The sequence below is a fragment of the Dendropsophus ebraccatus genome, chromosome 1 (assembly GCF_027789765.1).
Source record: "Dendropsophus ebraccatus isolate aDenEbr1 chromosome 1, aDenEbr1.pat, whole genome shotgun sequence".
In the NCBI taxonomy this organism is placed as follows: Eukaryota; Metazoa; Chordata; class Amphibia; order Anura; family Hylidae; genus Dendropsophus; species Dendropsophus ebraccatus.
Window position 1 is genome coordinate 196,028,496 of NC_091454.1, and position 144,179 is coordinate 196,172,674.

The following is a 144,179-nucleotide window of genomic DNA, read 5'->3' on the forward strand; positions in this document are numbered from 1 at the left end:
TCCTGCAGCTGGTCCCACCACTCACCACGGGCATGGGGGAAAGTAAGTCTGTACTTGTAATCAGTTTACCCCCTGGCCCTGCCGACTGCCAGATATTATAAGTCCGCCATACACTCTGACCCCGCATTCATTCCCAATAGAACCCTTCTATCTGGCTCTAAGACAAAATTAACATAAATGTTGATAAAAAAAAAAAATGCTCAGACGCACAAGACTCACATCTTGTTTTCCTTACTGATGCCATGGCGGAGCCACACAAAAAAGATTACATTTGGGGACTAAACCAAATCTAGTCACTAGTGGACTATGCTGGGTCCATTAAAGTGAATAGGGCCCCTGAACTAGGGGCCAAACTAACTTCACTTTATTGATGTCTAGTCCCATTCAGTAGATGTACACGCTGCGACCCTGCTCTGAACCGCCGCGATCTTGGGTGCTATGTGTAGCCTGGGACCGCGGCTATTAGCAGGCACGGTCCGATCGCCACGCCTGCTAATTATACATTTAAATGCAGCTGTCAAAACTGACAACTGCAATTAAATATATGATTTCCACCTATCCCTGGTGTCTCCCACGATGTGATCGCGGAGACGAGATCCCTTCTTCTTACTGAGCCAAGGCTCCCCGTCGCACTGACGCTGATCCCGGTTCGGCAATCGATGTGTCTGGTCTGCTGCAGACCAGACTAATACAGCAATGATCTAATTGATCATTGTGTATAAAGTATACTGCAGTGATCTCTATGGGAGATCAGAGCAGTAATACTGAAAGTCCCCCAGAGGGACTCAAAGTTACAGTGTAAAGTAAAAAAAAAAAGTGTTTTTATTATTAAAAAAAACCCTCCCTGAATCACCCTTTTCCCATTTTATAAATAAAACTAAATAAAGAAATAAACATATTTAATATCGCCCCCTGCGTAATCGCCCAAACTATTAAATTATCACATTCCTGATCTCGCATGGTAAACGGTTTAAGTGCAAAAACCCACCAAAGTGCAAAATTGCGCATTTTTTGTCACATCAAGTCCAGAAAAATTGTAATAAAAAGTGATCAAAAAGTCTCATATATGCAAACAAGGTACTGATAGAAAGTACAGATCATGGCGCAAAAATGACACCTCACACAGCCCCATAGACCAAAGGATAAAAGCGCTATAAGCCTGGGAATGGAGCGATTTTAAGGAACGTATATTTGTTAACAATGGTTTGAATTTTTTACAGGCCATCAGATACAATATAAGTTATACATGTTACATATCGTTGTAATCGTAACGACTTGAGGAACATTTTTTCAGTTTTACCCCAGGGTGAATTGCGTACAAATAACCCCAAATAAAAGAAATGCGTTTTTTTGTTCAATTTTACCACACTTTGAATTTTTTTCTGGTTTTCCAGTGTACTTTATGCAAAATATCAGCCTGTCATTGCAAAGTACAATTAGTGACGCAAAAAATAAGGGCTCATGTGGGTCTCTAGGTGGAAAAATGCAAGTGCTATGGGCTTTTAAGCACAAGGAGAAAAAATGAAAACGCAAAAACAAAAATTAGCCCGGTCCCGAAGGGGTAAAATAATATAATAAATAATAGAATAAAAATAAATAAATTTACATAATAATAATAATAATAATGGCCCTGGGTAGGGCAGCCGTGCTGTCCCTCCGTCCCCCCTATCTCTCCCGGCAGGACAGCGCAGGGTTGCAGGCCGCTCAGTCACTTACACTGGGGCCGCGCTGTCAAACACTAAGGGGCGTGTCCCAGCTGTAAACAACTCGACCACGCCTTGAGGGGGCGTGGTTAGGAGTACCAGACTCGTAAGATGGTTAGTGGGTGGGAGCTTAGACTAATAAGGGGTGTGGTATATGCAGATGAAGGCGCGCCTCATTGGCTACTACCAGAGCGGGGTGTGGTTTATACCAGCTCGGGGCGTGGTTAGAATGTCGCACACCCGGCAGTGTTTCCCGGAGAGTCACTCGCGCTATGGCCGGCCTGGCTGTCTCTATAGCCGGCTTGCTGACGTTCTCCTTCGTGCCGGCGCTGTTCGCCTTACAGAACGGCTCTTCCCCGGCCCAGGAGCTGCCGCTGATCGTGGGCTTCAGGCTGGAGGGCTGTGACCGTCACTCGGAGCTGTCAGCGGCCGGGGAGCTGGAGGTGACGGAGGGCAGCCGGCTCCAGCTCCGCTTCTACGGACTCTCGCTGCGGCCCGATAGCGACCACCTTATCGCCTTCACCGAGACGTCTGCCGGGTCAGCGCGGGACAACCAGAGCTGCCTGCAGGACACCCGGGACCTGGTGCGGGGCGGCTTCAATGTGAGCGGCGAGGCCGAGGGCACGGCGGCCCTGCTCCGCCTGGAGGTGCTGCCGCTGCGGAAGAGCGAGAGCTCCCGGCTCTACCTGCTCTGCACCCGCCGGGGCCCCGGCTTGCCGTGGACTCTGCACCCGGGACCGGACGGGCGGCTGCGGGTGCTGGAGGAGCACAAGCCGTTCCTGCCCGTGTGGCTGCAGGCCATCATCATCGCCGTGCTGCTCGCCCTGTCCGGCATCTTCAGCGGCCTCAACCTGGGGCTGATGGCTCTGGACCCGATGGAGCTGCGGGTGGTGCAGCGCTGCGGCTCCGAGCGGGAGAGGAGGTACGCGGCCAAGATCGAGCCGGTGCGCCGCCAGGGCAACTACCTGCTGTGCTCGCTGCTGCTCGGGAACGTGCTGGTCAACACCACCCTGACCGCCCTGCTGGACGAGCTGATCGGCTCCGGCCTCTGGGCTGTGGCCGCCTCCACCATGGGCATCGTGGTGCTGGGCGAGATCGTGCCCCAGGCCCTGTGCTCCCGGCACGGCCTGGCTGTGGGCGCCAACACGCTCTGGCTCACCCGCATCTTCATGGTCCTCACCTTCCCCCTGGCCTACCCGGTCAGCCGCCTGCTGGACTGCGCCCTGGGCCAGGAGATCGGCACCGTGTACAACCGGGAGAAGCTGCTCGAGATGCTCAAGGTAAGATCAGGACACCGGCTGCTGCTGGGACTTGTAGTTCTCCAGCTCTGCTCTCTCAACAGCGAACTAAGTTGCTGCAAAACTACAACTCCCAGCATGCCTGGGCAGCCTTCGGCTGCCCAGGCATGCTGGGAGTTGTAGTTTTGCAGCAGCTGTAGGCTCCCTATGCCTGCTAGAGAGACTGTGCTGTAATGCAACTCTTAGGGCCCTATTCCACCAGACTATTAACGATTACCGATCTCAAACGACCGCTATTGCGAAAGACCTGAAAACGTTCACTCATTTCCATGGAACGATAATCGTTACTTATGATCGTATTTTCTTCGCTATTGCGTTCGTATCTACTGCAAACGACTTCTTAGGGCCCTATTCCACCGGACGATTATCGTTCAGATTATCGTTAAATTGTTTCGAATCTATTCAATAATCGTTAATTAACGGCCGGACGAGAAATCGTTGATCGCTTCATAAGACCTGCACCTATTTTTATCGTTGCTCGTTCGCAAATCGTTCGCATTGAATAAGGGCCCTATTTCACAGTAACGATAATCGGCCCGATTCGGACGATTATCGTTCGGTGAAATAGAGAGAACGATCAGCCGATGATCGTGTCATCGGCTTATCGTTCATTTAGGGCCAGACCTAAAATCATCGTTCCCCCACCACTCATCGCTACGGTTGAATAGCGGTGCGCGGCGGGTGACCGACGATTTGACAAGCAGCAGCAGCATCATACGTTACCTGTCCAGGCTTCTTCTCCGCGCTGTCTTCATCCCCAGTCCCGCGCGCTCTATCTTCAGAATGGCCGGTCAGCTGACAGAGCGCTCAGCCAATCACAGGCCGGGACCGCCGCAGCCTGTGATTGGCTGAGTGTGGCTTGTCAGCTGACCGGCCATTCTGAAGATAGAGCGCGCGGGACTGGGGATGAAGACAGCGCGGAGAAGAAGCCTGGACAGGTAATGTATGATGCTGCAAGGGCGTAAATACGATCATAAGTAACGATTATCGTTCCATGGAAATGAGTGAACGTTTTCAGGTCTTTCACAATAGCGGTCGTTTGAGATCGTTAATAGTTAACGATTATGCAAACGATAATTGTCCGGTGGAAAAGGGCCCTTATAAAGCGATCAACGATTTCTCGTTCGGTCGTTAATCGTTAACTGCATTTCAACCGAATGGTTATCGTTTAGATTATCGTTAGGTTATCGTTTTAACGATAATCTGAACGATAATCGTCCGGTGGAGTAGGGCCCTTATTAGCGAGTGGCTGTCAAGGCATGCTGGGACTTGTAGTCTCATAATAGTTAGAAATCACCGTACTGTTGTGGAACCACAACTCCCAGCATGCTTTGCTAGCCGTCAGCTTTATATCGGACCTAGGTGCTCTGTCTTAAGGCCCTATTCCACGGAACGGTTATCGTTCATAAACTTGCTCGTTAACTATCACTAAACGATTTTTTTTTTAGCGAACGATAACACATAGCATGAACAATATATAACGATTATTTTGCGGTTGTCATATGGTCGTTTAAAACATTCGCCGGGGTGATCATGACCATACGACGCACCAACTTTTTTTTTTTTTTTATCTTTTTACGAACGACTGAAAGATTTCTAATTTTACGAAACGATTAGCGAATCATCTTTCGAAGACCAACGATTTTTTTCGACACGCTGCAAAACAATTTTGAATGACAATATAACGATTTCACCTTTGTCGTTCGCTCGTTTGCACAGTTTCCACTAAGCGGTTATAGTCAACGATCCGTTGATCATTTAACGATTCTGAAGCGCCGATTTGGTTTTTATAACAATCAGCGTTTAGACAAATAAATCGTTAGAAAATTTGCAAGAAAAATTGTTATTGCAATAGTTTTTAACCCCTTAGGGAATGCTGGGAGTTGTGGTTTTGCAGCAGCTGTAGGCTCCCTATGCCTGCTAGAGAGACCGTTGTAATGCAACTCTCAGCGAGTGGCTGTCAAGGCATGCTGGGACTTATAGTCTCACAATAGTTAGAAATCACCATACTGTTGTGGAATTACAACTCCCAGCATGCTTTGCTAGCAGTCAGATTTATATCAGACCTAGGTGTTCTCTAGTCTTAAGGCCCTATTCCACGGACCGGTTATTGTTCATAAACTCGCTCCAACCACCGCTTGTTAACAATCACTAAACAATTTTTTTTTATTTTAGCGAGCGATACCTGAACGATATATGTAGTGTAAGGGCCCTATTCCACCGGACGATTATCGTTTGCATAATCGTTAACGATAAACGATCCGTTATTATGAAAGACCTGAAATCGTTCGCCCATTTACATGGAAAGATATTCGTTACTTATGATCGTTCCTGCGGTCGACTTGTCGTCGTTATTGCGTTCGTCGCTACTCCGAACGACTTCTTATTCGATGCGAACGATTTGCGAACGAGCAACGATAAAAATAGGTCCAGGTCTTATTAAACGATCAACGATTTCTCGTTTGGTCGTTAACTGCTATTCAAACGAACGATTATAGTTTAGATTCGAACGATTTAACGATAATCTGAACAATAATCGTCCGGTGGAATAGGGCCCTTAGGGTTTTATTACACGGAACGATAATCATCCCGCACCGTGTAATAAACACAACGATCGGCTGATGATGGTTGTCATCGGTTGATCGTTGATATAGGTTCGGACCTATAATTGTTGGGCACCGACCGCGCACCGCTACGTGTAATAGCGGTGCGCGGCCGGCGGCTAACGATTTGCAAAAGAATACATTACCTATCCATGGTTCAGGGCTCCTCCTGCTCCTCTTTTTCCAGGGTCCCGCTCGCTGCAGCTACAGAGCGGTCTGTCTTAGCTGGCGGCCGCTCCGCCAATCACAGGCCGGGACCGCCACGGCCAGTGATTGGCTGAGTGGCCTGTTGGCTAAGACAGACCGCTCTGTAGCTGCAGCGCGCAGGACCCGGGGAGGAGAAGAGCAGGAGGAGCCCTGAACCCGGCATAGGTAATGTATACCAGTTTAGCAAGTAAGCGGTAATGATGTCCCTGCAGCCCTTAAACGATTATCGTTTAAATTGGAATGATATAGCGATTTTTCACACGATAATCGTCCTGTGTAATAGGGCCTTTAGTTGTGAAACTACAACTCCCAGCATGCCCTGATGAACTTCTCATTACATTTGCGGACTTCAGCCTCTGTTGTTGGGACTACAACTCCCAGCATGCCCTGCTAACCCTTCTGCTTATAGTATGGTGCTCTCAGGGCATGCTGAGAGTTGTAGTTTCGCAGCGGCTGGAGGGATACTGGTTGGAGACATGGGGTGTAAAATTTAGACTGGTGCAAACTAGGACCAGCAACCAATCACAGCTCCTCTATCATGTTCCCAGAGCTGAGAACTGAGCTGTGATTGGTTGCTGTGAGCAGTTTGCACCAGTGTAAATTTTACACCCTTTGATAAATCTCCCCTAAGTGTTTATTCTGCATAAAGTTAATTGAAAGGAGTGTTATCAGCTGGAGTGTAATAATCTCTGGGGCTGTGATAAGGCTTCACCAGTGGACGTTGGACAGGGACGGTAGTGCTAGGTGGGGGGGGGGGGGAGCCGGGTCTTTCTATTGTCAGTGAATTTAGGAACCATACAGAGTCATCACTATGGAGGATATAGGGACCTCTACTCCTCCCAACAGATCAGGCATGTGAACGTCACTGCCCAATCTTTGCTAGCAGCTTTAGGCTTCTTTTAGGCAAAGCAATTTTTTGTTTTCTTTTGTGAATGACCTGAAATCGTCCCTTGTAATAAGGCCCTAAAAGCTTTCCTATTACACACACTGATATCTGGCAGATTTTTAAAGCCAAAGCCAGGAACAGACTATGAACAGGTTATAAAGTAAAGACTGAGATTTCTCCTCTTTTTTTAGTCCCATTCCTGGCTTTGGCTTCAAAAATGTGTCATATAATTCTCTCTGTTTAAAAGGACCTTCAAGGCCCTATTACACAGAACGATTGTTGGCTGATAATCGTCCCGTGCAATAGAAGGCAACAATCATCCGACATGGACGATATTGGCTGATCGTTCCTGTCATTTGTCTTTCAACATGTTGAAAACCAAGCGACTGTGATAGAAGCGATCTGCTGCCGTCTCTCTGCGAAATAGGAGCAGCGGCAGTAGACCGCCACTATCCTCTATGAGCTGTCTGGACAATCTAGCGATCACTCAAGCAGCTCCCTGTGGCCCCTCCGGCACTTGCCCGTTCGCTGCCTCCACGTGTAGTAGCACCTGCAGCGAGCGGGGAACGAGGAGCAAACGGGCGCTGACAGCGCTCATTTGCTCCTCCGGTCGCCCCGTGTAATAGGGGCTTTACTCTCTGCTGAAAACATGACTGCTAAGCCGAATGTGGATGTTACTATTAGAAAGGCGCTTATCTCCCAGGTAAACAACAGACTCAGACAGCAAACAGCCCCTTGTGTATCCTCAGCTGGGGATCTGTCTGCTCCCTTATGGAACGCTTACGCAGAGAGAGAAGAGGAGAAATCTTAGGCTGCATTCCCACGTTCCGTGATCCTAACAGATCACGGACGTGGAATGCATGTACCGGAGTCCCCCCGCGCCTGGACAGCATCTGTAATTAGATGGTGGGAGCGGGGGAGACTGTATTCATAAGCACTGATTCATTACAGTGCGGCGCTTATGAATACAGTCTCCCCCGCTCCCACCATCTAATTACAGATGCTGTCCGGGCGCGGGGGGTTCCGGTACATGCATTCCACGTCCGTGATCCGTCAGGATCACGGAACGTGGGAATGCAGCCTTAGTCTTTCCTTTATGACCTGTTTTATAGTTATTCTTTGGCTTTAAAAATCTGTCTGTGTAAGATCTGTCAGATCATGATCTGGAGCGTGTGCGGTGCGGTCAGAGAGCTCTCGCTGTATGCGAGCCTAGGGTGCTATTACACGGAAAGATTATCAGGCATAAAATCGTTTCGTGTATATGCCGCCAACGATCAAACCACTAACGAATATTTGTTTCTGAATCAATGATTGCATCTGACCATAAAATCATCGTTAATCATTTGCTAATCATTCACAAACCTTTCGGTGTATGTAAACCTCATTCGTTTGTAATTACGATTGTTCATATAATTGTTTGTTAGTGGAAACGAAAAATTGCTTTGTCCGATAGGACCCTAATGGTGTGTTTACACAGGCAGATTTCTGACAGATCTTTGAAGCCAAAGCCAGGAACAGACTATAAACAGAGAACAGGTCATAAAGGAAAGACTGAGATTTCTCCTCCTTTTTTTTTTTTTTTTTTTTAAATCCATTCCTGGCTTTGTCTTAAAAAAATCTGTCTGTGTAAACGCACCATAAGTAGTGTTGTGGGGTGTAGCCGGGTCTCTATTGTGAGGTGAGTTTAGGGACCATACAAACTAGAAAAGTCATCAGAACCCACCACTATGGGGGATATAGGGAGCTCACCTCTCCTCCCAACAGATCAGGCATGTGAACGTCAGTGCCCAATCTCTGCTGAAAACGTGACTGCTTAGCCAGGTCTGAATGTGGATGTTGGACTATAAGGCTCCTATTAGATAGAGCGATCACCATCGTTCACCATATTACACAGAACGATAGTCGTTAGTTACGGTATCTGTCAGGTAATCTTTCTGTGTAAATGGACCCTTACACTGATTGATTAGTGAACACTAAATGAACGATTTCTCGTTGACCGTTTGATCGTTGCCTGCATTTACACTGAACGATTATCGTTTAAATTGGAAGAATATAACGATAATTTGCACAACAATACCTATGAAAGGTGCCGTATATTATAAAGGTAAACAATAGGCTCAGATGGGAGACAGCCCCTTGTGTATCCTCAGCTGGGGGGGTCTGTCCGCTCCCTCAGATATCAGATTGTGATATAGAGAGAGAGAGCGCTCGCTGTGTGTGTGTGAGCTTATTCCTCACTTCTGATTGGTGCAGAGGACCATCTATAGGTCTCTTGTATGGCGGAGAGTACAGCCTAGTGATGTCTCTTTTCCTGGATATATATTTGGTAACTGAGGGTATCAGTATTGGCGGTCTCCCTAAGGCCGGGGCTACAAGTGCCGTCTAGTTTGTGAGATTACAGTATATACATATAGTACATTAGCGGTAACCATCTGCATGTGACATGGCACACACATAAAACGCTGTGACGCATTAGAGGCGATATCACACTGCATTGTAAAGTGAACACGCTTGTGTGACTTATCACATGCTGTAGAGCGGTGGCCTCTGGGAGTTTTTCAGGATTTAGACCAGGGATGGGGAACCTTCGGCTCTCCAGCTGTTGCAAAACTACAATTCCCATCATGACTGGACTTACTTTGGCATGATTTATTGATTGTTAGGTTGAGAGGGGAGAAGAGGACAGCCAAACGCTTCTTCTCCCCACTCTTACAGGCCCGTAGATTTCCTATATGTGTGAACATAGTTGGAAGAAGCGTGTTCTCTCCCAGCTCTGTCTATAGAGATTGGCAGGCACCACAACTTTATATGTCTCTCTCTCTATGAAATGCTAGAAGTTTTTAAGCTCCATCCTTCAGCTGGTGTTAATATGGTACTTACATTATATTAACATAGTATAGTGAAATATATAGGGATTTTTTTTTTTTTTTTTTAAGCTCTGAAAAATCCCTATAAATTTGATGACATCATCAGTCTGGTTTGCGGCACGCCCGTCAGTTTTCTTTGTAGTTACAGAATATTTCATAAAAGGAAAAGTGACCTTCTCCAATAGATGAATTTACCTCATGATGATGTCAGCAGTTTGTGAGGTGATTCAGGGGCGACTACAGTGACTCCTCTGTATGCTCAGACCTGACAACCAATCAGAGCCTAGCTTTTATTTTCTCAGCTGCACCAGGAATATGGAGTTTCATCAGGGAACAATATTCCATAGTGTCGGCTAAAGGGGTTATGCAGGTTTAGCAAAGCATTGCTGCTTTCTTCCAAAAAACAGCCCCACCCCTGTCTTCAGGTTGTGTGTGATATTACAATTCATCTCCATTCGCTTAAGTGGAACTGAGCTCTTTTAACTGTGGCACATCTTGCTGATTAACATGATGATACACCAGTATAAGCCCATAATAACTTTGGCATGGCCATTGGAATTTAGTCATCATCCTATTAGTTTTGGATATTCTTAGCTCCCAGCGGCTTCCTCTTAGGCGGCGGTCGTCCCGTAGGTAGAGACGCCATCCTCTGTTATCTGCTCTTTGCGTGGTTATCGCTCTGCCCTTTGTATTGTGATGACTGATAGAAGCAAAACTTGCTATAAAAAACTTTTTGATAAGCCCTGCGTAGTATGGCGGAACATAGCGGACATGCCTGCCTGCATAGCGGCTTCCCTGGATGTGACTGATGGTATTACTGGAGGTATGTGCCATCTCTGGGCGACATAAGTGATGCACCTGGCATAGGAGTTATGCAGGAATCTGCCCTTCATTGTAGTAAAGGATTAACGTGTAAGGTGATGCCAACATCCGGTGTATGGGCCATTTCTATATAAGTGCACCCAAGCACACACAATGCTCTAAGTCAGGGATAGGGAACCTGCGGCCCTTCAGCTGCTGCAAAACTACAATTCCCATCATGTCTGGACAGCCAAAGCTTTAGCTTTGGCTGTCCAGGCATGATGGGAATTGTAGTTTCGCAACAACTGGAGGGCTGAAGATCCTCTTCCCTGCTCTTAATAGCTGGTTAAATGGGGATATCCAGTGCTACAAAGACATGGTCACTTTTCCCCCTCTCTTGTCTCCAGATTGGGAGGGGTTTCAAACTCAGTTCCATTGAAGTAAATGGAGCCCTATTGCAAACAACACCTGGAGACAAGAGAGGGGGAAACGTGGCCATGGTTTTTGTAGAGCTGGATAACACCTTTTAATAAATGAATCAGGTGGCTCAGGATGAGCATAACAGATAACAGCAATAAAGTTTAATCCAAATGTCTTCCCTCTGTTTGCAGGTTACAGAACCCTATAGTGGTCTGGTCCGGGAAGAGATGAACATCATCCAGGGGGCTCTAGAGCTGCGAACCAAAACGGTGGAGGATGTGATGACCAAGGTGGAGGACTGCTTTATGCTGCGCAACGATGCCATCTTAGACTTTAACACCATGTCCAGTATTATGGAGAGCGGCTACACCCGTATCCCCGTGTACGAGAACGAGCGATCCAACATCGTGGACATCCTGTACGTCAAGGATTTGGCCTTTGTGGATCCGGACGACTGCACCCCCCTGAGCACCATCACACGGTTCTACAGTCACCCCGTTCACTTTGTGTTCAGTGACACCAAGCTGGACGCTGTGCTGGAGGAGTTCAAGAAGGGTAGGAGTCTGCAATGAAGACAATGGGGGTAGATTTATCAAAGTGGTGTAAATTAGAATTGTCTTAGTTGCCCCTAGCAACCAATCAGATTCCACCTTTTATTTTTCAAAGAATCTGTCAGGTATGAAAAGTGGAATCTGATTGGTTGCTAGGGGCAACTAAGACAATGCGACTTTACACCAGTTTGTTAAATTTCCCCCAATGTGTATCTAGATCAGGGATGGGGAACCTTCAGCCCTACAAGTGTTGCCTAACTACAATTCCAAAGGTTTAGCTGTCTAGGCATGATGGGTATTGTAGTTTTCATGGGATTATTACATGTTGCATGTGAGATGTGTCACCCCTAGGATATTACTCTTTACTAGCTCTCTATACTACCACCATCTAGTACAGCTTCAGTGGGATCTCCGCTCCCCTATGCAAATATGCTGACATGCTGCTGTGGAATGTGTGAGGCCTCTCCTCTCTGATGTTGTCTCTGCAACCCATGGGTCCTTTTCCCTCTATTTACTACATCCTCTTACTCCTCTCCTCTGTTATCTCTAACACTGAAAGAAGGGAGAGAGGAGTGCACTAGGGCTGAAGAGATGAGAGCAGCAGCATAGTCGGCTATGGGAAGGAGCTGCACAGACTCTACAGCAGCAACTAGTGGGAAGGTTTCAGTCATGACGTTGCTCAACTTAACATTCAGGAAGCAAATGGACAATAAAAGAAAATTGGTGCAAAGGTGTTCATAGCCTTTATTTAGTGATTTATTGGAAAAGATAGAGATTATTTTCTTCCCATATTTTTCTATTAAAGAGTACACCCAGTTACAGTAAACTTTCTGAAGTTTTAGAAGACTTTATATTAGTTGGTGATTTGGCCCTCAGGCCCCTTTACCACTGTTCTCTAGGAAATTACAACAGTCAGCAGGGTAGATGATGAATATTAGATGGTAGGGGGGTCCAGCGCTGCTGATTCATACAGTTCTATGATATGCTTTGAGTGAGAGCAATCACATCTGTACTGCTGGAAGATAGCCAACCCCTTTAAGTATTGTTTTGTAGAGGAATACTAATCATACCAGGCCAGAGAATCACTTACCGATGTCTCAATGTGTCCCCATTTTTTATTATGTTGCTCTGCCCACTGTCCCTGCAAAATATAGGTCAGTGCTTCCCAACCTTTTCCACCTCGGGGCACCCCTTGGAAAATTTTTTTTCCTCGGGGCACCCCTACTAAATAATGTTCTACAAAATAAGAAAACCGTCATACAGTGACTCACAGGTGACTTCTCCTTTGATCTGAGGAGTCACTTTCCCTTTTCCTCTCCATCCAGTCCAGACCTCCATGATGAGTCCTTCCAGATACGTTTCATCTTTTCAGAACCTGCGAGACAAACAATTTAGGCTCCGCACATTTCTAGCATTTCCTTTCCTTTCTCCCCCCTGTAGGCTCCCAAAGTAACTGCGCTGTTTGGTGTTATGTGCAGTAAAGCAAGTAGGAATGTGGGATGCCCCCTGTATGTAGGATCCCCCGCTGTGCCCCCATGAACTAATAATGCCACCAGAGGTGGCCCCCATGAACTAATAATGCCCCCAGAGGTTCCCCTATGAGCTAATAATGCCCCCAGAGGTTCCCCCTATGAACTAATAATGCCCCCAGAGGTGGCCCCCATGAGCTAATAATGCCCCCAGAGGTGGCCCCCATGAGGTAATAATGCCCCTGCTGTGCCCCCGTGAGCTAATAATGCCCCCAGAGGTTGCCCCCAGAGGTGCCCCCCATGAACTAATAATGCCCCCAGAGGTGCCCCCCATGAACTAATAATGCCCCCAGAGGTGCCCCCCATGAACTAATAATGCCCCCAGAGGTGCCCCCCATGAACTAATAATGCCCCCAGAGGTGCCCCCCATGAACTAATAATGCCCCCAGAGGTGCCCCTCTTCTGGCTCCATCTTGCGAGCCGCAGGGACGGGAACTCCAGCAGGCGTGATGACGTCACTTCATCATGCCTGCCGGAGAGGTCACGTCCCGGCGTCCCATAGGCTGCTGTTATGAAGTGCCGGCAGCCTACTGGAGGGAATGCAGGAGGAGGACGCTGACAGGTCCTGGTCCTGCATTCTGCTCGCTTTAATGTTTAGCCCATTCACTGTGCAGGCGGAACATTAAAGCGATCTGTGCATCCCGAGAAGCTGCGCGAGACAGTGCACATTTCCCACCGGGATCCCGCGGCACTCCGGTTGGGAAACGCTGGTCTAGGTTATCAGCCACCACTCTTCTGTAAAAGCAGTGGTCTGGTTGGTGTGTATATAGATGTGTAGAGAGATTGGGAGAGTATGTGCGCATGTGTAATAAATATATTTATATTCTATCTATATCAGCCAGACCTTTTGCTTTTAGAGCAGAGTGGTGGTCGGCCACCTAGAAAACAAGCTGTCATCAGTGGAAGGGAAAGAGCAGCATATCAGACGGAGACAAGTTTGCTAAATGACTGTATGTATTTGCAAACATAACGCGCCCTACAAGTATAACTATTTTAGTTAGGATGGGAATAGCCTTTTTTAAGAGTCTAAAGCTTGGGCCACCTCTATGGTGCTTACAGCCGTACGATGAGTGTGGACATACGGAATGAAGTGGTATATGCCATCGCATCCTTAAATGACAATCAGTGATTCTTATTCTGGGTCACTATAACTCATCCTAACATCTGTCAGCCCTGAAGATTATACAAGACTTACAGAAAGGCAAGAAGTAACAGATTGCTGGGATCTGCAGTAATAAGACGTGTTTAGTCTGATGCAGCAGATTGGCCTTGTGCACACACATCCACCCCCTACCTATCCTTCTAGGTCCAAAAGTCGCGTCTCCCTGGATCCTGATGAAGGGCGCTGCGGAGATGTGCCAGCCGGGTGATTACCCCTCATTGTGTAATTACCTGCTTGGCACTGATAGCCTGGCTTATCCCATATACACTGCACCCATTGTATTCATGGGTAGCTGGGAATATTACACAATTGTCATTGTAATTATCTGTGTATTTATTTTTCGTAACTGTATATTGCGAGATGTTTTACATAGCTGTATGTGGCGGTTTGTGCCATCCACTGAGTAGATGTGGGCTATGGTCTGCGGTCACTTGTAGGACTTGGGTGGTCCGTGTTTACACGGCGGCTGTGGTGAGACAGGGTATTCTCGTAGGTCTGTTGCTTGTATGACATATACCATTCTGTTTTTATTCCCTTAGGAAAGTCACACTTGGCCATTGTGCAGAAGGTGAACAGTGAAGGAGAAGGAGACCCATTCTATGAAGTGATGGGGCTGGTCACTCTGGAGGACGTCATAGAGGAAATCATCAAATCGGAGATTCTGGACGAGTCCGATCTTTACAGTAAGTTGTTTCCTGCCATAGTTTCACTTAATTTTCAAAGTCCATCTTAAATCCAAGCCCCATTCATTTCAATGGGAAATTTAAAAAGGATTTAAAGGGAACCTGGCACCCAGGGCAGAACCCAACAACCTGCAGGTGGCGACTTCTCCGCGGCGGGACCGGTCTGTTGTGTGGGTTCTGTCCCAGGTTCCCTTTAAAGGGGTTGTCCAGGCTTAGAGAAACATGATTACCTTCTTCCAAAAACAGCACCTCTCCTCGCAACCAGAGGTCAAGGGTGGTGCTGTTTTTCCCCAAAAAATGCACTCAGCCCCCCCCCCCCTTTTTTTATGGCATCACCGAAGAGAGACGACGGCTGCTTTTGGCTCTATTTGGCGTTTTCTATAGAGAATTAATGTAGTGGAGATGCGCATGCGTGGCTTCTTTTAGCTGGGATGTCGGGGTCCCTGTACGTCAGACCATTCATTATTATGCAAACGATAATCGTCCGGTGGAATAGGGCCCTTAGTTATGTCCCATCCTGTGGTTACTGTAGGGGATAGGGGATAACCACTCCAGATGGGAATACTTCCTCAAGAATTGATGAGAATTCTACGGTATAGGAGCCGATGAGACACCAACCCTGTAATACCTATAACTTCATGTACAAACTCTTAATACCACGGTGTCTGCTGTATCTTGTATAGATAATAACAACATTTAAATGGGTTTTACGTACATAATAATGGATCTTGTGGGTTGAGGGATTAGGAACTTGGGCAGTGACATAATGGCTATTCAGTAAATGACTGGGTGATATTTGGCTGTCATTCTATATCTGATCAGGAAGAGCTATACATGTCATTGGGATTTAAAGTGAGAACAATTCCAACCACCTCCTGAGTGCTGGGACCCAGCTCATGTCTAAAGGAGACATCAGGAGATCCGAGTATTGGCAAAAATCCATGGGAACTGAATTTTGGGTTGGAGGCACACTTGTAGTTAAAGGGGTACTCTGGCACTTAAATGTTTTATATAGTACTGACCCTATATAAAACATACTAAACATCTTACTCTTATGTTTCCATGCTCCCCTGGTGTCCCCCTGCAGCATCTCCGGGTCCCCTGCTGACTGCTGCCACTGAACTAAACCTGACTGCTTTAAAGGGGTTTTCTCTTAATCACCTATCATCAGGATAGGTAATAAATGTGTGATCACTGGGGGCCCCAAGGCTATAATTATACAATCATTACAGCAAGCCATAGGCACTATCTTTAGATCCTATTGTATTGTACATGGTTGTATAGGGCTCCTGAGTTTGATTACATGCATACCGTTCTTTTACATATTGAGCCATCTTTGTCTTTGAATTAATATGGAAATGAGCTCCAAAAGCTCAGGGGTTTTCCCCTGGATGTGAAAGCCCAGCTATGTAAATCCCAGCACTTATTTGCAATGTCCCTGTGCTCCCTTTTATCAGTCTCCAGCTGCTTGATTGAAATCCATTAGGGTCCATTTACACAGAAAGATTATCTGACAGATTATCTGCCAAAGATTTGAAGCAAAAGCCAGAAACAGACTATAAACAGAGATCAGGTCATAAAGGAAAGCCTGAGCTTTCTCCTCTTTTCAAATCCATTCCTGGCTTTGGCTTCAAGTCTTTGGCAGATAATCTGTCAGATAATCTTTCTGTGTAAATGGACCCTTAGACTCCACTTTTATCTCTGATATGAGATGAAATTGTGTGATTGGTCTGCTAACCATGCTGGGCGCATGCACTGTGCTCTGTGCTTTTCTCAGCTATCTTTGGGGCTTATTTGAGCTATTAAAACCTAAGTGCAGATCAGTCGTTGAAGCTGCTGGGAGAAGTTCAGAAAATGATGAGCTTGGTTTGCAGAGTGCTCATACAGGAATTAATCTCAGAAGGTGAAGTTGAAAGTAAGGCCTAATGGATGTCTGTGCAGCACCTGGAGGCAGAGAGAAGCAAGCACAGGAGCGTTGCAGGCAAGCAGTGGGATGTACACAGCTGGTCTTTTGCATCCATGGGGAACACCCCCTGGCTTTTTGGAGCTCTTTTACATATCAATAAAAAGACAGCAATCTTGACACTGGAGGGCTCTATAAAAGCATGGTATATTTGAAATGTAGCCCTATATAACCATGCACTTACTATAAACACCTAAAACCCTGTGACTGGTCTGATTCTTAATAAAACATGTTTTACATAAAAACCTCACTTTCTAGTAAGACATTCCCTTTAACCCCTTAGTGACCGCCGATACGGCTTTCTACGGCGGTCACTAATGGGCCTTATTCTGCTGCCATCAGCTTTTTACGGCGATGGCAGAGAATAAGGCTGCGGGGCCGGGACGGCCCCCACCCCGTCCCCCCGGCTACCGGAGGTAGCTGAGGGGTTGGGGCAGTGTGTGGGGTCCGTCCCGGCCCCCCCCCTTACCGACGATCGCCGCTATTAACGTTATAGCGGCGGCCATCGGTAAAGAGGATTACCGGTGCTGCCGCCGCCTTTCATCTCCCCCCGCCGTGAATCTACGGCGGGGGGAGATGAAATAAGTGTATATCAGACCCCAGATCAGACCCCCCTAGTGCCCCGATAACTAACCCCCCTCCCCCGGCGGCCATCATTTCCAAGATGGCCGCCGCCATCGCTGTGAACCGACTAACGTCGGTTCACAGCGATGAAAGAGTTAAAATGAATGAAAGCCCCATGCTCTCCGCCACCGGAGGTAGCGGAGAGCATGGGGCAGTCATCGGGGACCCCCCTGTGGGGTCCCGGTACAAGCGATCAGCGGTATATACTATATACCGCTGATCGCTTGTACCATGTGCTCCCGGCACTTTTTAGCCCCTGTCACCATGAATGATTGGTGACAGGGGATAAAAAGTGATGTCCCCCCCACCCCCCAAGTCGCCCCCCACCCCCCCTGTCACCCCCGTCCCCCAGTCACCCCCCCTTCCCCATATACTCACCGGAACCCACGGAGCTCCTTCCTCCTCGACATCCTGGCTGGTTATGAAGTGCGCATGCGCTCCACAACCAGCCAAGCTCTGAAAATTTAAAGTGACAGAGACCAATTTGGTCTCTGTCACTGAACTATGATTACTGTGATAGAAAATATCACAGTAATCATAGTAATACAGTGAAAATGAATATGTAAAGTACAAAAAGTGACAAACATACAAAAAAATAAAACACACACTTTTTATTATAGTAATAATTGCAGTTTACTCCCAAATTACCCCTAACCCCTCCCCAGATTGCCCGTAACCACCGCACGTTGCCCGTAACCACCGCACGTTGCCCGTAACCACCGCACGTTGCCCGTAACCACCGCACGTTGCCCGTAACCACCGCACGTTGCCCGTAACCACCGCACGTTGCCAGTGACCCCCTCCAAATTACATGTACCCACCCCAGATTACCTATAAGCACTTCAGTTTATCAGTAACAATCCCAGATTGTCTGTAACCCTTCCAGGTTGCACATAACCCCCCCAGGTTCCCCGTAATCACGGCAAATTACATGTAACCCCCCCAGATTGCACGTAACCACCGCGCGTTGCCTCTGCCCACGCCACGATGCCTCTGCCCACGCCACGATGCCTCTGCCCACGCCACGATGCCTCTGCCCACGCCACGATGCCTCTGCCCACGCCACGATGCCTCTGCCCACGCCACGATGCCTTTGCCCACGCCACGATGCCTCTGCCCACGCCACGATGCCTCTGCCCACGCCACGATGCCTCTGCCCACGCCACGATGCCTCTGCCCACGCCACGATGCCTCTGCCCACGCCACGATGCCTCTGCCCACGCCACGATGCCTCTGCCCACGCCACGATGCCTCTGCCCACGCCACGATGCCTCTGCCCACGCCACGATGCCTCTGCCCACGCCACGATGCCTCTGACCACGCCACGATGCCTCTGACCACGCCACGATGCCTCTGACCACCGCACGTCGCCTCTGACCACCGCACGTCGCCTCTGACCACCGCACGTCGCCTCTGACCACCGCACGTCGCCTCTGACCACCGCACGTCGCCTCTGACCACCGCACGTCGCCTCTGACCACCCCAAATTGCCAATGACCCCCTCCAGATTGCGGTGCCCATGTCAGATTACAGGTACCCACCCCAGATTGCCTATAAGAACTTCAGTTTATCCGTAACCACCCCACGTTGGCCGTATCCACCCCAGATTGTCTGTAAGCACTGCAGGTTGCGCGTAACCACCCCAAGTTGCCCGTATCCACCCCAGATTGTCTGTAAGCACTGCAGGTTGCCCGTAACCAGCCCACGTTGCCCGTAACCACCCCAGATTGTCTGTAAGCATTGCAGGTTGCCCGTAACCACCCCACGTTGCCCGTATCCACCCCAGATTGTCTGTAAGCACTGCAGGTTGCCCGTAACCACCCCACGTTTCCCGTAACCATCCCAGATTGTCTGTAAGCACAGCAGGTTGCCCGTAACCAGCCCACGTTGCCCGTAACCAGCCCACGTTGCCCGTAACCAGCCCACGTTGCCTGTAACCAGCCCACGTTGCCTGTAACCAGCCCACGTTGCCTGTAACCAGCCCACGTTGCCTGTAACCAGCCCACGTTGCCTGTAACCAGCCCACGTTGCCGTAACCACAGCAGGTTGCCCGTAACCAGCCCACGTTGCCGTAACCACAGCAGGTTGCCCGTGACCACCCCGCGTTGCCCGTAACCACCCCGCGTTGCCCGTAACCACCCCGCGTTGCCCGTAACCACCCCACGTTGCCCGTAACCACCCCACGTTGTCCGTAACCACCCCAGATTACCTGTAACCACCTCAGGTTGCCCATAACCACCCCTGGTTGCCCGTAACCACCCCACATTACCTGTAATCTCATTTTTTTTATTTTATTTTAGTAACTGCGCTATTCTAATAACCATTACTAGCTGCGGTTTTGCTCCTGTAAATTGGCGCTCCTTCCCTTCTGAGCCCTGCTGTGTGCCCATACAGTGGTTTATGCCCACATATGATGTACCGTTTTACTCAGGAGAACCTGCGTTACAGATTTTGGGGTACGTTTTCTCTCCTGTTCCTCGTCAAATTGAGAAATTTCAAACTAAACCAACATATTATTGGAAAAATTCGAGTTTTTCATTTTTACTGGCCAATTTTGAATACTTTCCTCTAATACCTGTGGGGTAAAAATGGTCACCACACCCCAAGATGAATTCTTTGAGGGGTGCTCTTTCCAAAATGTGGTGACTTTTGGGGGGAATCTATTCTGCTGACACTACAGGGGCTCAGCAAACGCACCTGGCGCTCAGAAACTTCTTCAGAAAAATCTGCACTGAAAATGCTAATTGGCGCTCCTTCCCTTCTGAGCCCGGCTGTGTGCCCATGCAGTGGTTTATGCCCACATATGGGGTACTGTTCTACTCAGGAGAACCTGCTTTACATATATTGGGGTGACATTTCTCTCCTGTTCCTCGTGAAATTGAGAAATTTCAAACTAAAGGAACATATTATTGGAAAAATTCGAGTTTTTCATTTTTACTGTCTACTTTTGAATACTTTCCTCAAATACCTGTGGGGTCAAAATGCTCACCACACCCCAAAATAAATTCTATGAGGGGTGTACTTTCCAAAATGGGGTGACTTATTGGGAGATTTTACTCTGCGGACACTACAGGGGCTCTGCAAACGCACCTGGCACTCGGAAACTTCTTCAGCAAAATCTGCATTGAAAAAGCTAATTGGCGCTCTTTCCCTTTTGAGCCCTCCTGTGTGCCCATACAGTGGTTTACGCCCACATATGGGGTACCATTGTACTCAGGAGAACCTGCGTTACAAATTTTGTGGTACTTTTTTCCTCTTGTTCCTCGTGAAATTGAGAAATTTCAAACTAAAAGAACATAATATTGGAAAAATTCGAGTTTTTCATTTTTACTGTCTTCTTTTGAATACTTTCCTGTAATACCTGTGGGGTCAAAATGGTCACCACACACCAAGATGAATTCTTTGAGGGGTGTACTTTCCAAAATGGGGTGACTTATGGGGTTTTTTCTCTCTGCTGACACTACAGGGGCTCTGCAAACGCACCTGGCACTCAGAAACTTCTTCAGCAAAATTTGCATTGGAAAAGCTAATTGGCGCTCCCTTCCTTCTGAGCCCCGCTGTGTGCCCATACAGTGGTTTACGCCCACATATGGGGTACCGTTGTACTCAAGAGAACCTGCATTACAAATTTTGTGGTGCTTTTTGTCTCATATTTCTTTTGAAAATGAGAAACTTTAATCTAAACGTATATATTATTGGAAAATTTAAATTTTCAATTTTTTTACTGCCTAATTGTGAATACTTTCCTCCAGCCCCTGTAGGGTTAAAATGCTCATTATACCCCTAGATTAATTCTTTAAGGTGTGTAGTTTCCAAAATGGGGTCACTTATGGGGGTTTTCAGGATACCAGACTTCTAAATCCATTTAAAAAAAGAACTTGTCCCTAAAAAAATCAGTTTCACGAAAATGTGATAATTTGCTGATAAATTTCTAAACCCCATAACACCCTAAAAAAGTAAAATATGTTTACCAAATTATGCCAGAATAAAGAAGACATATTGGTAATGTGACTTAGTAACTAATTTATGTGCTACGACTTTCTTTTTTTAGAAGCAGAGAATTTCAAAGTTCATAAAATGCAAATTTTTTTAATTTTTCATGATATTTTGATGTTTTTCACAAAAAACACACAAAGTAGTGACCAAATTTTGCCACTAACATAAAGTGCCATATGTCACGAAAAAACAATCTCAGAATCGCTAGCATACGTTAAAGCATCACTGAGCTATAAGAGCATAAAGTGAGACAGGTCAGATTTTGAAAAATTAGCCTGGTCATTAAGGCCAAAACTAGCTGCAGCACGAAGGGGTTAAAGAGGAACGTACATTAGATATTTATGCAAAATTGATAGCTTATCCTTAGGATACAGTCAGTTTTGCACAGAACACACCTCCAGACCCCTGCCTCTTAGGGTCCAGATTATCTGCCAAAGATTTGAAGCCAAAGCCAGGAATGGCTTTGAAAAGAGGAAAAATCTCAGGCTTTCCCTTATGATCTGATCTCTGTTTATAGTCTGTTTCTGGCTTTGGCTTCAAATCTTTGGCAGATAATCTGTCAAGATAATCTTTCTGTGTAAATGGACCCTTAGTTCATGTGCTGTGTCTGTGGCTACCATGAATACAGCTGTATAGATCTCGGCAGTCTACCCTACTTCCCCCTCTAAGCCTTGCCTTTATTTTTTTGGAAGAGAATAAACACATCTTTGTACAAACCAAGTATGCCAGATGTGCAACTTTTACCACCACGATAGTGATAAAGCCCTTGACTGGTTTCCCTGAATGTGCGTATTGTTGGAGCTTCAGCTTTAATAATAATACTGGGTAGGGATTTGCGGGCAGTGGTTTAGTCCCGTGTTCTCCCTGTGCTTCCATATAAGATCAGATGATCCCATGTAGGAGCCTGCGGTTTATTAGCTCCAGTGTTCTTTGTGCTATCAGTATTTTATTTGCTTGGGCTCTCTGAGGCCAAGACAAGCGATTGCGCAAGATGAAGCGACAAGCACCTATGTAAATACCTGGCAAGCCTATTGCCTGCAATGAGTAATAACACAGTATAATCACTGCAACAAGCAAACTATTCACAGCACATAGACATTGGATGATGTTATCGCAGGTGTCAGGTTATTGTCATCACACCTGTCAGCGTGTTTGAGGCCGGGGTCAGGACATGCACGGGGACATAACAATGGCATCATTTATAATAGAGAGGAAAACTTGGGACATTATAAACAGAATGTAGTAACCCTGGAACCACTTTGCATTCATAACATCGGCCTTATATATAGGGGAAGATTTATCAAACATGGTGTAAAGTGAAACTGGCTCAGTTGGCCCTAGCAACCAATCAGATTCCACCTTTCATTTTTCACAGACTCTTTGCAAAATGAAAGGTGGAATCTGATTGGTTGCTAGGGGCAACTGAGACAGTTTCACTTTACACCATGTTTGATAAATCTCCCCCATAGGCTGTATGGACAGAAACATTGGGATTAATAGACAATAATATGGAGTTAGCAAATGAAGTGGGATCCATCACTTCACAGAACACGTCTCTTCTGCTCCAGAGTTCAATGCCAGCGACTTAAGTCCACTACATCGCACACTTGAAATTGTACTTGGTGATGTGAGGCTTGCATGCAGCTGCTCAGCCATGGAAACCAATGCCATGAAGCTCCAGGCAGGCACAGTTTTTCCAGATGAGGTTTGGTCTCTGCAGTTACTGCGTTGGTCACTTATATGCAGTATTGACCTCAGGACTTGGTGACCGTGCTTCACTTTGTGGCTGAATGGTTGTGGTTGCGTAAAGGGATAGTTTTACTTGTAGGTTAAATATTTTTTTCATACATTAATTTACCTAATTCAATGCCTTCTACTGATATGCTGCATTTTACCTCCCATTGTTGACCGCTCATTGTCTAGGTTACCAACCACCACTCTGCTCTAAAAGCAGTAGTCTGGCTGGTGTGTATATAGCTATAATATAGATATATTGCCTATATACTGTATAATATGTCTACTATAGCTATATATGCAAGACCACTGCTTTTAGAGCAGAGTGGTGGCTGGTAACCTAGACAACAAGCTGTCGGCTATGGGAGGGAAAGGACAGCATATCAGGAGAAGGAGGCAAGTTTGCTAAATGAATATATTTGCTAAAATATTTAACTGGACAAGTCCTACAAGTAGAAGTACACTGATTTTGGACTTTTTGAACTTTTGGACAGGGACTGATGTAAGTGATGTCTGTGCAGTGCTGCAGTATATGTTAGCGATATATATTTAAAAAAAAGGTATGTCAGAATTGCTTCTATACATGTTTTCCATGTTACTATTTTTGCTGTATAATTTTTTCTCATGACTACTTTACCTTCTCCCCATCAGCTGACAACCGCAGCAAGAAACGCGTTGGTCGCCGCCAGGACAAGAAAGATTTTTCAGTTTTCAAAGATCCAGATCATGAACTTAGAGTGAAAATCTCCCCTCAGCTTCTCCTTGCTGCCCACCGCTTCTTGTCCACAGGTAAATATTGAACCAACATACATAAGTATATAGAGTTCATGTCCCATAGTCCAGAATGTGACAATCTGGCTGCATTTTTTTTTTCAGATCAGAATACAATAAAAAATTAAAATCCACTGGTGCTATACGTGTTTTAAAGTTACTTCTATTTAACAATCTCAAGCCTTCCAGTACTTATCAGCTGCTGTATGTCCTACAGCAAGTGGTGTATTCTTTCCAGTCTGACGCAGTGCGCTCTGCTGCCACCTCTGTCTGTGAGGGGAACTGTCTAGAGCAGTAGAAATTTTCTATGTGGATTTCCTGGCATGGACAGAGGTGGCAGCAGAGAGCAGTGTCTCAGACTGGAAAGAATATACCACTTCCTGCAGGGCATACAGCAGCTGATAAGTACTGGAAGTCTTGAGATTTTTAAATAGAAGTAAATTACAAATTTTCTCAACTTTCTGATACTAGTTGATTTGAAAACAATATATTTTTTTTTTACTTAAGTGAAAAGTCTGCATCAAAGACTGCATGGATGCCCAATGTGGATTCTGTGCAGATTTAAATGCAGACTCCTTTTACATCTCCAGTTTTAGTGTAAACAAGCCATTAAGTTAGTTCCCATGTTCAGGATCGATGAGGATTCAGGCATGATGATCTGCTAACCTTCTATATCCAGTACAAACCCTGGCCGTTTCTTATACCTTGTTCACATGCCTCAGAAATTGCTGAAACTCTTGTTCCTTCAGAGGTGCCGCTGTTTGCTCCTTCTTTGGTGGGAGAGAAGACTCTTCTGCGGCTTCTGAAGTACCCGGATGTAGTGCAAGAGTTGCATTTCAACGAAGATGATAAGAAGTCACCTGACCATTACTTGTATCAGCGCAACAAGATGGCCGACTACTTCATCCTGATCTTACAGGTGTGAGCATGGACTGAACTGACTGGTCTGTGACTATTGGATAGAGCTTCTATCTAGCTGATCAGTGGGGGGGCTGACTGTGGTCACAAGAATGGAGGTGAAATCTCCCCTAGAATGAAGGACAGTGTTTGGAAGCCTCATAGAGATTGACCGGTCATCCATTTCAGGGGACGTTTTACGTCTGTTGGGATTGGTGGAGGTCTTGGAGGTCAGACTGACATCTCTGAGGGTGACTGGGGTGTCAAGTGTCCTCAGCTGCTGCCGGTCCCCCTGGTGCTGGTCCCCAATGCCAGAGCTTCCTGTTCAGTCTATATACAGAGGTATAGTGGCTGCTCAACAGAGAACCGGGAGCTCTGAAACCAAGGATTGTCACCAGTACGGGGATCAGCAGAATGTAAGTCTGCATTTCCCCTTATCACAATTTTTAAAAGTAAAATATTTCTCCTGATATGCCCTCTAAAGGGAATGTATAGCACAGACTTCATTATTTCAATAAAACCATAGTGTGTGTGTTTGTGTGTGCATATATATATATATATATTATATAGTATGTATGTGTATATATATGTATGTGTTATAGTATGTATTCTGCTCTACAACAGCCACATGAGTCATAGGAGCCCATAGCCAGGAGCTGATCCACTACTTTAGTGGAAGACTCTTGTGGGTATGCTCTGTGATCTGCACAGGGAGGAGGAGAGCAGTGACCATCACCTATTGTGAATGCTATCTGCCTCTGGTTGTGTAATAGAGGTATTGCCTCATTGTAATCCTGCCTGTGATAATAATGTGATGACTGCTCAGAAGTGATCCGTACAGAACTAGGAGTATCAAGCTATGATGCAGCCTAGTGGCCAGCTTGAGAACTGCAAGATATCGAATCCATCTAAAACAGGGGTCTCAAACTCAATTTACCCGGGGGCCGCTGGAGGTAGAGTCAGGATGAGGCTGGGCCGCATCAGGTTTTCCACAAGAAAAGCTCTTACAAAAACATTCCAATGTCATCAAATGTTTTTATCTTTTCATCTGTTAAAACCACATATAGTTGCTGACTAGAGAAATGTAACTATTTATTATTCAGATTCAAATGTCTGTATTGACAGTTCCTTAACATTTAACTTTCTGAACATGAATGGAACACACACACACACACACACACACACACACACACACACACACACACACACACACACACTGCCTGACTCCCCTCACACACACTGCCTGACCCCCACCCTACACACACACTGCCTGACCCCCACCACACACACACACACACACACACACACTGCCTGACCCCCACCACACACACACTGCCTGACCCCCACCACACACACACACACACACACACACACACACACACACACACACTGCCTGACCCCCACCACACACACACACACACACACACACACACACTGCCTGACCCCCACCACACACACACACACACACACACACACACACACACATCTTTTGCATTAAAAGGGGTACTCCAGGCTGGGGGCGCCCTTCCTGGAGTACCCCTCCAAGTAACCAGCAGGCCAAGTGTCTATTCCCCTACCCCCTGTGGCCTCCCCCATGTCTCCTCTCCGGCCTCCCCCTTTTCCCCACCAGCCTCCCCCATGTCTCCTCTCGGGCCTCTCCCTTCTCCCCACCGGCCTCCACATCCCGGGCGCCGTGGCCTCCTCACCTCGGGTAGCAGCGGCAGCCTCACACACCGCCCACCCGACGTAGCGCCCGGACGTCCTTGTCCAATCAAATCAGCGCAGGGAGGGAGCGTGGAGCCGCTGCGGCCAGCCGTGCTGCACGCATCTAATCAACGTGTACGCAACGGCCGGCCACAGCGTCTCCATGCTCCCTCCCTGCGCTGATTTGATTGGACAAGGACGTCCGGCGCTACATCGGATGGGCGGTATGTGAGGCGGAGGGGCAGCCGCTGCGACCTGCGAGTCAGATGCGGACATCAAAAGAGCCGGCTCGCAAGATGTCGGGGAAAAAAAAAATATTTGAGGCGGCAGGCATTCATTCCGGGGCTGGGCTGCACTTACAGTAAAATTACCATTGAGGTGGGGGCCGCAAACTAGTGTCCCGAGGGCCGCTAGTTTGAGACCCCTGATCTAAAATATTGCTAATGGCATGGAAAGTGTACATATCTCTATCTATCTTAATGATTTAAGTAGTAATTTTTCATACTTTGACACTTAAACAAGCCTTATATTAAAAATTTTATGTATTGCTGACCTTATATCAAACATAACCGCACTCCCACAGGGTCCTCCCACGCACGCTCGTCTCTGCAGTGACAGCCCGCTCAGCCGGTAACTGACTGAATGTCACCCGAGGACTCATTTGTTTCCTCTCCCATTAGGGTTGGGAGAGCTTGGCTCTGCACTGTATTCTTTGTATTTTTTATGCTGTAACCATATGAATTTGTGCCATGATGCAAATGCGTTGGGGTATATTTTTATGCAATTAGAACGCCATACAGAATCCATGCAAATTTTGGGTTGGTGGAATTCAGCTGGAGACCCAAGTGCTGCAAAGCATCCATTCCCTCTAGTCATTTATTCATATCTTACTTTCTTTCCCTCCTTCTTCTTCAGGGGAAAGTTGAAGTCGAGGCAGGGAAGGAGAATATGAAATTTGAGTCTGGAGCCTTCTCATACTATGGTGTCATGGCCATGAGCACTCCATCAGCCAGTGGTGAGTACACGCCGTTCTCTAGTTCCATGTGCCAATCTCCGCTTCTAGACGCACATTTTTCACCTCCTTATGTGGCCATTACCTTTTTTTCTTTTGTTTCGTTCTCATATGCCCATCTCTTCTCTTACATCCATCCCCCAGCTGCTCCTGCTCGTCCTTCCATTAAAAGGGGCTCTCTGTTTTCGAGGTTAGCAGGTAAATGAGCCTGCATGTGTATGCGTAGCGTGTGCTCCCGCCATTTTGCACGCCTTATACAGTGTGTGTCTTGGAGTGACTTCACCCTGTATAACACTATCCAGCTGCATGGTATTAACTCATCCATTTTTCTTTGCATCTAACTTACCAAGGAGATTAAACATGGAGTCTTGCATGAAGTCTATATACTAAGTAGTTCTTGCAGGTTTTTTTTTTTTTTTTGGAACGTTGTATTGTACACTTTGTGGGATGCCAGGACCCAAATTTTCCCTGCAGAACGCTGCCCAGAGCATCGAAAAGCCTTATTCTCGAACAGTCAGGGTATGCTGGGAGTTGTAGTCTTTCAACAACAGAATAGATATGGATGGGCGATCACCGCCCAGTGGCCTATTTAATCAGAACCAAATGTCTGTACATACAGTAAGTGGTGTTTTTACTAACATTAAGTAATATAGAGCTGCAAAAATGAAGGCTATGGATTTTCAATTTTTTTAAAATTCTTACTTTACTGCAGTAAAAAAAAAAAAAAAAGGTTATACAGATTTGTAAATTTCCTCTGTTTGAAAATCTAAAGTCTTCCAGTATTTATCAGCTACGGTATGTCCTGCAGGAAATGGTGTATTCTTTCAAGTCTGACACAGTGCTCTCTGCTGCCACCTCTGTCCGTGATAGGAACTGTCCAGAACAGGAGAGGTGCTACTGCTTTGGACAGTTCCTGTCACAGACAGAGGTGGCAGCCGAGAGCACTGTGTCAGACAGGATAGAATACACCACTTCCTGCAGGACAATAGCAGCTCATAGGTACTGGAAGACTTGAGATTTTTTAATATACAGATTTATAAATTACTTTGAAAGAATTTTCTTTCTCTGAAGTACCCCTTTAAGAAAGCAGTGGGTTGGCTCTGTATTCAGCCCTTATCCCAAACTTTAGTAAAGCTGATCATTGATCATTAATCAGCTTAGATTATTGCCATCAGTTTACTTTTGTAATGGATTTACCTGTGAATGAGATGCTGCAGTCAGCAATAGATGTGAAAACCTAGAAGGTTGTAGAAGGGGAACTAAACAAAATGTTTAATAAAGACAGGAGGAACCATCTAGTATGCCCCTATGTTATTTCCTTTCTTATTATCTTAGGATATATATGTTTATCCCAAGCAGGTTTACATTACACTTACTGACACTTCCCTCCTGAACCTTATTTGGTCCTAGTCCAGACTGTACAGATTCAATTTACTTATTTTTTTTCTAATTCCCACAGTTTCCAGATATTACTAATAGTAAGAATAAGCCAGGATATAAAATGATCTTCAGCTACACTTTTAAAGGGGATTATGTCTGCAATTAAAGATATGGGAACGGGACCACCCATGGTCTGTGCTGTGTGTGTGTGTATGATGTGAATGGTTACCACTGTATGGCTCCTGTTCATGCTGAAGCAATCTGCTGACAACAATCCCAGTAAAACTAAGAGCTCAAAATATTTTTTTATTTTTTTTAAGCCAAAAAAGTGTGTAATTTCCAGATTTTTTTTTTTTTTTATTAAGGATATATTTTTGACTGTTTTATGTTTTTGGCACAATTGGTGGAAAAAGAGCCCAATACCTAAAAAGGTACTCTGGCAATTTTTATTTTTTAATTTACTTCTATGTAAAAATCTCCTGTCTTCCAGTACTTATCAGCTGCCGTATGCCAGGCAGGAAGTGGTGTATTCTTTCCAGTCTGACACAGGGCTCTCTGCCACCTCTGTCCATATCAGGAACTGTCCAGAAGAGGAGCCCGTGGAGCCTCATTGAAGAGTGTCAAAACACAGGACTAGCCAGATATCCCTCCGGGAAGGACCCAGCCAAGGGGCAGTTCCTGTTAGGAAACCACCAAAACCACCATATTAAGTGACCCTATAAGTCAATGTAATGACAAGGGATAAACCAAGGCTAGGTAACCATCCACATACAGCTGTTTCAGGGTGTTGCCCCTCATCAGTGTGGAGCAGGATTCTGGCTAGGTGGGAGCAATGCCTAGTAGAGCCATAAGAGAAACAGATTGCTGAACTCAGGGAGACCAGCCAAACGACAACACTGCCGGCTGCTAGTGAAAGCGCTCAATGCAGTGAAGTCCTTGGTGCGTTGCCCCCTGGGAAACATGAATATGCAAAAGAGGAGCCCATGGAGCCTCATTAAAGAGTCTCAAAACACAGGACTAGCCAGATATCCCTCCGGGAAGGACCCAGCCAGGAACTGCCCAGAGCAGTAGAGGCTTTCTATAGGCATTTGCTACTGCTCTGGACAGTTCCTGACATAGACAGAGGTGGCAGCAGAGATCACTGTGGTGCAGGACATACAGCAGCTGAAAAGTACTGGAAGACTTGAGATTTTTAAATAGTTGTGTAAATACAAGCGGTCCTTGTAATATGTGATGAAAATACATGATTGGTAAGAGGGGTGATGACATGAAGAAAAGTCCATGGGGATAAGATTACTAGGCTCATCAATGCTGTTTTTTAGTGAGAGAAGATGGGTTTGGGGGGTCCTAATTGTTGGACCCCCTGCAATCCTGTGGATAGAAAATGTTTTTTTAACTTGGAATTACACTTTAAAGGGAGAATCAAACATCTCTCTTGCTTTATGTATGACATTGCTGTCTTCTGTCTGTAACAGAGCTCCGCTCCCCCTCTCATATGGGCAGCCTGAACAGGTCTACATCCCTGAGCCACGAGCGCTCAGACTCCATCTCTTCCACCATCAGCGGAAGCAACACCCAGCTGAGCGCACAGGCACAGTACACAGCGGACTTCAGTGTGCGAGCCCTCGGTGACCTGCAGTATGTAAAGGTGAGTCTATGTCCGGACCTGCTGTTACTGACACCCAGTGATGAGACTGGTTAGAACAGATGGCTGCCGATCAGATCTTCTCCATATTTAAGCTGGGGTAGCGTGCTGTGTGTCCAAACTGCACACAACTTACTGCGAATTGCCTCAATTCTGTAAAGGGGTTATTGTCTGCATGGTTTTCACGGGTGGGGAAAAAAAAACAAAAAAACTCAGCAATTCCTTCTAAATCACATGCCGATTTGCCACCCTGTTTTTGACCGCCTAAGGCCTGACTGCATAGGAAAACGGTTTCTTATAGAAAGGGTTTATATGCATGCTGAATTATCCGATCTATTAAAACATTATAATGGCATAAACAAAAGGAGAGGAAAAAAGAATGCTGAAATATAAATAAATGAAAAAGAAGATAGATAGAAAATCATAAAAATGAAAGTGTCTGTCCCCTATAGACTTCCAAAGGCCTGAACCGTTTGGCCCACAGATACATAGGGTGCCCGGGAAGGTTAGCGCGAACGTCCCGTCCTTGCCAGATGTACAGGAGGGGAGGGGGAGGGGGAAGAGCGCCTCATAGAAATGAATGGGAAAATCTCCACACTGCACACACAGGTGATATAATTAGCGCTGCAGCTCTCCAGCAGAAACGGCAGTTGGAAGCCTTAGCAACCAATAGGATTACTACTTAAATTTTCACAGGGAGCTGTGGTTGCTAGGGCAGCTGCCTCACAAAAGATCCACAGAAATAACTGGGAGACCCCCTACTCCAACTATACAGTACAGGTATACAGGAAACTACAAGTATACCGGACCCCAAAACTATACACTACAGGTATACATACCTCTCAACATTTTGGACAGCCAAAGAGGGACAGTTGTGGTTCATGCTAGGAAAATTTTACAGGCATTTCTTTTTAGTTTTAAGATGCATTTACACATACAGGATCCGCTGCATTTAGTTACATCAATATCTGCATATCTGCAGCAGATCCTGTATTTGTGACTGCATCCTTAGGTCTCATTCACACATCAGTAACGCTGTCTGTAATTACGGACCCAAAACTGCGGACAGGATTACAGATGTTTCAGTTCCTGTCCGAATTTGCAGGTACCCACTGTCATATAGGTGACCCAGACGCACAATGGCTTCATTGTTTTGTTGCAGCATGAATCATGTCCCCAAATGGATCAGAAACACCTACAGATGTGTGTATGGGGCCATAGAACTCAATGAGTCTGCATGTGTGACAGGGGCCATAATTTTAAAGATCCAGCTTGCACCACATGATAGAATAATATGCAAGTTTGGGTCTATTATACAGTAAGAAACCAGACACTTTCTAGAGTAACATTGAGGGTTTATTAATGCAAATCTAATTCCTAGGTCAAAAAGAGAGACATGTAAGGGGCAAAGAGGGACATGGGTCAAAAGTAGGGACTGTCCCTCCAAAAGAGGGACACTTGGGAGGTATGGGTATACAGGACACTACAGGTATACAGGACCCCCAAACTTTACACTACAGGCATACAGGACCCCAAAACTATACACTACAGGTATACAGGACGATAAAACTATACACTACCTGTATACAGGACCATAAAACTAAACACTACAGGTGTACAGGACCCCAAAAACTATACACAACAGGTATACAGGACCTCCACAAACTATATACTACAGGTGTACAGGACCCCAAAACTATACACTACAGGTATACGGGCACCCCAAAACTATACACTACAGGTATACAACACCTCCACTAACTCTATACTACAGGTATACAGGAACCCCAAACTATACACCCTCATGTATACAGGACCTCCACCAACTATATACTACAGCAGTGCTTCTCCATTCCAGTCCTCAGGCCTCACCAACAGGTCATGAGGTTTTCCTTAGGATTTCACAGGTGATATAATTGTACTAGTTGCATTAGGTAGTATCCCAGGTGATCTTTGTATGGGATATCCTCAAAACATGACCTATTGGTAAGGCCTGAGGACTGGAATTGAGAAGCACTGTACTACAGGTATACAGGACCCCCAAACTATACACTACAGGTATACAGGACCCCCAAACTATACACTACAGGTATACAGGACCCCCAAACTATACACTACAGGTATACAGGGCACCAAAACTATACACTACAGGTATACAGGACCTCCACCAACTCTATACTACAGGTATACAGGGCCCCAAAACTATACCCTAAAAGTATAAAGGACCTTCACCAACTCTTTACTACAGCTATACAGCTTTTCCACCAACTCTATACTACAGATATACAGGACCCCCAAACTATACACTGCAGGTATACAAGACCTCCACCAACTATACACTACAGGTATACAGATCCTTCACCAACTATATACTACAGGTATACAGGACCCCCAAACTATACAATACAGGAGTACAGCACCTTCACCAACTATATACAACAGGTATAGAGGACCGCCCCCCCCCCCCCAAACTATACACTACAGGTATACAGGACCCCCCAACTATACACTACAGGTATACAGGACCTCAAACTGTACACTGCAGGTATACATGACCCCAAACTGTAAACTACAGGTATCCATGACTCTCAAACTATATAAACTACAGGTATAAAGCATCTTCACCAACTATATACTAGAGGTATAAAAGACCTCCACCAACTATACACTGCAGGTATACAGCCCCCCCAACTATACACTACAGGTATACACTAATTCCACTGATTAATTCAGATGAAACAATACCTTTTTTAGACAATTGCAGTTTCCTGTTAAGCATCATTTGCAATGGCAATAAACAAGGCCCAAGCCTGATCACTGCAGGTGGCGGCATAAATCTGGATTCTGCATATTTTCCGCATGGACAATTGTATGTTGCTGCTCCAGAGTTGTATCAGGTAAAAATCTTTGTCTATGTACCTGGCAATAACACTGCCAATGTTGTACATAACCAGGCTGTATATAACACTGCCAATGCTGTATATAATCAGGCTGCATATAACACTGCCAATGTTATATATACCCAAGCTGTATATAACACTGCCAATGTTGTATATAACCAGTCTCTATACTGTATAAGACTGCCAATGTTGTATATAACCAGGCTCAGTATAACACTGCCAATGTTGTATATAATCGGGCTCTGTATACTGTCTGATCACATGACATCTCAGTTTGACTATTAGGTATTTAGGATATTTAAAGTTTTTAGTTTATTTCTAATTTCTAATGTGCATAAGCTACAATTTACATAAACAGTGCAGAGCTGTTCAGGTATACAGGGCTCCTGGTGATTTCCTCTTAAACAAATAAAAGGGTATAGATTTGCCTTCTGAGCACTCTTGGAACAAATCTAATTAACACACTGACACTTTATACCCGGGCAGCGCCAGGTACATTTTCTAGTTTGTGTGTGTAATATATATAGATAGATATATACAGTATATTTAGATTATTATATATATATATTATATATAATCTATCTCTATCTATATTTATATCTATATATCTCAAAAAAAAAAAAAAAACATATATCAAAAAAACAAAATTTTCTTTTCCACCAGTATGATACCAATAAAAACTATAGATTATGGCACTAAAAATAAGCCTGCAACCAGCCCTGTAGGTGGGGGAAAATTATGTGATTCAATGTGACCTAGACATCTGTGCATCAGTGAAGGGGTTAATACCACACACAACCTGAGGACAGGGGTGGTGCTGTTTTAGTAAGACAGCGGCTGTGCTTTTTCTAATACTGGATAACCCCTTTAAAGCAGGCACGTCTTTAACTTGAGCAGTGACCTCATCCGCCCATTGCAGATATTTTTTTTTTCATCAATCTTCTGTGGACTAGTGACAATGCAGTCATTGTATTTTTTTCTGTATGATATTCTGAGTATTTTTTTTCCTTTTTGAGAAGACTGCAGTTTAGCCACTTTGCCCCTAGGTGTCATGGTGGCCAAATGCATCATTACAGTCTGTACGGGTAGTCTTTAGACCCTTTCACTTGTTTTTATATTACTTATCTATGCCTACATAATTTTTTTTTTTCCAAAGAAAATTATATATATAGATATAGATACAGTATATATAATAAATATAATATATTATTATTTTGATTTATTTTTTTAATTTAAGGACAATGCCACAACATAACAAAATGTTAATAAAAATTAAAGGATCTAGAGACTCTCTAAATGTACTGTACTGATGAGTGAAAAGGCCTGTGCACACGCTCAGGACCCACACCTCTTGTGTTGCGCTGCACTGCGGCTTTCTCTGAGCCAAGGTCATTATGGGGAAAGGAGGGGGGGGGCTGCCCTGAGGCTTCCATTGATTAAGTGTAACTGCGGAAAGAAGTGACATGTCGCTACCTTTCTGTGCAGTTCCCCGTCTCCCATTGAGCTTGACTGCTGACTTCATGGGTGGGAAGGGTCTGATACCAGTGAAGAGCAGCAGAGGGGGATTGAGAGGCATGCAGCTTCCTGATCAGCAGATATAGGTTGTTATATATCAGAATATGTCAGAGTAAGAATAAATTTCATTTTTACCATAGAACAATTGGAGTCCTTTGATCGTATCTGCTAAACATCCTATTCTGTTCCTACGGGAAGTATTAGTCCAGCGTTTCATTGTCTACACCAGTGGTGTCAGATTCACAGCACTCCAGCTGTTACAAAACTACAATTCCCATCATGCCTGGAGAGCTAAAACTTTGGTTGTCCAGGCATGATGGGAATTGTAGTTTTGCAACAGCTGCAGGGCCATGAGTTTGACACCTGAGTTCACATTGTGCATTTTTTTTTTTTGCTTTGCTTTCACTGATGAAGTCTCACTGAGAGTTTTCCAGCCGAAATCCACAGTGTGAACCCAGGCTTATTGCTGCTTTAGTCAGAGATCTGTTCTTCTCTTTCCACTCACTTTGTGCTTGCACCGAGCAGGTGTGGATAGGTTACATCACTAAGAGCCTTGGTACACAGTGCCCTTTGTGTACTTTTACAAGCTGCCAGCTTATGTCTGATGCCAGCACAGTGTTTCCTGATTGCTGCTGCTTTCTTGGAAAATGGCCTCATAAATGTTTATAGATCGGGTGGACTATACACTAATAAAATGATGTAATACGTTCAGTTAAAGGAAAAGTCCGGTGAAAATTTTCATTTAAAGTATTGTATTGCCCCCCCCCCCCCCCCAAGAAAAAAAGTTATACAAATCCTCAATATACACTTATTACGGGAAATGCTTATAAAGTACTTTTTTTCCCCTGCACTTACTACTGCATTAAGGCTTCACTTCCTGGATAACATGGGGATGTCACTTCCTGAATAACATAGTAATGTCACTTCCTGGATAAAATGGTGATGTCACTTCCTGGATAACATGGTGAGGTCACGACCCGACTCCCAGAGCTGTGCAGGCTGTGGCTGCTGGAGAGGATGATGGCAGAGGGATGCTCAGTGTCCCTCCAGTGCCCTGTGTCCCTCAGTGTCCCTGTGCCATCATCCTCTCCAGCAGCTACAACCCGCACAGCTGTGGGAGTCGGGTGGTGACATCACCATGTTATCCAGGAAGTGACATCACCATGTTATCCAGGAAGTGACATCACCATGTTATCCAGGAAGTGAAGCCTTGATGCAGTAGTAAGTGCAGGGAAAAAAGCACTTTATAAGCATTTCCCGTAATAAGTGTATATTGGGGATTTGTATAACTTTTGGAGGGGAATACAATACTTTAATAAAAATTTTCAATGGACTTCTCCTTTTTAAGCATCACATCAGATATAAAAATGGCAGCATCCCCATAGCTGTGACGTTTGAGCCAATTTCAATTTCAAAAATACAAACGTAGCAGCATGATATACATGTCAACTACCCTTAACCCCTTCATGACCAAAGGTCACTGATTCACAGATTCACTGAAGCAGTCTTCCTCTGCCTTGCCTTCTAAGAGTCATAACACTTTTTTATTTCTTTACCTATGGGGCTGGTTGGGTCTTTTTTTTTTTTTTTTTTTAACCATGATCTATAGTTTTTATTGGTGACACATTATACAGATGGCTGTTTAATTTTCACTTCATTTTGTCGTATTTTACTAGATTGGACAATTCCGCCGCAGGTTACTATATATAATATCTTTTTATTTTTTTAACATATTTTTATTTAGAAAATGGGATGGACGGTGTTTTTTAAACTTTGTTTGCGGGAGGGGTGTTGCCATGTTTTTTTTTTTTTTTTACACTTTATAAGTCCCTCTAGAGGACTTATATATTCAATTATTAGATTTCGTATACTGATCAACGTAATGCCATTGCATAGCATTGATCAGTACTGTTGACGCAGACTCTGAGAAGATTGCCGATCTGACAGGCAGGGGTATAATACCTCCATCCTGTCAGGGAAAGTGATTGGGAACCCTGCAGTCATGCTGTGAGGATCCTGATCAGTCAATGACAGGTACTTCTGTCACTGAGTACCTTAAACCCCTTAACGACAGATGACTTTAATTTATGTCATCCCGCCGCTAGGGGAGTTCAGAGGGGGGGGGGGGGAAAGCGCACCCCTCCCCTAATAAATAAAAATAAATAGATAAACAAAAAACATATTTGGCCACGTGAGTAATCATTCAAACTATTAAATTATCATATTCCTGATCTCGCACGGTAAATCGCATGAGTGCAAAAAAACGCCAAAATGCGAAATTGTGCATTTTTCATCGCATAAAGTCAAAAAAGTTGTAATAAGCGATCAAAAAGTCGCATATATATGCAAACAAGGTACCGATAGAAAGTACAGATCATGACGCAAAAAATGACACCTCATACAGCCTTCTCTGTAAAAGGTTTTATTTTTTTAAAAGCCATCAAATAACAAAAGTTATGCAAGTTGCATATTGTTTCAATCGTACCAACTTGAGGAATGCATATAACATGTCAGTTTTACCATAGGGGTGAACGTTGTAGTAGTAAAGCACCCCCCCCCCCTGTGGTCCTTTAAACATGAGGGGGGGACTGTCTTCCCCCTGTGTGAGAATCTACCCTCTGTGACCCGGATCCATTGATTCTAATGGAGCACGCGTCACAGAAGGGAAGTCAGAACGTCACACTGGGGACCAGGGGCCCCACCTCCAGTGCTTCACGTCGGTATGTTAATCTAAAAATCTTAAAACTGTACTTGTTGGTACATTCACTTTAAAAACATCAGATCCTGACTGCTGCTAACATGTTGGGCAAGTTTCCATTACAATTTCGGCAATCTCCACAGGATATCTAGGCTACATGCCATTGGGGCTAAACCACTCAGTGTACAAGCTGTTCTTAGCTTCTGTTATTCCTGAACAGAAAGATGAGATAGGATGGGATGGGATAGATGAGAACGTACTGGTTATATGTGTTACTACCATTACTTCTGATCCTTCACTGATCTTTGGTGTCTTCTTTTGCTTTCAGATCACCAGGGAACAGTATCAAGGCGCCCTGATGTCTTCCCGTATGGATAGTAGTCCGCAATCCCCCGAGGGAGGAAACTACAAACCGGACAGCACCTTGTCAGAGCGCAGCGAGGTTATGGTGGACGAAACCACCAGTCTCCTGAACCAAAGGAACTCTCAGCACAGCTTACACCATAATGCGGTCTGACGGCACAACCTGCACTGACGGAGCCCTGTACTTTCTCCGTATAGACAAACTGTTTGCAATATGTGACTGGGCACAGCGCGGCAATACACTGCATGCAAAGCTTTATCTTCCAAGGGTCAAAAAGCAGACTGCCAGGAAGCCTGGAGTCTGCGGAGCTGCACTCTTCACGTCTTGCAGGTCCTGCTCACCTGAGGGCCGTTCTTTACTATGCCCTCCTGCAGGGGAATATGCAGCGTTGGAGAATACTGATCTACTCGAGAGGCTACCAAAGGGGATCCGGCAGAGGACGGCTCTGCAATAATTTGGGAATAGTGTGATGCTGGGTCAAGCATCAACTCAGGGAAGGATTTCTACATGTGCACTGGAGACCCCTGGCTCTAAGTCTAGGGGATCGATTTGTCTGTCTTCCTGCGGGGGAATGGGTAGCATTCAGTCTTCCTTTATGTGGGCTTGGTGCCCACCAGTTGCCCATTCTTCCACCACCACTTTGTCTATTATCGCAGCAATGGGCAACCAATGATCTAGACGTTACGGACTGTAGCTCATGCCACGTTATTCACTTGTGACGGCAAGCAGTCTCCATGTTATACGAAGATAGACCTGCCATAATACAGGAATCTTCTCCATCACCAAGCAGTTAACGGTATTGTTCATATCATCAGTGTTTCGGAGCCAGCTTTCTTTGTGCCAGGGATCTGGGGGTATGCTTATGCGGTACATAATCTGGCAGTAAAGAAAGCCTTTATTTACCACCAGTGTTGTATAAGGGAATCTGCTTTACCAACCAATGTATATGATGTGTTCACATTGCTGATATACTAGGACGGCGGTATGGATGGCGTCTGTGCTCGCAGCAGAAACCACTCCATATGCGCCTTTTTTATACGTTTACAAGACACCCACCACCGCTGTACCATATAGATGCCCTGCACCATGTTATCTGCTCGGATTAGGAATCAGCAGTTCAGTTGTATTAATGACGGTGCCAATGATAAGGTATACAGTATATATATATTTCCTGGTCCCCCTCTTCCTTATATAACTGCAGCTTTAAAGTAATTCCAGTTGCTTATTCCGGGTTCATCCCCTTTTCTTTGATCACATAAGGAAATGGTTTAGCTTATTTTGCAACATGAAAGACTATAATACGGATAGTTGGGACGTGGGGGGGAAATATCTGAATGGGTTAAGTTCTTTAACTGGTCAAATTAACATTGGGTTGTTTGCTGTCCCTCCCATTCGTGTACATTCTCTGATCGGCTGAGCGTGCATATGCTCTGAATGGGGAGAGAGATCTCCATGAGAACAAAAAGGAACAAAAGAAAAGAACAAAAAGAAATCAAACATGGCTGCTCTTTTTTTTTTTGTCCTGACATCTGCCACTGGGCCTCATGCATGTATGGTTTTCTGGCTTCATCCAATGTAGCTGACACATGTCTCTTGTGTATGGCTAGCTTAAAGGGAAACTATCTCCCTGTAGCTCCCCACCTCCTCTTCCCTGCGCCAATCTTGATATATTCCTATGTGCCGCTTTGGTAAAATGTAATCTAAGTGTAACCTAAAGCAATATGTAAATGACCTCTTTAGGTTCTCATCTCCTCCAGCACCCCCCCAGTGCATCACTCAGTTGGACCGCCACCTCCCGCATATTCAAGTATGCAGGCTGGCCCTCAGTGCACCTAAAGAGCTTAGGTACATATCGTTTAAGGATTAAACTTCACTAAAACTGTGGCACATATGAACATATCAAACTGGGGCAGAGAAGAGGAGGTAGGGCGCTACAGGGAGATATTGGCATATGCACAAACCTGCTGATGGTTTTCCCTTTAAATGGGCATTGTCACTTTAAAAAAAACTTTTCAAAGTGTGTTTTTTTTTGTTTTTTTTTTATCGGTCAGGGTCTGGATGTTTAGACCCCGACTGACCACTAGAATGAGCTGGGAGAAGTACCTGCTAGGGCTGGAGTGGCTGATCGCTACCACACTTCCTCAGTTGCAAAACACCGCAGTGGGAGAGAGTGCGCTTAGGCTGGGTTCACACTACGTTTTTGCAATCCGTTTTTTTCATCTGTTTTTTTTTTTTTTTTTGCAAAAAAACTGATGAAAAAAACGGATGCAATTGTGTGCATCCGTTTTTCGTTTGACTTGCATTTTTTTTAACGTACACAAAAACGTGGTCGACCTCATTTTTGTGTCCGATAAAAAAACGGATCCATTTTTATTTAATGGAAGTCAATGGAAAAACTGATGCACACAATTGCATCTGTTTTTTTCATCAGTTTTTCATCTGTTTTTTTGCAAAAAAAAAACTGATTGCAAACACGTAGTGTGAACCCAGCCTAAGTGCACTCTCTTCCAGTTTGGTGTCTTGCAACCGAGGAAGTGTGATAGCGATCAGCCACTCCTATTGATTGGTTGGGGCCTGACCGATGAAAACTTTTGACATATGTCTGTGACATGTCAAAAAGTTTTTTTTTTGTTTTTTTTTTTTAAATTTAAGTAAGAGGTACACTTTATATCCAAAGCCTTGGCCTTGTCTGCATATATGACACATATGCACAGGCCTTTTATTTTTAGATTCTACTATAGGTGAACTAACCATAGGGGAGGGGAGTACATCAATGGTAGTGTAATGGTAGTGTTCTATTAAGTGTTGGAGGGAACACATAACACATTGCGTAACCTGTTTAGAGCTGGTTTGCTTGCTAGAGTAGACATTCATGTTGCTTCAGGCAAATTCTAAATCTGGATGGGCGACTCAAACCTGTCTAGACCCGAGAGTACGGAATAAAGGTAGAAGGTAAATTGACAAACTGAATCCGGTTTGGTGCCTCAATGTCAAACGCTCTCTGGTTCCATAGCACAGAATCCTCTGTATACACATATATAAGTGGATAAAAGTAACATATACCATGGCTGCTACTGTCAGCACAGCACTTATTAGAGAGAGGGGCGAGGTGGCTATAATAGCACTTATAGAGGAGACTGGTTAAAGCTAAAGAGGTCTTCAAGGATTAGAAATACATGTCCTCCAAACACGGCACCCCCCCCTGGGTTGCATCTGGTATTGCAGCTCATCTCAATTGATGTGAATAGAGCTGGGCAATACCACACACAACCAAGGTGTGGCGCCAATCTTGGAAGGAAGCAGCCATGTTTTTGTAATCAGGACAATGCCTCTTTTATAGAAGCATGGACATTTGTTGATACTGTACTGATGACATGGTCCAATATAAATGGATCGTCACCATAGGCCAGGGATGGGGAACCTTTGGCCTTCCAGCTCTTGGAAAACTACAACTCCCATCATGCCTGGACAGCCTTCGGCTGTCCAGGCATGATGGGAATTGTGGTTTTGCAGAAGCTGGAGGGCTCTAAGGTTCCCCATCCCTGCCATAGGTGTTCGTGAGCCCTTGTTCTTTTGACATATCTAGTGTTCATAAAAATGTACTCTACCTGGTGGGCCCTTTTTTATGGCAAGAAGTGAAAAGCAACTTATACCCATTGGTCGATCTGATCATTTAGTCTCTTAAAGGATATGTCCACCTTAGAACACCATTTTACAGTTATAGGGTACTCCCATCTCCACAAGTCCTCCCCCCATCCACAGGATAGGGGATAACAAGCTGATCATAGGAAGTCCGCCCCGAACCCCCCCCCCGACCTTACACACACCAGTCATACTTCATCGGGCTCCTAACCTTCTCTATGAGGCGTCCAACCATTGCTGAACGTTCTCGTTATCAGTCCACTGGTCAGATTGTTTTCCCCTATTCCATTTAATATATAGATATACTTAATAAATTGGCTTTTTATAACTAGTATATTTAGTGGAAAAAAAGGGAAAATTAGATTGTGAGCCCCATTAGGGACAAGGAGGCATGGGTGTGACAATATGGCAGTATAAGAAGTGCATGTAGACTACATAAAAAGTTGAGTAATTTTTTTGAGTACATGCATGATCATTAGAACAGTCTCTCGTGTATATTGAGGTTCATTGTTCCACCTGTGCGGTGTAGAACAATATGGCGGAATGGCGATCACTTTGTATACTTGCAGATCTGGCGTACGACTTACCCTGTATAAGTGAGGAACAGTGAGGTATGGAGGTTGTTTACTGACAGTGCAACCGTCTCCATTATATACTGATGACAAGTACTCCTAGAAGAAAAAAAGATGCTGCTCTGTTTTTTAGGTATCAGAATATTCTATCTATATTAATATATATATATTATGTACAAATAAGGTAAAATGGGTTGTCTGAGATTACAAAAAAAGTCTATATACATATATATATATTTTTTTTTCCTTTTCTTACCCAGAATTGTTGCCATTCTTACCCGGTGTACCCTGTTGCAGCTCAGTCCCATTTGCTTCAATGGAGCTGCGCTGTAATACCAAACACGACCTAGGGAAAAGAAGTGGCGCTGCTCCCTGGCTTTTTAGGTGATCTCAGATGATCCATTTGAAAGGGATTTCCAGGTTATAAGAATTACTTAGAGACTTAAAGTGTTAACCCAAAACATTTTGTAATATATTTACCTGCCGCTGCCAGCCATATCTAACCAATATGTTAAAAAGGGGTTATCCAGGTTTAGAGAAACATGGCCACTTTCTTCCAGAAACAGCACCACTGCTGTCCTCAGTTTGTATGTTGATTTTGTAGCTACGTTCCAATGAAGTGAATGGAGCTGAAGTGTAATACTGTACAAAACCTGAGGAGAGGCGTGGCGCTGCTTTGGCAAAAAAAAGTAGCTGTGCTTTTTCTAATCCTGGATAATCCCTTTAATGTGTACATCAGGAAGGTGTTAACAAGACTGTATGTGATGGATGCCATTACACAGCTGTAAAACCAATGCTAATCTTGTGTGGCTGATCCTGTCACACAAGGCGATCGTCCCATGTAATATAGGCATCCCTTTAATACATATGTCCCAGCTAGAGGTTAGTGACTCTACAATAAAATTTGCTGAAGACAAATTTAATAAATCATGTAATTTCATCTTGTCAAAGTCCTCCTGCGTTCCCAGTGTTTAGATTCCCCGGCTGATTTTATTAGATTTCTGTTTGGCAGATCTTCTAGTAGATTGGCTTATCTCCTGGTCCCTGTTATACATTAGGCAGATGACAATAGAGTATTGTGATGACATCATTACGGACAAAACATTACTGTCATGGTGAAACTTACTAGCACCAAAGACTGTCGGAGGAGTTGTTGTTGGAATGGAAGTGGCATTAAATATATTAAAAATGTTCTTTTTTTTTAAAGGGGTTATCTAGGAATCTAGGATTAGAAAAAGCACAGCTATTTGTTTTTCAAAAAAAAAAAGTGCCACCCCTGTGTGCGGTATTACAATTCAACTCCATTCACTTCAATGGAACTGAGCTGCATAACCCAGAACCAAACTGAGGACAGGAGTGGTGCTGTTTTTGGAGGAAAGCGCCCATGTTTTTCTCATCTTCGACAACCCCTTTAATATTTAGGCAGAGAGATTCTTCTAATCCTGGAAACGCTTGTAAAGGGAACCTATCGCCACTCCTCATCTGTCTATTTTAATAATTATCTTTATTCCCCATAAAATAACCGTTCTGGATGACCACCTCTTGTAGCTGTGTGATGTGCCGTTCCTCTGTTATTAAAAATGGATGTCTAAATAGCCAACTGGGTGTTACCTGTTGGGGGCGTGTCCCAACACAGTCTGGCACTGTCAGCTCTGATTGGATAGTGTTGCAGTGTAAGGACACGCCCCCACCTGGCAACACCCAATTGGCTATTTAGCCATACGTTTCTAATAGGAATAACAGGAACGGTACATCACACAGCTATAAGAAAGGATGGTCCAAAATTGTTATTTCAAGGGGAATACAAGAATTCATTAAAATAGACATGTCAGGATAGGCCACAGGTGTACAATAAAAAATGGGCGTCATGTATAAGAAAAAAAGGTCTCATAGCAACCAATTAGATCCCAGCTTTCATTATTCCAGTGCTGGTTGTCGTATGAAAGCAGTGATCTGATTGGCTGTTGTGGACTGGATTGGATACAGGAGGCCCATGTGTTTCTAGAAATGCGCACAAGCCATATGTTTCATGTAAGATCCTTCGCTGCAGCTGATCTCGGGATCTGATCCTTCTTGCTCAGGGACTGAAAACTAAGCAGAATTTCACAATTTAAAATCTGTTCCTGTTTACGGAGTTCCAGAAGAAGGGAAAAATCGTTTTTGGTTTTTATTTTATTTTGTGTTTGTTTTTTTCCTTTGTTTTGTTACCCTCAGGAGGGGTGGTGGGTAAAAAAAAAGTGTGTACGATTTATGATGATTGTAAATATCTAAATTGTTTAATTATTAAAGAGTTTATTATTTAACTCTGCAGTTGCTGGGAGTAGTTTTGTACGTATGTGTATTGTGGCCTATACCATGTTGTGCTATTACAATGGATTTCTTTATTGCAGTGTTCTCCAACCTGTGGCTCTCCAGCTGCTACTAAACTACAACTCCCAGCTGGGAGTTATAGTTTTGCAGCCAGGTATTAATATGAGGTAGCCAGGTATTAGTATGAGGAATAAAAGTAGGAGTACAACTACTGGGTCTTGTGATACCACTTTTACTCCCCATACTAATACCTGGCTGCAAAACTACAACTCCCACCATGCCCTGGAGTTGTAGTTTTGCAGCCAGGTATTAGTATGGGGAGTAAAAGTGGTATCACAAGACCCAATAGTCGTACTCCTAAAGGTGCTCTTATCAGTTCCTGCTGCCTCCTCTATACAGTGCATGCATGCTCAGCTCAGCTGAGTGTCTATGTATTTTTAGTAGCGGGAATATGCTGCTGCCAGACACTTCTAAAAGTGACTTGTGCCCTGTGGGAACATAGAATCAAGCATATAGAAACGTGCTAACTTTTCTTTCAACACCTGCTGTAAGGACACTCCGACTGTCTAATGCAGGGATGGGGAACCTTCGGCCCTCCAGCTGTTGCAAAACTACAATTCCCGTCATGCCTGGACAGCCAAAGCTAAAGCTTTGGCGGTCCAGGCATGATGGGAATTGTAGTTTAATGCGACAACTGGAGGGTCACACGTTTGACACCTTTGCGCTAGGATGTTCTGAGGGTCATATACTCAATCTGAGTGCAGTCTAGGCCCAATAGCAGTGAATGGAGTGGTTGCCTAGCAACCTCACTACTGCACCTTTCATGAGGAACATTTGGGGCCTGCTATTCTTGATGGCTGAGCTTCCAACCACTAAATTGGTGATAAGCGCTTAGTGACTCAACTCACAGACAGTTACTTTGGGATATGCATAGGGCTAGGCTATCATAACTTAAAGGAGTTATCCAGAGCTACGAAAACATGGCCTCTTTTCTCCCCTTTCTTGTCTCCAGTTTGGGTGGGGTTTCAAACTCTGTTCCATTGAAGTAAATGGAACTGAAAGGGGTTATCCAGCACTACAAAAACATGGCCACTCTTCCCCCTACTGTTGTCTCCAGTTCAGGTGTGGCTTGCAATTAAGCGCCATTTACTTCAATGGAACAGAGTTTCAAAACCCCGCCCAAACTGGAGACAACAGTAGGGGGAAAGTGGCCATGTTTTTGGAGTGCTGGATAACCCCTTTAATTGCAAACCGCTCCTGAACTGGAGACGAGAGTGGAAAGTGGTCCAATGCCCACTTTTGCTCGGCATCATCACATGAATATTTCAGGTCAGCGGTCAGACTACTTGTAGTAGTAAAATAACATTGCTGCTTTCTTCCAGAAATAGCGCCACTCTTGTCCTTAGTTTGAGTGTGACATTGCAGCTCATTTCCGTTAAAGTAAATGGCGCTGAGTTGTAATACCACACATAACCTGAAGGCAGAGATGTCGCTTTTTTTCTCTCTTTTCTAATCCTGTACACTACAGATGAGCGAATCTCGAGCACCATCTAGTTTGTCCAAACCCGATCATTCGACATTTGATTACCGGTGGCTGTAGAAATTGGATGTAGTCCTGGCAAACATGGTTACAGTCACACAAAGTAAATTTTCAATGAATAACAGCCGTTGCAACACCGTCCGCCATTTATTGCAGATTAAAATAACATTGTGTCCTATGGAATTCCGGCCGGGATTCCATGCGGCCGCATAGAAAACTGACACTGCAGACAATGTAAAGTGTGGCTCCGGCTGTCAGCTATAGCAAACGTACCCGTATTCCAAATCAAAAGAATTGTAGTTCATCCAGCTGCTACTGCAGTATCCAGTGGGGGGAACTTAACAGGCAGCGGCCGTTTTGTGACACGGCTGTTGTCGTCATACACTGTGTGAACCCGGCCATAGGCTGTATCCATATTTTCCAGGACTCCTTATGGCTGTATCCAACTTCTTCAGCCAACGGTAATCATACGCCAAAATTGTGACTATCCAGTTGTGGTTGCATTGCAGTGATGTTTGTCTTGGGTAAAGTAGCTATGTTTTCTCCAACCAGCTGTTGTAACACTACAACACCCAGCTGGCCCTAACAGCCTGGTCTGCTGGGAGTTGTAGTTCTGCAACAACTGCAAAGCTACTGGTTGGAGACCACTCCTGTCTGCAGTTTCCCAGTCAACTAGGCAGGGCACCATAGAGGGGTCACCAGCAGGGGTAGTCCTAATCATTTAGGGCACAGGTGTCAAATGTTGCGTTTACATGGAACGATTATCGTTCAAATTTTCGCAATAACGATCGCATTTGAGCGATAATCGGCTCGTGTAAACGCAGCGAACGATCAAGTGACGAGCGATAAATCGTTCATTTTGATCTTTCAACATGTTCTCAAATCGTCGTTGGCCGTTCGCTAAAAATTCGCAGGTCTTTCACCGATTCACCCTATGTGTGAGATGGGCTTAAGCGATCTTAAAAACGATGACGAAAACGGATTTTCTAACTATTTATTTGTCTAAACGCTGATCGTTATAAAAGCCAAATCGTTGCTTCAAAATCGTTAAATGATCGATTGGGTGAATTATCGCTCCGTGTAAACGGACCAAAACTCAGGTCCTCCAGCTGTTACAAAACTACAATTCCCATCATTCCTGGACTGCCAAAGCTTCGCTTTGGCTGTCCAGGCATGATGGGAATTGTAGTTTTGTAACAGCTGGAGGACCTAAGTTTGTTAGCTTTTGAGTCCTATTCCCATTCATTCATTCATTCATTCACTGACAGCAAGCAGGGATCTAGAATACAGTTAGTATATTAGAAAGTTTCAGAACTTTTTCTTACACAGTGACAGGTCCTTAGACTATACTTAGCCACCCTGCCTCCCACTTCTATAGTAGGAATCGCATGTAACAGGGCTGGGGGACCTGTACAGTGTGAATGCTGATGTAATCTGATGCCTGGAATGCACTGAATGCGGACGTGTCCCCGGTGCTGCTCCACAGGTACTGCCAGAGCCCCCATGCCCCGGGGCTGTCTTTGGGCACACAGTGTCCCAGCCCCCGCACATAATAGACTCCTGTGTTCTCAGCACCGATCTTTATTCCCCATTGTTTTTTAATTCTAAGCTCCCGGTGCTGAAGGGGTTAAAACCATTCCTGGCCCCCACGCCTTGTTTACAGCGGGCTGGTTTGTAACCACGCCTCGTTTTCGTGTTCGATGCTTTCTATTGGTCTGGGGGGAACTACAGCGTTTGCTATTGGTTAGGCCCTAATAGCAGCGGCGCCACGTGATTGGCTGCTGGACTTACAGTAAGTGTGGGGCGGCTTTTGCCTCCACCAACATGGCCGCTGCTGCTGTGCGGCTTCTGCTAGTGGCCGGACTTGGGGTAACACAAGCGGCTTCGGTGGGGGGTGAGGCCGGTGACCAGGCCCAAGTTTTAGGGCTGCGACTGGAAGATGGAACTGGAGTGTCTATGAGCGGAGGAGTGATCAGGGCGAGTCCTGGGGCTCTGTTCCGTCTCCGTCTCTATGGCTCAGGTTTGCGCAATGATACCTGGCCCTGGCTGTCCATTGGGGCCAGTGAGGGCCAGGGCTGCAGTCCTGCACTGGACTCCCCCTTACATGTGCTGGATGAGTTTGTGGTGTGCAGTGAGCACTCAGGGCTGGTCACTGTGAAGGTTCAGGATGGGGTCAGCAGGGGCAGAGGCCTGATGTACCCCCTGTGTATCCACCAGGGGGCAGAGTGGACTCTCTATCCAGTGGGGGACACAGTGGTCACAGTGGCTGAGGATGAGGAAGAGGAGAAGCCGCCGTGGGTGAGGGCCGAGCAGCAGTGTGCCCCCTTCTTGCCCAGCTCCCGGCTTCAGACTCGGAGCTATAACGTCACCCAGAAGGAATACCTGGACGTGTGGCTAGTAGCCCTCCTCATAGTCCTGTGTGTCCTGCTGTCCGGCCTCCTGCGAGGACTACAGCTCAGCACCCTGATCCTAGAACCCCCAGAGCTGGGCATCCTTAAGGACTGGGGCTCTCCCTCCGAGCGATCGCTCGCCACCCGGCTGGACTACCTCAGGACTCGATGGGGTGGCTATACCCTTATTTCCCTTCTAGCCTTATGCTGTATCGCCAATGCCGCTGTAGCCGTCCTGCTGAACTATGCCATAGACTCCATGGCTGGTGCCATATTTGCAGCAGCTGGACTGCTCTTATTCGCTGGAGAGGCCTTGCCCGCCGCCATTACTTCAGTCTGGGGCCCTTGGTTGGCATCCAGGTGTCTATGGTTGACTCACTTTTTTCTGCTTCTGCCCGCTCCTCTTTCATATCCCCTATCCTGGCTCCTGGAGAGGATCTTCGGGCAGGACCCGAGCTGCTGTCGCCTCAGGTTCCGTATCCTAGAACTGGCCCGATGTGGGGATCCGTACAGCGAGCTAGTCCGGGATGAATTCAGCAAAGGAGCATTGAGGAATAGGACAGTGGAAGATATACTGACGCCCGTCAATGACTGCTTCATGCTGCCTAGCGATGCCCTCCTGGACTTCAACACCATGTCCAGTATCATGGAGAGCGGCTACACGCGTATCCCTGTGTACGAGAATGAGCGCACCAACATCGTGGACATCCTATATGTGAAAGACTTGGCCTTTGTGGACCCGCAAGACTGCACCCCTCTGAGCACCATCACACGGTTCTACAGTCACCCCGTCCACTTTGTGTTCAGTGACACCAAGCTGGACGCTGTGCTGGAGGAGTTCAAGAAGGGTGAGGGGCTAAGTCTATGAGTGAGATCTTGTGTCTGATTTTCTTAAAAAAAATAAAAGTATAGGTGGGGTTATATTTTAGAAGGGATAAGGGGGCAGAAGATGTTCGTGCAGTTGCCTCCAGCAATGGCAGTAGAGGCAATACAGTAAGGGACATGGAAACCTGTTCCATTATAAAACCATCGCTGCCAGGTACGTGCCAGGATGTCGGTGTTTGGTACACTTCATTGTCTACCTCATCTCTGTGTACATTATGATGAGAGATAAGCGACTCTACAATAACATTCACCAAATCAATTGAATCGGCCATCAAACTGTTTAGTCTTAAAGAAGTCTAAGTGTTCTGATTCCGTGGAGAATCCATGAGGATTCCAGACTAAATGAATTGACCGCCAATTGATTCATGACATGTGGATTTATCAAATACCTCAAATGACCATAGATTCGCTCATCTCTAACTATGACATATCATGTCCCCTGTGCTGATATCATTCTCGATCCATTCACTTCATTCATCTTTTTTATTGTGTTTCTACTGTATCTTTCCAGGCAAGTCCCACATGGCCATTGTGCAGAAGGTGAACAACGAAGGAGAAGGAGACCCGTTCTACGAGGTGATGGGGCTGGTCACTCTGGAGGATGTCATAGAAGAGATAATAAAATCGGAGATCCTGGATGAATCAGAAGATTGCAGTAAGGGGCTGGGGTGGCTGTATATACAGAAGGGGCAAGGACTTGTGATTTCATGATTATGGGGCAAGGCTTCGTGATTATACCTACATTCGGCATGAAGGGGTTAATCGAGGTTTAGAAAAAAATAAATAAAACAATATATAAATAGCTGCTTTCTTAAAATAAAACAGCGCCACACCTGTCTTCAGGTTGTGTGTGGTATTACAGCTCTGCTCCATTTACTTCAATGAAACTGAACTACAGAAAAGCTGAGGACAAGAGTGGCACCATTTGTAGAAAAAAGCGGCTATGTTTTCAAATCCTGGATCACCTCTTTATTAATGAGGACCACCCACCTTGAATGGCAAGTCCATAGATGAGTGAGACACCTCACTGTACATGGCTGGCTTAGAGCCTGTATTCAGGGAGGAATCACCTACTAAGGATTTTTAGAACTTGATCCATTTACGTAAATAATATTTAGGCTATGTTCACACATTGTAAGTGACCAGCCGCTACGTGACCCGTCCGGGTCACAGAATGTCCGGTCTCTGAAAAGATTTGCAGGACCGGCTGGATAATCTTTGCAGCCGCAGAGTTCTGATGCAGGCGCATCTCTGTGCACCCGCATCAGAACTACTCGCTGCACACTATGGAGCGAGCGGCCGGAGCCGCTCGCTCCATAGTATGCACTGACAGGGTTTTCTGTGGCCGCTATTCACTGAATAGCAGCTGCAGAAAACTGACATGTCAGTTTTCTACGGCGCTGCGAGAGATCCCGGTCGGAGCGTATACTATGTGTACACGCTCCGGCTGGGATTCCATAGAAGACTAGGCAACTTATCTTTTCGTAAAAAGTGCCGCCGTTGTTGCCGATTGCAACAACAGCCGTACTTTTACGAAAAGATACGCTGTGTGAACATAACCTTATACTGCAGATGTCAGTAGTCAGAAGTAGACAATAGTTGCTCTGTGTAATCTGCAGAAATATTTTTTACTTTGCCATTGAAGACATGGGTCATATGGTTGGTCATGTGCCCGCTCTGCAGTGAAGGGGTTAATATCATATGATTAGTCTTGTGCCCACTTCGTAGTGTATAGGTTAATATCATATGATTAGTCTTGTGCTCGCTGCACAGTGAAGGGGTTAATATCACATGATTAGGGCCAGAAAGGCATGTGGTTGAGGAGAGATTAATAGCTCACATTCTGGCTCACTGGGAAAACCTGCCCTAGTTATATGCCGAAAAGCATTCTTACAGCAAGTATTCCCTATGCTGTCTCCTGTCGCTGAGCTTATCCAGACAGGAAACTGGCCAACTGTGATGGGTATAAAACCACTTCCTGTTGGTTATATGTGATAACTGCACCAGTGCATTGTCATCTATGGCAGCCGTGTGCACATTTAACGCCTGTAAGGCTGGGTTCACACTACGTTTTTACAGTCCGTTTTTTTCATTGTTTTTTTTTTTTTTTGCAATTTGCATTTGTGTGCATCCTTTTTTCCATTGACTTCCATTAAAAAAAAAAACAGATCAAAACGGATCCGTTTTTTTTTTACTGGACACAAAAAAAGCAGTCAACCTCATTTTTGTGTCCGTTAAAAAATACGGATCCATTTTGATCTGTTTTTTTTTTTTTTTTTTTATAATGGAAGTCAATGAAAAAATGGATGCACACAAATGCATCCGTTTTTTTTTTCATCTATTTTTTGCAAAAAGCGAATGAAAAAAAAAAAAGGATTGCAAAAACGTAGTATGAATCCAGCCTTAGTTGTTATTCCAGAGCTACATTCACTGTTATGCTGTTAGTTATTAGAAACAGTCAACAAGTTTGTCATCAGGCCCCCAATGTACATGAGTTTACATGTGTTCTAAATGGGGAGAGCCGCTGCCAGACCAGACACCTATATATTCATCACCAGATGTAAATTTGGACCTTGGGGAAATAACAGGTTCTTACAGAAGAAATGACTCATGCCAAGTAGAATCTAGAAGTATTCCGTTCCCTCAGGACGTAATTACTTTACCTCATGATTTATGCTCGGCATGGCTTATGACAACAGGCTGCCATCCGGTGTTCTATAGGGCAGAGAACGTTAGCGAAAAGATGTTTTCGTATATATATAACACGGCAGATATAAAGCAGCCGCTCTGGGTGTGAGCGAAGTGTAGCCAGATTAACACCTACTGAGGTCATGAATGTGAACGTGGAATTTAGCATTAATCCGTCCAAACCCCATTGGGGCCCTGCCAACCCTGATAATCAACACCTGTGGATGTCAGCCTACAGCAGGGATAGGGAACCTTGGCTCTTCAGCTGTTGCAATATTACAACTCCTATCATGCCTGGACAGCCAAAGCTAAAGCTTTGGCTGTCTAGGCATGATGGGAGTTGTAGTATTGCAACAGCTGGAGAGCCGAGGTTCCCTACCCCTGGCCTGCCGTCTTATGTGTATGGAAGAGAAGCCTCATGACTCTCCCTCTCCAATACACTGGCCCAGATTTACTAATACTATCTTATTCTTGGACAGTGAAAGCTTTAGACTGCTCCCCTTTCCCTATTGCATGCTGTATGGACTCCATAGTTATGATGGACATAGTAGACACAGCAGCAAGGTGATAGTTATATGCTATGTATTTCTAGGGCAGAGCAGTGTATGGTAACATAGACAGCTGTGTCTGATATCCATCTTTTTTATCGTCTTTTTAGAACAGAATGTAAAAAAGAAGCGACCTAAAGTGCAGCCTATCCCGATGCCTCGCGGTGGGGACGACCTGTCATTTTTCAAGACCAGCGACACAGAACAGAAGGTCAAGCTGTCGCCCCAACTCTTACTGGCCACGCAGCGCTTCTTATCACAAGGTATTCATGTCCGGAAGACTTTACTGTTTCTACAGTCTCTTTGCCTTTTCCTTATATCATTCCAATTGATTTATTTCCTTCCCTGTGAACATTCCTTGTTGTTCACATAAAGAAGACATTTTACTGTGAAGAAATCAGCTTGTTAAGTGGCTTGTAGGGTTTTTACATCTTGTGGAAAGATTTGGTACTATTAAAGGGGTTATCCAGAATTCGAAAAAAAAAAAAAGTGTTAAGGCTGTGTTCACACTATGTATAAACAACGGCTGCTGTTTGAAATGTTCATGCAGCCGATATTACCATATCGGCCGCAGAAACATCATTTTATGTTAATTGGAATGCACGCACATTTGGGTATGTCTTCGCTCCCATTAACCCCTAAAGTCTATGCAATGTTTGGCCGTCAGAACGGCCATATATTGTGTGTACGAAGTGGGAACAAGTCAATTATTTGTGCGGCCATTGTTTAATACAGTGTGTGAACAACAGTTGCTGTTCCCATAGAATTCAATGCAGTGCATTACTCATGTATTATTTCCAGTCTGGAGAGCAGAAGAGGTTTTCTATGGGGTTTTGCTACTGCTCTGGACAGTTTCTGACATGGACAGAGGTGGCAGCAGAGAGCGCTGTCAGACTGGAAAGGATACACCACTTCCTACAGGACATCCAGCAGCTAATATTACGCAACTAAATCCAGGGGTTGCACCCAGACTTCTCCCATATGACAATACATTTAGGATTAGTATGTTAGATTGTCTTTGTATTGTATTTGTATGACTAGTTATGTGGCTTAGACAGAAGGATTCCCTTGTACTTCAAACTGCAATGGTTGCCTTATGATATATTATCAATCCTCCTTCTTGTGGCTCCTCTGATCCCTTGGAGGACAGGCTATGAGTATGCACAAATCCCTTTCATTCTTATTACACAGATGTACTGGATGGAAACGCTTAGGGATTAGTAAGATTCCACAATCTAATGTGTAGCATATGTTGTATGTTACTCAGCAGGGCAAACTAATAGTGTTGTGACCAGCACATAAGGGAGAAGGGATAAATCTTAAGCTAAATCCTTCTCATTGATAGAAGTGGAGCTCTTCAGCACCTCCCGAGTGTCAGAAAAGGTCCTGCTGCATTTATTAAAGCTCCCAGGGGTCACTCAGGAGGTCAAGTTTGATGACAGTGATCGCCTGGCTCCTGAACACTACCTGTACCTACGGAGTCAGCCGGTGGACTACTTTATTCTGATCCTGCAGGTGAGTGTATAAGAAGATGCATGGGTTATGGAGGTCCACTTTGTGTGCAGTGATCTCACTTTGTATTTTTTTTATTATTTTCAGGGCCGAGTACAGGTAGAAATTGGAAAGGAAGGTCTGAGGTTTGAGAATGGAGCATTTACTTACTATGGTGTAGCTGCACTGAGCCACAGCCTACTAGGTGAGAACGTCACTTATGGTTAATACAACTAGAGGCGTCAGTCTTCTTCTTCTTTCTTCTTCTATTATTATTATTATTTTTTTATTTTATTTTATTTTTTTTAAAGGTCATCAATCACCTCCCAATGGTCAGGACGAGTCTCCAGAGTCCAGTTTTTATTGTCCAGACTATTCTGTGAGAGCGTTATCTGACCTTCAGATAATTAAGGTGAGACACAACACCCTCCTGACCTGCTCCAAGTCATAGGAGTGTGAGCAGAGCTTGGGTCCCTGTTGCAAAGGTAGCCATATACTTGTTGGCGGTCAGCTTTTCCTTCCAACCTTCCATACCCATCTATGCCCAATTTAGCGAAGAATACATGTGTACTCAGACAACACTGGTAATTTATCTTCAGTTCAACTGACTTTGTCTTATGTGTATGGGCACCTTAAAGTGTACTTGTTGTTTAAAAAAAAAAAACAACCCTTTTGACATGTTATAGAGACATGTCAAAAGTTTTGATTGGTCCGGGTCTGACTGTTCAGACCTGTACCAATCAGAGAACGAGCCGGGAAAAGACGCTCTGTGTTAGAAAAAAAGAGTCGGGCTTATAATGGAGCTTTTACACAGAACAGGGCGGCTTGTTCACCCGATTGATACACTCAGATCGATGAAAACTTTTTACATGTACCAATCAAAAGAAGACTGCACTAAGCGTGGTCCTTTCCCTGCTCTGTGTCACGTGATCAGTCGGGCTCACAATATAAGTCTATGGAGCCCAAATGACTATGCTGACACAGAGCGGGGAGCAGACACGTTGCAGTGTGATCTTCTACCTGCTCATTCTGATGATCATTACAGGGCTGAACACTCAGACCCGGACCGATCAAAGCTTTTGGCATGTCTCTATGACACTATATGTCTCTATGATACAGTGAGGTTTCCCGATTTAGAGATGAGCGAATTTTCCAAAAGACTGGAGAAGGTGGATGTAAACTAAAGGACTGCCAGCGAAACATTGATACAGCCTTAGGCTTGCCAGGAAGACATGGATACAACCATAGGCTGTGTCATTGTTTTTCAGGCAGTCTTCAGGCTGCATCCACCTTCTCCAGGCAGCAGCATTCAAATGTCGATCATTTGGGTTCGTGCAAAATTGAACGTTTGGCAGGTTCACTCATCTGTATTCCTGATTCCACATACCGATGGTCCATGCTTCATATAGGTCATCAATATCTGAATAACGGGGTGCGATTTGTGGGATATGATTTGAGCTGCAGTAACCAGACACGGCCACTATGCCATAAATGGAGCCAAAATGCTTTCAGCCCTGTTCACGGCATAGATCTGGCCGCTGCAGAACAGCAGATTGTTGGGGGTCCTGGATGTCTGTACCCCAGCAATCAGATTTTGATGTCCTATTGACATCAGAAAACCACTTTAAGCAGTGAAAGAAGGACCATACAATGGTCCTTTTTTAAACTATCCAATACCTGGTTTAAAGTGATCTTTGAGGGTTTGTTCATACATTCAGTTTTTAATGGATTTAAGAAGAAGTCTGTCTCTCTTACATATATGCATCCTCCATTTATGATCTGCTTTTAGCTTTATATTCAATAATTACAATTAAAACCTGAATATATGAATACCCCCTTATAACAGATCTGATGCAGAACTGACCAGTGCAATGCTAACATTGCAGTATAATACGTATGCATCTCAGAAAGGTGTAGGCTTTACCCATTATACTATAAGCAGTGTGGCCCACTATGCGTATAATGACTCTCATGTACTGTGAATTGTCTTTATTTATCTGCCGGTGATGGTACGTAGGTCTCGCGGTTGCAGTATCTGAATGCCCTCCGCACCTCACATTCACACACCAGTGCCCAGTCTCCAGACAGCATAGAACTGAAGATATTTCCAAACAGCCAAACTCAGCTACTGAATGACAGGAATGTTGGCTCCGGTACAGGTAAGGTGAATGATGCAATATGTGTATTCAACATCTGATTGTTACTGGTCATAATAGATTTTATTATTTTTAAGTTGAAAATGCAAATTATTTTCCATTACTGTATTCTCTGCCCACTTCTAGTTGTAGAATCCCATCTAGCCTGCCACTTTCTGTAAGGGTTCTCCATGCACCTTCAATAACTGTCTCCTGAAAGCAGTTTACTCTCCCATCCTCCCTTATACATAGATCTGTTCTGCATTGCTGAATGTTCTAGTGTTCTTTGTTGGGAGGGGAGGAGTAAGCCACAGCCAGAGAGCTCTGGTGGCGGCTTATGCTTCCAGAAACAAAGGGGTCAGGCAGTGATTTTCCATCCACGCCTGATCAATTTCTCCACCGACATTGGTCAGTGGCAGGTTGGGAAAGTGTGCGGGGATCTTTAGCCTGGTGATTGTTTTGTAAGTCTATACCACCTAACATCCACAATGCATCTGAAAGACTTGTATTTGCAGATCTGTACAAGAGGTCCAGTAGGAGGAGCTTGGCCAGAGGTTGTCAGACAAATTATTCCGCAAATACAAACAGCATACAGATGCTAATCCTTATTCAGTCCGTACTTTTCAAAGACTCATTGATTTCTATGGGTACCTTTGTTCTGAAAACATGGACCAAATAAGTGCAGGCCCTATTTTTCTTTTTTCAGATTTGGATCGGTAAAAAATAGTTGTGCGCATGGGGCCATAGAAATCAATGAGACAATATGTGGACCTGAAAATATGGTCGGCTAAAGGAGGCCTTAATAGGGGCGTACAGTTTATAAGCTCATTTTCATACATCCTAATGGAGAAATCAGAGTAAATAGAGGAGGGCCTTCTCTGTCCAGGATCCTCATCTCCTGTTTGTTGATCTCTTTGTAACCCTATCTATTCCAGCACCACTATTCAACACTGCAGTTATGGGCACAATTGAGAGTGTCAGCTAATAGCTGCTCATGCTGGTATACGCAGAGGTAACTATATATAATATACACTGTGCTTGATGTTAGCGCTGTTCCTGATCAGTCCACCCATCATCTTCCTCTGCTTGCTGCCAAATCACACCTGCACATTGAATGAGTTAAAGGGGAATCTATCATGTAATGGCCAAGAATGATACAACTGGACTTACTGGTTACTGTAACCAGGCTTAGTCCACACTGTCGTCCTGTAACTTTCATTATTAAAACTTTTTCTTATGTCAGAGATATATCAAAGGTTTTATCGAACAGGGTCTAAGTGTCCAGTTCCTGACTAGGAATGAGATATTAACCAGTAACCTGGGCGGCTTCTGTCGCACTTTCATTATGTTGTCAGGAATGATGTACTGGTGACCTATATACCAGGTACATGTGATCAGAATAGATAGAATTCTCCATGACAGATTCCCTTTAAACCTTGATGTTTGCTGTGCTTTATCCCACACCAGTAAGCACGAGTGTAATGCCATTTCTGCTGTGTCACACATTTCATTTACTTCTGCTCAAAAGTATCCATGAAATTTAAGGGATAAGTAGGTATTACCAGATAAGAAGCCAAGGAGCTCACGGACAGTCCCTACAGTGGGCCCATAGAATTTCAAGGGACTAATTATATATATATATATATTATTTATTTAGTCAGATAGTGATGTTTGGTCCTTTACCTGCAGGTATATTGTGACATCATCAGATACTAAGGTATAAAGAGTCCTACACATTAGTAAAAGGCAGAGCACCATCTAGTGTCTCAAGTAGGTAATTACTAGACCAAAAAACTAAGGGCCAAAAGCCCAAAACACACACTGATCTTCTCTCTATCTAAAACGTAACTTTCACTGACTTATAAATAAAAAGTAAATAAGTGCTCATAAAATCACTGTCACCATAGTCTGTTCAGATACACATATGGCCCATGTGGGTCAAAGAAGTCACATGTAGCTGCAGACTACTGATTATACGTCTATTATCTGATATAGAGACACACAGACCCTAAACTAGTTTCGTCCAAACATGCACGTCATTGCCCACTTCCTGATGACGTCCATGTTTGAACGAAACTCGTTGAGGGGCTGATTTTATGAGCACTTATTTACTTATAAGTCAGTAAAAGTTACATTAGGTGACATAGTAGGTTATTACCACCAGTTCTGCATGAAATGGGTCATGCTCTTAGGCCCGTATTACACCACAGCCCAATCTACAGGAGGAAGCGAACACTGACCTGTGATGTCAGTGCTCACAGACATCGAGTGTATGGGCCCTATTCCACCGGACGATTATCGTTTGCATAATGGTTAACGATTAACGATCTCAAACGACCGCTATTGCGAAAGACCTGAAAACGTTCACTCATTTCCACGTACTTATGATCGTAATTGCGATCGTTTTTTCTTCGCTATTGCATTCGTATCTATTGTGAACGACCGAACGACGTCTTATTCAATGCGAACGATTTGCGAACGAGCAACGATAAAAATAGGTCCAGGTCTTATAAAGCGATCAACGATTTCCCGTTCGGTCGTTAATCGTTAACTGCATTTCAACCGAACGATTATCGTTTAGATTTGAACGATTTAACAATAATCTGAACAATAATCGTCCGGTGGAATAGGGCCCTGTGTGTGTGTGGTTGGGGGGGGTGATCTGCTCGGACGATCTTTAGAGAAGCACAGCAGACCGTCACTATTATCATTGTGATTTTAGAATATGCTGAAAGACAACGATCAGCCGACATCATGCATGTCTGCTGATTGTTGCCTTTCAGCATGAGCTATTGCTTACATTGATTATCATTTTGTGTAATAGGACCCTTTGGAGAGCCCCTCTCATGCCCTGATAGGTCTTCAGTCCAGTCTTGTGTGCCACTACAGTAAGCCCCCCCATGAAAATCAGACGCTGCGCTCTGAATGGGTGCCACATAATGCTCCATCCCTTAAGCCATGCTCCTGTTATGACTAGTTCTCAGAAGGAGCTACTCATACAAGACATTATATTTCATATGGTGCAAAATGATCATTCAGTCCTAGGGTGCCGATCGCTGGGGTTAATATAGTATTCTACTATGTGTAGGATCATCATATTCCAAGGTACCATTCATTGCTAATAGGTATAATGCTGCTTACACAGAAAAGACAGTATACATCTCTCTATGCTTCTCTGGCTCTGGGTCATGCTGGGTCTTTAGAGTATTGCTGCCGCTCCTTGCCACATTCACCATCTCTATGGCACATTGATTATTGCTATACTGTAATATTATTACTGACGTCTGCTGCGGCTACGGCCATGGATAAAGCTCTGCTTGTCAGGTGGGTTACACTATTCTCTGTATTAGAAGAGTGATCAGGCTGAGAAGCATAGAGGAGCTGCGGGCCAGCAGATCAGAATGACTATCCTGAAACCCGAGCAGCCCAAATTGCCTTGGCAGACAGATTATGATGAATGTGCTGCATTCACTGAGTGTAATGGACTCCCTTGTAGAAATCTAGACCCAGATACAGCAGGAATATTTCCAGTTTCATATCCATTGCTTTTTTTTTGCCAAACAGAATATGAGATAGTTTGCAGATAATAGTTATTCACATAAGCCTGAATCCCATCTACCACCCTAAAGCTAGAAGGGATATAGAGCAAAGAAAAATACTATACTAGATACACTATAGCAGGGATATGGAATTTTGGCTCTCCAGCTGTTGCAAAACTACAACTCCTATCATGCATGGAATGCCGAAGCTAAAGTTTTGGCTGTCCAGGCATGATGGGAGTTGTAGTTTTGCAACAGCTGGAGAGCCAAGGTTCCCTATCCCTTTTACTGTAGCTTACCCGCTAGTACCATTCACACAGACCTACAGGGATTTTTTAAGAAGTTATTCAATTGATGTACATTCTGGGTACTAATAAGGTATCCTTTACTGATGACCAGCAGTATCATTGGGTTATGTCATCACTTCATTATCAATGGGATGCGATCTTTCAAAAACCCACCAATCATAATAAAGAAGGGACCACAGAGGTCATTTAGTGATGGGTCCGTTATGAGATTTTCCCTGTCACCTGTGCAGAGAAATCCAGAAACCTCTATTCAAGTGAACAGGTCTAGGCTCAACACTCAAAGGGACACAGCTCTAAGTAACCACTGTGACTCCTTTATTATCGGGATTGGTGGGGGTGACAAAGTTTGGACCTCCATTGATCATAAAGTGATGGTTTATCCTGAAAAAAACAAAACACAGTAATCACTGAACTCAAGGAGATCAGTGAAAAAATTCCAATGAAGTACTCAATCAAGAGTCTCCACTGATGCCCCCAAATTTAAATATGCAAAACAAGAGTCCGTGGAGTCTCGGATGCGAGTCTCAAAACACGGAATAGCCAGATATCTCTAGCCTGTTGCCGCGGGGTGCCTTCATGATGGGGAGAGCACCACACCACCCTGATAGGTAGCCCACTTGGTTGCGAGTATTGGAACATAAATAGGAAAACAACAGGGTGGCCCTTTTTTGTCAAGTCTAGCTCAAGTTGCGAGTGTTGTGACATGACAAGGGCTTGCCAAGGCAGGCATCCATCCACGGACAGCTGTTTCAGGCTATTTGCCCCTCATCAGTGTGGAGCCGGATTCTGGCTGGTTGGGGCAATGACAAATCAACCAACAAAACACAGTAATCACTGAACTCAAGGAGATCAGTGAAAAAATAACAATGAAGTACTTAAGAGTCTCCACTGATGCCCCCCAAAATTGAAATATGCAAAACAAGAGTCCGAGGAGTCTCAGATATCCCTAGCCTGTTGCCACGGGGTGCCTCCAGGGTGGTATGGTGCTCTCCCCATCTGGAGGCACTCCGTGGCAACAGGCTAGGGATATCTGGCTATTTCCGTGTTTTGAGACTCGCAACAGAGACTCCACGGACTCTTGTTTTGCATGGTATATCCTGGAAATATTCCATCACTTTATCAGGTTAGAGCTACACAGAAACATTGCCAACACCTAGTACCCGTACCGATCAGGTGCTTGGCATCCACATTACACAGTGATTGGGGCCGCAAGCAGTTTGTAATTGCAGCTCGGCTCCTGTTCACTTGAATGGGACCTGAACTGCAGTTACACATAGCCACCGCTACACAGTGAACAAACAAACTGCTTCCAGCCCCAATCACTGTGTAGTGCAGATGCCGGCACCCCAGGCTTTGAATGGTTCATCAGCCTGTTTTGCCTGGAAATCCCCCTTGAGTCTCACAATTTATCATGCAACAAAAATTGTTAATTTGTCTGCATCTTACTATCACACACCGATAGTGGATTTACAATATAGGTGTAAAAAAAACAAAACAAAACTAAGTCACAGTCTATGATGGAAAAGACGCGTCTGACCTGTAACCAAACATCTATTAGATTTGTATAGTGTTTGACATTGACAATTATTAGATGCCATGTTGAAATGCAACACTGCAGTCTTTATATCTTATGACCAGTGTTGCTGTATAGCCCTTGCTATCCACAATTAGAAAAACATGGCCACTTTCTTCGAGTAACAGCACTGCTCCTGTCCTCCGTTTGGGTTGTGCAGCTCAGTTGCATTGAAGTGAATAGAGCTGAATTGTAATACCACCCACATAACCTATCATACTAAGAGGCCAGTATGGGGGCTGGTGATGGCCAATTCCCTTTAATCATCAGTTTTCTGTACAAGTACATCCTGATGGCTCAATGAGTGAACATTATGTGCAGCCCACAAATACCACCACTATGGTCTCAGGTAGGCTCAAGAACTGCAGTGATGTAACCTTAGAGGGGAACTATCAGCAGGTTAGACTATTCTAACCTGCTGATATGTCTCTGTTGCACATGTACGTACCTTCCTCCTCTGCGCCACTCCAGGGCAGTTAGTCTTTGGCTCCATGGTCTGACCCATAGCGCCACCCCGCCCCTTTCTAATAATAATCAATGAAGTTAGCTGGCTAGGCGCAATCGGGGCAGACAGTGCTTCTGACAGACATTGGACTGTGGGGAACACAACTAACTGCACCGGTACAGCACCAAGGAGGAAGGTATAAATCATACCATCCTCCTCGGTCTCCTGTGCATTAGGACCATATCAGCAGGTTAGATTCGTCTAACCTGCTGATAGTTCCCCTTTAAGTGGTATGTATGCTGTCTACAACCCTTTAGAGGCCAGGTTGATATATAGCAATGACAGGCCCCAGTAGATTATGATGGAAGGTAAGTTTTTACTTTCATTTCCCATTAGGTACTACATTGTCAGGAAGGCTTTAGGTGTCTAGTCTGGACTTAGCGTCTGCAGCCAGAACCGGCGTGTACAATCATCTTCTCCGCTCAGTAATACAATAAGTAGCCGCACACTTAAGTCTTCTTTTTATCTTGCAGAAACAAACAAGGAAGCAAAGAAAGATGCTGCGAGGCTAAGTGCTGGGATGCAAAGGAGAGCAGAGGGCTCCCCACCCTAACCTTACCAAGAAGCCTGGGATCATCCTCCACCAGAGACTCCTTACTGGAGAGGACAGTGTCTTACCGGTGCCATTTCAATGTGCCATTTTATCCTTATACAATCAACTGTAGAGCATCAAGAAAGCATTAATGTAGTAGATTTCCCTGGCCGGTCACAGGGACGTCATATCCTCCATAGCTGGAATTCTGCAGCCGTTTCCTGCCGCTCTTCCGTCCAGGGAGCAGTTGTACATAGACTGGTAGTGTTATTGCAGCCCTGCTGCCACTTCTCCTATATAGGGGGAGCCTGAAGATTGTGAAGGTGTAGGGTGTATTAATACTTTATAGCAGCTATAGACAAGATATTGTATATGTTTATTTTGTATTAAGCTAATCGGGGGGCAGGGAGCAGAAATTGGAAGCATTTATGACAATGAAAACAATTTATCCTCATGATCTGTAGTGTGTGATGACTAGAATGGGAATTCTTCTTCATTCATCTGCCAACAACTCCATAGATCAGGGATGGGGACCCTTTGGCCCTCCAGCTGTTGCAAAACCACAATTCCCATCATGCCAGGACAGTCAAAGTGAAGCTTTGGCTGTCCAGGGATGATGGGAACTGTAGTTTTGCAACAGCTGGAGGGCCGAAGGTTCCCCATCCATGCCATAGATCAAGTATCAGAGACTTCCCTCCATCACAGGCCATCCATAGGTAAAGCCATTGTCAGTCCATGGTGTCGACAATATTCCCATGATAGGCACTGAAGTCATCTGATATAGAGCTCTATATAATACTGGCCATAAAGTCCTAAGCGGAAAACACATCTGTAATACTGGAAGGTGCCAGGTCAGCTGCTGTGTGTCCCCTGCAGTCCCTTAAATCCAAGAGACCTTTGCAGTGATGTAGAAGAAACAGAGACAAGTCTCGGTGACCACCTTCTGCTGCCTGTCGGGGAAACGGCACATGTAAGCATACGGACCAGCAAACAAAGCCACACGACACTAACTCCCCTAAGGAGTTACCACAAGCCGTATTACTTGCCAATAGAGATGAGCGAATCTGAAGCATGCTCCGGCTCATCCGAACCCGAGCAGTGGCTAAGGAAGGTGGATGCAGCCCTAAGAAGTCCTGGAAAACATGGATTCAGCCTCTGGCTAGGTTCACACAAGTATTTTTTCAATAAATAACAGCCGTTGTTGCAGATGCAACACCGGCCGTTATCAATTGAGAAAATACGTTGTATTAATTCCTATGGCATCCCGGCTGGAGTGTATATACACAGTATACACTTCCGGACGGGATTCGATGTGGCCACATAGAAAACGGATATGTCAGTTTTGTGCGGCCACTATTCATTGAACAGGGGTTGCACAAGACTGACAATGCAGAAAATGTAAAGTGCGGCTTCAGCCATACTTTACATTGTCTGCTATGGGTAATTAGAGCTTGGCCACACCTAAATGCGTCTCCATTCCAAATCAAAAGAAGCGAAGTTCAGTACCGTCCGGGATTTACTTTACAGACAGCGGCCGTTCTGTGACAAGGCCGTGTCACAGAATGGATACACTGTATGTACCCGGCTTCTGAATGTATCTATGTTTTCCAGGCAGCCTTGGGGCTGCTTCCATAAAAGTGAATGGAGATGAATTTTAATACCACACACAACCTGAGGGTGATGCTGTATTTGCAAGAAAGTAGCTGGTGTTTTTTTGTTTGTTTTGTTCTAATTTTTTATAACCCCCTCAATGCCTGCTCACCTTGTGAAGCACAGTCCTCTTGTCTGAGTCTGTCTTAGTTGGGTCGGCTCCATGCTCAAGTAACAGTTGGACCACTTGGAGGTGTCCACAGTAGGCAGCGCGATGCAGGGGTGTGCTGCCCCCATGTGTCTGGGCGTTACTGTCAGCACCGCTCTTCAGGAGAAAACTGCACACAGGGAAGTGACCGTGCCGGCTGCTATAGTGCTGGAGGAGGAACCAGGAGGGATAAAAACTTAAAGAACCTTTTAGATCAGGGATATGGAACCTTCGGCCCTCCAGCTGTTGCAAAACTACAATTCCCATCATGCCTGGACAGCCAAAGCTTAAGCTTTGGCTGTCCGGGCATGATGGGAATTGTAGTTTTGCAACAGCTGGAGGGCTGAAGGTTCCCTATTTCTGTTTTAGATCAATGAATGATAGTGAAGAGCCCCCGGATTATGTGTACATGTAATCCCAACAATCAGAGAAAGAATGGACGTTTTTTTTCTATCCAGTCCAGCCAATAATTGCACCTTCCAATCCAGCCCTTGTATAGATATAAGCTGGTGTACGATGCCTGCCATACAGCCCCAACCTGGAACCCCAGTGCTTTAACTGATCAGCATAGCACTCAATAAACATGAAACTGTGACCATCCCACAACTCTCTGTAACCCCCTGACACACATATACATCTCAGCCTATGGAACACAGTATCTATAGTACAAGGAGTAGGAAGAACGGGGGTGATAAAATATGAGATACCTATGGGATGTGACCCCTTCTAACAGATCCTGAGAAGACGCACTTGGTTTGATATCACACCCTATAAAATCGAGGGTTTCTTCTCAGGATCTGTAAGAAGGGGTCACGTTCTCCTGTGAGTGACATATTGCTGACATGTATGAGACAATGCTGGCCCTTCTGCTACTATTAGTACACCAATGCCTGGATGAGCACTGCAGGCGCTGTGGAGCTGATCGGTGGGACCACCATTAAAGGGGTTATCCAGCGCTACAAAAACATGGCCACTTTCCCCCTCTCTTATCTCCAGTTCAGGTGCGGTTTGCAATTAAGCTCCATTTACTTCAATGGAACTGAGTTTGAAACCCAACTCAATCTGGAGACAAGAAAGGGGGAAAAGTGGCCATGTTTTTGTAGCGCTGGATAACCCCTTTAATCTATAGGGAAGATACCGCCCCCATTATGTAAGGCTGGATATTCCCTTTAAAACATGACCTTATGTATATGGCAGCTATAATGCACACAGACTAATGTGACAATGCAGGAGATCCACGGGGTCACTTACCAGGGCGGTGTAACCAAAGTTATCAGCCAGGTTGGGATCTGTTCCCTTCTGGATAAAGCGCTGTACTCTGCTCAGGTCTCCGTCCATGGCTGCCGACCATATACCTGGATGTATAGAGAGAAGACATTGTCTGACAGTAGTGTGTGTTATGGAGGTCACTAACATAGGACATTGTCTCATTCCTCTGCCATCATAGACCTATGTTCCCTCCACTTTCTGCATATTTTGACACTGGGGCAGTGCTTGTGCGCATGGGCGGTCCTAATTTTACCCCAGCATGCCTTGGCAGCCACAGGCTGGAGATAGCTACTGTATTACAATCACTTTGGTGCGTTCACACCTACAGGATCCGCAGCAGAATTGATGGTGCAGATTTAATGCTGTGTTCAGTTATTTAAGTGAAATCTGCTGCAGACCCGCAGCAGAAAATACGCTGCGGATCCGGTAAGTGTGAATCATACCCTTGGGGCATGCTCAGTAATACTGAAGAGCCCCTGCTAATAAGCAAAAGACTACAAGTCCCAGCATGCCCTTCCTGTAGTCTGTGTGTATGTATCACCTCTGTGGAAGTCCATCTCCTGCACCGTCTCCCGTACTCCCGGGGCGGCACCCGTGCAGCAGGCGTCACAGCCCCCGGGCCGGTGAGCGGAGCAGCCATCGCCGGGATCCATGACACCTCCATACACTACTACACTATCTAAGCCGCCATATCACGCCCCGCCCACTACTGCCGGGCGGGCAACCAATCAGCGAAGGGAGACTGTAGCCAATCAGAGAAGGAGAGGCTTCAGCCAATCAAACCTTTTAGTTTCTTAAGCTGCATTACTTAAAATCTTCCAGCAGATGGCGAACGTGTAACAGCTTGAAATAGGTAAATTGCACCATATTAATAATTGAAGTAATAATAATGATTATTCTTATTATTATCATTATTATTTTTTAAATATTTTTTTTTTTATTTTTGATAATTAAGAGTAGAATGCTGCTTTATGGGGAACATAAGCGTTGCGGTATTCCTTCCTTGTCCTGCAGGTGGCGCTGTGTTCCCACTTTTCGCCATGCTGTGCTCTGTGGGGTGAAGGGCAGCTTGTGCAGTATTGGAGCCCCTGTATGTCAGCAGTGCGGTGCCTGGATTGTCTCTACTCTGAGGTTTGGCATCAATTCAGACAGTAAAGACCCAGATTACAAGAAGTGTATTGTGTTAGAGCCTGCAGTAAGTGTCCAGCAGACATCTGCACAGCCAGGAGCTATCACACTCTGGATTACTATCCCTAGACTGCATTACTACTGGTATAATCCTCTATAAAGCACCGCATGATGCAGAACTATGCCTGGATCCCTAGGGATCACCTGGAATATGGGCAATCCTGGAAGGAAGTGTTTCATTTTCCTGCAGAGAGATAAAATTACATGGTGTCCATTCAAATCAATGGGCGATAGGACAGGACAGGTCCTCCATAGCAAGGGACACTCTTTGTGAACTCTATACTCTGGCTAATAAATGAAGATAATTCTGGACCTTTCCTTAAACTTTATTATTTTTATTTTATTTTTTACTTTTGCACATGAAAAAAATCCTGTGCTATATAAGACATAGCCTGGATGTTTGCACAGAGACTGATAGTAATATGGGTACCATCAGCTTAGCTGTAACACCCTGCAACATGGCATAACACTACAGCATTACACTCATCATCCTTGTGGGCAGGGCTGGATTTGCCATTAGGCACTGGTTTTCCTGTACCTAGGGCAGCATGTATGTCCCTTCTATAGGGACTTGCTACTGCTCTGGACAGTTCCTGACATAGACAGAGGTGGCAGCAGAGAGCACTGTGTCAGACTGGAAAGAATACACCACTTCTTGCAGGGCATACAGCATTTGACAAGTATGGGAAGACTTGAAGTTTTTAAATAGAAGTCATTTACAAATTTGTATAACTTTCTGACAACAGTTGATCTGAAAAAGAAAAATGTTCTCTGGAGTACCCCTTAAATCCACATGTATCAGAAGTGATGTGACATTTCCCTGCAGATTTGCAGCCACTCATTATGTTGTGAATTTATGATTGAGGAATCACCCTAATTCAGTCCTAGGGCAGCATGAGCTGTAAGTACAGGTCTGCTTGTGGATACCACTAAAATACATAACCTATATATGATTTTAGAGAAGACTATGGTGCAGTACTACACTGGCCAAGGGCTGTTGGCATGGCTTCACTGGGTGGTTGACGCCTTTCAGGGTATTGCCATGCTGAGACAGGAAACACCTTCCCTAAACTGTCTCCAGTCATTCGCAGGCTCAAAATTCTTTCATTTCTAAAGTCCAAATTGTGGACAAAGTTTCTTTTGTCAGATGGTGAGGTGTGATTCTTTACCCCTGAAAACCACTTTCTCTGCTCCGGCGTTCAGTGCTGACACCTCTCCAGCTGCCGCTTGGCATTAGATCTGGTGATCTCAGCCCCATGTGCTGCTACTCATTTATAGAAACACCAATATAGAGTGAAGACTAGAAAAACAGCATCCGCCCTTAGATATCTTCTAAGCATATATATTATATATAGCATGGTATACCCCTCCAGTGATATGATGGCAGAGCCGTGCTGTGATTGATGCCCCCTCCTTGCCTGGCATTTGACACTCTTTAACAGATGTTGTGACAACTGGCCATGAGAAGTGACTGTACACGCTGGTAGAGTATGGGGTTAACTGTCCCATAGCTGTGGCTTGTTTCCCAAAACAGTCCCTGGGAACCCATGAAAGGAGAAAACAGGCTCCAATGTTTCCCTCTCCCACGGGAAGTGAATTATCTTATCTAAGCAGCTGCAATATGTCAAATCCCCTTCCAAGTAAATGTTCCCAGCCGCTCCAGAAGCCGCCCCACATACATGAAGAATGGGGGACTGCTGTGATTAACTAGCAGAGAAGGTTTTCTGGAACGGATCTCTTGCCCCTTTAATCACCAAGCAAATTTCATAATATCTGGTGAATCGGCGGGTTACACATTATGGGAGACGGGGCGTTATATATCACCAAGGGCATACAGACCATGTGACCCGAAAAACTCTCATGTGACGCTGATAAATAGAAATTCTCTGGAATAATATTGTTTTTAACAATTTAAGTTATAATTATTTTTTTTTCCAACTTGGGAATGTTAATGAACTTGTTAAAGGGTTTTGTCATCTAGATGGCCACTAACTACTCATATGTTCTATGACCTCAAGGGAGAAGGCTCCTGTCTATGAGGTAGAGCAGATAGCAGCTTTGACATTAGAGAAAAGTTTGATAACTCAGGACTTCGGGTTTATGCACATGGAGTAATTCTCGCGGAAAGCTCTGTGCGGAATCCGCTGCTCCCACCCCCCACCCCCTGCACTCCCACTTGAAGTTCCGCTCGTCACATAAACTCACTCCAGAACTGACATGGAATTTTTTTTCGGTGGACAGCGGAATCTGCCCGACCATAGAATGGAGTCTATGAAGTCAACAGAGAGGGAAGCGGGGACGCACGAGGACGAGCGCTGGATTCAGCACGTTTTCCACGAGAATTACTTAGTGTGTATATACCCTTAGGCTATGTTCAGACAACGTAAGTTCAGTAATAATCACGCCGTTGTTGTCCATTTTCAACAACAGCTGTGAGTACTACGGCTAAGAGAATCCTGACCGGAGTGTACACACATATTATACACTCCAGCTGGGATCCCTAGCGGAGCCGCAAAAAAACTGACACCTGTCAGCGCACACAATAAAGAGCACGGCTCCGGCCGCAAGCTCCATTGTGTGCAGTGGGGAATTCAGATGTGGGCGCACACTAATGCCCCCCCATCCGAATTTAGCAGCAGTGAAGATCATCTGTCGGGTACTGCAGTACTGGCTGGGATGATCTTCTCTGATATCGGCCAGACGGTGTCTTACGCCATGTGAACATGGCCTTAATCGGGAATCAGCAAACCTTTCTATAATATTACTTTACTGAAAGAGTAGTACATGCTTGCAACAAACTTCTAGCAGATGTGGTAGGTAAATCTGCAGTAACTGAATGTAAACCTGCCTGGGATCAACATATATCCAGTGGCGTAGCTACCATAAAGGCAGGGTAGGCAGTTGCTATGGGGCGCGTGCAGGAGGGGGGCCTGGGGCAGAAGGTAAGAGCGTGTGTCCTTCTGCTTAACCCCTTATGTACTACAGTGTGGAAGTGACCCAATGTGTACTTACATGCTGCAACACAAAAAAAGGTTAACAAGCAGAAGACAGAGATCTCTGCTTCACTTTTCTGATAACCTCTGACCTCTGTTCTCCAGCTGCACAATAAAGTCGGAAAATGTGCAAAAAGGAAAGGAAACTTGGGGTCACTTACACACTGCAGTACATAAGGGGTTAAGCAGAAGGTAGTCTGCTCTTGCACCTATGTATTTATGTATTTAACCATAAGGGCTGATAATGGGCCTTATAGGTAAAAACAGTGGACTGTCATAGCAAGCAGCCATTGGCTCTCTGCTCTGCCAGTCACTCTTGTGGCTGCAGCCAAGATTCTGCCTTTGGCCGCAAGAGATTTTATTTTTTGGCCACATCACAGAGCCTACACTGATTATATATATATATATATATATATATATATATATATATATATATATATACACACACTACAGTTCAAAAGTTTGGGGTCACCCAAACAATTTTGTGTTTTCCATGAAAAGTCACACTTATTCACCACCATAGGTTGTGAAATGAATAGAAAATAGAGCCAAGACATTGACAAGGTTAGAAATAAGGATTTGTATTTGAAATAACATTGTTTTTTGCTTTCGTCAAAGAATCCGCCTTTTGCAGCAATTCCAGCATTGCACACCTTTGGCATTCTAGCTATTAATCTGTTGAGGTAAGCTGGAGAAATTGCCCCCCACGCTTCTAGAAGTAGCTCCCACAAGTTGGATTGGTTGGATGGGCACTTCTGGCGTACCATACGGTCAAGCTGCTCCCACAACAGCTCAATGGGGTTCAGATCTGGTGACTGTGCGGGCCACTCCATTACCGATAGAATACCAGCTGCTGCTTCTGCTGTAAATAGTTCTTGCACAATTTGGAGGTGTGTTTAGGGTCATTGTCCTGTTGTAGGATGAAATTGGCTCCAATCAAGCGCTGTCCACTGGCTATGGCATGGCGTTGCAAAATTGAGTGATAGCCTTCCTTATTCAGCATCCCTTTTACCCTGTACAAATCTCCCACCTTACCAGCACCAAAGCAACCCCAGACCATCACATTACCTCCACCATGCTTAACAGATGGCGTCAGGCATTCTTCCAGCATCTTTTCATTTGTTCTGCGTCTCACAAACGTTCTTCTTTGTGATCCAAACCCCTCAAACTTGGATTCATCCGTCCACAACACTATTTACAGTCTTCCTCTGTCCAATGTCTGTGTTCTTTTGCCCATCTTAATCTTTTTCTTTTATTGGCCAGTCTCAGATATGGCTTTTTCTTTGCCACTCTGCCCTGAAGCCCAAAATCCCGCAGCCGCCTCTTCACTGTAGATGTTGACACTGGTGTTTTGCAGGTACTATTTAATGAAGATGCCAGTTGGGGACCTGTGAGGCGTCTGTTTCTCAAACTAGAGACTCTAATGTGCTTATCTTCTTGCTTAGTTGTGCAACACGGCCTCCCACTTCTTTTTCTACTCTGGTTAGAGCCTGTTTGTGCTGTCCTCTGAAGGAAGTAGTACACACCGCTGTAGGAAATCTTCAATTTCTTAGCAATTTCTCGCATGGAATAGCCTTCATTTCTAAGAACAAGAATAGACTGTCGAGTTTCAGATGAAAGTTCTCTTTTTCTGGCCATTTTGAGTGTTTAATTGACCCCACAAATGTGATGCTCCAGAAACACAATCTGCTGAAAGGAAGGTCAGTTTTGTAGCTTCTGTAATGAGCTAGACTGTTTTCAGATGTGTGAACATGATTGCACAAGGGTTTTCTAATCATTAATTAGCCTTCTGAGCCAATGAGCAAACACATTGTACCATTAGAAGACTGGAGTGATAGTTGCTGGAAATGGGCCTCTATACACCTATGTAGATATTGCACCAAAAACCAGACATTTGCAGCTAGAATAGTCATTTACCACATTAGCAATGTATAGAGTGTATTTGTTTAAAGTTAGGACTAGTTTAAAGTTCTGTTCATTGAAAAGTACAGTGCTTTTCCTTCAAAAATAAGGACATTTCAATGTGACCCCAAACTTTTGAACGGTAGTGTATATATGCTCAGTGCTTTGTGTTGTGCGTAGGGGAGGCCCAGTAAATCCTAGATACGCCCCTGCATTTATCTATCCTAATATCATATAAACAAGGAAATAATATAAGGGCGGACTAGATGGGCCAGGTGGTCTTTTTTCCACAGTCTTCTATGTTTTTATAGGAGCCTAGTAGAAGATATCAGGAGAAAGAATGATTAGGCATGTAAAAAAGTCAATGCCTGATGATCCCTTTGTTCTCTAAGATTAGAGATGAGCGAATTTACAGTGATAATAAAGTGAAAAGCTTTGCTTCGTTATTACTGTACATTTGCTTATCTCCATCTAAGATAATAATTCACCACCAGAGCTGTCAGGCAGCAGCCAACTCCCCTATATCCATTGTAAACATGCAATTGAACTATTGAACAGGGGCCCAGATTGGATAACTACAGGAGGACTAAGGTTAGGGAGAAAAGAAAGAAGGTGGTAGAAAACAAGAGAACACAAAGGTAACTTGGGAGACCAGGATTTTCTGGTTGTATGCAATATTTTATATCTATCTATCTAATCTATCTTATCTATCTCCTATCTATCTAATCTATCTTATCTATCTTATCTATCTAATCTATTTTATCTATCTCCTATCTATCTAATCTATCTTATCTATCTCCTATCTATCTAATCTATTTTATCTATCTAATCTATCTTATCTATCTAATCTATTTTATCTATCTCATATCTATCTTATCTATCTCCTATCTATCTCCTATCTATCTATCATACAATTCCCCATGAACATCATTTCTGTCAGTATATGGAAGCCTCTTTTTTTACCAAGCTAGTTGTGCTCTCAACTGTGAAATGTTTTAATAGTATCCAGTCTATACAATCCTCTGTGAGAAGATTCATTTCGCCCACAGAGCATTGCCAAACTGGATACAATTCAATCCACCGGTCCGTATGATTTTTTTTCTGCCCATTTATTATATATTAAAAATATGTCAAACTCTGAAAGGTGGTATCGGCGGCGATTTATTGGGACCAGTGTATATTTATTTGCAACCATGGACACAGCAACCCCCTTATCCACAGAATAGGACATGGGCGATCTAGAGGACAGGACTGTCTGACATGACTGACACTCCATTCATAGCTACATTACAGGCGCTCTGACCCCACAACAACCAAAACAATCCAGGATCTGGGTAAAGAATCCTGCTTGCTATTAGCCATCCCAGGCTTGTCATTGCATCACACCCATTTATACTGTAGCTGCATAAGTAGCAGCAAATGAATGGCACGTTGCCAGCGTCTCCTCATTTTGTGGCGCAGGTTGCCATGGTAACTCTCTATACATTCTAGGTTTTGCATATGACATTCTCCACTGGAACAATGTATTGTCGCAGAATGATATTTGCTGAATAAAGCGACATCACTGCTCCATATCGTACAGAGGTATAATGGGGCTCCTATGGGAGTGCATAAGGATTTACCATTCTATTTGCTAACAGATCCCGGCCATGTTTGTGGTCAGTATTGGATCTGACTCTATTAAAGAGAAGTGGGAAACGATCTTAGTCTAATGCATGTAACAGCATTGAGTAAACTGGTAGCAGAGAGGATGAGCTTGACTAGGACAACTTTTTTTTTTTTTCCCCCTTGGGGGGGGGGGGGGGGGAGGGATTGTGCAGCCAAAGATGGCGGTGTCACTATGCAGTGCCTAATATACGACAAGCATTGTCTTATATCAGAAATAATAGCAATGGGAAAAATTACGGTTGTTTTACATACAGCGATATTAGCTTTCATCTAGTTGGGGCCATATTGCTCGTCACTTTTAGGGTATAAACCCACACACCGTATATGCAGCGTATTTACTGCTGCGATACGCAGCAAACTCGCAGCAAAATCGCAGCAAAATCGCAGCAGATTAGATCTAAATAACTGAACACAGCATCAAATCTGTACCAACAAATCTGCTGCATATTTGTTGCATATCTGCTGCATATACGGTGTGTGGGTTTATACCCTAAGTGGCTTCTTCTAGGCCTAGAAGAAAAATCAGGGAACAAAAGCTTTCTTTCTTTGCCCTGTTGGGATACGATCCGACAAAGAAAAGCCATATATAAGGATAAGAGATGAGCGAACCGGGTTCGGGTTCGAGTCCATCCGAACCCAAACGTTGGCCATTTGATTAGCTGGGGCTGCTGAACTTGGATAAAGCTCTAAGGTTGTCTGGAAAACATGGATCCAGCCAATGACTATATCCATGATTTCCACATAGCCTTAGGGCTTTATCCAACTTCAGCAGCCACCGCTAATCAAATGCTGAAAGTTCGGGTTCGGATGGACTCGAGCATGCTCCAGGTTCGCTCATCTCTGATAAGGATATAAAACACAATCAATACTAGTATGAGGTTATCCTCAACGCAAGTGTCCCCGTCCTATAGAGTGTTATCAGGAATACAGCAATGATGCTTGTTGTCTCAAAACCGCTGAAACTGGAAGGTCTGCTTTGTTTTACAGCCCTCCATATCTAAATGGATATAATAACATATACAAAACAATACACTTTAAACGAGGGAAATGGAGGCTCGGAGATCAGATTAGGAGGGGCAAAAGAGGGGAACTTATGTTGACACACGGGGGGGGGGAGCACACTGAGGAAGGTGAAGTAAGGCCAAGGCAAAGCGTGGTGGGAGACGGAAAGCTTTATAAATGTGAAAGGAAATGCTGGATTAACACAACTGTATTGGAGAAACAGTTAAAGCAGACACCTGGGTTGGAAGGAGAAGGGGGAAAAAAAGCATTAATGAAAGTTGTTAAAATCAGACATGTACCATATGCAATAACCAACGATTCTATACTGTTCTTCTCCCCCATCAAGCTGGTCACCTCCTCTCTGAATTACAGCTGTGCAGTTGGTATCTAATGTTGCACACACTATCCCACAATTATCCTTGCCTCCTAAGGGTATATGCACACAGAGTAATTCTCGCGGTAAACTCCATGCGGAATCTACAACTCGCTCCCGCCCGTCACATAGGCTCCGTTATATGCTCAGGGAGATTCCATCGTCCGCCCAAATGACATGTCAATTCTTTGGGCGGATGGCGGAATCCGCCCGATCATAGAATGGAGTCTGTGGGAGCGCGTGGCCACGAGCGACGGATTCCACGCAGAGTTTTCCTGCGAGAATTACTCTGTGTGCATATACCCTAATGCAGAAGAAACCAACTACCAATACTTTCAGGACAGACCAGGAGATTGCAGCTAAACTGAGCATGTGTGACCACCATAAGGTGGTCGTAACCAAGAGTATTACACACTGTAAGATCAGGAGTGAAATTAAAGAGAAGCAGTAAAATAAATATTTCTTTATAGGTTTTCTGTGTTTAGCATCCACTCTGTTAAAGGAGTTACCTTAGGCTGGAAACACACAGCAGTTTCTTTGGAAAAAACAGAAGTTTATCCAACAGAAAAGTACAGGTCTTTCCCTTATATTTTAATCCTATTTAAATCCATTTCTGGTTTTGCCAAAACTGCAAGGTGTGTTTCCAGCCTAAGGCTGTGTTCACACACAATATTTTAGTCAGTATTTTCCAACCAAAACCAGGAGTGGATTGAAAACATAGAAAGGCTATGTTCACACACTGATAAAATTTAGTGCATGACTGCCATTTAATGCCAAATAATGGCCGTTATTTCAAATCGTCCGTTGTTTTAAAATAACAGCTGTTATTTGCCATTAAATGAGGGCCAGCCACTAAATTAACTGTGTGAACATAGCCTTTCTGTGTTTTCAATCCACTCCTGGTTTTAGTTAAAAAATACTGATCAAAATATTGTGTGTGAACATAGCCTTAGGGCCCTATTACACCAAAAGATGTGTGACAGACTATCTGACAGATTTTTTCAGCCAAAGTCAGGAACGGACTATAAACAGAGAACAGGTCATAAAGATAAGACTGAGATTTCTCCTCTTTTCAAATCCTTTCCTGGCTTTGGCTGAAAAAAACTGTAAGATAATCTGTCAGACATCTTTGGTGTAATAGGGCCTTTAGGCTGTATTCACACATTGCATTTTCATTGTGTTACTGAATCACCTAATTGGAGTAATTAACCATTTTATTACCAACCAGCCCCTCTTCATTACATTACTGCAATAAAACTCCAGTGTGTGTGAACATGCCCTTAAAGTTAAAATCACTTACTGTATATACTGGATAGGGGATAAATATCTGATCACTGCAACGTGGGTCCTTTGTCCCTTGAGTAAATAGAGTCCCAGTACACTTTTTGGCACTGCACTATTCACTTGCTAAGGTATTTCCAAAAATAGCCAAGTACAGCACTCTGCTGTCATCTTCAATAGCGAGTGAATGGAGCTGCAGCACACCCGCTTGACCACCTGTCCATTCATATGGGAGACAAGGGACCCCATTCTTGTGATCAGGGGCATCCCAATGACCAGCTACTTATCGCTCATTCTGTGGATAGTTGATATCTTAGGATAACCCCTTTAAACGGAAATAATGAAGACTGATATAAACAGCTTTCTTAGAGGAGATACCCAAATACAAAATGTATGTACGATCCTCACTATTCATAATCGTAGATAGAGGGGATAGGTGTAGATATTGCTGTTACATTACTGTACTTGTTATAGCGCCCCTTGCTTATCTTTTATCGCCTCTCAAGACACTCGCAACTCCTAGTGCGCTACTACAAGATGATTGATTCCACTACTGAGCATGTGTGAATAGATAATAAGTAATCTCCTTCCCCCAGTTCTCAGCTACTGCTTTCTGCTGAGGGGACACAAAAAAAAAATAAAAAAAAATGTGTGCTTTTCTCTCTGTCTCCCCCTTCTCCCTCCTCCCCTCTGAACTGCCAGATATAAAAAAAAAACAAGTTACTGGCAGGTCTACTCTGCAACTTTGTAGCTTCTTTGTAATGATGAACTTGATGTGAATTACAAAGTTGCAGATAGGGACTTGTTTACATCAGCCGTCTCAGAAGGGGGGGCAAAGAGAAAAGCTCACACACAGTTTTTTGTATCTTCAGCAGAAAGCAGCTCAGAACTGAGGGAAGGAGACTAAACAGATAATAACAAGTATGGAAGGAATTAATAGTTTTATCATGGGCAGCAGCATATGAAACGTTGTGTTAGAGTGGAATACCCCTTTAAGAAACTGTTGTAGATAGATTCTCGGATATAGGAAACATATGTTCACCAAGAATCACTGGAACAGGCCCCTATAGTTTATGTTGCATTTCGATGCCTTCACTGTGGACGAGTTTGTCTGAAAGATCGGACACATCCATGCATTACAAGGTTAGCTCTGTGTAAGGGTGAATTTACACGTATGTTTAAAGGGAACCTGTCACCAAGACAATGCCATCTAATCTGCAGACATCATGTTAGAGAGCAGTAAGAACTGAGCAGATTGATATATAACTTTGTTAGAGAAAATTTAATATAAATTGTAACATGTTGATTGAAATCTCTGCTCATTATGCGTTTAGGAGTCCAGTGGGCGGTGTCACTTAATGGACTGGACTCCTTAGAATGGAAACAGACATTTTAATCAATAAGTTACAAGATACTATGGGGGAGATTTATCAAACATGGTGTAAAGTGAAACTGGCTCAGTTGCCCCTAGAAACCAATCAGATTCCACCTTTCATTTTCCAAAGAGTGTGAGGAATGAAAGGTGGAATCTGATTGGTTGCTAGGGGCAACTGGGCCAGTTTCACTTTACACCATGTTTGATAAATTTCCCCCTTATATCTTTACTCAAAGATATATATCAGTTAAGCTCCTTGTGCTCTTTAACTTGATGCCAATAGCTTAGGTAGCATTTTTATGGTGGCCGGGTCCCTTTAAGCCATTGGACATTCACTGGTCCTTACAATGCTCTTGTTACCTTTAAAATGTTGATGGAATGGTGTTAAACCCCCATATTATAAAGTGACACCTAGGTTGTAAAAAGCTACACATTATAATGTACTACTGAGCATACTTGCCTTTAACTTTAGTGCTCACATTTGTTGCACAGCCCTTTGAAGTTAACAAAGTTTTAGCTGACCTGAAGCACATGGAAGGGTTTGTACTCGGCTCCTTCTTCTGTGCCGCCATAATGTATTATACAATGAATATGCTATACTCTATCTGTAGATGTCTATATTGTAATTAATATTTGGTGAAAAACAATGAAATATTACCGGAACCAAAAAAAAAGTGTGAAGAATTGTTTAAATTCCATTTTTATTTTCTCAATATAAAAATACTTATTTACAGCAAATAAATATATTTCAAAACAGACAAATAAATTACACAGTGAACTACAGAATGAGCAGGACAAGGGACGGAGAGAGCGTGAGAACAGAGGATCCTATTTACAGACGAGAATGGAAAAAAGAAGATATTTTTAGCGTGCAGACCCCAAGGAGGTTTGGTATTAAAAACAGTGAATAGAATATGTATATACAGCACAACTCTCTCATCCCTCCCCCTCGGCCACTCGCAGACACGTGAGGGTTAAAAAAGAAAATATATTTAAAAAATAAAAAATAAATCAGCATTTGGCAGCAGGGAAACTGAACCCACACAAGTACTGGCCTTGTGTATGGATTTCTGAAATGTTCTCAGAGGAATGATTGAAAGGCTGGGCTTATGGAACGCTATGGACACTTTAAGAGTTAAAGCCAAAAAAAAAAATTAAAAAATAAAAAAATCTAAATTTCTAGAAGGATTGTCCCAGCTTCCAGAACGATGATGTAAAATAGAGCATATAACTTAATACATCCTCACATTCATATTCATGCATCTAAAAACAAAGTCATTTACACGAACACTCAGCAACCAGGCTGGGCTGCATCACTATTACGTGATCGAAGCAGTCATTCTGCATGTGACCCATGTGGGGAGGAAGGGGTTAAATAGGCAAGGTTGGGGCACTTTTTTTTTTTTTTTTTTTTTTTTAAAGGGGGGGTGGGGTGGGGCTAGAAAGCGTCTGACGTCTAGTACAAATTGGATATGTTGGAGTTGACTTTCTTTAGATTTCCCATACGCACAGGCTCCTTTATGGCCAACACAAAGCCATCCATCTACGGTGGAACTACAAGAGCCAGCAAGATCTAATAAGAATTGGGTGGTGGTGTAGTCAGACAACAGCTGGCGGGGTTCCTCCGCTCTAACAGGCAATTCACACTCTGCAAAGGACTGGTCGTGTTACACAGAGGTCGGCTATAAAGCACTGTAAACTTTTAGTGTAAAAATGCTATAGAAAACAGTAGTGATTTTATTGCCATACACCGGTAAACCTGCAAGACTGGCAACTAAGTGGTTAAGGATTGATCCCTGCACCGTGATCGACAGGAGGAGTAAACAGGTTGCCACGTCTTTCTATCTATTATTGCTCTTTCTGGCCAAAGATTTCAGGAATAGGAGGCGACTGGTTCCTCCGCCGCCACACTCTGGATCCAACATCACCCAGGAGTGCATCAAATCTTACAAGAAAGTTTTACCAATACTGAAGTTACACAAAGTCACAGAAATTGGGGGAGAGGGAAATGTGAGCTAGAACGCCGGGACAATGAGAGAATCGCTTAGGTCTTCTCCTGGCTTCCATACATCTGCAGTGGAGACATCGGGGCGGGGAGAGAGGAATAAAGTTTTGGCCACATCCTTCCCCCGAATCTCCAGTCCCTGAGGTAGTTCAACATAAAAAGTAGGAAAACGATAAAACAGTGCAAACTGTGCAGGTGGCAACGCGGGATGTCAGACAGACGATTCCTCAGGGTTGGAGTCCGGCAAAGCTTGCCTCTGCTTCAATTTCCACCTCAGTTCTTCATTTAGGTCCCCGAGCGGGGGGCGCTCCTCATTGATTCCCCCACCTAGCGTTAGCCGTATATACCCATTACTGCTGGAGCCTCGGACACCTGAGAGCAGCATATGGTTGGGGGAGTGAAGAGGTGGTGAAGGTAGGGGTTGGCCAGGGATGCCATTACCAGATGGAGAGGAGGAACCAGTGCTGTTCTGGCACAGTGCATGACCTGGGACTATCTTAAGTGATCCATCAGAATAGTAATAAGAAGAAGGATCCCATAGTTTCTCATCAGAGTCTGCACTAGGCAGGCACTTTGCAATTTTGGGTTGTGACGGTAACTGGATGGGGTATACAAGAGTATTCTCCAGGGACTTTGAACCTTTCTCCATCTCGTCTTGTAGCTTCCTTCGCAGATAGACTACAGCCAGAAATAGGGCCAAACACACGGCTCCAAGGGCTATAACCATCATCCACACCAAACCTAAGCCATCCATAGGAGCAGAAGATTCCAGAGTCAGGGACGGGGACGCCACCACGTTTAGCTGGTAATGCTTCGAAGGAAACTGAGCCCCCTGTTCAACCGAGAAGCAACTGTATGTCCCAGAATGGTGAACGCTAACTCCAAGGATGACCAGGGCCTGTAGAGTGATATCATACAGCACAGAGTCATTATCATCCGGTCTCAGATCCTGACCATTGAACTTCCATATGGGCTGAGCCAGGTTGGAGGTCAGCTCACAAGGGAGAACCACATTTGTCCCGATGGCCACGGTGAGATTTCTCGAGGAGGGCTTTGCTGAAAGATAACAAATGAATAACATGAGTACATGATTGTGCATCCTCCGATGTATCACACATTTACTGATCTAATAGAAGATGAGAACTTACATAATTTCATATACTGGACCTCACACATTGATGTATCAAAGTTTTCAATGTCTTGAAGCAGTGCATCCCTGCAAAGAACATAGGGAAGTTTTAGCATGAGACGTTCATGTCACAATAGGTTTGCCCAAAACAAAACTCAAACTCAAGGACTCCCTTGGGCTATATCTAACTTTCTTAGCCATTGGGTTTGGTGCTCGAGATTCATTTGTAGTCAGCAATATAACAACATATATATCGCATATGCAAAAAAGGGGTCCGTGGAGCCTCAGTTACGAGTCTCAAAACACAGGAATAGCCAGATATCCCTCTCTCTACAGAGAAGGAAGCCCATTGCCAAGGGGTGCCTCCTAGTGGGGAGAACACCAAACCACCCCAGTAGCCAGAATCCTGCTCCACACTGACGAGGGGCAAATACCCCGAAACTGCAGTCTGTGGATGGATGCCTAGCCTTGGTAACCCTTGTCTTATGTCGTTATACTCGCCACAGAGTTAGACTTTGACTTACAGGGGCCACCCTGGTGTTTCCCCATTTAGGTCCCAAAGCTCGTAACAGAGTGAGGACCTGAGGGACTACGTATCAGGGTGGTTTGGTGCTCTCCCCACTAGGAGGCACCCCTTGGCAATGGGCTTCCTTCTCTGGAGAGAGGGATATCTGGCTATTCCATGTTTTGAGACTCGTAACTGAGGCTCCACGGACCCCTTTTTTGCATATTCAAATTTTGTATGGGACAATCAATGGAGACTCGAAAATGAGTACACCATTGGAATTTTTCACTGTTCTCCCTGAGTTCAGTGATTGTTGTATTTTGTTAACATATATATCGCCCCAACAGTCTGACTATTATTCCCTTTATATGACTACTCACTCATCCTGTGAATTGGAGTCCACACAGCGGCTGCTGCTCAAATTCCATGCGCAGAAGGGATCCCGGGCCAGAATACAATCGGCACAGGAGCGATATTTACTGCAGTCTGCCATGGGAAGTCGTACTAGCCCAGAAGGAGAGCCAGCAAAGAGATTAGACTGAAAAGGGAAAAAAAATAAAATATATATATTTTTTTAACAATTAAAAACGTAGGTGTTGGAGAAAAGCCATAAAAAAACAACATTTTCTTTACCTTTCGAGAAGACAGGACCAAGCTGTGGACTGGATAGGGCTTATCAAACATCTGAAGCTCCTCGATTAAATGGACAGTAGAAGCAACACGGACGGCTTTGTTCACCCATCCATTTCCTATTTAAAAAAAAATAATAATTCAAACAAAATTAAGCCATTGAAGAAAAGTAAATTTTTTTCACAGCTGCGACATAATCACGAAGACACGGACCTGTTCCAATGAAGAGCACGTCATACAAATCCCCATTCAGTCCTGTAGTCCTGTGCACTGCCAGAGTTGTGAAGTTGACTCCCTTCCTGACCAGCAGAGGGCGGCCTTGCACAGGCTGAACAGAGTCATCCATGAGCGGGTGCTTCTTGGCAAAGTTGAGTGTGTTATCAGGGAGGTCCATCGAGCTGTTCATTCCGTGATGCCGGTGGAAATTAGTGATACACTAGAACAAAAGACATTTCATTTAGAAAATAGAAAACCTGCAACATAAATAATTAATCTTAGACTATACGCAGGTTATAAACAATAACTCTGTATCAGGGAAGGACATCCTATTCACAGTGGCTGCTGATGTCACCACCGGCATAAACTTATTTTTTCCATCAGAATATATCTAGGCCATAACATAGTTGTCTGCCAGCCATCTACAAATGTCACTTGTATATGGAGTCATGGGTACCTACTATGATACCCAGGTAACAGGCTACCTACGGCAGAAGGCCGTGCCTCACAATCAGAGGGTGGAATAAATTATGCAATGGCGTTTCGTGCTGAATAGTTAAGTCACCAGAAATAGTCCTTTTCGCTTAAGCAATCTTTTCCTGGCTTTGTCTCAAGGGATAAGCAGCATTTGCCTGTGCAGCCTCTATGCGCAGTTCATGTAAGGTTAGTGGATTGCTGTACACACTTTGTATTACTTCTACTGCTCTAAACTTACAGATCCAGGTCGTGGACTGGGCACAGAGTCAGAGTAGCGGCCCCATTTCTGGGCTTGTTCTCGGTATTCCTTGTAATGTCCATCAAAGACCTTCTGAATGTCCTGAATGGCGTACTGGCAGACCGCAGAGACTGTAACATCACCCCTAGGAGACAAGATGGTGGTTAGTTTTTCTTTGTTTTTATGCCTAATCGTGGTTGCTTTATTTTTTATCTGTTCTTAAAAGGGAACCTGTCATCACTTTCATGCTGCCTAAACCTCAAGACATCAGTACAGTCCCTGCAACCTCTCCCCGCCCAACCAGCCTGATAGATCTCTCTCTATACCCAAATGGAGCTATCAAGTCCGATGGAGAAAGGAGAAGCCACCAGGGACCATTATTCATCACCAGAGACTATTACTCATGGTTCAGGCAGCATGAAAGTAATGATAGGTTCCAATTAAAGTTCTATGCCCCCTTTAAGCCTTAACAGAGTGATGTTCTATTAGACTGGGGTTACAGGTAACTTTGGCTGCACAACATGCGTAATGGGCAAGGAGTACAGGGTTTTCCCACTTGCACTGCAGCCATGTAAGTTGCTGTGACCATGTCCTGACAGATGCAAGAAATCTAAATTTCTTGTATTTCTGGCAACTTTTGGGTCACGGTAACTTATGTTCTGCAGGGTAAACTCATCCACGCTTATTAGTTTCCATGTAGGCAATATGACGCAATCTTTACCCACTGCACACATTACATGGCCCATGCACATTAGATTAAAGTTAATTAAACCGCAGATTGAGCCATTAGAGATGAGCGCAATTCGAGCATGCTCAAGTGCAATTGTTCAGGATTTGATTACTGGTGGCTGAAGAAGTTGCATGAAGCCCTGAGGCCGCCTGGAAAATATACTGTATCCATGTTTTCCCAGACTCTCTAGGGCTGTGTTCACCTTTAGGGATGGTCCGAACCTGCTGAGGTTCGGGTTCGTATGAACCCGAACGCTCGGCAGCAGATTCCCGCTGTCTGCCCGCTCCGTGGAGCGGGCGGATACAGCGGGAGGAACGCCTGGAAAACAGCCTATGGCTATGGCTGTATCCCAGTTTTCCAGGCGGTCCACCCGCTGTATCCGCCCGCTTCACAGAGCGGGCAGACAGCGGGAATCATTACAGAGGGTTCGGGTTCGTACGAACCCGAACCGAACTCAGTTCGGACCATCCCTATTCACCTTCTTCAGACACTGGTAATCAAATGCTGAATTATCACCACAATCATGCTCGAGTTACGCTCATCTCTACTTATCATATCATGTATATGAGACTGATGGAAGATATTGGGGAAGAATTAAACACTTAGGATTTCAAGACACCCTAACCCTTTGTCCCAGTATAGACTAGCTGATCCTCTCTAACCACCAGAAAAGAAAAAAAAACATCCCAGCCATGTATGTGAGGGAGTCAGGAGGAAGAGCTTGTTCAGTCTGTATGGGCAACATAGCTCAGCAATAACTATGTATAAATGACTGCGCAAGACGGTGAAATTACACATTCAGCTCTGCTCCATCTGCGGTATCAGGTGTCCCTAAGGAGCTAGATGGATAAAACGAGACATCTAAAATGTAGGTCACTCTATACATGGCTAATGATCTATGTTGTAACAATACTCTCGGTTATATATCATGTGTGGATCTATGATGGGTGTGGGGTAATAAATGTAAGTATTCATGTCTTAGGCTACACTAAAAATAACCCATTAGTAATAGATAAAAGGAAAATTATGCCTCGAGTCATGATAATTTATCAAACACAATATAAAAATTGTGGATGTACTTTAAGGGAATCTAGTGACAGAAATGCTGAGCAGATTTATGTATTACTTCCATCATTTTGTTCAGCTGTTCTTCTAATATGCAGGAGAATAGGATTCTTGCCACACCCCTCCCCCGGCTGCTGCTAAAGAATATCCAGGACTACTGGGCTTATGCACATAATGGAGAGACAACCCAAAAGAAAGTCCTGCCTAAACATACAGTGCAACAAAACCATATAGAAAACCAAAAAAAATTGCACAATTATTTAGAAGTATAACAAAGTCCTTTATTTACATCAGGAGCTCCTGATGAAGTGAACGAAACGTGCATCGGGCTGGTGGGGTAAGATCTCAGTGTTGGTTTGTTTTTCACTTGTGTGGTCGCATAGGAATTGGAATCTGTAGGGCCTTACTTGTGGTGCTCTATTCATTACCTGGCTGGCCGCTGAGGGGTTACAAACAGTCTCTCCTCCATTATACTATATCATATTACACTACATCTATGCTGTCACTGCATTGCAGGTTAAACACTTGTCATTGCTATAATTTCAGTGACCACTAGATGGTAGTTTTGCAATTGGTATACATAATATTGCAGCACTTATAATTTCTAATTTTATATTTACCACACTGAGATCTTTCTCCCCCTCTGGCCTTGTGTTATCTGTGTCTTTTCCCATGAAATTCCCTAGTTTTTATCAATTTTTGTAAATGTAAATAAAGGACTTTGTTATACTTCTAAATAATTGTGCAATTTTTTTCGGTTTTCTACATAATGGAGAGGATTAATTTATTGCCCATGTTATTCAGGCGGATATCTCTGGATCAGCTGCACAGAACAAAGTAAGTGATACATCATTCTGTTCAGCTTCTTTGTCCCTAGTTTATGCTACCCCTAAGATAGGACAGCAGAAACCTACTGACAGAGTCTCTAAGATCCCACATCAGGGATAGGAAACCTGCAGTGCTCCAGCCATTGCAAAACTAATTCTTATCATACCCGGACAACCAAAGCCAGGCATGATGGAAATTGTAGTTTTGCAACAGCTGGAGGCCCCCAGATTCCCCATCCCTGATCTGCATTCACATCAATCGATATAGTCTTGCCCTCCCCCACTCCATGACGACACAATATCAATGAAGGTCTCACCATCGTGCCTGGAAGACGGCGTAGAACTGTGTAGACCTCCATTGGTCAGTCCGCAGGGTAAACACAGACTGTAACAGGTTAAAGTGAAGTTGAAGCTCTGGGATGGAGCACACTAGCCGGGCCTTCAAGAAACTGGTCCACTTCCTCTGTAAGGTGCGAGCCCCTCCTAAATCTCCCTGCAAAACAGAAAGCAGTGAGAAACAAGGACAAATAGGCTACAAGGGCAAAAAAAAAAAAAAAAAAAAAGACTTTAAAATAAATATTCTATATTGCTAGCATCCAACGGAACAACTCCGCCTCCAGGTATCATACAGCACTAGGGGCGATTCAGGTCACTGCTAATGGATCTCTCCACTTCCATTTGTCTATGGGGGAGGGGAAATCACAGCCGCTGCATTTGGACACTGGATGGAATTAGCCTTTAATCTAATTTCCATTGCAGAAGGTTTGCAATGATTTCATGGGGGGGTTGGTTTTATAGTTGCAAAGGGCAGAAAAATATTCCAGGAATATAAAAAGTAAGTGCATATGGTAATAAAGAGGCGATCGGGGACAAAACTTAGTGTCAGATGTAGCAAAAACTAAAAGAAATGTGCAGTAAATGTCACCTACTTTACAGACGCGGGCCACCCGGGACACCACCTGCTCACTATAGCAATCATATTCCAGGGCACGCTCGGTGAAGAAGAAATAGATCTTGTCGTCATCGCCTATCTTACTATCCACACTTTCCGGCATATGAGCCGCGCCAACAAACTTGGCCTCTAGAAGCAGATAGAAGATGTACAGGAGATTAGTAGTGATATAATACAAGATGACATAATACAATGGTGCTATAGACCAGAAGACATAGAGATGACTGTCTTCTCTTACCATTCAGCCATGTTGCTAGATATTCTGTCTTTATACTGCTATGCTGCCCCATACTGCGTTGGATCACCGGCTCTGTACCCAGGAAGTTGAATAATGTGGCAGAGAACAAAATCCCATCTGAAATACAAACATACACTTACTATAATATATATATATATATATATATATATATATATATACACACACTCACTCCATTACCAGCTCCCCCTGGACTATAGTCTACAGTTCACCCTAGCAACAAAAGTCATGATCTTACCTACAACCAGCCCAGTGTGGCCTGTAGATGGATCATAGGGACATTTTCCTCTCCCATCTTCTATGTTGACACTATCCAGAGTGAAGGTTGACAGCTCCTGGGGAGGGGGAGAGCACAGCTAGTCATGCAGCAGCCTGGCACTGAGCATACACATTCTCTAGATGGAATAAATCACTTAAAATAACAATAAAACAATACCACAAGGATATTGGCTTAAAGCCAGAGTGTATGTCTGAGTATCCAAGCAAGGGTTTTTCCAGGAACGTTAAACCGTTACACAACGGATGAATCCTTAAAGGGGTTATCCAGGCTTAGAAAAACATGGCCACTTGCTTCTAGAAATAGCACCACTCTTGTCTCTAGTTTGGGTGCAGGCTCCGCAACTCTGTTTCATTAAAGAGAATGGCGCTTCATTGCAAAACCCCACCCAAACTAGAGACAAGAGTGGTGCTGTTTCTGGAAGAAAGTGGCCATGTTTTTCTGAAAAACCTTTTTAAAAGGGGCTGCTCTGTCAGATTTAGATGCCTAAAGCGGTAGGACAACTAGAGAAGACAGCGCAGGTCTGTGTAGATGTCACAGCACTATGCGACAAGCCATCCGGCATAGCGTTTTAGCAAGAATCAATATCTTTGAAGAGCATCCTCGCTGTGGTTTTGCTGACTCACGGGCATCCTGAGTACATTCAGGGGCATTGTTATCTCTCATTGTGTATAGATACCAAGTCAAAGAAGCCTGGACAAGAGTTTTAGCCAACAGACATGGTGCATGATGGTTGTTTTTATTAGATAAATAAAAAATTAAAATACTTTTTATTAAATAAAAAAATATTTTTAAAATAAAATTTAAACTAAATAAATAAACGCTACAAAATAGAATTAAAAAAAAAAAATACTCACATACAGACATCTAATAAAGGAAACTAAAATAAAACCCATGAGACATTCGCTTTAACTTTATGGTATTGTCGTAGTCTTTTTACATCTTCATACTTGGACCATTGTTTGCAGAAGTTTACTGTAAGGTGTCATGTACCTGACAGTATAAATCCTATATATCGCTCACAGGACAAAGACGCTTATTGTAGAGAGCTGCTCGAGTACAGGAGGTTCATTACTCACTATATAAGCACACTTGGGCTGGAAGGCGTAGGTCCCGCAGGTCAGAAGATGAGTTTCATTATATTTCTCAAGGATGCGGATATAATTGAAGCACTCGGTCTGCAAAAAAGTGACAGTGCAATGTAAGAGGGAAAGTGTTCACCTTAAAGGGAAACTTACACCATGAAAACACCTTCATATAGAGCAAGAGGACCAGGGCAGATTGATATATAGTTTTATGGGGAAAGAATTATATATAACCTATACCTTCTAGATTTAAATCTCTGCTCATTCTGGTTTTAGGAATCTATTGGGCGGGCTCATTCAATAACTGACAGAGATAGCTGCCAATCGCTAAGTAGAACCGCCCACTGGACTCCTAATCCCAAAAGGAGCAGAGATTTCTATTATTAAATGACTAATTACACTAAAATCTTTCCCATAATACTATGTATTATTCCGCTCAGTTCCTTCTGCTCTATAGCATGAATTGGGTAGATTTCATTTTTATTAGTGATGGGATCCCTTTAAGGAGGACTGGGATTAGCATACTTTTATCTTTACCTGATTGCTCTTTCCTTTATTGACACACTCCAGCTTCCTTTCACTTGGGGCTTCCCATATAATCTAGCAGGGGAAAGACACATGTCATCTATAAATTACCTTATAGTTCAAATATGATCATATTGGTTCCATATATGAAAGGTGTACATATAACCTACCGGTGGCCTCAGCTCTCTGCCAATGTTATTAAGGTCTAGAGAAAATATGATCTCCCGTGCCCCTACATACAGCGCACCCCGAGCTTCATCCAGCATCAGTGTTAAGTAATGGGAGATGCCACCATGCCAGGCCTGACGATTTTCAGTGAAGCCTAAAAGATGCAAATGACGGTTATCAAAGGCATATATAGTACAGCATCTTCCCTACACGCTTCTCGTCGCCTATAGGTCATGTGACTCCAGCTGCCATGTCACACGGGGGTATTGGAGGTATAATTACACCATGACATCACCTCCCTAAGGAACATGAACTGCACAAAAACAGGTGACATCAGCCTGACCCAGAAGGGATGATGGAGAAGAAGCCATGTAACCCGCCTCAGCAGGCTTCCCTTTGTCTGTTGGCACTCTTCAGGAAAATTTGGCACAGGACGTTAATATTAATAGGCAGTCTCACCTGAATATCGCACCGTCTTGCGTGGCATCTGATTCCATGCTTTGACTTCGACGCTTATTAAAAGGGCCAAAATACACAACCACTGCGGAATCATCACCACGTCCGGTCCTCCGACTCTCAGTCTGGGAGTCTACGGAAAAAAAAAACGAGCAGGCGTTAGGGAGCACTAAAGGGTCACACTATTACCTCTTCATAATAGAGTCTATCGAGTTCAGCCAAGGTTCAGCCATGTTATTTTATATAGCTTAAAAAGGTACGGCTTCATACGACCCAAACATTTGCTTAAATCCTTCCAGATCTCCTCCCTAAATGATGGTAATTCACCTCCAGAGCAGATCACCTTAAGATTTATTCCAGACAGCTGTATCCAAGAAAACATAAGTTATACCGAAAACCCCAGGCCCAGCATCCGTTATAGTACTGAATGCAGAGACTTTACTGATAAGGGACCCCAAGGTTACATATTGCATCTCTAAGTCACCCAAGGGGCCCTTCTCCGACATGATCAACATCAACGAGTTCAGAAAGTGGATGATTTTGGTGATCTAAACCAATCAAATCTTCTCTCCCCTCTATGAGGCCAGATTTACGCAAGCATAATGGGCGAACTGTTGCCTCTGTATTACAGCTGCAAGTCCCTTAATCCCTATAATACGGTCAACTCAAGACATTAGACTGGCCGTTGGGCTTGGATTACCGACATATTATGCTTGTACAAAACCCGGCCTAGATCACTAATGGCTCCTCACTTTATTGTGAACCAGTCATCACTTTAAAGGGGTTATTCAGCGCTACAAAAACATGGCCACTTTTCCCCCCTCTCTTGTCTACAGTTCAGGTGTGGTTTGCAATTAAGCTCCATTTACTTCAATGGAACTGAGTTCCAAACCGCAACCAATCTGGAGACAAGAGAGGGGGAAAAAGGGACCATGTTTTTGTAGCGCTGGATAACCCTTTTAATGCTGCCTGAGCCAAAAGCCATGGGAAGGGTCCCCAGAGGCTTCTCCCCATCCCACCTCCATTAATCAATAGATCTCTTCCTATACCCAAACAGAGAGATCTATCGATCAGGGTCAAGGGGTAGAAAAAAGAAATTTGCATTGCACCAATGACTTTAAAGTGACAATTGGTAGCCAACTCCACAGCTTATCACTATACCTCTATTATAAAGAACACGTCTGTTCCATAGAACAATCACTAAATTGACCACCATGTAAGATCCTGCCGACTAATGTATATGGGGGGTGCTCAACTCTTTCTCCATCTGTTGTCAGTGGCAACTAGGACCAGGCTTGTTAGACTTTAATATTCCTGATCCTTTGTTCCCTGGAGAGAAGCCGAGCTAGTGATACAATGACTCATCCCTCTTCTCATCCCCCAAAGGATGTTAACACGGCAATACATATTCATGGATAAAAAAAAAAAGTCAGTCATTTATTAAGTGCTGCAAGCACAAACTAAACTGTATAATCCGCCCCTGCTTACTGAATGGTTAAAGGGATTGTCCAGGATCAAACAAAAGGGTCTACTACTAAACAAAAATATAAGCGACAGCCACTCGTTTATGGCTGTGTCCATTCATTCATGACCCTAATGGATAAGATATACCATTCAGGGCACCGATCATCAATGACCACCCCTCCTACTAGAAGGCCTTCAGTCTGAGCCATATACACTTAACAAACATGTCAAGTGAGCAGTGTGTGTATGAGGAATAAAATGCAGATGAACAGACAACCACTAATCCGATCTATGCATGGTTGATAAGAGTTATCTACCAATGGTGGTCCCAGGACGTTCCTTTGGAATAGAGAGGTTACAGGAACATAACACCATTCACAGCTATGTGATTGACACATAACCAAGTAACCTATCCACCAGCCCCGCTGCAATAAGTGAAGCAGTGGTCTTACAAAGTCAAATCCACTGGACTCTATGATAGCTAGGGGTTCAACCGACGGGTTTTCCTAATAGCATTTAAGACACTGTAATGATAGTGGATATAAATTTACCCAATTTGCCATAAATATCCTGACACATCTGGCATATGACCTCAATGGACGGATCTAGCGCAGTATGAACTTCAAAGAAGACAAAGCAGCATATCCCGACCATAATTACCCTCCTTATAGACGGAGAGTCAGCTACCTAGTCATTTCACCATTGTGTGCTCATCCAACTTAGCACAAACTGCTGACTTTGATCCATTGAAATATTCAAGATGTCTATTTTGATGGATTTATGACAATTTAAGGTATATGGAGGCTACTGGACAGTCAAGGTCTCCTAGCTCCGGTAGACTGCACTCCTGCACTATTGCATTCACCCCCAATGTTAAAAGCAGCAGCTGTTGCGCATAGATAGTAGGCGGTTTGTCAATCAAGGTTCTTGGGCAGGTAGAAGGTGTCAAGGACCACCTCAATGACTCTTGGCTCAGGCAGCATTAAAGGGGTTATCCAGTGCTACAAAACCATGGCCACTTTCTTTCAGAGACAACACGACTCTTGTCTCCAGCTCAGGTGCGGTTTGCAATTAAGCTCCATTTACTTCAATGGAACTGAGCAGCAAAACCCTGCTCAAGCTGGAGACAAGAGTGGTGCTGTCTCTGGAAGAAAGTGGCCATGTTTTTGTAGCACTGGATAACCCCTTTAAAGTGATGACAACTTTTGTTACGTTACTATAGAAGTTAATTCCGGATGGTTAAATGGCAACACATCTATGACCATCCATACTTGGTCTCTATCATAGTAAGTTTGAGGACTTGTTGACCTTGATGGACATCGCAACGTCCAACTTTCCATTGCAATGGTCATAGAGTTGATTGCAACTCGAGCATGCTCAAAATTCAATCGTTCGGCATTTGAATACCTATGGCTGTATCCATGTTTTCCTGGACTCCTGACGGCTGCACCCAACTTCTTCATCCATCAAGTCCCGAATGATCGGACTTGAGTATGCTCGCGTTGTGCTCATCTAAAGTCTACATTCCTATAAATATTCAGACGCCATGAGAGGTTACTCCACACCCCAAAGTAGCCGAGCTCTGAACTTGGTGGGAGTGAATGCAAGACCACAAGCTTGGCACGGACTGGAAAAGTGAATTAGTCACTGGAAAGCAGCTTAATCCACTTTGAAGGATCTGCACACGTACACATTTCCCCCCCCCAACACACTTCTGTATACATAACATTAACATTCAGGTCATTACTACAATTGATTCCGCCGCAAAGAGAAGAAAAGGAGCTTACCATGTGTGGTAAGTGGATTATGATGCCATGCTTGCCCACCATACACAATGATACGCTGAATTACCCACCCTTCGGTTTTATAATGAAGCATGCCCGATGTACGGCAGCTGCCTGGTGTGGATTATTCCATGACATACCTGTATTAAATTACAAAGCGACTCGCGCCATTACCCAGTCTTGGCAAGGTTAAAGACGACTATAAAAGTTGCAGATGCAAATCTCCGCAGCGGCAGGAAAGAGTTAACGGAATGACTCAATATACTGTACAAAAAAAAAAAAAATCAAGGGAAATAAAATCTGCCAAAACTGTGGAGGAGGATGGAGCGGCAGAAAGGGACGAGGGTGGGAGTTTAAACAGGATACACTTCCTGGGATCGGAGTAAGGAGGCTGGAGAAAGACACTTCCTTCTGTAAGAAACACAGCTCCCATCTTCCCTTCCTCTGTTATGACCCAAACATAGGGGGGCAGGGGGCAACGATAACAGGAGCGCTTCCTGAAAACACAGAATCCGAGACTTGCGGAGTGCTGCTGGTCACAGGCTACTAGGACGTGCTTGGCCTTGTAGTCCCACAAGTAGATGATTATTGATATAGGCAGCCTATATGGATTATGGCTACTGTGGCGCATAGCTACTGATACATTATGAATAGTGCTACCTAACTAAGGGTTAGTATAACAAAAGCAGACCCATTCCCAGTGAGAGTGGCCTAATATATAACTCAAATTTTGTGTGTTTACTTCCATTAAAAAAAAAAAAATTCAAGTCTTCCGGTACTTATCAGCTGCTGTATATCCTCTCAAATCTGACACAGTGCTCTCTGCTGCCACCTCTGTCCATGTCAGGAACTATCCAGAGCAGCAGCAAATCCCCAAAGAAAACCTTTCCAGACTGGAGATAATACACCACTTCCTGCAGGACATACAGCAGCTGATAAATACTGGAAGACTTGAGGTTTTTTTTATTTTTTTTATGAGAAGTAAATTACAAATCTTTGGAACTTTTTGCCACCAGTTGATTTAAAAAACAAACAAACAAAAAAAACAGACTGACAACTTCATGTATAAAAAAAATCTCAGTGCTCCCTTTAGTAAGTTTATCTATAGCCACATAAAGGAGCTATCACGCTTTTAACGCTTCTGTATCTATGGGCTTGTTGCTGTGTTCTGCCTCCACCTTTGTAGGTAATCCCCTGCCAGGGAAACACAGCAGCAGCAGCTCCCTCCGGCCTCCAGGCTCTGAGCAATGGCAACAATCCAGGAGCTTGGAGCTGAGTGACACAGGTGAAGAATAAAGGATTCTATTCACTGACAATAAGTCAGATCTTATAAACGTGACGTTCTGTACATCAGCGGTCATAGGAATATACTCTACATTGACTGAAGAATATATTAAAAAAACAAACTAATACCCAGCTCATCTCTGACAGGCGCAGAGGACTCTGTTTACCTCATAAAAAGAAAAACTAATATTTTTTTTACGGCCTATTTCAATGGATACAATAAACATTAGTCATAAAAGGGAGTAATATGTCCCTTTAAATGTCTGCCGCCATAATCGCTTCCGTACCAATAATCCACTCGTATAAAATATTCATAGACAGCGAGCTGGGTTAAACAGAAATGTTACTATACGCTTGGAGCCAACATCAACCCTGACGAAGAAACCTAACACATTGTATATTCTGAGCAAAAATCTCAGCGTGCGGTGGGTATGATCCCAGGTAGCGGAGGACAAGTGGCACTTAGAGGCCCCCAGTGACGCCCGGCGGCGGATCAGACCTCTTTATTTCTGTTATCCTCGCTGGTTCTGTCAGTATCAGATTATATAAAATAGCTTATTAGGGGAGGAAAATGTAAAAAAAGAAAAAGAAAAAAAACCAAACACATCACAAAGTAGGTTCTCTTTTATATAAGACGTGAGATCTTATGTAACAAGACACGGCTCTGGGTCTTCTAGATAGCAATGGATAGGAGGCAGCTTACTGATACTTACTGTCCTCCAGTAATAAAAAAAAAAAAAAAAAAAAAGTTACCTTACCCTTAAGGTGCATTCACATTGTGTTTGCAGCTATAGATCAAAATGATTTCCCAATGTATAAGCAAACAGAAGCCTATGACGGCCATAGGAGTCAATGTGAAGAAGAAAAAAAATCAAAAGGTATACCAATGTATACTGGCCAAATTCATTTACCCTCTGTTGGGTGAATAAAGGCCTATGGATCCATTTGGTGTACATGCCATGATGCGCCAAACATGGACGCAGTGTAAATGTATATACATAAGGGAACCTGTCATACAGAAAATGCAGTTCAATCTGCAGGTGTTATGGAACAGGAAGAGCTGAATGGATTGAAAACTATCAGTGGAACGAGTCATTAAAAACCCTCATTGTTCTGGACTTAAGAGTCTAATGGGCTGTTAGTGACCATGTAGGACCGCCCACTGGACTCCCAAATCAGGGATACAGAATTTTTTCCCGCAAAATAGTATACCAATCTACCTAGTCCTCTGACAGTTTCATATTTGGGGCTCCCCCAGCTGTCCAATGGCTAGGCGTTGGGGGAGAGATTAGTCGGACATGTTGAATTTCAACAATCCCGATCCCTTTGTTCTCAGAGACATAAGCTACTAGCAGAGGTAGTATGCAGCAGCTTTTTTCCCCCTTCACCCAGTTCAGAATACAGGCACATTTGGCTGAGCTGGTTGTCCATGATGTATGGGCAGATAATGTAAGCCAACAGCCATCTAAAATGTATGGCCAGTGGTGGAATCCCGTTGGTCCGGCCCTAAATCCCCTACTGCCATCGGGATAAGAGAAAGCCCTCATCTCTTAGACCAGGAGTGGGGAACCTTCAGCCCTCCAATTCCCATCATTCCTGGACAGCCAAAGCTTCAGCTGTCCAGGCATGATGGCAATGGTAGTTTCGCAACAGCTGGAGGGCCGCAGATACCCCACCCCTGTCCTAGTGGACCATTACACATTGTGACATCCAGTCTGAGGACAGCTTATATAATGCCCAGTACTGTGACTGGCTGTACAGTGGTTTGGGCATGTAATACTGGAACGTGCCTGCAACTCTAGCAATCTGGGCTAAAAGGAAAAAAAAAAAAAAAGCTGACCCCGTTATTTGATTCTAAGATTGTCACATGTGGGGATATATAACATAGAACATTGGGGTGGACGTTTCTGGAATTTCCTTTTATTAATCACAGTGAAAATCCCTGGAGTTTCCCCAAGCCTGAAGTGGCTGCTTACAGATAACAAGGATATGCAAAGCAGCTGTGTGATGTCCCCTTTTAGAGGTAGCATCAGAGAGCCGCTTTGCATATCCTTCTTCCCAGAATTCTCAGTGGAGCATGAATTACCTATAAGCCTCCACATGTTTTTATGATGTTCTCCTTAACAAGAAATAGTAATTTGAGATGAGCGAACCGGGTTCGGGTTAGAGTCGATCCGAACCCGAACGTTCGGTATTTGATTAGCTGGGGCTGCTGAACTTGGATAAAGCTCTAAGGTTGTCTGGAAAACATGGATACAGCCAATGACTATATCCATGATTTCCACATAGCTTTAGGGCTTTATCCAACTTCAGCAGCCACCGCTAATCAAATGCCGAAAGTTTGGGTTCGGATGGACTCAAGCATGCTCAAGGTTCGCTCATCTCTAATAATAATCCTTTGGTCCCAAAAGTATAGACGTCTCAGCAGCCAACCAGCTCTGTACTGATGAGGGGCAACAAACCCAAAACAGCTGTCCCCAGATGGAGAGGCTTTGTATATATCCCCAGTCATGTTCTAAAGCTGGATACACACCTTCAATAACTGACAGCAGAACGATCAATCAGCGGCCAGTTACCTCTCCCCTCTGGTCCCGTCCTCCCCATACACAGGAATGTTCAGCAGACCCGAGCAATCCTGCATTCGCTATGGGGAGGGCTAAGGGTCCATTTACACAGAAAGATTATCTGACAGATTATCTGTCAAAGAATTGAAGCCAAAGCCAGAAACAGACTATAAACAGAGATCAGGTCATAAAGGAAAGCTTGAGATTTCTCTGCTTTTCAAATCCATTCCTGGCTTTGGCTTCAAATCTTTGGTAGATAATCTGTCAGATAATCTGTGTAAATAGACCCTTAGCCGCAGCAAGAGAGCTCTGACTGCTGCTTATCTCTCTGGAAACAAAGAGGCCGGGTTATGATTTTCAACTGACAATCTGTTGGAGGACTATCGGGGAACCCCATGCATTGTATACTGACAAATGACTAAAGTGTACGAGGACCTTAAAGGGATACTTCGGCGAAAATCTTTTTCTTTCAAATCAACTGGTTTCAGAAAGTTATATAGATTTGTAAATTACTTCCATTTCAAAATCACAAGTCTACCAGTACTTATCAGCTGCTGTATGCAAGGCAGGAAGTAGTGCATTCTTTCCAGTCTGACACAGTGCTCTCTGCTAACATCTCTGTCCATGTCAGGAACTGTCCAAAGCAGTAGCAAATCCACATACAAAACCTCTCCTGCTCTGGACAGTTCCTGACATGGACAGAGGTGGCAGCAGAGAGTACTGTGTCAGACTGGAAAGAATACACCACTTCCTGCCTGGCATACAGAAGCTGATAAGTACTGGAAAACTTGAGATTTTAAAATATAAAGTTATATAGATTTGTAATTTACTTCTATTTGAAAGAAATAGATTTACGCCAAAGGACCCCTTTAAGACTCCTGGAGCGGATTTACAGAATTCCCAGAGTATAAATGGCCTATAGATCTCCTTTACGACTCTCTCCTCAAGGAGAAATCTTACCCCTTCAGTCCTACAGAGCACAACAGATTGCATTTCTTTATGAACATTCAGACGGACAGCTATCTGTTACTTGTAGAGCCCACTTAGGGCCAATGTCACAAAACCGGTTTGTAATGAGAATATGATTGATGTAACCACAAGATATCCCACCAAGCCCAAATCACTTCTTCTGAAATGACCAGAGGCACCGACTTCACAAGGCTCAGGTTTCACTGTGGTCAATGGTGATAAAATCCTAAAGATAATCCCTTAGGCTTCCTTCACACAGTATTCTTTTCTGGAGTTATAAAATGTTTGAAAAAAAACACCAACATTTCTGGCGATTTTAAAAGAAGCCTATAGAAACTTTTTAGTATTTAAGGGGTTGTCCAGCGAAAAAAATTTTTTTTTTTCAAATCAACAGGTTTCAGAAAGTTATATAGATTCGTAATTTACTTCTATTTAAAAACTTCAGTCTTCTAGTACTTATCAGCTGCTGTATGTCCTGCAGGAAGTGGTGTATTTTTTCCAGTCTGGCACAGTGCTCTCTGCTGCCATCTGCCAACTGTCCAGAGCGGTAGCAAATTCCTATAGAAAACCTCTCCTGCTCAGAGATGGCAGCAGAGAGCACGGTATCAGACTGGAAAAGAAAACAACAACATTCCCTGCAAGGCATACAGAAGCTGAAAAGTATGGGAAGACTTGAGATTTTTAAATAGAAGTAAATTACAAATCTTCTAGAAAATGTGGTGAAAAGAGTGGGAGTCTCTTTTCTAATCCTAGGCAACCACTTTAATAAAAAGTTGCAGCTTTGTGTCTAACCTCATTGGCCAGCAGGGAACCGATGTCTGTTCAACACCAACAATAGACTAACAAGAACCCTATAGACTTTGTGTATGTGCAAGCACTGAGATCTAAGGGTGTGAATCATCCAACAGACAGGACCTTCCTCAATTCCAGAAGGCTGTGAAGAAAGGTCACCAGGAGGGAAATTACACCCCTATACAAGACAATAGCCCCAAATTTTACAAACCCCCAGTATAGGTTCAGCAATGACATTTGGCTCAACCCATCACAATATTACAATGGAACGCCAATGAGCTCAACGACAAATTCAGCTTTGTCCAAGTGACAATACGTTACATTAAAAATCAACAGGTCTGGTTTTTCCAGTATTACAGACTCATAAACCATCCATATATTATATGATCCTTATCCCAAATCTGCAAAAAAAAAAAAAAACAGCGTGCTACAACCGAACAGGAAGAGGGTGTACCGCCAAGGGCGACGTTTTCACTCAGCACCTGGGTTATCACTCGTTGATGGAGTTTATTCGTGACGGACTCTCCCATAGAATTAATCCAGGATTTCACCCTGTAGAGTAAACACCGGAGCCGGCTCCAGGAGAAGAGGGAGAGGACGGCGCAAAGTGTCTTATGGGTAAACAAGAGGTCTGAAAGGATCTGTGTATGGAGATGACTATCAGACCAATTAAACATTATCACCACTTACAATAAACATTGTTCCAAAACCCCATACAGACAATACCTGCCATTATTCCACTACAGCAATAAGCTCCTAGGGTGTGGTTTCCCATTATACCTGACGATTGGGAAGATGCGAGATAAAGACTTTCATTACAGTGCTTGGACGTAAGCTTTGGAAACGACGGCTCCTATTCTTTTGGACAAAAAAAAAACAAAAACAAAACGGGAGTGGTGAGCTTTTTACATAGGACTGTCGGTGCCCTATTACAGGGGGTGATGTACGGCCGACAAACAGTGATTTTCAGTCATGTCAAAAAGGACGAGTATAGGCAACAAGTATCGCTAGAAACGATAATCGGTCTGTGTAAAAATATCAGCGATGCGCCTAGGAGCACCCACCATATCTTTTGAGCAGCCCTATAAATTATTTACTGACCACACAGCTCCCTGTGTAAACAGGTAATGTTCTGCCAAAGGCTACACGAACAATACAGAGATTGTTTGTGCAGCCCGGCCGCTTGATTAGTTGTGCCGTGTAAAGGATTTGCAAGTGGGGGGCGAGTACGCTGATCAGTGCTTGTTTTCTTCTGTATGCAACTGCAAATTGTGCAGTCTAAAAAAAAACCAAGAGCATGTGACCTGCCAACGAATGAGCGTTGATCAGATGATCGCTGACCCTATTACACTGACCAATTACATTATCAGACTATTCACCAATAATCTCCTAGATTATTATGGCCCTAACGTTGACGATATATAATACGTAGCCATCGGCAGGGAACGAGGAGAAAGCGAGCGCTCATCTGACAGGTAAACACATGAACAATCAAGTGACGAGCGAGAAATCGTTCATTTTGATCTTAAAACGTTTTAAAATCGTTGTTCGTAAAAAATTCGCAGATCGTTCCATGTAAACAGTCGTTCACCGATTTCTCCTATGTGCGAGATAGGCTTAAGCGATCGCAAATCAAATTTTCCGTACGATATATCATTCAGTCTAAACGCTAATTGTTATTTTTTAAAAATCGTTACTTTGAAATCGTTAATCGTACGATCGGGCGAATTATCGTTCCGTTTAAACGCAGCATAAGGTGAGGATATCTACTTGGCGGCCGTTCTTGTACAGCTATAATGATTGTCACTTTACAGTTCAACTATGTGCACATTTGCAATGGAGGCTCCACTGGTCACCACTGGTCTCATCATTCAACTCATCTGGGTATATGTCATGTCCATTAGAAACCAAAACACAAGTGTGAACGTGGCCTTCGCTTCTCAGATTCTGCTAAATATTACTGTATTACTGTGTCAGACTGAAAAGAAAACATTTCCCGCAGGACATACAGCAGCTGATAAGTATGGGAAGACTTGAGATTTTTAAGTAGAAGTAAATTACAAAATCGGTACACCTTTCTAAAAACAGTTGATTTAAAAGAGAAAGATTTTCGCTGGATAACCCCTTTAAGGAAAAAAAAAAAAAAGGGAGGCGGAGGGCACCTCTGACGTGAACAAACAAAACCAAAATGTGTGTACAGGTCGGCCCTATTCCACCGGACGGTTATCGTTCGTATAATCGTTAATGATAAACGATCCAAACGACCGCTATTACAAAAGACCTGAAATTGTTCGCCCATTTACATGGAAAGATAATCGTTACTTATGATCGTTCTTGCGGTCGTCTTGTCGTCGCTATTGCGTTCGTGACTACTGCGAACAACTTCTAATTCAATGTGAATGATTTGCGAACGAGCAACGATAAAAATAGGTCCAGGTCTTATTAAACAATCAACAATTTCTCGTTTGGTCGTAAGTCGTTAACTGCTATTCAAACAAATGATTAGCGTTTAGATTCGAACGATTTAACAATAATCTGAACAATAATCGTCCGGTGGAATAGGGCCCTAAGTCTCGATAGCACTTTCTATCTGTTCTGTGAATACGTTTAGACTGGGATCACCACTACAGTTTTTGGGCCAAAGCCAGAAGTGGATGCAGCGGGAAGCAGAAGTCCTTTAAATTTCCAACTCCAGACTTTGTGCTGTTTTGTGAACCAAACTGCTGTTAATACACATCCAGAGCAGGCGTGCCAGACAATTATGCATATGTCGTCTGATATTACAGGATTTCCACCTGATCACTTGGTGTAGTCATCTCCACCCAATGTCACTTAACAATGCACAGTCCCCTCCCCTATTAATTGGTAAATTGCAGGCCAAGCTGAATATAAGGCCCCCCCCAGCACAGCAGGAAGCAAGCAAGGCGGTCAGCTGTAAGTGCCAGGAAACCCACCAGCTGTGAGCCCCCCACTGCAGGCAGTAACCAACATCCTCTATAAGTGCACATCTCACGGCAGTAAGGAATCTGACACAAGGGCTGCAAGAGTAACGTCAACCCCGCAAGAGGGACAATACAGCCGGCAGGTGACGGATGCCCCCCCCCCCCACCCCCCCCATGTCATCACAGCCCATATGTCATCCAATGCATCATCCAGCACTGCGCAGCACCATGACCCCTCTGGAGACCCCGAGGCCTTAATGTAAAGACTTCCATATGAATATTAATGTTTGCCAATGAGCCCTAACATTTTAGGTAGTTTTCTATTAAGATCTATAAAAGTTCTTCTATTCGGGCCAATAGAAAGTTAGATTGCTCTAGTTATGGGCTAGGACAGGGAAGGGTACCTGGAGCCCCCCAGCTGATGCAAAACTACAGTTACCATCATGTCCGGACAGCCAAAGCATGCTTTAAAATTGTAGTTATGCAACAGCCTGAGGTTCCCTAACCTGTAGCAATTCCTATTATCTCCCATCATGCCCTAAAAGCCTACAGCTATCAGGCCATGATGATGGTGGTAGTAGTTGTTTATACCAGTTGGAGAGTTGAAGGTTGGGGGGCACTGGTGTATAGTGAACCACCGAGTGATCACAAAGCCCTATGGGGGAGATTTATCAAACTGGTGTAAAGTAGAACTGGCTTAGTTGCCCCTAGCAACCAATCAGATTCCACCTTTCATCCTTCGCAGATTCCTTGGAAAATGAAAGGTGGAATCTGATTGGTTGCTAGGGGCAACTGAGCTAGTTCTACACCATGTTTGATAAATCCTGCAGGGCTCACCTGCTCCTTGTTCGCTGCTGGTGATATTACACCCATCGGTAGCAAGTGGGTGAGAGCCGGGGGGCTCTAGATTGTCTGGGCAGCCCATTGTAGATAGCAGCGGTCTTCTGCCCCCACTCCTGTTACACATGTTGAAAGCCAAAGGCTGTCCAGGCCTGATGGGAGTTGTAGTTTTGCTACAGCTGGAGGGCCGAAGGTTCCCCAACCCTGACCAACACCATGGCGCTCTTTAAGTGAATAGGACTACTCTCCCCCTTCTTCTAGCACTATGGCTGACCAAAAGCATAATTGTATAGGAAATACCAAGAATTAATAGAGGTCCTGGCTATCAGGCCTCAAAAGATTAGAAACATTTCAGCAAACCCTAGAATGAAAAAATCCCTTTAAATGACAAAAAACTTCCTTTTCTAGATCTGTCAGCATTAGGTAACTTTCACACTGCATTAGGCAGTCGGTATTAAAGTGCCCTTAAAGGGAAACTCTGATAAAAAACAGAGTTTCCGCTTCTAATTACTCATTATTCAATGTCGGACTCCCTAATGAATATTTGTTCCCCTTCCTGTTTCCTAAGCAGTTGGCCATAGTACAGCAATGGAGGCAGCGGATGAAGTGATGCAGTAGGTTTTCCTGTAGCCTGATGAGGAAACATAGAAAACAGATTGTTATAACCCCTTTAAGCTCTGTCATATCTGTAAAGTCGTTTAGGGTCTTATCCCCACATATAAGGATTAGGGACCAGTATGTGTATTGATAACCAATACTCACGTCATCAATAACTATAATCTCCTTGCTCCTCTCATCGGATCTTAGTGAAAGGTTAGATAATGCAATGACAATGTACTCGGGCCCAGGAAGCTGAGATACAAGGAGCTGTTTGTCTGGGTCACCATATCCTACAGCTGCTGTGGAAGTGCCAGTGTCAGTCTGTGACATGAAGGGGATAATGTGGGGAGGGTCCAATGCATCTACAATAACATGATCCATGGCCGATATTCAGCACAGTATAGAGGGAAAAGGAAAGCTTAGTTATAGACGTAGATACTGACCATAGTGAAATAAACTAACACTCAAGCAGTAGTAGTCATGGATCCTGTATAGGGCAGCCAGAGGATGTCCATAGGCCAGACTGGCTGCTAATAGCTCCCCCATTCTGTATATCACGGATGGGGAACCTTTGGCCCTCCAGCTGTTTCAAAACTACAATTCCCATCATGCCTGGACAGCCAAAGCTTCGCTTTGGCTGTCCAGGCATGATGGGAATTGTAGTTTTGCAACAGCTGGAGGGCCGAAGGTTCCCCATCCCTGCTGTATACTCTCATAATCTCATTTTACCAGCCCAATAGCATCAGAGCTGCTGTTATTCACCAGTGGCTATAGTCCTGCATGATAACCCCCACCAAACAGCTCCCCATATCTCAGCTTCCTGGAGCTGCGCGAGTGTGCCATGCTATTACATAAACATTATAAATTCAATCTCAAATGCCAAGTCTCCATATGCAGTATAGATTCATACTTCCTGCCGTAAAGCAAGGTTAAGGCTCCAGATCAATATGGGAGTCTTCCACCCATTGATCTGTAGCATCATATATCCTAGCTACTAATGCAGAGCGAGACGTCAGTGGGCACTTCTATGAATGAACGGATCCGATAAAGACATTTTATTTGCAATCTCTTCTATGGAAAAACGTTCGGTCAGGTGTCCCATTGAAGAAAACAACAGTAAATGTCATCTGATGTGGATGATAACAGAGAACAATTCACTGCACCCTTGTAGCAAAGGCAGACTTTAGTAGTCTTAGGTCCTGACTTCTAGATTCAAATCCTGATTCAGAGGTGCCTCAGCTGCACTTCAACTGTCCACTCAAAGTACAGGTGCAGGGACAGCTGTCAAAAGTAGGCGTCCCTGCTCCGGCACAGTAGCTGAGCAGCTGGGCCAGGTGCATAGTACCCAATGCTGTGAATGGAAGCGGTAATGAATACAGCAACAAAGCTTAGCTCGGGGCCACTCACTGTACAGGAGCAGGCATGAAATTATTCAAAATCACAAAAATTTCCATTCTAAAATTAAAATTTTCACCTTCAATAACAACCACCTCTCTGCTGAGAACAGGGACAAGGATCTCTAGCTCTCAGGACTGGAGTGGGCCACAACAGTTGGACCCCACCTACATGGTCTACCCAAAAGACCATAAAATCTAAGCATGGTATAAATCACCAATTTTTTTCCCTATATTTCTCAGAGTGGTGATCTGAAAAGGTGGGTTTTTCTTAAAGGGGTTATCCAGTGAAAATTGTTTTCTTTCAAATCAACTGGTTTCAGAAAGTTACATAGATTTATAATTTACTTCTATTTAAAAGAGATTTCAAGACTTCCCATACTTATCAGCTACTGTGTGTCCTGCAGGAAGTAGTGTTTTCTTTTCTGCTGCCACCTCTGTCTATAACAGGAAGTGTCCAGAGCAGGAGAGGTTTTCTATGGGAATTTGCTACTGCTCTGGACAGTTCCTGACATGGACAGAGGTGTCAGCAGAGAGCACTGGGTCAGACTGAAAAGAAAACCCTACTTCCTGCAGGACATACAGCAGCTGATAAGTACTAGAAGACTTGAGATTTTTAAATAGAAGTGACCTACAAATCTATAACTTTTTGAAACCAGTTGATTTGAAAGAAAAAGATTTTTGCTGGACAACCCCTTTAAAGCCTAATTCCACTTAAGACTTAAAAAGGTCAAATGTAATTGCATGACGCTTCCAGGGAGCTCTTGGACAAGAAGGCTCATGCTTGCCAGCATACGAGTAGAGTGAGAAATAGTTTGAGGCCGTAGTAACCGTATAATCACCCTAATACCAGTTCCACATCGCCACCTCTGCATTACTATGAATATGAGGCCTGAGCTGGCAGCAAGTCGCTTCCCATCTACATCCCCACTGTGATCTATACGGACAGGCGCGGAGGATACGGCATATGGAAGCGTATATGGAAAAACAGTTAACCCCCTGTCTATAGATATCCACAGAAAATGACAGATTAATCTGAGGATATAGTATACCGGCGGATGAGAAATTGCTGCACCAGGTGGCCCTACTTCCATGCATGAGGTAATCTAATGGACGGGGAACAATCTGCCTGACACAAGCAGCTCTATTGACCAGTAACACAAGCCAGAGCGATGGCCGGCCAGTGTAATTTGATGATAATTCACCAATGCAGTCATCCCATCTGGAAAATGAGTTACATGATATGTCATTGAAATCAGATTACCAGCAGCGCCAATGCCCCCAGCTGCTGGCTTAACAAGAAGAGGCCCGAAGCCTGCGCTAGTCAGTGTCCTGTATCCACATCAGCTCCCCCTCATCCAAGTCCACCGCCAGCATCAGACTGATGGAACTGGAGGAGTTCTTCACAATGCCAATCTCTCATCAGCCTCTTCTCCGCCATAACAAGGCGCAACCCTGCCAGTGTACTAGAGGTATTAGGAGGCAGATGAAAGAGTCAGGTTGGAGCTTGTTGGGAGGAATTATTAAAGCCCCCGAGGCAAATAGTCTCCCCGCAACTGGCAGGATTACAGTGCCACTCTGCCAGGCCACAATAGGTAAACTATCCTCAGTTATGGGTCAGATCTCACCGATACACACAACCCCCCCTTATACACACACGTGCAAGCCTCCCCCACTCCATGCCCTAATCCCCTCCCCCCCTTTACACTATATACAAACCTCTCCCCTCCTCTTTATACTGTCCAGACTTCTGCTAGTCAGCAAGAAATCCCAGCCCCCAACACAGTGCACAACTCCACACAAGTGTGCGGCACAATACAGACACACCATTGTAGAGGGTGCCAAACCTTCCGCACCACAAGGCGCAAATTATATAGATGTTAGAACTTGGGTGCAACGACTATAACAATAGCATAAAACTCTACACTTCAACGACTATAACAATAGCATAAAACTCTACACCAAAGACACACAGTTATTTGTGTGCACAGTGCCTTAGCCTATATAGCAGCATCAGCACAGCCAGGATACACAACAACAACAATACAACAAACAATAGAGAGATACTAATGTTACAAGTTTCTATCAATACAAGTCAAAACTGTAAATATGTACACAATTGTATCAAGACATCAATACAATAGTATGGACACAGAAGACAACTATATGTATAGAGCTGAAGTGAGAATACAGAGTTATAGGCAGTGGCCAGGCTCACCTGCTCCCAGGGATCCCAGAGATAGATCTCCGATCTACTTATCCCACAGAGCTCCTAGTAATATCCTGCAGGCTGCTGGATCTCCTCCACAGGGCACACAGTCTGCACAGTCCCAGCACCAATGTCCCCCAGTAGAATGTCCTGCACTGAGCGGTCAGCTCCTCCAGTGCCCTGTCCCGATCTCCAGCACTGGATGCACACAGCCTCCTCCTCAGCTCTTCTCATCCTTCAGTTGCCAGTTTTTTTTTTTCCCTCCTTAATCCCTGCCCATTTTTTTCTGACGTCAGGGTGGGGGGATGGGGCATCCTGGAGCTCGATCTGCTTTACTAGACTTTATATATATATATAATGGTTGTATTGTGCTGCAGGATGCAGAGGAGGCACAGGGGTCAGGGATCTGCCCCAGGCTGCCCCCTGGGATGGCTGTGCCCAGCTCTCAGCAAGGACAGGGACAGTTTTGCTCCCTCTTTTGGAACCTTTTTTTTTTTTTTTACTGTTTTCAGATCATTTCATTTGCTAGTAGAGAGGCACTGACTGCCATAGTATAAATGTGTTGGAATGGGCTTGTATTAGCAGTCCATATGTGATATACAAACATATATATATATATATATATATATATATATATATATATATACATATAGATCCATATAGATATATATACACATACATATAGATATGTGTAGTAGAGAGGCACTGACTGCCATAGTATAAATGTGTTGGAATGGGCTTGTATTAGCAGTCCATATGTGATATACAAACATATATATATATATATATATATATATATATATATATATATACATATAGATCCATATAGATATATACACATACATATAGATATGTGTAGCAGAGAGGCACTGACTGCCATAGTATAAATGTGTTGGAATGGGCTTGTATTTGCAGTCCATATGTGATATACAAACATATATATATATATATATATATATATATATATATATATATACATATAGATCCATATAGATATATATACACATACATATAGATATGTGTAGTAGAGAGACACTGACTGCCATAGTATAAATGTGTTGGAATGGGCTTGTATTTGCAGTCCATATGTGATATACAAACATATATATATATATATATATATATATATATATATATGTATATATATATATATATATACATATAGATCCATATAGATATATATACACATACATATAGATATGTGTAGTAGAGAGGCACTGACTGCCATAGTATAAATGTGTTGGAATGGGCTTGTATTAGCAGTCCATATGTGATATACGTATAGATATATATATACACATACATATATATATATAGATAGATAGATATACACATACATATATAGATAGATAGATAGATAAATAGATATACACATACATATATATATATATAGATAGATAGATAGATAGATAGATAGATAGATAGATAGATAGATATACACATACATATATAGATAGATAGATAGATAGATAGATAGATAGATAGATAGATAGATAGATAGATAGATAGATAAATAAATAGATATACACATACATATAGATATGTGTAGTAGAGAGGCAGTGACTGCCATAGTATAAATGTGTTGGAATGGGCTTGTATTTGCAGTCCATAGGCTGGGCAAGCAATGAGAATAGTAATAGAGTAAAGGTTTTAGTACATGATCAGGAAAGGGGGGGGGATCTGCATCTGTATGTGCATTTATAATGCAAATCATTCCCAGACTTCATCAGTGCAAACAGTTTATGGAACAGGCTTACAGCAATGACTCCACTTGTAATGACTGCAGTCTTGATGTTTAACCCTTCCTGGGGAGTTCACAGGGGTCAGATGTTACACAGGGAAATGCACAAGGCAAATCTGCACCAAATCATGAGTGGGGGGCACCAGTGATGATTTATGTTGCGTTTACACGGAACGATTATCATTTAAATTTTCTCAATAACGATCGCATTTGAGCGATAATCGGCTTGTGTAAACGCAGCGAACGATCGAGAGACGAGCGAGAAATCGTTAATTTTGATATTTCAACTTGTTCTCAAATCGTCGTTGGTCGTTCGCTACAAATTCGCAGATCTCTTTGTGTAAACAGTCTGTCAAAGATTCACCCTATTTGTGAGATGGGCTTAAGCGATCTTAAAAACGATCGCAATAACGATTTTTTTAACGATTTATTCGTCTAAACGCTGATCGTTATAAAAACCAAATTGTTGCTTCAAAATCGTTAAACGATCGATTGGGCGAATTATCGCTTTGTGTAAACCTGTGCATTATGCAAGAATAAAAAATCAATAAATCCTGCACTTGTGGATTTTGCTGAGATTCATGAGTAATTTACAACAAAATCCATACCAATACATTTAAGATTTCACTATAGAAAAACTGCAAGACATCTATGAAACATACATGACGTCTGCAGCATGGGGATCACATATAGAAATCTTATCTATTACAGGTGCAAATCTGCAGGAAAAAAAATCTGAATATTTCCATCCCACGCTAAGAATTTTGGCCGTCAGGAGGCATAGAATTATATAGAGAAAATGGGGGAGATTTATCAAACATGGTGTAAAGTGAAACTGGCTCAGTTGCCCCTAGAAACAAATCAGATTCCACCTTTAATTTTCCAAGGAGTCTGTGAGGAATAAAAGGTGGAATCTGATTGGTTGCTAGGGGCAACTGAGCCAGTTTCACTTTACACCATGTTTGATAAATCTCCCCCAATATGTGTATTTTATTTGCTATTACATGAATATATCGGCTTAGGCTGTCGGGGCATGATGGGAATTGTAGTTTTGCAACAGCTGGAGGGCCGCAAGTTTGACCTTCCTGTCCTAGATTTGGATTAGCCAGTGTCTGGGTGATTAGACCCCCAGTGATTGTAAGATACACGTTGGAGCTGAGCACTTTACTCACCGGCTCACTTCCTATACTATTCCACTGCGGGAAACGGTCTCCACTGTAAAGGTCGTGTTAAACGGCCCAATTTGCCAAGGGAAGCGAGCGCCAACCTGTCAGTTCAGCGCTCGCTTCTCCCTCGTTCTCTGCTCGCTGCCTGTGCTATTACACGCACAGACAGCGAGCGGGAAGGGCTGCCCGGATGATCCTTAGACAGTTCAGGCTGCCCAGTATTTTCAGTCTGACACAGTGCTCTCTGCTGCCATCTCTGGCCAAGACAGGAACTCTGTCTCGGTTTTATATGAATCCCCATAAAAAAGTACTCATAGAGAAATTGAGCACTGAGCACACACTTACACTGTGTTCTCGGGATCAGTGAGGGTCCCTTCAGTCGGGTCTCCACCAATCAGGTTGTTATATTCTATCATGTGGTTAGGGAATAAAGGTCCCCATATACCTTATACTCTGGTTGGCTGTCAGTATGAAATGTGTAGGTATTTTCCTGACTGATCACTGGTAGGTGTGATGGAAAATCACCGCCTGGGCCCCTTGTTCTGGGAGAGATAAGCTGCAGCCAGAGCTCTCTGGCTGTGGTTTACCCTTCCCCTCCCCAACGAAGAGCCAGGATTGCTTAGCTGTGCCGAACAGACTGGAGGGATAACTAATGGCAGAATGATCTTTTACCCATCGCTTCTTAAGAGCGTGAATGGCACCTTAAAGGGGTTATCCAGCGTTGGGGTGCAGAATTCAATCACAGCTGTCTTCCCATTATAGTTAGGTGTAATAGCGCCTGTTAAAAGACCATGATCAGCTGACATGCACATTTGGCTGACAGCAACAGCATCTGCTGCCCGTCAATCCGTGTAACAAGAGTGGTGGCAGCAGGCCGCTGCTCTCCTCAATGGCCACCTGCACAATTTAAGGGCACTATTACACGGAACGATAATCGGCCTATCGGGCCGATTATCGCTGCGTGTAATAAACACATCGATCAGCCGATGACACCGATCATCAGCTGATCATTGATATAGGTTAGGACCTATAATTTTCAGGCGCTGACCGCGCATCGCTACGTGTAATAGCGGTGCGTGGCCGGTGGCTGACGATTTCCAAACTATATACATTACCTATCCATGCTACAGGGCTCCTCTTGCTCTCTGCTTCTCCCCGGGTCCCGCGTGCTCCAGCTTCAGAGTGGCCTGTCTGAGCTGACAGGCCTCTCAGCCAATAACTGGCCGGGACAGCCACAGCCGGTGATTGGCTGAGTGTCCTGTCAGCCGAGACAGGCCGCTCTGAAGCTGCAGCGTGCGGGACCCGGGGAGAAGCGGACCACAAGAGGAGCCCTGCAGCATGGATAGGTAATGTATACAGTTTAAGCAAGGGCTGCAAAAACATTGGTAACGATGTCCACGCAGCCCTTGTTAAACAATTATCGGGCCGTGTATTGGTGCGTTCACACAGAGAAATTTATCTATTAGCCAAAGCCAGGAAAGGATTTGAAAAGAGGAGAAATCTCAGTCTTTCCTTTATGACCTGTTCCCTGTTTATAGTCTGTTCCTGGCTTTGGCTTCAGAAATCTGTCAGATAAATCTCTCTGTGTAAACGCACCATAATAGGCCAAGTAAACAAGCGCTGATCTAGCAGATCGGCGTTCGTTTACAGTTATTATCAGGCCCCCATTGGCCCGTGTAATAGGACCCTAAGGATAGTCCAGACATCCCCTCCCGCACCTCCTGACCGGCATTACATCCCCCAGGGCCTGGCAGGTCGGCGCTCGCTTCCTCCTCTAAGACCATCCCATCAACCCTGGAAATGCGCAGTGCAGAACGGGGATAAAGGGATTGATGAGTATAGCTGCACATCATGGTGTTTTTCTCTCCGCTCAGACAATGCCAAGGAGAGCGGATTGTTTAGACTACACACAGATTTGTTCTCGCTGACTGCTCCAATTCCAACTGTTGTGTGACATATACAGTCTATATTAACTTCACTTGGTTGTACGTGCAGTTTTCTTTTTTTTATTAGATCTTTATATAAGTGTCATGTGACAACATGAAAAAGTTGCAGGAGACAATTGTTCCGCACTATTTAAAGGGTTTTACAGGACTTTTGGAAAATGCAGGCTTCAACTGGCATAACACCCCTAGATCCAGAGCTTTTCCAGCGCTGACGCTGCTCTCGTGTCCTCAGCCAGCCCTACTATGACCATGGAGTATACACTGCATGCATGTACGGCACATGACCCCCGAGGCCAGGGATTTACTGCAACATCATGTGAACAATATACATACAGTAACACACACATACACATTGTAGTCCATATTGGCCATTACAGTTCTTCAGACTGACCATACATGATCAAAGACACGGGACCAAGGACATGTGACCTTTCCAGGAATGTTCTGGAAATATTCTTTCCGGAAAGATCGATTCCTGTTCATCCTATTGGCTGAAAGTTTCTAACACTTTTCTCCAGATGAGGGCCGTCCACCATGATGATTCTCACTAACTTTAATGGGTGTGGGTACCATTAAGCTGCCCATACAAGTGTGGGGTGAACTTGTACGGGTGGCAGCTATTTTCCCAAACTCCACCAGGCAAGCTTGTTGCTTATTTTAATAATAGGAAGGTTCGCAAAAGAGGGGCACACGACTGATTCAGTGGTTGTTTGTGCAGCCCTGCCCACGTCTTGTAATTGGGTTGCTAAATTAGATGGTGATAAGCCCTTACACAGACATCAACTTGATTTAAATCTGTGCTAGGTAACTGCTCAAATGGGTTGTTCACACAAACTTTCTTTAAAATCAACTGATGCTAAATTGTGCCAGAGATTTGTAATTTACTTCTATTAAAAAATCTCTAGTCTTCCAGTACTTATTAGCTGCTGGATGTCCTGCAGGAAGTGGTGTGTTCTTTCCATTTTGACACAGTGCTCTCTGCTGCCACCTCTGTCCATGTCAGGAACTGTCCAGAACATGAGAGGTTTTCTATGGGGACTTACTGCTGCTTTGGACAGTTCCTGACACGGACAGAGATGGCAGCAAAGAGCACTGTGTCAAAATGGAAAGAATACACCACTTCCTGCAGGACATACAGCAGCTAATAAGTACTGTAAGGCTTGAGATTGTTAAATAGAAGTAATTCAAAAATCTGTATAACTGTCTGTTACCAGTTGATCTGAAAACAATTTTATTACTCCAGAGTACCCCTTTAAAGTTTGTGATGTGCTAGCCATGATGTAAGTTACAAATCTATATAATTTTCTGACACCAGTTGATTTAAAGAAAAAAAGAGTACCCCTTTAAGAATCAATGCCATACGTGAAGGATGTTGTTGCGCCAATTCAGACCTATGCACTGTTATATGTAGCTAAATATATGACTCAGTGCATAGACACATTGCTTACTGTCTCTGCTACGTCTATGGGCATCTTTACAAATGGGCATATAACATGAGTGCAGCATTGTGGGTACTATTGGTCAGGTTTGTTACAGACGTAGCTTCTGTCCTCATTTGGCTGCATTATTGTCACGTTGTCATCTAAGTGCTGGCTACGCTGACCAGCAGAATAATAGAAAATTCCTGCCTATCCAAGACAAATTGCCATGTAACAAGGAGCTCTATCCGCAGTGTTAGTGCCACATTAGTGATATGCCAGGAAGCCAGTAACCCAGTGGATGCAGGCACTGTCCGACGTGACATCTACATACGCTTCCTATCACTGCAATAAAATCAGCCGTGGAAAATGTCATTTTCTTTCCAACGGAAACAAGGATTTTCCATCGTTCACACTGAGAGCATCATATGGCTGTACACAGACATGGGGAAATATGGAAAAACAAACAGCAATCTGCTATCTGATCTCCGGCTGATCAGCACTGATACATTGGGATATAAATGGACTGGGGCCGCCGGGAAAATAAAGATGTAACACGTCGAGTATTAAAAAATATTAACAGTCCGTAAAAAATTAAAGGGGTTGTGTGCTAGAAAAACAAAAGCAGAGGACATCAGAGGACTAAAGCTGGAGGTGCATATAAGGCGGTGGTCAGATGGACGTCTATCCCAGGACCGGCTTCAGGGGTTTTGTGGGCCCTCGGGTGACAGCGCCTCAGCGGGCCCCTCATCCATCCACTATGCACCCATCATCCGAACACTATGCACAATCACTTGAGACATCACTAACATACACAAACACACACACATTACAGACACTGACTGATTGACACTAACACACTCAGACACACTCAGACATTAACACACAGCACTTACAGCTCAGTCTTCTCCCTCTTCCTCTCTGTCCGATGCTCTCCACATTGTAAGGTTGAGGACCTTCGGGTCATGTGATTAGGTCCTTCACCCTTTTCTCTCTATGTGCAGGTCCTGCTTAGTCTCCTGTATCTACTGATGTTCAGCGCTCACCATGCACTACAGTGAGCAGGCTGAATATTAGAAAACCAGGCCCCTATCTGGGCCAGAAGAGGCGCCGTGGGTCCGTGAACTTGCCCGGGTGAGCCCGTTGATTACGCCGGCCCTGGGTTTCTCCTTTACGTGAACACTCAGCTGGACTCAGGGACCATGTTATCACTGCAAATAGTGACTTATTTCCCCAAGAACAAAATGATCAGGCAGTTTAAATCCAACATAATGAATATTAGTATTGGAATAAGCTATATCATTAGCACAGCAGCCTGTGGTACAGTGAGCAGTGAATGACAGTTAACCCCACTCTCTCTGTTGCAGCTACAGCGCTAGTGACACAGACAGCTTCCCCCAGTCTCATGTCCAGTGTCGGACTGGAGTACCTTGGGCCCACCAGGGAAACTGATTCTAGAGGCCCACCCTACATATAAAGACATAATCACCACCAAAGCTTTCACATTAGTACATCAACTTTACATAAAGCTGTGTATGTAACCATCGATGCTCGCACATTGCCAGTCACATATGCAATCGTTCTGTGGCACCATATGCAAACAGCATAGAAAGTTTAGAATGTTTTTTGTTTTTTAAAGGGGATCTCTCATCTGCAGATATTCAGTTCACTGTTGTGTGCTGGACGTTAGCAGGTAAGTGAAGCAGTAACTCATATCAACCTCACACACACAGTATAGTATGTTGGGGGTAGTAGTAGTATGGCTGAGACACAGTAAAGTATGTTGGGGGAATTAGTAGTATGGCTGACACACAGTATAGTATGTTGGGGGTAGTAGTATGGTTGACACACAGTATAGTATGTTGGGGGTAGTAGTATGGTTGACACACAGTATAGTATGTTGGGGGTAGTAGTATGGCTGACACACAGTATAGTATGTTGGGGGTAGTAGTATGGCTGACACACAGTATAGTATGTTGGGGGTAGTAGTATGGTTGACACACAGTATAGTATATTAGGGATAGTAGTAGTATGGCTGACACACAGTATAGTATATTGGGGATAGTAGTTGTATCGCTGACACACAGTATAGTATGTTGGGGGTAGTAGTAGTATGGCTGACACACACACAGTATAGTATGATGGGGGTAGTAGTAGTATGGCTGACACATAGCACTAGTATAGTATATTGGGGATTGTAGTAGTATGGCTGACTCACAGTACAGTATGTTGGGGGTGGTAGTAGTAGTATGGCTGACTCACAGCATAGTATGTTGGGGGTAGTAGTTGTATGGCTGACACACATGGCAAACCCCTTTAAGCAGTAGAAAATACTCCTCCTATGCCAGCCAGTGGTCTTCAATAAAACTTCAGCTTTATTGGATATCTATATAAAAAAACACAAAAAAACATATATATATATATATATATATATATATATATATATATATATATATATATATATATATATTATATATATACTTTACATATATACACACCTGTATATATCAGTGATTGCTTTTTGTGTTTTTACATGACTCTTGGAGAAAGTAAGAAGAGAAAATGAGCAACCACACAGTATTTCCCCAGGCAATAACAGCTGATGGCGGGGGGGTTCCACCTTCACCCTGGGGACCCATATTATTGAAAGGCATTGTCCAAGCCCTGGATTCCCACCCACCTTACAAAGCAAGTCTGTACACTCACCCTGTAATGATAACCTGAAGGAGAATAACCAGAAGAAATCTAATAGGCCTTTCAGTGTACAGTAAAATGAGAATCCAGCATTTTAATATCTCCCTTCTATGTTGTAATATCCAGTTACAGGCTCGGAGCCCGAGGCTGCACTACTGCTGGATATGTTTAGCAATATTTGGTGTTAGGTAAAGACCGTGACTAAAGTTAGAGGATGCATGAGACCTATTTATTACTGTATTGGTAAACAAGACACATGAACACACTCCACCCATACCTCACAGCCATAGGAAAGATCCATCTTAGGTCAGTGTGGCATGAAAGCACTAAGAGGGCTCCCTGCTGCCACCTCTGTCCATGTCAGGAACTGTCCAGAGCAGGAGAGGTTTTCTATGGGGATTTGCTCCTGCTCTGGAGAGTTCCTGACATGGACAGAGGTGGCAGCAGAGAGCACTGTGTCAGACTGAAAAGAATACACCATTTTCTGCAGGACATACAGCAGCTGATAAGTACTGTAAGGCTTGAGATTTTTAAATAGAAGTAATTTAAAGTTCTGTATAACTTTCTGTTACCAGTTGATCTGAAAACAATTTTATTCTTCCAGAGTACTCCTTTAAAGTGTGTGATGTGCTAGCCATGATGTACGAAGTCTGGCCAGAAGGCTACTTGGGTCCTAGGTTGGAGCTGTAAGGGCCCCTTAACTTATGGGCAAATACTTCTCTTTGCTGCTCCTCTTCCTTCTGCTCTGTAGCCTGGACTCAGGTACATTGGTGGTTTCCTCTCAGCAGAGAGGCTGGGCTGAGATCTTCCTTCTTTCTAACAAGTGCCTTTACTGTTGTGAGTGTGAGTTAACCCTTCACAGCCTTCAACCTTGTCTGACCACATAAACATCTGTTATGTCCTTCTTCGGTTATTCCCTCCAAAAGCAATGCCAACTGCACTATCCTTTCCAGCCCAAACATGTTGAATAGACCAGGTTGTGTGTCCGGCCATCAAGGAAGTTATGGTGCAGCTTGGAGGGGAGACACTGTTTGTTTCCAACTAACTATATCTCCACTGAAGACAAGACACAGTCTCTTAAGTAATGGTCACAACTGGAGGGTCGTTGCTCACAATTCTCCAGTACAATCTTGGCCTATCTTCTGTGTTCTGCTCCTCGTATATCAGAAGAAGCACGCCAAATTTCAACCAAATACTCTTGGTGGACTTTCCTAAACTCAGTCCAGTCCTACGCTTCTCACCACTTCTGCCCCCATTGCCTGTGCCTACCGGACTCTACAACCACACAACCTCTTTCCAGGTGGCCCTTGGCAATGTTGATGTCTGGGCACCCTCAGTTTGAAGTTATCATGGAAGTCAACTGGACTGTAAAGAAAAGGAGAGAAACCTAAATCAGAGAAAATGTCACCTGTCAGTCATTGAATACCACTGTTTATTCCTCCACTGATTGCATAAGTTCTGGTACTCTATATATGTACTAAACTTGGTATTTGTACTGTACATACTGAGCTTGGTTCTGGTACCATATATACATACTGAGCTTGGCCCTTGTATTTTACATGCTGAGCTTGGTTCTGGTACCGTATATACATACGGAGCTTGGTCCTTGTAGTGTATATACTAAGCATGGTTCTGGTACTGTGTATATCAGGGATGGGGAACCTTTGGCCCTCCAGCAAAACTGCAATTCCCATCATGCCTGGACAGCCAAAGCTAAAGCTTTGGTTGTCCAGGCATGATGGGAATTGTAGTTTTGCAACAGCTAGAGGGCCGAAGGCTATCCATCCCGGGTGTATATGTTCTAAGTTTGGGCATTGTATTGTAAATACTGAGTTTGGTTCTAGTACTGCATATATGTACTGAGCTTGGTCCTTGTGTTCATACTGAGCTTGTTTCTAGTACTGTATATATGCACTGATCTTGTTTTTGGTACTTTATGTACAAACCTTGTTCTGGTACTGTATGCACGTAGCTTTGTCTTTGTGTTGTACATACTGAGTTTGGTTCTGGTCCTATATACATTCAATGATCTTGTTTTAGGTACTTTATGTACTGAGCTTGGTTCTGGTACTGTATATATCTACAACGCTTGGTCCTTGTATTGTACATAATGAGCTTGGTTCTGGTACTGTATATATTCACTGATCTTGCATTTTGTACTTTATCTTCTGAGCTTGGTTATGGTACTGTACATGTTTACTAAGCATGTTTCTAGTACTGTACTAAAGTTTGGGAAAATCATACTCATCAGTAACTCTACACATTCTACACTGCAACCTTCAAGGTTCTGGTACTGCATATACTGAGCTTGGTCCTTGTGTTTATACTGAGCTTGTTTCTGGTACTGTATAAATGCAGTGATCTTGTTTTTACTACTTTATGTACTGAGCTTGGTTCTGGTTTTGTATATATGTCCTAAGCTTGGCCCTTGTATTGTACATACCGAGCTTGGTTCTAGTACCGAATACATTCACTGATCTAGTTTTTGGTATTTTATGTACTGAGCTTGTTCTGGTATTGCATATACTTAGCTTGGTCTTTGTGTTGTGCATGCTGAGCTTGGTTCTGGTACTGTATACATTCACTGATCTAGTTTTTAGTACTTTATCTACTGAGCTTGGTTCTGGTACTGTATATATTTAAAAAGCTTGGTCCTTGTATTGTACATACTGAGCTTGGTTCTGGTACTGTATATATTTACTGATCTTGCTTTTTGTATTTTATGTTCTGAGCTTGGTTCTGGTACTGTATATGTGTATTAAGCATGTTTCTAGTGCTGTCCTAAAATTTGGGAAAATCATACTCATCAGAAACTCTACACATTCAGCATAGCAACCTTCAAGATTCTCCTAATAATAGTAAAGATAAGTCATTAAAACTGCTTATTACCGGAATAAACCGCTTATGACTGTAAGACCCTAGAATCACGTAATAAAAGATAAAAAGAGCACATCTTTGGTAAGGTAACAGGAAAAGAGTCTGGGTGAGTCAAGTGGTTCTTATCTCCAGTCGCATTTTGCTTTTCTATATTTAGGTCCGTAATGGAAGGGGATTGCAGTACATGCGCTGGTGAACTCCATATATCCACAGCCGGATAATATGCATGCAGTCAGCTCCAGGGAGTGGCAAAGACTCAAGGATTTTACCAGATCCAGTGGTATGTAATCCCAGGGAAATCTCTTAAACCAGCTCATTAAGTGACAAATGACCACATCAGAGAGATGACCCACCTCACTTAATAACCTCACACAACTGCAGAACAAGTCATCGTGTGGACAATGAGCACAGGTGCTTCACATGTAACTCTTGTCCCAACAAAACCTGAATGTCCAGGGACTGGGGTACAATAGTAACAAAAACAATAAGCACCAATAAGTAAAACTGTGATGTGTCTCGTCTCAGTGTATTCCAACAGACAAAAAAAGAAGATAAAACTAATAAGAACCTGAACATTAATTGAAGCCCAACCATATGTCTGGCCACTTTACAGGTGTCAGGCTAATGCTGGACTAGAATTGCCCCAGTAAGAGGACATTGTTAAGCCACACAAGTGTATAATGCCTCCATACAACTTGTAGCCTATGGGTATTTCAGATATCTATAGGGGAAAGGAAAATACCCACACAATATGGCACTAAACACAGTACAATGTATGCCTCTTGGCGCAAAGTAGGGACTTGTCAATGACAGATCTGACGGAAGCCTTTAAGAAACCTATAAACTTCCAACGACTGTCAGCCAACAGCTATTCCTTCTATAAACTTCCAACGTCTGTCAGCCGACAGCTATTCCTTCTGGCTACCCTATACAAGTACCATGTACCATTAAAGTAAATGTACCACTTCACTCAATTTTTTTTTAATGATCTTGTTGGTTCCGGCACATAGATCCCGGTGGCACCATCCATTTTTCAAACCGCTGCCCTGTTCTTGCATGCTGCACCAGTTTCTCGATATGCAATTAAGGTCGCTCAGTGCACTGGAGGGGGGCCCGACACCAGCAGTGCACCGATATCCCCTCCCCATGGTGATGCAGCCAGACTTGATTCTGAAGGAATTGTATCACCCTGGGAGGGGATATTGCTGAACAGGGGGTGGAGGGCCCCCCTCCTGTGCACCGAGCAACCCTAATTGCATATGGAGAAACTTGCAAATATAACCGAAACCAAGTAGCAGTTAGAAAAATGGACGTTGCCACCAGGCTCTACACGCCGGTGCCGACCAGGTCATATAAAAAAAATGTATTATGTGTAGTGTTACATCCGTTTTCAGGCTATGTTTTTTAGATTCAGATTACGGACCCTTTTTATACCTATTTTACTTATTTTACTTTTATTTTATTGCGTGTAGACAGCCTTAGTGTGGATTTTTTTTTTTTGACCTAGAATAGTAGTCTGCGCTATTGTGTTCAGCAAAAATGTATACATTACAATGCATTTTTTTAATATAATGTAAGTCACTGGGAAACTGATTCTGCTATTTCACATACAGCAAATTTTATTTTTAGCATTCAATTAATGTATAAATTTTTTACGTATACACTTGGTACCAGTTTGCTGTCAATGCCACTTTCCATCTACTTCAAACCCCTGTCTGACCCTCATACAAGTCATATACCATCAGGATCTTCTATCATTCCATACAGTCGGCAGAATGACGACAATCACGTAAACTGTGGCTTGATCTTGTGGCTGCTGCAAATGCATGCTGAATGTTTACAGAAATTTCCCACCGCCTTTACTGGAATCTACCACCAGAGATGACAGAAATAGAGAGGACAAGTTTTTTTTGTTTTAACGTTTACATTTTTTGTTTAAAAATAAAATACAGGACTTGATGGGAGTGATTTTCCCAGAGCCTGCTCCATCTGCTGTCAATCATCCCCGAACCCTCCATCATCCTGTATCCAGTCCATTATCATCCCTCCCGCTTGACGCACTAAGGATTCCAGCTTGTTTTTTCTTCGATAATAAAGAATATGTTTCCTGTAAGTTTACACTTGAAAAATGAGTCATGAAAGGATCTACAAGTTGATTCACATTAATGATGATAAAACTCGTTGAGGCAGAAGTATAAATGGACAGTCACTTAATGCAGAAGGAAATAAAAAGTATGAAAAATAAATGGAGCAGAATTCTTGGTTTTGGCTGCAAGGTGACTTTTACATGGGGCTAAATCTTTCTGTTGAAATGAACGTATATATCTAACAGATGCCATGTGAAGAGATCCATCACTATTATACAGGATCTATGGATAGGTGTTCTGTATATGCTGGGCATACGGTAAATGTACACTGTTATTGCAGTGTGTAAAGACCCCGGGGGGATAGCCATGGGCAATGAGTATCACAGGTCACAGTGACCGGCTAGTACCTGCTGTTCAGGTGTGCTCCTATCTCTTCATCTCACTATCTAACTGGCCGGTCCAGCTAAGCAAGGGCTTAAATACCAGAGGAGCCGCACATATAGCTGCTATCTCCTCCTAGTCCTCACTAAGCATCCTATGGTGGACAGTTGGGCTTGTGGTAGTGTTAACCCAATAAGCAGCGCCATTTTAATTTTTGCTTTGGCACCCCCATATACATGCCCTAAAGACAAAAGGCCAAACCTGCCGATTTCAGCAGGACCAAGGTCGGACTGAGGTACTTGGGGCCCACCAATGAAGAACCAGTGAGAAACGACATGTCAGTCAATGTCACTGCAGGTTCTAAAGCTGGGGGTCCACCGGAGGATCCTCCAGTCCTTTGATGGGCCAGTCCAACATAAGGACCAACCACCAAATATAGGAGTAAAGAAGGATCGGGCATATTCAATCTCAACACCTGATCCTTTTGTCCTCTTTGGAGATAAGCCGCCACCAGAGGTGTCAGGCAGATGCTTACTTACTTACATTCTATTGAAAATACATGTACGCTCAAGCAGGTCCAAGCATATTTTTTTTAGGAAAAATAGCTTTCAGATGAGCAAGCATTAGGTCGGGGTGTGTGGCCACATTTAGCCTTGTCAGTATTGGGTGCACAGCCAATTCTATAGAACATTTTTCTTGAAGTCTTCAAGTACCTGAAGGAAACCCATGTGAAATAATAATTTATTTATATAGCACCATCATATTGCGTAGCCCTGTACATTGAGCTCCAATAGGGCTCACACTCTAAATAAAGGGTTACTATTGCACTATGATTAGTGTTGAGTAAATCTGTTGAAAAGTTCAGGTTCAGCAATGTTATCCAAACCCGAACACTCAGCGTTTGACTCCCCGAGGCTGCAGAAGTTTGATGCCACCCTAGGGAGTCCTGAAGAACATGGATACAGCCATAGGCCATAGGATGTATATGTTTTCTTGGCAGCCAATGATCGAGCAACGATCAGCCAACACTTGTTCATCAGGTAATCTCACATGGCCATAAAAATCATGGATGCGCAGCTGACCCTAATGTAAGTGGAGGGTGACACAAACAATCTGGTGTTACCCAAGACATTGGCGCTGGCTGCGTTGAGCCATGTAAAAGAATCATTAAACGAGTGCCGATCTGCGAGATAGGTTCATATTGGCCATAAATCTGCTCTTTTAGAAGGACCTTAAGATCCCTATTACACAGAACAAACAGGCCAATACAGCTCCAGGTAATAGTTTTAGTGATCAGATGATCACTTCATTCTGAGCTGCTGAAAAATCTTTTTTTATCAGCCAAAAATCGCCCAATGAAATAGGCAGCAATGTTCATCCATGTGATGGTCGAGCCTTGTAATAGGCTCAGCACTAGAGATGAGTGCAACTGGAGCATGCTGGAGTCTTATCGTGCGGCATTGGATACCGGTGGCTGAAGAAGTTGGATGCAGCCCTAGGGAGATCTGGAAAAGATACAGCCTATTGCCTATGGCTGTATCCATGTTTTCCAGCACTTCCTAGGGCTGCATCCAACTTCTTCAGCCACCGGTATCCAATGCCGCACGATCAGACTCCAGCATGCTCACGTTGCCCTCATCTCTAATTCAGATGTTACCTTGGTCCTACCTAACTAGGATCCAGCAGTTCTCCTGATCTACTGTAGTAAATACTTGTATTTCCCATGGAGAGCATTCTCTTCTTTGTCCCATTTTATTGTTATTCCTCTTGGAGTCATATAAATAAATTGTCACCAGCGTGAAGGAACATCACAATGCGGCGTTCTGGGAAAAGATTCTCCAGAATTGTTATTTTACTGGGACTAAAAGTATTTCTACAGACTCTCCGCCAACCACTGACCTCCCATACCCTCCATTACGGCTTACGAAAATTGACATTTTTTGGATTAAAGGAGAAGCGAGCTGATATTCTGCGTTATCCAAACACGTTATGTAACCATAGATGTTCTGCAAGGAAATCCGAAATTGGCTGCAGTCAAATCCAGCAACGCCACCCCCCCCCCCCCAATATGTTCTTTTATTTCCCCTAAACCGCCACATGCAGCCAATCTAATCCTATGGTGTCACTGTCACATCCAGAGGCGAGTGCTACATCGTCTGCAGACACTGTGTATCAGATCAGTCCGCTGAGACACTACCCTGCCAGAGAATGGGTTACATGCTAGGGACCACCTGCCACGCACATTGACAACTTCGGCACCAAAGAGACACCCTACAAAGGAGCCGCTAAGTGAGAGCAAAACAAATGAATAGAAACGGCCTAATTAGCCTTATTAATTAAACAGCGAGCGCGTCTGCGGGGATTGTGAGTGCGGAGGCTGACAGACTGCTCAACGCCCAATCTCTGGCTTTCATGTACAGCAAGACTTTGTGCTATGTGAGTGATGAGATGGGCCCCATGACAACCTCCCAGTCATTGAAAAGTATGTTTACCAATTAATTTCGCATTAAATGTGAGAAATGCCTTCCCATTCATAGCTTCCCGGAGCACTTCATTCTCGGAGTAATGATCTTCTATTAGAGGCAGAAGATGATGGCGCTTTATACGCGGAGCGCATTAAACATTGCAGTCATTAGCTTTGTGTGCTTTACATGTTACCTTCTGACATGAATACACTTCAGCTGCACGTGAATAGGCGCACAATATGGCGGCTATAGAAAAGGGATTAGGACAGATTAACGTTATTTGTGTTTTGGAAATAAAAGTAGCAGAGCAGGTTAAGGAGCGCGCAGACGTCTCGGCTTGTTTTATGACCGTGGCGCTGTGTCTGTTTTATAGACATATACACGGTGTAGACAATGAAATGCTAGAACATTTAAAGAGGCAATGTTGCAATTTTTTTTTAAGGAATCAACAGGGGTTGTGATTGCAAGCTGTTTTGCAATATACTCTATTTTTTTTTAACATTTTCTATGTTTAAATCAACAGTATAGATATGGCCACTAGGTGTCTCCCTTCCTGTCAAACTGCAGTCCATGCTCCCTCTGTGCCGATATTTGGTCTTTTCTCTGTTCAAAAGAAAGACCAAATACAGGAAATCCCAGTTCTTTGCCCTTATAGACATGGCTTGGTATTGATTGACTTTCTGTGTTTGGTCCCTTTTTAAACAGAGAAAAAAACGTAACAGCATGGAGGAAGCATGGACCGCTAATAATTAAAGTTAATAGTTTGTGGCTCCCCCTCATGCTGTCCTCTAACCTCTAAAGGTGTCCCATAGAACCTGGCACCAAAGATTTGTGCAGTGTACCTAGGGCATTATCCTGTTAAAAGAGTTGACATTAGGGAGTTCTGCTGCTGTGATGGGGGAGGGGGGTCTGTATAATGTTTAGGTCGGTGATATGTATCACAGTAACATGATGTCAGGACCCGAAGCTTCCCAGAAGAATATTGCACACTACCTGCGCTGTACCAGCACATCACACTACCTGCGCTTTGCCAGTACATCACACTACCTGCGCTGTACCAGTACATCACACTACCTGCGCTGCCTTGTCTTCTTCTCACAGTGCATCCTGGCGCAGTTTCTTCCCCAGGTAAGTGATGCCCATACACCCAGACATCCACATGAAATTCATCAGATGACACCTTCCACCATTACTCCATGGTCCAGTTCTGATGCTCACATTTCCATTGTAGACACTTACGGCAATGGACAATGTGATCAATCTCTGGTTAGGCAGCTGTATATACAGCAGGCCTGTCCTGTTTGTTCTTACCTATATCATATATAGAATCTATATCATAGAACATTTTAAGACATCTGTGCTACCGCAGCTCTTCTGTTGCATGGGGCTAGCCTTCATACACATCAATGGGCCTATATCACCAATGACACCAGTTCACTAGTTGTTCCTGCTTGGACCACTTTTGGTGGGTACTTACGACATAGAGGGGACACCCCACATAACTGGTCATTCTGGAGATGCTCTGACCCAGTCATCTACCTGCCATTATTTTGCTCCGATCCTTATATGTAATAATTTCACTTTTCTTACACATTAACTTCCAGAACTGACTGATCACTTTCTGCCTAATACGTCCCGCCCCCTGACAGGGACCATTGTCTTGATATGATCAATGTTATTCACTTGAGCTGTCAGTATATAAGCTGTCAGCACATTAGAGTTGTAAGAACATCAGTCTGACAGACTGACAGCAGTGATGATAATATTGTAGAATAAGGCTAGAGTAGAGAATAAGGAAACACTTCAGCTGCAGCTATGCCAAGCAAGGGGCTGAGGTTTCCCAGAAATTGAGAAGTCTCAGTAATAAATTTGTAAAAAAAAAAAAAAAAAAAGTTGAAAATAGTCCTAAGGGTCCCCATACACCTTAGACTTTACTCAGCCAATCCCGCCTTTCGCTGAGGATTTGGCACTCAAAAGTGTATCAGGGCTCTCCCGACCATCTACCGACAGATGATGTTTTTGGACATAGGGAACTGGTGTGATGGAAAATCACTGCCTGACCCCTTTGTTTCTGGAGAAATAAGGACCGTATTACACGGAGGGATAATTACTCGAATCGGATTATCGCTCCATGTAAGGCTGGGTTCACACTACGTTTTTGCAATCTGTTTTTTTCATCCTTTTTTTTGCAAAAAACTGATGAAAAATAGATGGAAAAAAAGGATTCATGTGTGTGCATCCGTTGTAATCCGTTTTTCCATTGAATTCCATTATTAAAAAAACGGTTGAAACGCAGTGTGAACCCAGCTTAATAGAGACAATGATCAGCCGATGAAACGATTATTGGCTGATCGCTGCTTTAGGTTTGGACCTAAAAGCATCTGGCTATGTGTAATAGCCATGCCCGGCCAACAGCTGACGATTCCTTCTCTCTTGTACTCCGCAGCTTCCCAGTCCTGGCGGCAGCAGCGTCTGAGCATCCTGTTAGCTGACAGGCCACTCAGCCAGCCACAGGCTGGGACCGCTGCGGCCTGTGATTGGCTGAGAGGCCTGTCAGCTGACAGGATGCTCAGACGCTGCTGCCGGCCAGACCGGGAAGCTGCCATTACATCACTGTGTTGATCTGTGTGGACTGAACTGCATCTCATCTAAGGTTAGTGAACCTTAGACCTCCGCTCTTAGACCATATCTGGAAGTCTTCCTGGCTACCCTGCAGCTACGTCACGACTCAGCTGATGGATGACCCGCTCAGCCAGTCAGTGACTGGGATGGGACACCACTGTAGTCACTGATTGGCTGAGTGGCCTAAATCCCGCCTGTTTGTGACATGACATACGCCAAAGTCGGGAGATGACATCCAGCAGGGTACAGGAGCCCAGTGATGCGGCACGGTGCAGGCACAGGGGCTGGTAAGCATACTGGGGGAGATTTATCAAACATGGTGTAAAGTAGAATTGGCTCAGTTGCCCCTAGCAACCAATCAGATTCCACCTTTCATTGTCCAAAGAGTCTGTGAGGAATGAAAAGTGGAATCTGATTGGTTGCTAGGGGCAACTGAGCCAGTCTCACTTTACACCATGTTTGATAAATTTCCCCTACTGTCGTCATTATGTTCCCCCCACCCCTTGCGGGTAATGATTTTTTCCCCCTCCGACTGGACTTCTCCTTTAAGATAATAACAGGCTAATATCTTTCCATGTAACATAAAGTATGTTCTATGACATAGTTCATCTTTTCCATAAACCATTAGAAGCTCTGTATAACAAGAATGGCTGCTGTAACGTAATAATAGTATAATGAGGATATAGCTTACCCAGGGCTTCATCTAATGAGGTTGTTTCTAAAGCATCCCCTATAAATAAATCACCGTTGACTTTATCATCTGTATTTTGATGCAGCGTGTAAGGGCTGGCGTCACCGGGTCATATGTCACAGTGTTAACAACACAATGGCCTTACGGGTTCATGTGAAAGTACAGTACACAGGCAATTGCATGTTCTGAACATTCTGACTTCTGGCAGCGAGTGAGAACTTCTCTAGGCTAAGCCTCTTCCCAGAAGTCTGCAAAAAAACACTTTCTACAGGAAGCACGAAACCTGTCGGGAGGATGATGAGGAACAGCGCAATAAGCAGAATGTTTATATAATGTATATAAGGGATATATAAAGAATGCCTAAAACTGGAACAGGACCAGATACTGCAGCAGTACAGCAAAGCCAGCTTCACATAGCCTATTCAGATTTATTACAGGGAGGCTCCAGTGCTGGTCCCTCTTATAGCAGCTAGAGGAGAGAGTATCTACAAAGGGTATCTCTCTACTGCTAGGGAGAACCAGACACTTCTGTGCATTACACACACATCAGTCTTAAGGCCCTATTCCACGGAACGATTATCGTCCACATTTGGCCGATATTGGCCATTACGGCCGATAATGGTCCCCTGGAATAGAAGGCAATGATCAGCCAACATCGTTCATGTTGACTGATCGTTGCGTCGTTTGTCTTTCAAGCGTGTTCAAAGACAAACGACTTATATAGCAATGATCTTCTGCTACCGATCACCCGGGCAGCCACTCCGAACCTCCCCGTGCCCTCCCTCAGACTCACCCGCTTGCTGCTGCCGCGTGAAATGGCGCTGATAGCACTCGTTTGCTCCTGTCAGTCGGCTCGTGGAATAGGGCCTTTACACTGGAGGGCCTGTCCTGTCCTCCATTGCTCAAATGTATTGATTTGAATGGACATTGTATATGCCTTCCAGTCTGACACAGTTCTCTTTGCTGCCAACTCTGTCTATGTCAGGAACTGTCCAGAGCAGGAGAGGTTTTCCATAGTGATTTGCTACTGCTCTGGACAGTTCCTGACATGGACAGAGGGGGCAGCAGAGAGCACTGTGTAAGACTGGAGAGAATACACCACTTCCTGCAGAACATACAGCAGCTGATAAGTACTGGAAGACTTGAGATTTTTTAACAGAAGTAATTTACAAATCTGTATAACGTTCTGTCAGTCAGTAAACTGACTAGTACCCCTTTAACTACAGATTTAATTCCATGGGTGACATTTATAAAGTCCAGCGTTTTTTATGCCAGGCTTACAAATGTCCCCGCAGCTCAGAGCTGCCGTAGGTTTCAGTGTCATTTTTCTCTGCCACTGGTGAAGGTGGCGAAGATGGGGTAGATGTGAATAAAATATTATACCCTTTGCAGATATTTTTACGCTAGTCTGCCCCATCTGCGCCAAAAAAAGGCATTTTCGCCTTTTGATACATGTCCCCCCATATATTTTCACAGCAGCCGCTAAGATTACTTGGGCTATGCTGCTGCCTTTTCTCGGCGGAGATCATGGGAGCTCAGCTGGTGGCATGACGTCCGGGCTCCTGAGCTAACGGCCACAACCAGAGACACCGCCAGTCCTGGCAGTTTAACCCCTTACATGCCATACATCATGATTAGGATATGTAGGGAACGTGCGGGTTTCAATCACCCCATTAGCAGTATAAATGGGCTTTGATTTGAGGAGTCTGAGTGGATCTGCCTGTAATAAGACACAATAATAAGACCAGGTTATATCTCAGCAGATCCATAGCGTTGGGGGTTGCACTTAGCTCTTTTTCTGGCCAGACATAACTCGACACTGATTTACTAAAAGTGCATTTCCATGAACCTTAGCTGTATCTTTATCTTGGAAGGGATATTTAAACGTCTGTAATTCATGGAGCCTGTACAAATAGAGAACTCTTTTAGAAGCTGAATCTGGAGACAACTACATCTGTCTAGTGCTGTTCTATGGTAAGAAATTCTTTTCAGTACACAATGGGAGATAAGCACTATTATTCTATCACTATGTGAGCACTATGGTTCATACAATGTACCGTCCTTCATTTTATGGGTAATATTGATAGCAGTATCCGAGTTAAAGTAGAATTTATTCAAAGGAGGCGTATTCATTGTATAATAATAGTATTCTGCAACTTTTTTATGCACTTATGTTTGCTGTTAGTGAATGGAGATATGCACCCAGAGACGGTCACACTGACTCTTAAAGTGGTCTTCCTAGGTAATGCATCATGTTGTGATGTCACAGGAGGCGTGGCTGGAGCTTGTCTCTGAGCTGTAGCCCAGCCCCCTGAGTGATGTCACCATCTCTGACCAGCCCACCATCTCCCTGTCATATAAACAGATACATATATATTGTTTATTGTGACATTTAGGAAGGGTAAGAAGTAGAGATGAGAGAACCTGGAGCATGCTCAAGTCGATCCGAACTTTCGGCATTTGATTAGCGGTGGCTGCTGAAGTTGGATAAAGCTCTAAGGCTATGTGGAAAACATGGATATAGTCATTGGCTGTATCCATGTTTTCCAGACAACCTTAGAGCTTTATCCAAGTTCAGCAGCCCCCGCTAATCAAATGCCGAACGTTCGGGTTCGGATCGACTCAAACCCGAACACGGTTCGCTCATCTCTAGTAAGAAGTGTTTACAGCATGCTGTCTTGTGCTGAATGATGCTACAGAAAGCATCAGACAGGGAATAAATTCAGCAGGTGCAATAGTCTGCAGTGAAATTAGATATTCTGCAACAGTTTTGAGGAAAGTTTTTGAGGGAAAGCAATGCATTCTAGGAATTAAAGTACTGAGCAACTACTCAACCACGAAATACAGAACATTTGGTGATTTCAGAACTGAGGTAGACAGATAAGCAAGGCTACATCACGTTCTATTTTTTTTTACCTGATGTCGGAGTACCTCTTTAAATTCTTATAATGTGTTTTAAATGATGAAATCTAATCGATCCCCTGCCATGCTAAACTGTTAGATGATCTCCACCGCAAATAGCTGCATACCCCCCCATAAATCCAAGCTGTGGACCATTTCTTGGAATGTCTCATAAAGAATAATTTAAGAACCTTAACACATGTATGGAGATATTGACATAGCCCCTGTGTGCCACGTAATGTACTTAGCTCTGCAAGTACATGATTGAAAGATCCCGCTGCACAATAATAAGATGGATTTACCATATGAGACCCTCACATAAAGGAGTTTCCTGTCTTGCGACATGCTAATGCTTGGTTGCAGCATGTAGGGATGAAATGGCTCCTATATATGATGAGTCTTATCTGTTACCATAGTCTCAGCTACATTAGTGATTAATAATCCTATAGCTTCTGTTGCATCAGAGGTCACCAGTGTATATAAGGATAAGAGGTCTTGAGAATTGCTCTTTCTTGGAAGGAGAGGAAATGATGCAGCATGGGAGAGGTAGTGATCAGGCCTGGGAGCCTGGAACCCCTGAGTGCAGGAGGATGCAGAGGTGCACAGTAGGACTGGCTCTGGTCAGACTGGAAGGACTGGCTTCCCTTCATCCGGTCTGACCACTGTGCAGATGGACAGTGCAGTAGAAAGCATCTCAGGTTCATCTCTCCAGGGATCTTTTGACCACACGTTCTCCGGCGAGCTGATAATATTCCACCACAGATGCCTTTCCCTGTCATTATTCCTCCTGTAACTTGGAGACAATTGATTTTCTGCATCCTCTTCCCTTAGCTTATGTATGATCATATTATACCGAAACATAGTCACTCATCTGAACACTTATCCTTGAAAAACAAATAGAAAATATTGCTTGGATAACATACCGCTATTGTCCTGAATAATAAGCGGTTATTTTCCCATGATTATACTTTACAAGTGTACAGCGACAGCAGCCAGCAATGGAATCTCCCAATGTATCTCCATCAGCACAATACACAACAAGCAGGAGCTATGGCTGAAAAGCCTTTGGAAAGACTTGGATGGAATAAAGCTTACTTTTCTATATCATCAACATGGTGTGCTGTGGTCATCTTCCATCTCCTATCAATCTATTAGCTATCTATTATCTATCTATCTATCTATCTATCTATCTATCTATCTATCTATCTCCTATCTATCTATCTATCTATCTATCTATCTATCTATCTATCTATCTATTATCTATCTATCTCCTATCTATTATCTATCTATCTCCTATCTATCTATCTATCTATCTATCTATCTATCTATCTATCTATCTATCTATCTATCTATCTATCTATCTATCTATCTCTATTATCTATCTATCTATCTATCTATCTATCTATCTATCTATCTATCTATCTATCTCCTATTATCTATCACCTATCTATCTCCTATCTATCTATCTATCTATCTATCTCCTATCTATCTATCTATCTATCTATCTATCTATCTATCTATCTAGCTATCTATCCTTGAAAAAGGTGGCGAAGGCCACTGAAACGTCACATCATATCCTCATTTGTTTTTGCTGTGTTGCACTTATGTTTTTCTACGTTTGATGAAATAAATCACTGAAGAATTTTTTCACTTGAAGTGCTGCTGGAAATCGATTTATTTTAGCTAACATGTATCGTTGGTCAGATACTATCCGGCTGGCATTCGGACTCTACAACTGAATGGTGGTGCTGCGATTTATGCAGTGGACTATCTATCTATCTATCTATCTATCTATCTATCTATCTATCTATCTATCTATCTATTTCTCTCCTATCTATCTATCTCCTATCTATCTATCTATCTATCTATCTATCTATCTATCTATCTATCTATCTCCTTTCTATCTCCTATCTATCTATCTATCTATCTATCTATCTATCTATCTATCTATCTATCTATCCATCTATCTATCTGCCTACCCCTCCCGTCACCCATCATTGCACTACACAGATATGTTGGTGAGCGTCAATCACTGTGTGTGTGTGTGGGGGGGACATCAGACTCATGATCACAGCAGACTCGTAACTAACTGCGAGTTCACTGTATTATTATTTTTGGTGCCGTTTGGTATAAAAGCCGAGTGAACCTGTCATTATAACATATTTTGATGACAGATTTACTATAAAACATTTATATGATGGAGGTACGCTTGGAGGCTTCTCAGATTCTCACGTTTGGGCGCTGCAGGGTGGTGCTTGGAGAGCGGTGAAGGACCCTTGGCCCTCTTGCTTGGACCTGTAATACATTGGTATAGTATTCCTATGGTTTTTTATACTCCAGTATGCAGTGTTTTTTTTTTTTGTGCACATAAAGAATTGCAGTATATACTAATATACAGCCCACAGGTCTAAGCAATATAGTCACCATGTTGGACTAGTCCATCCCGCCCTTACTTACATCCGGTATAATTAACACCAGAAATGGGTAATTTTTTCACAGCTTTTCCAAATGTATTTTCCTATGAATCAATAATATCATATGGGTAGAAAGCCCCCCTCACTATACACCCCTCACACTAGGAGCAGACCAGACCTCCCCACGTATACATATGTTGTCATGACACCTGAATATGGATGACACGCATCCTGCTACCTCTGTGACTAAGTGCTCCGCCAAGATTTGCACAGGAGAGACCACTCTATAATTGGTCCCCGGCTACCATGCGGCTACAGACGTCAGGAGTGAGTAAGCTGTAATTATCTCAGGCCACCTCTGTGTAAACTCAAACATCGGAAGCACAGATCCTCAATTTCTGCCCTTGAAATATGAAACAATAGGAGCCAAAGCGACCAGGGACCCTGAACCATACTACCGAGTGACAAAATTGTCGGTGTTTTCAATTATCGCAGCAGCGAGAGGTGACATGACGTGGGGGGGGGGATCACTTTGTGAGAGTATTGACGGTTCTAAATCAGGTTGCGGAGAAGAACAATTTAACCCCTAGAGTACCAACCACTCTTTATTTGGATTATGATAAAATAGAAGCAAAGAGAGCCTGGCAGCGATTCTGAGATGTATTTTTATTAAAAAAAAATAAACTCTGCTTTGTTTCCGTTCCTGTTACTTCTTTTGGAGGTAAATGAATAAATTGACAACTGGGCGTTACCCCCTTACCTGTGGGTGTGGCCCTACCCAGTAATTGGACAAAATTGGAGTGTGCAGGAGCACAGCCTTATAACAAGGGGAAAGGGTAACGCCCAGTTGGTAATTAATTTAAGTATTTCCAGGCGGAATAACAGAGGGACATATAGGGTCATAAGCAGGCCCGGACTGGTAATCTGGCAAGCCGGGCAAATGCCCGCTGGGCTGGCCAGATTACCAGTCCGTGGGCCGCCCGGGCTGCATAAAAAAAAAAAATCACCGCCGCGGCCCGTTTCTCTTCCCCGTCCGCTTCTGTCCGCTCCGGTCACCGCAGTCCGCTCGGTCCGCCTCCTGTCACCGGATCACAGCCTCTGCCCCCTCCGGTCACTGCAGCCCGCTCGGGCCGCCCCTGACGTGCGCCGCTAATCCAATCAACGTGGGGCCGCTGCGGCCGGCCGTGGAACGCGTGTTACGTGCACCGCAGCGGCCCCACGCTGCTCTACGTTGATTGGATTAGCGGCGCACGTCAGGGGCGGGCCGAGCGGGCTGCGGTGACTGTAGCGGGCAGAGGCTGTGATCCGGTGACAGGAGGCGGGCCGAGCGGGCTGCGGTGACCGGAGCAGGCAGAGGCGGGCTCCGGTGACAGGATGCGGACCGAGCGGGCTGCGGTGACCGAGGCGGGCTCCGGTGACAGGAGGCGGACCGAGCGGGCTGTTGTGATAGGAGGTAACAGGAGCGGGCTGCAGAGACCGGGGACCATCTATAAAGGAGGGGGGAGAAGAGAGAGGGGGGCCATCTATAAAGGAGGGGGGAGAAGAGAGAGGGGGCCATCTATAAAGGAGGGGGGAGAAGAGAGAGGGGGGACATCTATAAAGGAGGGGGGACATCTATAAAGGAGGGGGGAGAAGAGAGAGGGGGCCATCTATAAAGGAGGGGGGAGAAGAGAGAGGGGGGCCATCTATAAAGGAGGGGGGAGAAGAGAGAGGGGGGCCATCTATAAAGGAGGGGGGAGAAGAGAGGGGGCCATCTATAAAGGAGGGGGGAGAAGAGAGGGGGCCATCTATAAAGGAGGGGGGAAAAGAGAGAGGGGGCCATCTATAAAGTAGGGGGGAGAAGAGAGAGGGGGGCCATCTATAAAGGAGGGGGGAGAAGAGAGAGGGGGGCCATCTATAAAGGAGGGGGGAGAAGAGAGAGGGGGGCCATCTATAAAGGAGGGGGGAGAAGAGAGGGGGTCATCTATAAAGTAGGGGGGAGAAGAGAGAGGGGGGCCATCTATAAAGGAGGGGGGAGAAGAGAGGGGGCCATCTATAAAGGAGGGGGGAGAAGAGAGGGGGCCATCTATAAAGGAGGGGGGAAAAGAGAGAGGGGGCCATCTATAAAGTAGGGGGGAGAAGAGAGAGGGGGCCCATCTATAAAGGAGGGGGGAGAAGAGAGAGGGGGCCATCTATAAAGTAGGGGGGAGAAGAGAGAGGGGGCCATCTATAAAGGAGGGAGGAGAAGAGAGAGGGGGCCATCTATAAAGGAGGGGGGAGAAGAGAGAGGGGGCCATCTATAAAGGAGGGGGGAGAAGAGAGAGGGGGGCATCTATAACAGAGGGGGGCATCTATAAGGAGGGGGGAGAAGAGAGAGGGGGCCATCTATAAAGGAGGGGGGAGAAGAGAGAGGGGGCCATCTATAAAGGAGGGGGGAGAAGAGAGAGGGGGGCATCTATAACAGAGGGGGGCATCTATAAGGGAGGGGGAGAAGAGAGAGGGGGCCATCTATAAAGGAGGGGGGAGAAGAGAGAGGGGGCCATCTATAAAGTAGGGGGGAGAAGAGAGAGGGGGGCCATCTATAAAAGAGGGGGGAGAAGAGAGAGGGGGCCATCTATAAAGTAGGGGGGAGAAGAGAGAGGGGGCCATCTATAAAGGAGGGGGGAGAAGAGAGAGGGGGCCATCTATAAAGGAGGGGGGAGAAGAGAGAGGGGGCCATCTATAAAGGAGGGGGGAGAAGAGAGAGGGGGCCATCTATAAAGGAGGGGGGAAAAGAGAGAGGGGGGCATCTATAACAGAGGGGGGCATCTATAAGGGAGGGGGAGAAGAGAGAGGGGGCCATCTATAAAGGAGGGGGGAGAAGAGAGAGGGGGCCATCTATAAAGGAGGGGGGAGAAGAGAGAGGGGGCCATCTATAAAGGAGGGGGGAAAAGAGAGAGGGGGGCCATCTATAACAGAGGGGGCCATCTATAAGAGAGGGGGGATAAGAGAGGGGGCCATCTATAAGGGGGCTACATAGAGGGATGCATATACAATAAGGGGGTCACATAAAGTCAGCCTACCCACTAAATGAGGGTGTAAAGGGGACAGTACAGATGTGCAGTTAGTATAGAGATGAGGATGGTGTCAGAGTGAGGAGCCTAATATGTCTGTCTGCGGTGACATTAGTCAGTATGCGGTGGGATTAGTCAGTATGCGGTGGTATTAGTCAGTGTGTGGTGGTATTAGTATGTGGAGGTGTCAGTCAGTATGCTGTGATATTAGTTAGTATGTGGTGGTATTAGTTAGTATGCGGTGACATTAGTCAGTATGCGGTGGTATTAGTCAGTATGCAGTGGTATTAGTCAGTATGCGGTGGTATTAGTTAGTATGTGGTTGTATTAGTCAGTATGCGGTTGCATTAGTCAGTATGCGGTGGTATTAATCAGTATGTGGTGGTATTAGTCAGTGTGTGGTGGTATTAGTCAGTATGTGGTGGTGGTGTTAAACTGAGCACAGTGACCGGGCCGGAAGCAGTCTGTCTCTGTACACTGTGTAGTGGTGACGACCTGTAACTGCAGCTCAGCTACATAGTACAGAGACAGAAGCTTCTGACCCCATTTACTGTGTTATTATCTGTAATTCCAGTCATGGCCGTGATGATACATGTAGCCGTGCTGCACTCACAACATCCTCTCATAACTTATCACCGCACGGTGAGTGGGCCTGTGTGCTCGGAAATGCCAGGGCTGATTTTTAGTCCCAGTCCGGCCCTGGTCATAAGAGAGTAGTGTTATCTCATGGGCAATGCAAGTATATGCTAAAAAGTGGTGACAGGTCCTGACCACAAACAATAGGGGTTAATAATTGTGGGGGACAGAAAAGGGAAGCTATATAAAGGTTTTTTTTATGTGCATATTACTATAGAGCGGAGGTAGGGAAACTCTGCTCTCCAGCTGCTGCAAAACTACAACTCCCATCATGCCTGGACAGCCAAAGCTTTAGCTTTGGCTGTCCAGGCATGATGGGAGTTGTAGTTTTGCAGCAGCTGGAGGGCCAAAGGTTCCCTACTCCTGCTATACAGGAATCTTGGTTCATACAGCAATATTCTCCCATAGACGCATTGCCGCCCCCGGGTACATGGAGCTTCTAATACTAATTTATTAACACAGAATATTACACAGGTTGACATAGAGATTGGCATGACTGCTGCCAGCGAGAAGGAGGGAGGGAGAGAAACACGAAGAGAGAGGAGAGGGAGGGTAGACACCATGGAGAAAACAAAGAAAGAGGGAAGGAGAGAGAACGAGGAAGGGAAAGAAGCAAGAAGGAATAAAAGAGAGAGTTCATAGTGGAGGAAGTTACTTGGCAGTGGCCGCTGGTGAATGTATTGTGGGGATTACCGGCACTTTGAGGCAAATGAGCTGTTTTTTTTATACATTGAGACTTTAGCTGCTAGTATATGTCCTGAACTTATTACTGGGGTTTTGTAGTTTTGTTCTCTTTTGAAACCCAAAAAGACTGTTGTGATATCACACAGATCATCATAAGGCTATGTTCACACAACGTATCTTTTCGTAAAAGTACGGCCGTTGTAAAAAGATATGTTGCCTTTTCTTCTATGGAATCCCGGCCGGAGCGTATATAGTATATGCTCCGGACGGGATCTCTTATGGAGCTGTAGAAAACTGATATGTCAGTGAATAGCAGCCGCAGAAAACCCTGTCAGTGCACACTAGTGAGCGAGCAGCTCTGGCCACACACTCCATAGTGTGATGTGGGGAGTTCTGATGCGGGGGCAAACAGATGCGCCCGCATCAGAACTTTATGGCTGCAAAGATCATCCGGCTGGTACTGCAGTATCGTCCGGGATGATCTTTTCAGAGACCGGGTGTTCCATGGCCCGGCCGGGTCACGGAACAGCCAGTCTCTTACTGTGTGTGAGCATAGCCTAAAGCTGTAAGAAATATCCTGCACCAAAACAGAGCAAAGGGATGAACTGCTGGAACACAATAAGATGGTATAGGAAAGTAATACAAAGAGTAACGGATCCTCTAAATATAAGACCTAATCTAATATGGCTGCATTCTAGCTCCTGCATTATAGCTAGTGATGAGCGAACATCCCGACGTTCGGTTCGGATCGCGAACACAAACATGAAAAAAAATATTGTGATTTGTTCGTGTTCGGCATTCAAGAACAAATAACGAACATACAGTAGAAGCGTACGTTTGGGTCTACGCACATGCGTACAGATTATTAGGTGCAAAGCGTAAAATGTGCAGTTCGAATACGTTAGAAAATGATCATTATAACCATTCTGATCATCTATCAAATACCTCAATTTTCGATCGAATACCTACTCGATCGAATGTATTTACTCATCTCTATTCTATATATGAGAGCTATCTGGCCGCACACAATATTATGTAATGGCTGATTAGTGTATATCCTACTGCCTTGTTATATAACAAATTAAGTGACACTTGTCATTTGTTTTTTGCATTTACATAATAGTAAAATATATCTGTGAAAAATTGCATTGGAAATCCAGGACGTGGATTCCATTAAATGTGGAAAATACATGGCAGAAATCCGAGGCTACTCCAAGAGAAATCATTACTATACCCAGCATTGCTTGTCATTCCAGACCAGTTAGTATGTGCAGGACTAGAACAGGGACACCTATAAAGGGTCACAATTGCTGTTGTTTATGCTGAATAGGGGCCCTGTAAATAGCGCAGCCAGTCCTACCTTAAAAGGAACACAGCTGAGTTACTATTGCCTGCTAGATAGCATGTGTAATGTACTATGGGACTGATGACAGTGACTCACAATTACTGGTGGACTGAAAAACTATCTATGAAGTTCTATCTCACTCTTATTAAAGGGGAATTTCAGCGATTTTTTTTCTTCCAAATCAACTGGTGTCAGAAAGTTTGTAATTTATTTCTTAAAAAAAAAAAACTTAAGTCTTCTAGTTCTTATCAGCTGCTGTATGTCCTGCAGGAAGTGGTGGATTATTTCCAGTCTGACACAGTACTCTCTGCTGCCACCTCTGTCCATGTCAGGAACTGTCCAGAGCAGGAGAGGTTTTCTATGGGGATTTGCTACTTCTCTGGACAGTTCCTGACATGGACAGAGATGGCAGCACAGAGTACTGTGTCAGACTGGAAAGAACACACCACTTTCTGCAGAAAATACAGCAGCTAAAGTACTGAAGGAATTGAGATTTTTAAATAGAAGTAAATTACAAATAATTTTCTGATGCCATTTAATGTCAAAGTACTTTTTTTCCACTTTAAATAAGCAGAGAACAAGGGTTGGGGTATAGTTGTAGCAGGTGCAGAGATGGTCCAAAAAGTTCATTTGTCCCATATGAGGTCCCTGTTACAGATACGTACTAGAAAACTTGAGAGGTAATAAGCCGGTGCTAGAACTTTCCTGCAGGGACATCTTTTGCCCCTGAATTCTTCCATTGGGTAACAGTCAGGATGACAGACGTCTTTTATATTATTTGTATGTATATGATTTCTTTTGCAGTTCATGTCATATACCTGTGTGTCATTTTGAGAGTATGCTGTATGTGCAATAACATGTGAGACACTAAAACAATACTTTAGAAGTGTCCCCATTAATAAACCAGGAGAAGCGTCGTCGATGTAACCGGCTGTAAGTTCATAATCACCTGCACACACTGCAGAAAGGAGCTGTCAATATTGAGAGACTTGTAATTAATTTATAAGAGAAAAATGCATAAAAATAACAGGTTCCCCCGAATCCCCAACTGTTTGTGTACAGCCTGACGTGGAATTTGCATAATTTAATGAGATCCTGGGCTTGTGTATGGAATGACAATAAATAATTATCTCCATAATGGCAGAATGCATATCTGCGTTTACTTGAGAGATGAAATATGTGCCACTTACTGGATTTAGCTCGAAATGAAAATTTTAGCTGATATGCGTCTCATTAGAATACATGACTCCAGCAGAGATACACTGTCTCCTGATGTCCTCCCTCCTGGCTCTCCTTCAAATAAGCAGCTACCTGGATATACAACCATAATATGTGCCGTGTCATGGATAGGGCCTCAATTTCAGTGTTTTTCTTTGTAGCTTATTTGTATTATTTTATTAGGATACATTCACACATACCGTATTGCAAGTTTGGTAGTGAAATCCACTACAAAGCCGTACTTACCTGTACATGCTCCTCCAGTACCCTGCTGTCCCCACTCAGTGACAGGCCGCTCAGCCAATCACTGTGCTGTCCCACCGCAGCCAGCGATTGGCTAAGTAGGCTGTCACTAAGCAGGGAACGCAGGGAGGCAGCAGCAGGGCGGTGGGGGAGCACAGACAGGTAAGCATGGCTTCTTTATTACTTTCAACATGTCCTACAGACATTCTGATCATTCGGGGTGTGAGTGTTCTCACCCAACTCTGTCTATGTGAGACAGCCGCATGGACTTGGTCATATGACATAGCTGGAAAAAAAGGTGCCTCTTTTAGCTCATTCTAATGATTGGTTGATGTCTGGACTCAGAAACTCATTGATCAGATTTTTACTTTCTAGGACACATCAAAAGTTTTCTGAAAACAATTAGCTAAAACTTTACCCAGCTGTGAGTCCTGAATGGCAGCTCTGATTAATTATATAAATATAGATCGCCACTGCCACACAGGACTCCAGGAAAGCTGGGTGACTGACAACTACTGTAATGGTGATCTTGTCACTTTACTTTCTCACCTATAGACAGAGCTGGGAGGTAGACAGAAGAGGACTGATAACCTTGTGATTGTAGCTGGAATTTCTTCTTAAGTGTTGTTCCTTTTCTTCATCTATAAGGTTCTCACATCAGGCAGTTCTGTATAATGAGAGAATGGCGTCAGAGACGCGGCATGTCAAGACGAGCTATTATTCTTTTATGTGGAAATAAAAGCGATAGAAGCTGCTAGTTCCAATACGAAGACCACACTGCAGCGAAGCTCAGGACTAAATTTAGATTCTTCTAGGATACATATATATATATATATATATATATATATATATATACAGTGGTACGTTGGTTTAAGAGTAACTTGGATTGAGAGCATTTTGCTCGGAGAAGAGCTCGGAGTTTTTTAAAATTGTAACTTGGTTTAAGAGTATTGCTTTGATCGTTGTCATCGGCTGATCGCTGTGTTTATTACGCGGAACCGGAACAATAATCGGCCGATTATCGTTCCGTGTAATAGGGCCCTAACTCATTATCGGCCATACTACTGGCTATTCTGGAAAATAATCGTTTGGTGTCGATATTAGTCGTGGTCTTTCAACACATTCAAAGATGCTAATCACTTCAGTGATTGTCTGCTGCTCTTTGCCCTGTGTAATAGAAGCGGCGGCAATAGACCACTGCTGACTTCAATGGGCAGCCCCTCCTGCAGCTCCCCGCTTGCTCTCTATACGTGTAATTGCACAGGCAGCGAGCGCAAAACAAGGAGGAAGAGAGTGATGACCAGATAGGTCGGCCCTCTCTTCCCCCTCATTATCGTGCTGTGTAATACGGCTTTTATCTATGTACCCCTGTATCTTCACCTCTGTTCACACTGTCATCAGGGCCTAGTTTTGGCCAGATTGCTGTGGTCTGCAAGATTTATTATAAGTCAGTGAATCCATCGTATTGGTCGCGGTTCGTACAATCACGGAAGCCATTCCAGGCATTGTCTCTATGCATTTAGTTGCTAATGGCTGTGCAGGTTGTCCAGCAGTTATACGTTTACATGCAGAATCTCTTCCCCATCTACTCAATCTCTCATTTGCAAGTGAAGCTCATCGAGAAATTATCATAACAAATGCTGTAATTACTGGAGAGCTGAATGGAGAATCCCACCGCATACCTCGCCCCTCCCTGCATAATGGCCAGATGCTTCCACTATGTGGCTGTAATGATTGTCCATCAGGAGATGTTCCTTAAAGCGGAAATCAAATATTGGTTATTTTCTAAACTAGTGACATGTTAGAGGATAACAATACTGGAGAGTTCATGAAGCGAAACTGCTCAATATTTATAGAACAAGGAACCATCACACTAGGTAAAGAAACCAAAACCACTAGAATTGGTCTGAGATTTGTATAACTTGGGATCAATTTCCCAAAAACAATATTTAATGTGGGGTGGTTGCCACAAGCCCCCCTAAGCTTTATCAAGATTTACCCCCTACCCTGATTTCATCACCTTATATTTGGCATAGTCTGCAGGATTGCAGCAGAATGCATCAGTGAACAGCCTATAGAGGCCAAGACTTTAAAGGCCAATCACCTTCAATAACTGACGGTCGAATGATCATCCGACCCCTTTCCTCCTCATAAACGGGAAAGTTTGGCTGAGCAGAGCGTTACTGTGTTCTCAGCTTACTTCTGCCACAACAAAGGGGTCAGGTGGTGATCTTCCATTACACTCGACCCCTATCTCCACTGAGCAGCAGTTCTGGTAAATGGTGTATAGGGACCTTAACTGGCAGCGGTGTGATGCATTCAGCTGAGTTTCTGTAGTGCAAAGGGCTGTCACATGTGTCCAGGCTCATCTTGGAAGCCATGGACAGAACTTTAGTAAATTGAACTGTTGGGGAGATCCCACCTTGGAAACTTTAGCCTCTGGTTCATACAATAAAAGCGAAGGTTTCCATAGAATGTTGGGGACCTACTGCTACATAGAAATCTTCATACAAGTAACTGCTGCAAGAGGGAGAAAGTTGGGGGTAAGTGGTGGGGTGGTTGCTGCCAGATCTCCGCATAGCCTGATCAATGTCCTCCGCATAGCCTGACCTTAGTCCTTATCTGTGGCAACTATTCAAACTGAGGGTGGGTTCACACTACGGAATTCTCGCGGATAAACTCCGTGAAATTCTGTCGGCTGTCCGTGCGCACGGCTGCACGCCTTTCCGCCGGCTCCATAGACACCATTCTATGGGCCGGCGTATTCCGCTATCCACCGAAAGAAGTGACATGTCACTGCTTTTGACGCATAGCGGAATACGCCAGCCCATAGAATGGTGTCTATGGATCCGGTGAAAAGGCGCGCGTCCGTGTGCGCGGACATACTGCGGAATTCCGCGGAGTTTATCCGCGAGAATTCCTCAGTATGAACCAACCCTGATGGGGTAATACCCAAACAGCATCAAATTGAATCTGAAAGCCTAATCAAACTTTGTGGCCTCAACAGTGTGTCCAGCTCATGGACCTCCGCCACCAATGTTACCTACTGATACGTCTGTTCTTTTTTTAAATTCCAGATTATTAAACTCCTTCTTGAGTGTTGAATTGACCATAAGTTGTGATGCTGCTAGCATCCCCAACGATCAACTGGAATCTGCAAAGGAACCAAGCAATGAGTGTTTAATTTGCCTACAGTGCCACCACAGGGGACATAAGGCATTACACAACTAGGCTGGGTTCACACACAGTATATTTCAGTCAGTATTGTGGTCCTCATATTGCAACCTCAACCAGGAGATTGAAAACACAGAAAGGCTCTGTCCACACAATGTTGAAATTGAGATGATGGCCGCCATATAACGATAAAAAAACTGCCATTATTTCAGTACAACAGCCGATGTTTTTAAATAACAGCAAATATTTGCTGTTAAATGGCATTGTGTGAACAGAGCCTTTCTAAGTTTTCAATCCACTCCTGGTTTTAGTTGCAATATGAGAACCAAAATACTGACTGAAATATACGTAGTGTGAACCCAGCCTTACCACTGAAATTAGTACGCTGTCTATATAAGCTATGGACATGCTGGGTCCTCCAGAGTGACTGTTGACGAAAGATCACCCAGTTTTTGGTGGAATTGTTGTATTCCAATGTTGGTGTTTTCGAATCTAAACAAAGCAAACATCTGCATTGAGTTTATATGTTCTTCCCCTGATTAAGTGGCTTTCCCTCCAACATCTCCAATACATTCTGATAGATTATGCTGCGTTTACACGTAACGATTATTGTGCGAATTTGCGCGAAAACGATCGAACTCGAACGATAATCATACGTGTAAACGCAGCAAACGACGAACGAGAAATCGTTCGTTTTGATCTTTCAACATGTCATCAAATCGTCGTTCGCAAAAAATTCGCCGCTCGTTCCGTGTAAACAGTCGTCGCGCAATAGTCTGGCCGCCCGCAGCCCGGCCCGCCGCCCGCAGCCCGGCTCCTCTTCAGCCAATCAGTGCTGCCTTGCATTGATTGGCTGAAGAGGGGAGCTGGGAATTTCAAACGGCTCCTCTTCAGCCAATCAGTGCTGCCTTGCATTGATTGGCTGAAGAGGGGAGCCGGGAATTTCAAACGGCTCTTCTTCAGCCAATCAGTGCTGCCTTGCATTGATTGGCTGAAGAGGGGAGCCGGGAATTTCAAATGGCTCTTCTTCAGCCAATCAGTGCTGCCTTGCATTGATTGGCTGAAGAGGGGAGCTGGGAATTTCAAATGGCTCCTCTTCAGCCAATCAGTGCTGAAGAGGAGGCGTTTGAAATTCCCGGCTCCCCTCTTCAGCCAATCAATGCACTGAAGAGAGGAGACGGGGGATGTCGGAAGACCTGCTGCGCGGAGCAGGTAACATATGCCCGCGGGCCGGTGGGGGCGATCGGAGCTGCGGCGGCGGAGGGGTGGCGATCGGAGCGGCGGCAGCGGCGGGGGGTGGCGATCAGAGCGGCGGCGGGGGGCGATCGGAGTGGCGGCGATCAGAGCGGCGGCGGGGGTGGCAATCGAGCCGGCGCAGGGGGCTGCGGATGAGCGGGGGGGGGGGGCGGGCTGCGAGCGGGGGGCCGGGCTGCGGGCGGGCCAGGCTGCGGGCGCGCGATCGCAAAACGATTTTTCCGTACGATATATCGTACCGTCTAAACGCTGATCGTTATGAAAAAAAAAATCGTTACTCTGACATCGTTAATCGTACGATCGGGGCAATTATCGTTTCGTGTAAACGCACCATTACTTTAGAACTTAGGGAAGCATTACACAGAGTGATTATCGCTCCTTGTAATAAGGACAACAATCAGCCGATGAAACGATCATCAGCTGATCGTTTCTTTAGGTCCAGACCTAAAATCATTGGCCGCTGACCACACACAGCTAACGATTGATTACACTGTTCAACGATCACGGCCAGTGATTGGCCAAGTGGCCTGTCAGCTCAGAGAAGCTGCAGCACGCGATGCAGGGAAGCAAGCAGAGGGCAGGAGAAGGCCATGATCGTGGAGAGGTAATGTCAGGGGCGGATTAACTTTACCATAGGCCCCGGGCTGTTCACCAAGCCTGGGCCCCCCCACCCCACTCTAACTATGGCAGCACTAGCCTGGCGTTCATAGTACAGGATAGATAATGTCATGATGTCCTGATTTGTGCAAAAATGCCATAAAAAAAACAGTGATTTTTTGCAAATCATGGCAGAAGTGTAGCCAGGAGACAGTACACCATTGAAAGTATAAGTCTTTTTGGGTGGTCATGGGCCCCCCAGGACCAGCTGCCGCCCAAAACGCCCCTATTATAATCCACTACTGGGTAATGTATAACAGTTTAGGGCAAGGGCTGCACAGACATTGCTAACAATGTCTGTGCAGCACTTTCTAAACGACAAGCTGTGTAATAGGCTCAGTAAACGAGCACCGATCTAGCAGTGTACATTATTGATCGGGCTGCCATTGGCCTGTCTAATAGGACCCTTACAATGTGAGCGCCAGTAGAGACAAGAACTAATGCACTGTAGAATATTTTGGTGCCATATGAATGAATAAAATTAATGCATATTTTTGGCAAGTTCAAATCAGGGACAACAGCTTTCTGTCAAGTGGTTCTGATAAATGAAAGCTTAGATTTTATAAATTTATTTTTTTTGTGGATTAGAAAATAGAGTGGCCAATGGAGTCGACCAACCCTGGTGGGAATTGGGCCTAGGTCCATAGTTAATAAGTAGGAGAGGATTGCAGGATTATGATTAAATAATCTCCAAGCATGTAACCCAGAAAGATTCTGCGTATCCTTACAC

The 144,179-nt window shown here is 44.2% G+C and overlaps 4 protein-coding genes across 5 annotated transcripts; 2 read left to right on the forward strand and 2 right to left on the reverse strand.

The window, feature by feature from the left end:
- The first annotated feature begins 1,966 nt into the window (after positions 1–1,966).
- Positions 1,967–40,064, forward strand: CNNM4 (cyclin and CBS domain divalent metal cation transport mediator 4). Its single transcript, XM_069943560.1, has 8 exons — positions 1,967–2,983; positions 10,977–11,340; positions 14,567–14,710; positions 23,679–23,816; positions 24,548–24,717; positions 27,315–27,414; positions 30,267–30,439; positions 37,878–40,064. The coding sequence occupies exons 1-8, from the start codon at positions 1,976–1,978 to the stop codon at positions 38,064–38,066; spliced, it is 2,286 nt and encodes a 761-aa protein (XP_069799661.1). The 5' UTR covers positions 1,967–1,975; the 3' UTR covers positions 38,067–40,064.
- A 7,720-nt stretch (positions 40,065–47,784) lies between these two features.
- CNNM3 (cyclin and CBS domain divalent metal cation transport mediator 3) lies at positions 47,785–63,026 on the forward strand. Of its 2 annotated transcripts, none has more exons than XM_069943541.1 (8): positions 47,785–49,215; positions 49,764–49,907; positions 52,599–52,751; positions 53,834–54,003; positions 54,088–54,184; positions 54,291–54,391; positions 55,997–56,138; positions 62,513–63,026. In XM_069943541.1, the coding sequence occupies exons 1-8, from the start codon at positions 47,802–47,804 to the stop codon at positions 62,590–62,592; spliced, it is 2,301 nt and encodes a 766-aa protein (XP_069799642.1). In that variant the 5' UTR covers positions 47,785–47,801; the 3' UTR covers positions 62,593–63,026. The 2 variants fall into 2 exon arrangements, with proteins under 2 accessions (XP_069799642.1, XP_069799649.1); XM_069943548.1 differs by lacking the exon at positions 62,513–63,026 and adding an exon at positions 57,050–57,126.
- Positions 62,927–66,347, reverse strand: ANKRD39 (ankyrin repeat domain 39). Its single transcript, XM_069943567.1, has 4 exons — positions 66,180–66,347; positions 65,621–65,724; positions 64,334–64,537; positions 62,927–63,521 (listed from the first exon to the last, which is right to left on the reverse strand). Exons 1-4 carry the CDS (start codon positions 66,289–66,291, stop codon positions 63,384–63,386), a joined length of 558 nt encoding a protein of 185 aa, XP_069799668.1. The 5' UTR covers positions 66,292–66,347; the 3' UTR covers positions 62,927–63,383.
- Positions 66,348–78,830: 12,483 nt separating this feature from the next.
- SEMA4C (semaphorin 4C) lies at positions 78,831–106,028 on the reverse strand. Its single transcript, XM_069943628.1, has 15 exons — positions 105,813–106,028; positions 88,965–89,094; positions 88,508–88,659; positions 88,350–88,412; positions 87,807–87,905; positions 86,689–86,785; positions 86,433–86,549; positions 86,172–86,323; positions 85,560–85,735; positions 82,621–82,765; positions 81,903–82,125; positions 81,693–81,808; positions 81,440–81,597; positions 80,574–80,641; positions 78,831–80,481 (listed from the first exon to the last, which is right to left on the reverse strand). Exons 2-15 carry the CDS (start codon positions 89,056–89,058, stop codon positions 79,637–79,639), a joined length of 2,505 nt encoding a protein of 834 aa, XP_069799729.1. The 5' UTR covers positions 89,059–89,094; positions 105,813–106,028; the 3' UTR covers positions 78,831–79,636.
- Between the last annotated feature and the right edge of the window lie 38,151 nt (positions 106,029–144,179).

Bases quoted from the DNA above. Each gene is read 5' to 3' on its own strand.
- CNNM4 (XM_069943560.1), top strand. From the start codon at position 1,976: ATGGCCGGCCTGGCTGTCTCTATAGCCGGCTTGCTGACGTTCTCCTTC. The intron at 2,984-10,976 runs GTAAGATCAGGA...CTCTGTTTGCAG, and splicing joins AGCTGCTCGAGATGCTCAAG to GTTACAGAACCCTATAGTGG. The intron at 27,415-30,266 runs GTGAGTACACGC...TGTCTGTAACAG, and splicing joins GAGCACTCCATCAGCCAGTG to AGCTCCGCTCCCCCTCTCAT.
- CNNM3 (XM_069943541.1), top strand. From the start codon at position 47,802: ATGGCCGCTGCTGCTGTGCGGCTTCTGCTAGTGGCCGGACTTGGGGTA. The intron at 54,392-55,996 runs GTGAGACACAAC...GATGGTACGTAG, and splicing joins CTGACCTTCAGATAATTAAG to GTCTCGCGGTTGCAGTATCT. The intron at 56,139-62,512 runs GTAAGGTGAATG...TTTATCTTGCAG, and splicing joins GAATGTTGGCTCCGGTACAG to AAACAAACAAGGAAGCAAAG.
- ANKRD39 (XM_069943567.1), bottom strand. From the start codon at position 66,291: ATGGATCCCGGCGATGGCTGCTCCGCTCACCGGCCCGGGGGCTGTGAC. The intron at 64,538-65,620 runs GTAAGTGACCCC...TTCCTCCTCCAG, and splicing joins ACTTTGGTTACACCGCCCTG to CACTATAGCAGCCGGCACGG. The intron at 63,522-64,333 runs GTGAGCAGGCAT...TTTCCCCGACAG, and splicing joins AGAGGACTGTGCTTCACAAG to GCAGCAGAAGGTGGTCACCG.
- SEMA4C (XM_069943628.1), bottom strand. From the start codon at position 89,058: ATGATTCCGCAGTGGTTGTGTATTTTGGCCCTTTTAATAAGCGTCGAA. The intron at 88,413-88,507 runs GTAGGTTATATG...TTCCCCTGCTAG, and splicing joins GCAGAGAGCTGAGGCCACCG to ATTATATGGGAAGCCCCAAG. The intron at 86,786-87,806 runs GTGAGTAATGAA...CCCCCTCCCCAG, and splicing joins AGCCCAAGTGTGCTTATATA to GAGCTGTCAACCTTCACTCT.